General features: G+C 34.1%; 14 protein-coding genes across 20 annotated transcripts; 8 read left to right on the top strand and 6 right to left on the bottom strand.

The window, feature by feature from the left end:
• Nucleotides 1-5,481: 5,481 nt before the first annotated feature.
• On the top strand, nucleotides 5,482-12,243 carry LOC110722602. Its single transcript, XM_021901867.1, has 11 exons — nucleotides 5,482-5,670; nucleotides 5,816-5,900; nucleotides 6,030-6,106; nucleotides 7,480-7,504; nucleotides 7,608-7,698; nucleotides 7,839-7,905; nucleotides 8,121-8,205; nucleotides 10,290-10,465; nucleotides 11,217-11,450; nucleotides 11,525-11,641; nucleotides 11,831-12,243. Exons 1-11 carry the CDS (start codon nucleotides 5,593-5,595, stop codon nucleotides 11,894-11,896), a joined length of 1,101 nt encoding a protein of 366 aa, XP_021757559.1. The 5' UTR covers nucleotides 5,482-5,592; the 3' UTR covers nucleotides 11,897-12,243.
• Nucleotides 12,244-16,141: 3,898 nt separating this feature from the next.
• On the bottom strand, nucleotides 16,142-18,036 carry LOC110722496 (protein FAR1-RELATED SEQUENCE 5-like). Its single transcript, XM_021901764.1, has 2 exons — nucleotides 16,749-18,036; nucleotides 16,142-16,650 (listed from the first exon to the last, which is right to left on the bottom strand). The coding sequence occupies exons 1-2, from the start codon at nucleotides 18,034-18,036 to the stop codon at nucleotides 16,142-16,144; spliced, it is 1,797 nt and encodes a 598-aa protein (XP_021757456.1).
• Nucleotides 18,037-33,825: 15,789 nt separating this feature from the next.
• LOC110722558 (WRKY transcription factor 22-like) lies at nucleotides 33,826-35,626 on the top strand. Its single transcript, XM_021901823.1, has 3 exons — nucleotides 33,826-34,413; nucleotides 34,513-34,632; nucleotides 35,067-35,626. Exons 1-3 carry the CDS (start codon nucleotides 34,046-34,048, stop codon nucleotides 35,467-35,469), a joined length of 891 nt encoding a protein of 296 aa, XP_021757515.1. The 5' UTR covers nucleotides 33,826-34,045; the 3' UTR covers nucleotides 35,470-35,626.
• Nucleotides 35,627-36,213: 587 nt separating this feature from the next.
• On the bottom strand, nucleotides 36,214-39,675 carry LOC110722603 (endoglucanase 20-like). Its single transcript, XM_021901868.1, has 8 exons — nucleotides 39,371-39,675; nucleotides 38,632-38,844; nucleotides 38,217-38,417; nucleotides 38,022-38,099; nucleotides 37,767-37,919; nucleotides 37,348-37,456; nucleotides 37,077-37,243; nucleotides 36,214-36,861 (listed from the first exon to the last, which is right to left on the bottom strand). Exons 1-8 carry the CDS (start codon nucleotides 39,611-39,613, stop codon nucleotides 36,472-36,474), a joined length of 1,554 nt encoding a protein of 517 aa, XP_021757560.1. The 5' UTR covers nucleotides 39,614-39,675; the 3' UTR covers nucleotides 36,214-36,471.
• Nucleotides 39,676-44,397: 4,722 nt separating this feature from the next.
• On the bottom strand, nucleotides 44,398-46,246 carry LOC110722497. The gene is made up of 4 exons (XM_021901765.1): nucleotides 46,119-46,246; nucleotides 45,413-46,040; nucleotides 44,928-45,320; nucleotides 44,398-44,790 (listed from the first exon to the last, which is right to left on the bottom strand). Exons 1-4 carry the CDS (start codon nucleotides 46,244-46,246, stop codon nucleotides 44,398-44,400), a joined length of 1,542 nt encoding a protein of 513 aa, XP_021757457.1.
• A 2,846-nt stretch (nucleotides 46,247-49,092) lies between these two features.
• On the top strand, nucleotides 49,093-52,607 carry LOC110722559 (probable WRKY transcription factor 56). Its single transcript, XM_021901824.1, has 2 exons — nucleotides 49,093-49,939; nucleotides 51,260-52,607. The coding sequence occupies exons 1-2, from the start codon at nucleotides 49,230-49,232 to the stop codon at nucleotides 51,435-51,437; spliced, it is 888 nt and encodes a 295-aa protein (XP_021757516.1). The 5' UTR covers nucleotides 49,093-49,229; the 3' UTR covers nucleotides 51,438-52,607.
• A 3,325-nt stretch (nucleotides 52,608-55,932) lies between these two features.
• LOC110722604 lies at nucleotides 55,933-68,069 on the top strand. 3 transcript variants are annotated; one of them, XM_021901869.1, is made up of 9 exons: nucleotides 55,938-56,594; nucleotides 57,200-59,812; nucleotides 59,896-59,999; nucleotides 61,652-61,721; nucleotides 62,312-63,127; nucleotides 63,916-64,130; nucleotides 66,068-66,188; nucleotides 66,766-66,972; nucleotides 67,587-68,069. In XM_021901869.1, the coding sequence occupies exons 1-9, from the start codon at nucleotides 56,439-56,441 to the stop codon at nucleotides 67,725-67,727; spliced, it is 4,443 nt and encodes a 1,480-aa protein (XP_021757561.1). In that variant the 5' UTR covers nucleotides 55,938-56,438; the 3' UTR covers nucleotides 67,728-68,069. The 3 variants fall into 3 exon arrangements, 2 of the variants coding, with proteins under 2 accessions (XP_021757561.1, XP_021757562.1); XM_021901870.1 differs by having other exon boundaries at nucleotides 55,939-56,594; nucleotides 63,928-64,130; XR_002511617.1 differs by lacking the exons at nucleotides 66,766-66,972; nucleotides 67,587-68,069 and having other exon boundaries at nucleotides 55,933-56,594; nucleotides 63,920-64,130; nucleotides 66,068-66,175.
• An 854-nt stretch (nucleotides 68,070-68,923) lies between these two features.
• Nucleotides 68,924-84,222, bottom strand: LOC110722605 (E4 SUMO-protein ligase PIAL2-like). 2 transcript variants are annotated; one of them, XM_021901871.1, is made up of 18 exons: nucleotides 84,083-84,222; nucleotides 83,721-83,912; nucleotides 83,037-83,114; nucleotides 81,045-81,117; nucleotides 80,861-80,926; nucleotides 79,382-79,447; nucleotides 79,207-79,289; nucleotides 78,259-78,310; nucleotides 78,013-78,084; nucleotides 74,878-74,945; nucleotides 74,746-74,794; nucleotides 74,549-74,633; nucleotides 74,357-74,458; nucleotides 73,172-73,223; nucleotides 71,823-71,874; nucleotides 70,926-71,042; nucleotides 69,915-70,793; nucleotides 68,924-69,810 (listed from the first exon to the last, which is right to left on the bottom strand). In XM_021901871.1, exons 2-18 carry the CDS (start codon nucleotides 83,900-83,902, stop codon nucleotides 69,199-69,201), a joined length of 2,688 nt encoding a protein of 895 aa, XP_021757563.1. In that variant the 5' UTR covers nucleotides 83,903-83,912; nucleotides 84,083-84,222; the 3' UTR covers nucleotides 68,924-69,198. The 2 variants fall into 2 exon arrangements, with proteins under 2 accessions (XP_021757563.1, XP_021757564.1); XM_021901872.1 differs by lacking the exon at nucleotides 83,037-83,114.
• Nucleotides 84,223-85,425: 1,203 nt separating this feature from the next.
• LOC110722498 lies at nucleotides 85,426-85,849 on the top strand. Its single transcript, XM_021901767.1, has 2 exons — nucleotides 85,426-85,576; nucleotides 85,644-85,849. The coding sequence occupies exons 1-2, from the start codon at nucleotides 85,426-85,428 to the stop codon at nucleotides 85,847-85,849; spliced, it is 357 nt and encodes a 118-aa protein (XP_021757459.1).
• Nucleotides 85,850-90,526: 4,677 nt separating this feature from the next.
• Nucleotides 90,527-92,201, top strand: LOC110722499 (lysine--tRNA ligase, cytoplasmic-like). Its single transcript, XM_021901768.1, has 3 exons — nucleotides 90,527-91,542; nucleotides 91,644-92,104; nucleotides 92,152-92,201. Exons 1-3 carry the CDS (start codon nucleotides 90,527-90,529, stop codon nucleotides 92,199-92,201), a joined length of 1,527 nt encoding a protein of 508 aa, XP_021757460.1.
• On the top strand, nucleotides 92,132-93,954 carry LOC110722608. The gene is made up of 4 exons (XM_021901874.1): nucleotides 92,132-92,617; nucleotides 92,772-92,878; nucleotides 93,319-93,390; nucleotides 93,492-93,954. The coding sequence occupies exons 1-4, from the start codon at nucleotides 92,232-92,234 to the stop codon at nucleotides 93,803-93,805; spliced, it is 879 nt and encodes a 292-aa protein (XP_021757566.1). The 5' UTR covers nucleotides 92,132-92,231; the 3' UTR covers nucleotides 93,806-93,954.
• Nucleotides 93,955-94,434: 480 nt separating this feature from the next.
• LOC110722606 (serine/threonine-protein phosphatase PP1) lies at nucleotides 94,435-99,604 on the bottom strand. Its single transcript, XM_021901873.1, has 4 exons — nucleotides 99,174-99,604; nucleotides 96,678-97,237; nucleotides 94,964-95,176; nucleotides 94,435-94,811 (listed from the first exon to the last, which is right to left on the bottom strand). The coding sequence occupies exons 1-4, from the start codon at nucleotides 99,349-99,351 to the stop codon at nucleotides 94,797-94,799; spliced, it is 966 nt and encodes a 321-aa protein (XP_021757565.1). The 5' UTR covers nucleotides 99,352-99,604; the 3' UTR covers nucleotides 94,435-94,796.
• Nucleotides 99,605-103,505: 3,901 nt separating this feature from the next.
• Nucleotides 103,506-111,844, top strand: LOC110722609. 4 transcript variants are annotated; one of them, XM_021901876.1, is made up of 7 exons: nucleotides 103,506-104,086; nucleotides 105,489-105,818; nucleotides 108,692-108,847; nucleotides 109,383-109,720; nucleotides 109,974-110,490; nucleotides 110,590-110,640; nucleotides 110,994-111,844. In XM_021901876.1, exons 1-7 carry the CDS (start codon nucleotides 103,906-103,908, stop codon nucleotides 111,497-111,499), a joined length of 2,079 nt encoding a protein of 692 aa, XP_021757568.1. In that variant the 5' UTR covers nucleotides 103,506-103,905; the 3' UTR covers nucleotides 111,500-111,844. The 4 variants fall into 4 exon arrangements, with proteins under 4 accessions (XP_021757568.1, XP_021757569.1, XP_021757567.1 ...); XM_021901877.1 differs by having other exon boundaries at nucleotides 103,578-104,086; nucleotides 108,689-108,847; nucleotides 110,608-110,640; XM_021901875.1 differs by having other exon boundaries at nucleotides 103,579-104,086; nucleotides 108,689-108,847.
• Nucleotides 111,845-112,548: 704 nt separating this feature from the next.
• On the bottom strand, nucleotides 112,549-114,995 carry LOC110722610 (protein LURP-one-related 17-like). The gene is made up of 2 exons (XM_021901880.1): nucleotides 114,243-114,995; nucleotides 112,549-113,144 (listed from the first exon to the last, which is right to left on the bottom strand). Exons 1-2 carry the CDS (start codon nucleotides 114,552-114,554, stop codon nucleotides 112,758-112,760), a joined length of 699 nt encoding a protein of 232 aa, XP_021757572.1. The 5' UTR covers nucleotides 114,555-114,995; the 3' UTR covers nucleotides 112,549-112,757.
• Nucleotides 114,996-116,862: the final 1,867 nt, after the last annotated feature.

Consider the following 116,862-nt stretch of genomic DNA (forward strand, 5'->3'; position numbering starts at 1 on the left):
TTTTAAGAGGTTTTCCCATTAGCCTAGACTCGTTGAGATTGACGCATGTGGAAAACAAGAAGCTTATTATGTTGTTATTTGGTTAAGTACATGCATTTATGAGTGGTGGTGTACTCTAGGATGCATGGACACTTCATCCAACTACCGTGTTCATGTCGGACACCGTGTCAGACATCGACACCCACGACGACATGTCTTGGACCGTATCGTACTATGATATAGGGTGTTCAACTTTTTTTGATGAGAAATTTTAAGTAGAGGAAGATAAATAAGGTAATTGTTAAATAACATGGGTGCCTTCATATATAGCTCATTGTTAATATGATATTATATGATTTAATGAGAGGACGAAATAACAAATATATGGTCAAATTCTTTTTAAAAAATATATTTTATGAATTTTAACATCCCGTATCCGTATCCCTTGTTGAGATAGACATTTTTCCATATCCGTGTCATTACCCGTTCTTGTGCAACCTAGGGTGTAACTTATCAAGAACAGAAAGATTTGTTCTCTTCAACTTACTTCATATACTTATTCCTTAATAGATCAGAACTTTTGATTATCAATTAGTTATCGTTAATTGTGCATTAAAAAAAGGAAAAAATTTCACTTTTACTACCACTCAAATACCCCTACTTCACTTTTGCTACCCATCTAAAATTTTATTTTGCTACCCCAAAAGGCAAAAAACATATGTTTTGCTACCACTTAACATAAATGGTTACTATTTCCGTTAGTGAGGTCCAACCACCGTCCAGCCACCCTTCCCTCCTTCCAGCCACCCCTGCTCCCTGCTCACACCAACAATCAACCACCAACGACCACCAATCACGCGCACAACACCTCCCTCCACCATCACTTCCATCACCACTGGCAATCAACAAGCGGCAGCGACATCAAGCAACCAATTTCCTTCCCTATCCCCCACCACGCCGCCCTACTCACACACCAATTCACCAACCCAAAGGCAGCCTCCAGCCCGAGTCAATCTTCCTCCTCCCACCACCGCAACAACCCACATACACCATAAACCACCACCGCAACAATCCACATACACCATAAACCACCACCGCAACAATCCACACCACAAACCACCACCACAACAATCCAAACCACAAATTACAGCCCAATCCAACACCGAAACCACCACAATCACCACCTAAGTCAGCGCCCAGCAATCACCGCCCAAATCACAACCTACACTCCGCAAAACACAACAACAATTTACCACGGAAACCCAAGCACGACTACAATCGCAACCAATCGCGGCCAATCGCAACCAATACCACCCTAAACGGGTAGAAACAGAACCCTAAAACCCGTTTAGGGTGGATTTACGGGTGATGTTTAGGTTTAGGGAATCAGGGGTGCCGGTTTTGGGGTGAGAGAAATGGGTCATAGGCGGCGGGGGATAGGTAGCCGGCACGGAGGGGGGAGGGGGAGAGGTGGCTGACGGGGCTTATAATGGCTGGGATTTTTTTTATTTTTTAAAAAGTTATTTTTATATAAATTAAATTATTATTTAATTAGATAATTGGTCCCACTTAACGGAACCCCTAACAGATTTTGTTAAATGGTGCAAAAGCTATATGATGGAACTTTTGGTGGTAGCAAAATAAAATAAAATTTTAGATAGGTAGCAAAAGTGAAGTAGGGGTGTTTGAGTGGTAGCAAAAGTGAAATTTTTCTTAAAAAAAATTAATAAAAATTACATATTTGAAAAGTTCATAATGAGACGAATCTAACAAGATCTTTTGATAATGTTTTTCTTTATAGATTACTATTAAAATGTGGTTAAAGTTTAGTCAAATTGTTAAATCAGATGAGACCAGACCGGATAATAAAATTTCAGATCAGACCTTTAAAAAATCAGATCAAATCTACTTGTTTCAGGTGAAGAGAACAAGTCCTAAGTTGTTACAGAATATTGGGTTAGTACTTGTATTTACGGGTGGTGGACTGACATGTGGTGTAGTTCTACTCGCTCCATCTCAATTTGATGTGATTACTAAATATGGTAATTTAAGGAGACATTTGTCCTAATATTAGCAAACGTAGGTTATTCTATTACAAAGTATATTTTTTAGAATACTATAAATAGGGTCCAATAGGCATTAGTTTTATTTTCATGAGTAACTTTGTACTTATACATACATGCATTATTTTTATTAACCTGATGATATTAAGGCTCTTCCTTAAGCTAAAATGAAATAAAAATTGAATAATAAGCTAAACTTAATAGTACTTTGATGAAATAAATAATAGAATTTAAATAAGTTCAATCAAACAAGACCTAACTACTACAAATTGTTGCGGAATATTCATGATATGACTCCACTTTACATATGCTATAAACTATTATACCATACCAACACTAGTCACCTTCAACCCAACCACAACCCTACATCGATCACCGCCTCTTTCAAATTTATGTGAAATATATATATATATATATATATATATATATATATATATATATATATATATATATATATATATATATATATATATATATATAAGCAACCAACTTCAATTTGTCAAAATTTGATATAAAATTATTGCATAATTTTAGCATTCTGATAACCTTAAAATCATTATCAAAATAAACAATTCACCAATCCCTTGTATACTTATTTTTTGTTTTAAAATTGCAGTAGTATGCAGTATAGTTATAAACTTATAATCCTTTATATCACTTTGCCACTCTAACTCGATAACACTTTTTTACTTAGTTCTATGTTCGACAATTGTGAGCGTGAACGTTAAAAAATATGGTGAAATTATGTCAACATTTGCTAGTTTGGAATGAAAAATAAGGAGTTATAATGTTGATTAGATTACATACAAATAATCAGTGTGTGGATTATATTTGAATCTGAAATGCTAGTAAAATAAGATATTGCAATCAATCACTATTATATCACCAAAGGTGAAGGTTATGCAAAAATAGTTTTTACATACTTGTAATTCATTATAAATATAATTTTTTTTTTCTACAAAACGATGACATATTTATAATTTTTTGGAAATTTTGACTTTTGCTACCTCTAAAACACATCAAATTCATTTTTGCTACTTGAAAAAACTTTTATTTTATTTTACTACCTATCAAATCCTTGAAATTTAAATTTTGCTACTAGATAACGGAATCTGTTAATAATTCCGTTAGTGAGATGGCGCCTCCTTCATTACCACCTTCCGGCCACCACTCCCTCCTCAAATGCCTCCCCGACAGCCACTAAAAAAAACCCTGCCACCAAGCCCAGCCCCCTCCCCTTACCGGTGGCCGGCGCCGACGAACCATGTCCCTGTTCTCGCTGCCCCGACCAGCCACCACAACGAACCCCTTCCCTTTCCCGTTCTCGTTGCCCCGACCCCCACCCCAAACCGAAAACTAACTTTTTTCCCCTCCTTCCACCGGAATCCGCCCCAAACCACGTTTCCCCCACCAAAATCGACCCCCTCCCCTTCCCCTATCGTTTTCGGCCTTCCTTAACCCCAACCACCACCCCAAAACCACCCAAAACGAAACCCTAAATTCGTATTGGGTGGTTTTGGGATGGTGGTTTAGGGTTAAGGAAGGCCGAAAACGATAAGGGAGGGGGAGGGGGGTCGATTTCGGTGGGGGAAACGGGGCTGGGGGCGGATTCCGGTGGAGGGAGGGGGAAAAAGTTGGTTTTCGGTTTGGGGTGGGGGTCGGAGCAGTGAGAACGAGGAAAGGTTTGTTGGCAGCGTAGGGGTGGGGGAAAGAGAGGGGGGTGGGTTCGCGCCGGCGACGGCCGAAATTCTGGGCGCCGGCCGCCGGCAGTGGGAGGGAAGCTGTGGCAGTTGAGGGGAGGGGTGGCTGGGGCGGCTGGGTTTTTTTTTTTTAAAATTTTTAATTTATTATTATTATTTTAAAAAAAATGAACTTTAACGGAATTATTAACAGATTCCGTTAACTGGTAGCAAAAGTTAAAAAAAGGGCTTAGGTAGTAAAATAAAATAAAAGTTTTGATAGGTAGCAAAATTGAAATTGAAGTGTTTGATAGGTAGCAAAAGTAAAAAAATCCTAATTTTTTTTTTTTTATCATTATTCATATACAAGAGCGATTTCCCTTAATATTGTTGGAATAAAAATAAATTCCTATTATGCTTCGTTTTGAAAACAAATTCCCAAACTAATGTCCACGTAGGATTGGTTTTTCGGTTCAGCTTAAAACCGCGAACTACGTTAGCGGTTTTGCAATTTTTAAAAATAAAGTCAAAGAGACTTGTTTTTTATTGAAAGGTGGTCTCTTTGAACTTGTAAGTATTATTACCAGGCTGTCTTTTCTACCTTTAGACTAAAACTTTAAAACTAACCAAGGATGCAAAAAGACCAGTTATTAGTTAGGTGCGGTCTCTTTTCTAGAACCGCTAAGACTTGTGAATTAACAAGGACGCAAAGAAACCTGTTATTAGTTAGGTGAGGTCTCTTTTCTAAACCACTAATGATGATAGCGTTTTAAGCTGAACCAAAAAAAAAAAAAATTAAAGCCCAACACCGATCCTATGTGGACAATATCTAGGGAATTGAGAATTTATTTTTGTTTTAACGGTGGGAAATCGTTTCATACACAAAAACATAACATTTAAATAATTCAACTAAAACAATTTGTATTGGATAATATGTATTGTATTAAATACTGAATATAGAGTAGATATTAATGTGTGACTTTAACATTTTTTTTTATCAATGTTTAATTACATATATAGACAATCATATGACAATATGTGTCAAATTTATCTATGTATTTTTTCTTAAATTGAAGAAAATTATTCTACTTAATAATTTTTTTATATCTTTAATTCACAATTGCAAATGTCGACTTTAATTTATGATGAAATATACTCATAGTGTCCTTTAGGACTTTTTTTTTCTTTTTGGATTTTTCAAAATTATACCTGAGGTTGTTGAGTTTCTAAGGCATGTCCATGTTTTTTCATAGTTACAAGTTGTGTCCTCTAACTTTAGGTGTTTAATCAATTATACCCTCTAACTAACGTGCACTCAATGTTAGTACTTGTAAAAAAAAAATGGGAAGTAATGAGAAATGGTTGAGAAAAAAAAGTACATTGAGAGCTTGACCATTTCAATAGTTGCTTTTAGAAAAGGAAACAAGAAAACATGGAAAAAATGATTAATGTTAATCCCCTTATAAGACTTTAAATCAATTTGGCGGTGAAAGTTTCTCTCCAAACTAGGGTAATCAACAATACTATTAACATTGGGTTAATGTTAGAGGGTATAGTTAAATAAATAATTTAAATTGGAGGACACACCTTGTAATTTTGAAAAAGAATAGGCATACGACATACCTTAAAAAACTCGACAACTATGGAGTTAGGGGGTATATAACTTAGAAAAACCCTTTCTTTTTAAAAATAAGGGCAATTGTGAGCCGTTAGATATTGTACACCAATAAACCCTTACCCAACACCTTCAAACACATTACAATCAACATTCTCCTTCTAAGTAATTACCATTAACCCCGCAAAACCCTTCTCTTTTTCCTCTTTCATTTCTTCTTCCGAGAGCAGCAGCAGCAGCAACCAGCAACCAAGCCATGGCTGCTCCCGAAGCTCCCGTACGCTACGTCGGCATCGACCGCCAATCCGCCGCCTTCCGCCTCATGAAGCAAATGGTTCTTCACTTTCTCTCTCCTCCAATCCCTTTTTTCATCTTCAATTTGTTCCAATTTCCAATAATCTTGGAACTTCGATTTCTAGGGTTTTTCGTTTCATCGGAAGATAATTTCTTGATTGATTTGCTTTACCTTCTCAATTTAGGGTTGGGAAGAAGGCGAAGGTATTGGGAAAGATAAGCAAGGTATCAAAGGTTACATCAGAGTTCAAAACAAACAGGATACTTCTGGTTTGAATTTCTTTCTTTCTCTCTCTTAATTTCTAATTTCCTTTTATTTTTAATAATCTGTGAATCTGTTTTTTTTTTTTTTGTTGAAATTGGTTGTAAAAATGATGAAATTATGTGAAATGTTAATAGGTATTGGAGTTGAGAAGCCTAATCATTGGGCATATGATACCTCACAATTCGATAATATATTGAAAAAATTGAAAGTGGTGAGCTTACATGATCAAATTTTTTTCTTCGTTTGTTTATAATCATACCCATTTAATTAAACATCATTAAATTATGATTTCTCTAGCTCATGTTATTCCATTGATGTATGCTTTTATACGATATTCTACACAATTTATTATAAGAACGTCATGCAGTTATTATAAGAACCATCCATTACTAATGATAAATGTAGCTTGTTATTTTGATTCGTTGATTATTTTAAGTCTTAACATTACTCTCATAGCATTTTTGGGTGTCAATATCTTGGGTTTTCTATGGTGTACCTTTGTGTCTCTTTAAAATCTGTATTGTACTCTAAGAGGGTGTTTGGATTGAAGGAAATGGAGGGAAAAGAAGGGAAGGGAGATGGAGAGAGGGTGTATCTTTCATTTGGATAACAAATTAGGGATGAAGGGAATTGGAGGGGAGGGGGGGGGGTTAAATTTTAAGAAAATGATCTCTCTAACATTACCCAAACGATCCTGATTCCCCGTTACTTTCAAAATTTTATAAGTTTTAATTCTGCTGATGAAACCAAATTAGGTATTTATGTTAGTTAATGATTTGTACCATTTAAAATCAAATTAAGATATTTTAGTCTTTAAAAAAAAATGATAGTTTAGAGAATATCACTGTATAAAAGGCTCAAGATGCACAGTGGCAATAGGGATCCTATTCAGCATTTTTTGTGCTTAAGTGCAAGTGCACCTCATTAAAATGATCTCGCTAGACAAAAATAACACTGGACCCCTATTGCATAGGTGCCTTTTATACATGGGACTGTTGGAAATATTAATATCTTGTTATCAGCATATCACTTAACACAGTATCAACTGACCCAATCCTCCTTGGGAGATATGGTGGCTGAAGAAGAGGAGTGACTAGAGGAGGCTGTAGATGAGGTAGGGAGTAATTAGAGGCTGACAGAGAGGAAAAGCAGGATAATGATCGGTGGTTTGGTTTTGATGTGGTGGAGACTGAAGACTTATGCTTTTGCACCACTTTTGCTAGCCTACAGAAAGATAGATCCCAAAAGATAACGAGTGAGGTACATGCACACCATATAAAAACCCATATCTTTATAGGTATTAGTATCACTGCTGAAATTTGTAGAAGCAGGTGTACAACATAGATTTTCAAAAAATACAGGGATACATGGCTACATGCACACCATTAAAAAAAAACCCATATTTTTTTAGGTATTTGTATTACTGCTCTTTTTTTTTTTTTTTTTTTTTTTTTTTTTGCACGATTTCTTTGTAACATCCCTTGGTGTTGCTCATAGTATTATTGTGTATGCTGTTTTTTAGTTTCAATATCCTGTATTCATAGTTGAATTTTTCACAAGCCTGATTTTTTCTCCATCTTGCAGCAAGCAGCAGAGACAAATGTAGAAGGTATTTGCAACATTAGAATATTACGTGTAAATGAAACATATGTTGTTGTTCATCTGATATAACTGTTGTGGAGTTTAATTCGACCATTTTTTTTTTCATGCAGTTGAAGAAGATAAAGATAAGCAAGTGAGTACTGAAATTTGTGAAACTGTTGTCACAGTGAAATCAGTAAAGGTTACTCGACCTCAAGGACGGTATGTATTTTTGGCTTTTTGGGGTTGTGGTGTTTGTACTTTGTAGTTACTGCATGAATTCAATTAACGTTGTTCCAAGGATACTTTCTACCATGTGTATTTATTTTTTTTAAAATAAATTGTTCTTAATGATTGTTCAGGTATAAGAAGAGGGAAAAAGGAAAGCTAGTTCACAACTATTCTTCTCTGGATCTTGAAGGAATACTTGTAAGTATCTATTGTTAAAAATCTTAATGCTACATGTGTTGCATCTTGAAGTCTTTAGTTTTGTTGTTGGTAACTTAATTTTCTACTTCTCATTAAAATTTAAAATTAAGTTTTAGAAATTGTAAATGCTGATGTCAATACGTTGATGTACTGTGATCTATTTGACCAATATGTTTAATCTCAATTTTCATGCAATTGGAAATTGTGTTCTGTAGGGGAAGAAGTCTGAGGAACCGACAATTCCCACAGAAGATGAATCAGATACAAAAGTTTTTGATGAGCTTCCTTATGATGCTGAAGGTAATGTTTGGATCTATTTAGATCCTATTATATATGCTAACTGTCTACATCTGTTGCTTTAATTTTCCACGAATGTATAACAAAGTAGAGAGAATATTACACTATACAAACGGTGTTATTCCTACCCTAATATTTTTCTTAATATAAAATTTCCATTTCTTTTCTGTATCGGCAAGAGAGGTGTATTGGTTTGATTTGCTAAGCTTGTAGAGTATTGCATTTCAGACCTTCTCAACTCAGTCTACAGATTTCTACAGTTGATTATTTAGAGGCTTTGGTTGGCTTAATCTACTTATCATAGCCTTGGTGTAAAATTTGTGCCATGTTGGATGTAGAAGTTGTGCATTTGATGGAGGTAATTTAAATGAAGAGGAAACATAATTATGTAGGATTGTAGGATGTGCTCAATAATTTTTTCAACCATGCAAGGTGAACCCGCTTATTTAATGAGATTAAGGCACTTTAGTTTGATTGTCATGCAAGGTGAAACAAAAGGTTTAAGAATTCAGTTTGTCTTTGTCTTTCTGGGCTTTCACAATGCAAGATAATTTTAGGTTTTTGGTTCCATTTGTGGAATTATCAAGATTGGATACTGGGAATTTGCTGATGAAGCCTATAGGAATGTAGTGTTTGAGGGTTTTCTGTACTATTAACCTTTTCAGAATTTATTCATTAGTTTTACACTTGTGAGGCGGTGAGGCCTTGGCCTTGAGTTGTAAGGCTTAGGTGCCAAAAGTTCCTTGTTCTTTTACCTGATGTGTTTTTTCCAGCCAAGACTTGGATTTTAAAAAGCACGCCTAATAGTTTAAGGGTGTTCTTTTCTAGTACCTTTCCGGCCTACTCAGGCATGACAGCTGGTGCCTTAGCTATGTTAGGCTCAAAGACCTACATAAGGCGTGCGCTTATGTGCTTTTTTTTCTATGCTGGTTGGGCGTCAAGCCGTCAATAGCTAATGTGTAAGATATTTTTTAATTATATAAAAACGCTATGGGACTTTGTGATGGTCAGGTATACTTTAATCCTGGAGGAGAGAGAAACCCCATATCCCCCGTATCCATTCCCAAACCGCATGACCCTTTCACCTTTTCTCTAAGTTCCTTAATTGACTTATGGAACATTGAAAAAAATTAATAAGTTTATTTTATTTTATTTTATTTTATTTTTTATATATAAATTCAGTGTGCAATGCGCCTAACCTACAAAGACTTTTGCGCCTTGGTGCACTCCTTATGCCCTTTAAACTAATGACTTGAAGTCTTTTGACTTCTGTGCTTCAACCTATGAAGGCCATCTAAAAGTGGTCATCAAGGGAGGACAAACCCCCCCCACCCCCCTCCACCTCCTCTCTTCTCAAACAAAAAAATTCCCCAAATATTGCAACATGGTAGTGGGACACGGATTTTAAGAAGGGAAGAGGGATAGAGGAATAAAGATAGGGATCCATATGATAACGAGAGAGAAGAGAGAAAACATGTGCAAATAAGGAAATTTTGCAATATTTGTAAAACTTCCAAAAATGATAATTGCAATATTTGCAGAACGGAGAAAGTATTAGAGCAAATCTGTCTTACTCGAGGAAAGGGCAAAGAAAGTTATGACTGCAAAACAGCCAAGAGTAGGGTCTTTTGTCATGGCTTGTGAGAAGAAAATATCAAATGATATTTAGGAAAGTATTGTTGCTGGTAGCTAGTAGGATGACATGTATTCCATTATTGGCTACTAAGAATTATCGTCTTGGTACTTGTATCGGCATAACCGATCAATGGCTAACATCATTATGAGATGTAGTGATTTTTTGTTTTAAATTGTCAGAGCTTAATGCATTTTTGGGGTGTTCTGTAGCAAATCTAAATTCTGCTTTAGTGGCTTATCTATGTCAAGTTATTCATTTCTGGTTGTTGGTATGTTTATGCTGATGTTGCAGTCTTAGTGCAACTTGCTGGTCTCTAGTGTCTTTGCACCTCTCTGATATTGAATTACAATGATTGGGGGAGCAATAATAAAGACTTGCCATTTGTGAATTTTTTCTGGTACAAAATGGTTTCTATCTCTGGCTAAAGGTTACATATTATATTTGTTTACAGTAAAGGAGATTGTTGAATACCCACCAGAGTGGTGGGGCTACAAGTATGGTTTTGTTATTGGGGGTTTTCTTGGAGCCAAATCTAAAAAGAGGAAAGCGGCTGATGAGGCTTCTACTGGTAACAAAAAGATCGGTTTTGCTGAAGAAGATCAAGAGAATTTATACAATCTTTGTCAAGTGAGTAATCATCTTCCAATTATTTCGTCTATGATATTCTATACAAGATTAACGCATGGGACAGGTTATTATTATGACTCAAGCCTGGAAACAAAACTTCAAAAAGAGTAAATAATGACCTTTGGTACCTGAATGTTGCATAATTAATTAATTATATCATAGCATTGACTTCGTAATTCATATACTTCAAGTCTTCAATCAATCTTAATTATTTTTATAAGAATTTAAGCATAATATAGTATTTATTTGGTAAAAGTATGCAATAATCTGATGTGTTGCTTTTGTACCTGAAATTTTGTTCAAATGCTCAATTGAATTTCAGTTTTTTCCCCCCCTGTGGTTAAGACTCTTTATTTGTTGGGTTAGGTATGGAATTGGATTTTCTGGTACGTTGCATATGGAAGGCATATACTAGTAAATATTTGCAGACTTTATACAAGGAAGATCCTAAGGTCAAAGGCTTGCCAAGGAGTATTTGATGTGAAAGAGATCCATGTGATTCTTTTTCAGATCTAGCATGTATCTCTAATGAGCATAGCATGCTTGGCCCTTGCTTTGTTTTGTTTTCTACTGTTATTGAGAAGTAGTTCTTGAACTCCCTAGAACCATGCATATTGGCAGGATCAACGATGGCTGTTGTTTTCTTGTTGTTTATGTGTTACAATGGCAATTGAGGGAAACCACCGAGTAAAATTGAAGGAAATGAAAGTTGTGGATTAATTTTTCTAAGTGAGATTTCGTTTATTTTCAGGATAAAAAAACAACTGGGAGACAAGGTCTTGGTATGAAAGACAGGCCTAGAAAAGTTGCTGGTGTTCACTTCGGAGGGAAAAAGACGACCTTTGGTGACAGTAATAGTGATGATGAAGATTCTCAGAGTGCTGGTTCTGTAGAGAGAGAAGAACATGATGAGATGCCTGAAACCGACAGTGGTAGGGAGCCAAAAGTGAAGCTGAAAAATCTGTGCCGCCAGTTGCTTCGCCAGGTTTGTTTTCCTTGTATCAATAAGCCTTAAAGTAAATATGTCAGTTTTGCTGAGAAGCTAGGTGGTTGTTGCAGGTACCTGGAAAAACTTTAAAGCTGAAAGAGCTGAAAGCTATGGTAGATCAGCACTCTGCTACTGTTTTCTCTAGTTTCTCTTCTAAAGCTGACTCTCTTTCTTTTCTAAAACAAAAGGTATATTTTGAAGTTTTGATCTGTTGAATAAGTATTTCTGTTTATTTGTTTCATGCCTATTGAGGGAAGTTTTGATTGTAACACTAATGTTTGCATCTCATCCCCTCCCAAATGAAAAAAAAAACCCTAGAGCCGAGTAGAAAAGAGTTTCATATGAAGATTCTAATTTCATCTTCCTGTTTGCTGTAGCTTGAAGGAAGTTCAAAATTCTGCGTGGAGGGAAAAAGAGTGACCTTATCGTCAAAGAGAAGGTAAAATTTTGCAGATGTGTCATGAATGTAACGATATGTACATTGCAGATCGGATGCAAAGCCTCTACTACAGTCATGCAAATCTCATACTACTGTAAATCTGCAGTGGGCTGGGAGGTTTTAATTATTCTTATTTATACCTACTAGTCGTTATTTCTATAGATGTTAGTGGTAATGTTTTCCACAATGAGAATGTAATTCTTTTCTTTAGAAAGTAACAAGTGAGCATTATATTTATCGGTATCAAGTCATAGCATGCTTTCAATATGAAGGAATTAGGATGATATCATTGTATCACTCACTTTCTACCAGTAGTATCAAATTTTGGCTATTTGATTTGCTCTTTCATTACATGTCAATATTATGCTGTAATTACTATTTTTTTCTTTCTTCACTGTTAATATGACTACTTGATATTTGTGTTCTAAGTAAGCACAACTGCACAATCAGATACCGAGTCATTCTAAATTAAATTATCTAAAATATTATTGATTTATGTCTTATAATTCTGGATTTTAGTGAGAATAATTTCATCGCAAATAGATATAACATTAGATTTTTATTTTATTTTTATTTTTTCTTTCTACTGGAATGAAATTTGTTAAACGTGGTTTAGGTTCACATAGCAACCCTCAAGTGCAAATTAAAATTAAATATATATATATATATAAAAAAAAAAAAACTCAATTTTAGTTTGACAATGACAACTACAATTTTAGAAAGACTTAAAAACAAATTATCAATTGCATGTCTACAACAGTAGTAACTCGGTTTAAAAGCTTGTCATTATAAGTTATAAAACTAACTCAGCAATTATTATATAGATTGCATCGTATAATCATATCATATGTAGACATTTTTTTATGTCAACTAAAAAGAAATGGAGGAAGTAATATACTTGTATTAAGAATAAATAAATACTCTGATAAAATCTTACTAGTATTAAAATATAAACCTACATTGGATAGGATTAACACTAGTTCACATTAAATTAAAATAGAGCAACTTTCCAAGTTGGTCAATTATAACATTATATGATAGGAGACTCAATCCAAGTAACTGGTGTGCGTTTGCCATTGCAATATTTGCGACGAATTGACGAGCCATAGTCTAACTTGTACCACCTCCCATCCGTTAAATTGTAAATACAAGTGTCTGAGCAATAAAATTTACATCCAGACCACTTCTTTGTTACACGATCATCAGTGTTGTATATGCAATTAGGCTTAAACCCAGACACACCAGATACATCCACAGAAAACGAAGAGTTCATACCTACAAAGATTGCTCTGTTCCCCAAACTTTGCACCTTCTTAACTTGACCATCTTTGACATTAAGCTCAAGGACCTCAAATCGCTTGGTCCAACGACGAAGGTTGATCTTATCAATTATCAGAGCCTGACGAACAACCAGTAATTGACCTAAAGATTCAACCAAGTAATGACACCAACTTTCAATGTAAGAGCCTCCTTCATTGTCAAAATTAGTATCCAACTTGGTTACCATTTGATAACGAGGACTACCTTGTGCTGTACCAAATTTCACAATCATTCCACGGAACTCAACTCCATAAAACTCACCTTGATAAAATGTTATATCACGGCAAAAAAATCTAAGAAAACTATTTAGATAAACTAAGGGCCTTCCTCCTACTTGTGTAGAATCCGTCACTGAAGTCCATGTCTTGTCGCGGCTCCTCCAATAAACCAACAATGGTGCACCATTTATACTTTCAGGTGCCACAGAAAGAAAAACAACAAAATCAGAGGTAGTCGACGGATTTGCTGACAAGATGAGTTTGTCAATTGAGTATCCAAGAATAGGGGTTAAAGAGTACGAGTTTTCTTCCCAAGACAACAAGTACCCACCCATGTGAAGATAGCACCATTTTCATGATCTTAAAATTGTCTTTGGAATGAGGGAGATCAATGCAACGGACCTTGCCCCTAGAGAAGCTATATAAATGTCGCCTCTTCGAGTAGTTGTTTCTCTTTGGCGGCAGCATCAGCCATGGAACTCTATGCTCATCACTATTGACACAAGCTCTATGATGAGCCTCCTTGGTGGCTAATCTCCAACTAGAACAAATCCAACGCAAAGTCTCGAAGTCTTCATAGAGTTTTACATGCTCTGCAATCTTAGTCACCAAATCTTTTGACATATTAGCCCAATTTGCCATGTTTGAAATGAATTCTCCAAGCAAAATCTTGTTAAATTTGACGGTATATATTGTAATTTGTTAGAGATATGAAATAAGGTTTATGGTTAGGTTAGTATATCTCTTAAAAATATTGTTTATGAGCATAGGATAATTTTTTGTTAACATTTAAATTGTTTACATTAGTAAAGTAATAGGTAAATTGTGCAAAAAGTCAAACTGCATCAATTATTATAAATCAGTTTTTAAAACAAATGTAACAGCTACCCATAAACGGAAAAGGGTCTTTTGTTAAGTTTGACAGTGGAGTAATATATTAAAATTGTTTGTAAATTACTTTGGCTGGCAGCAATTCTTCTCAATAACTATAAGAACATATCAACATACAATACATGGAAAACACAAATTTTAAATCAAGTTAAGTTGTGAAGCATTGGGGCTTCAATATCCACTATCATGTGATTCATCTCATCGGGTTTAAGGCCTGTTCACATTTATTTAAGTTCAGTTCAGCTCCAATCAATTCAGTTAAGTTCAGCTCCAATCAGTTTAGTTCAGTTAAGTTCAGCTCCAATCAGTTCAGTTCAGCTCATTTCAGGAAGTGACATCCGCCCAGAAATTCCGGAAATTCCAGGCGGATCCTCCATGGAACATCCGGAATTTTTGGGCGGATATTTCAATTTTTTTAAATTTTTTTTTTGCCCGTTAATAAAATTGTTAATTTTTTTTTTCGGATTTTGTTTTTTTTTTGTTATTTTGAAGTGTTATGGTGATTATTGTTATTATTATTGTTGATATTATTATTATTGTTGTTGTTATTATTATGGTTAGTATATTTTGTAATGTAATTATTTTTAAAAATATGATAATTTTTATTATTTTGTTGATATTAGGTTTTTATTATTAATGTTAAGGTTATTGTTGTTGTTGTTGTTAATTTGTTTTTTTTTTTAGATTTTGTTATTTTTGTTGTTATTTTGAAGTGTTATGGTTAGTATTATTATTATTGTTATTATTATTATTATTATTATTATTATTATTGTTATTATTATTACTAAAATCGGATTTTTAATTTTATTTTATGTAGATCGAGGGTTCTGGTGCTCGACATGCAATATCACGACGTCTGAATGCGTCTGTTAGGAGACAGACATCTCGATCTTCACCGCTTCAGCGCGAGCAGCAGCAATACGGGTCTACTAGTGGTTGGTCGAGAGACCAACAATCTAGTAGTAGTCGGCCCTTGTACTCTGCAAGTGGAGCACCCATATCTGACGAGGAAGACGAATGTTCGGCTAGTCATGCTGGTGACCGGGATGAAGAACAGGACCCTCAGGATTTTCATATGTATATAGGGGTCAGTTTGGGAGATTTGTTGGTAGTGGATCGAGTCATCCTACTTCCAGCTCTGCAGAGGCATGGTTAGTGCAGGAACCGATGCCGGGTGGGCCTGAGGATGGGTCAGTTAGTATATCTGGATGCCGGGTGGGCACGTAAGTATTTATGCTTATTATTATATTAACAATGACTTCTATGAATTTTTGTGTTTATAATATGTTATTGTTTGATTTGCAGTGGATGGGTCGGTCCATGGAGATTCACCAAAGAGCACTAGCTGAGTATCTTGAAATGTCGAGTGAGACTCGAACAATGACTGAGCAGCTTGTATTTGATTGGAAGTCAAAAATGGGACTTTAGATTATTTTGATTAGATGTTCTGTTAGTGGTTTTAATTATGTTATGAACTTCTTTTTATTTATTTTTTTAAATGTAATGTATAAACTGGAGACTTATTTTATTTTATATTTGATGTTTTGTTGCATATCATGTTAGATTAAAAGCAAATACATTTAAAATTAATTTCATAATTCTAATTTTCTTACAAATGTTCAAAGTTAGTGAATGTACATTACAAACTACCTAACTAATACATCCCACATGTCCCTTCTCAATTGATATGCTTGATCCCATCCATTGACACTATCCTCGTGGTGTTCCGTCCACCAACCGGCGATCGGCGGGAGTGGTAAATCAAGTACAAGGTCAAGACGGATAAAATGTGATCCACCAACTGTAGCAATCACAAACTCTCAAGTCGGTGACCGAACCCCGTTGCGTGCCCTAAGCGGTAAGACTGTGATGCATGGGTAGTAGCAAGTTGGTACTAGGCCTACTCTGAGACAAATCACCCTTGCGTTGAACCACGTAGCAATAGGAAATAAATCTTGAATTGTAACCATCCAATGCCGCTCCCCGACAGTCCCACCATCCCATCGAATACGCTCCACGTTCATCCAAAATCGCCCAAGCTCGTAAATCCGTTCGTACAAATCAGGATGACCAGTGATCTCGTTCGCTATTGTTTCCCGAGCGTCAAACCACTGTTCATGGACCTGGTAACTCAAATCCCGCATCCTTTTCGTCTCCTTATCCAGAACTTTCAAGCAATGTTGAGACACTTTGCCATTTATACGTGACAGTGGCAACTGTCTGTACATCTGACCAATTTTAGACCTTGATGCCTCCAAGTCATTACGAATTTGTATGATGCGATTACCGATATGACAATGGACTCGGGCCCATACGGTATCCAAAGAACCTGCCAATGATTCTAATTAGTAAATTCAAATACAATTACAATTAATACAATTACAATTACGTAACAACGAGAACAACTAATAAAATAATACAACTAACCTGTGGATGATTCAAACCAAGTTTTCACTGCTGAATGTTGGCTCTCAACTCTGCAGTTGGTGGTGTTACCAAAATGAAGAACCTGGTTCGTCCAAAATTTCACAAATTTCTCCTTATGACAAAGCCATGTTCTCTGAACATACTGAATCACTTCTGGATATTTTCCCCACCTCACTTGCATGGCAGTTAGAGCACGATCATACTCCGCCTGTGTTGTTGCATTCACGATTTTGAACCATCTCCCAGCTCTAAAACTGACACCAACCGTCTTGTTTCCAAACATCTTCGTCACCTTAGCCTCCACATCTCTGTTAATGTGCCATAGACAGAGTAAATGTGACGTCCCTGGAAAGACTTCTCTCAAAGCCGCACATAGCCCAAGATCACAGTCTGAAATAAATACAGATGGCTCTTTATCAAACCCAATCAACTCCCTTAATCTCTGCAACACCCACCGATAGCTAGCCGTGCACTCGTCGCGCATGAAAACATATCCAACTAGAAAATTCTGGTTTTTCGGTGTCACGCCTACTATCTCAAAGAAAGGCATGTTAAATCGATTGTTCTTGTAAGTAGAATCCATACCTATGACATGTGGGTATGTGTGGAGTATGTTGACCATGATCGGGTGCACCATAAATGCATGTTGCAAAACGTTGTGATCATCGTTCGTGACCCAGTCAATGTATTTACTCTCTCTCGCCAGATGAAGAAATTGCTGAACAACTCCTCTTCCTTCGGACATCTCCATCCTGAAGTCATTTCGGAAATTGTAAATGTGTCGGATGTTTGGATGATCATCAGGAAATTGCTCGGCAATAGTGGACATGATGTTACGGGGAGCAACCTTGGACTTTGTCATGTCCCGCACAACCTGTTTTGCACCCGGACTCAATCCGTTCACTTTACGATGACCCTCTGGGTACACAATCATTGGGTGGTTATGTGTCCCGGTGTGATCATTTTTCGCAATGATCTTCCAACTTTCGGTGCTGACATCATAATATATCTTGATGTAGAATGGACAACCATTAGTTTTGGTTTTGGTGTCCTTCCGTATCGCGTTCTCCAAATCTCTCGGCTTGCTCCTTCGTGACCGATCACATCGCAAATACCGATACGGCCGACCATCTGTGGTTTTGTTATAAGACGATTTCACCAATATAAATCCCAATTTTATGGAAACACCATCAGCCCATGTAACTGCATCGTCAAATGTAGGAAAAAACGTATCGGTGACAAAATTCCCACTATAATTCACACCATCACCGCCTTCCTCAGATTCCATATCCTATACAAATTAAACAAAACATGCTTTATGTCAAAATAATAATAATAAAAACAATAATAATAATAATAAAAACAATACTATTAATAATAATAATAATAATAAAAATACTAATAACAATACTAATAATAATAACAACAAATACAAAACAATAACAATATTAATGATAATAAAAAATTATAATAACAACTACAAAACAATTTATAAGACCATAACATTAATTAATTAATAAATAATAATAATAATAATAATAATAATAATAATAATAATAAAAATAATAATAATAATAATAATATTAAAATTATATTTCTACTAATTAATAATAACAATATCAACAACAACAACAATAAAAATAACAGCAACAACAACAATAATAATATCAACTACAACAACAACAACAATAATATCAACAACAACAACTACGATAATAATAATAATAATAATAATAATAATAATAATAATAATAATAATAATAACAACAACAATAATAATAATAATAATAATAATAATAATATTTTCAATAATAATAATAATAATAATATAAATAATAATAATAATAATGAAACAAAAAATAAACATATTACTAATAATCATATTAATACAACAAAATTACATTAATTATCAAATAATAAATCACAACAATAATCACAAGACCACGAAAAAAATACATAAAAAAAAACTTAATAAACATAAAAAAAATTATATAAACGTACTTAACATTTTTTAAAAAAATGAATAGGGACATCCGCCTAAAATTTCCGGATGTCCCTTGGTACATCCGCCTAAAATTTCCGGATGTACCATGGAACATCCGGATTTTTTAGGCGGATCCCATCTTCCGCTTGAAATTTCGGGCGGATGTACCAAGGACATCCGGAAATTTTAGGCGGATGTCCTAATTACCGAAAATAAAAAAAAACTTACAGAATGATCCGACGTATTCTCCAGCGTATGTATGTTCCACTCGCCGTCCATGACTCAAGACCCGTCGGAAAGTTTCACGATTTTTTAAAATAGAAAATTTAGGTGGTCGTGGGGACCGATTTGGTTGCAAGGTCGTGGTGACCGATTTTGGGAGGCTCGGGACAACAATGTCGTGAAGTGAGGGGATTGTTTCATGTATTGTGTCCAAATGGGGAACAAGGTCCTTTTTATAACACAAATTGCATAAAGGGCATAGTGGTCCATTCAAGTCAAAAAGGGAGCGTTACCTGGTAAATTGGGAGCGACATTTAGCAAATAAGTAAAGTTTGAGTTAAGCTAAAATAAGGTGCCTCAACTTTAGTATTAGTAGCATTTTGGTCCCTCGTCTTTCAAACGAAGCAAATTGGTCCCTCAACCACCCATAACTTACTTTTCCGGTGGAAAAAAGATGAGTCACCAAATTTTAAGGACCAAAGTGCCCATGTGGCAATAAAATAAAATAAATATTTTTAAAAAAGTTTAGGGACCTATCCTATTTAGCAAAAGTTTAGGGACCATGATTAATTAATTTTTTATTTTATTTTTTTGTCAGCTTTTTTTTAAAAGGGAATCTTTTAACTGACATTAATTTTTTTTCCATCAACATTAATATTTTGGTTATGATTTGTATTAATAAAACTATAGAATTTCCAAAAAAAAAAAAAGGATTTTCCACCTTTTCTCACCCTGCATCACCAACAACCTGCCACAAACACACAACCCCATTTCCACCAGTCTTCAGCCTTACCACCGTAATTTATCAACCACGCAACCTAAACCTCTGGTTCAGCTGAACTATATTGCCAATGAGCCTGTACAGAATTAATTAAATCAGGAGGCCAAGATTAAATCACAAAATAAAACAAAGGCTGGAATTAAAAGATGGTGATTGCTGATGATCGTTAATGAGGTGCAAAGTAGGGGATTGTTTCCCCCATTAGAGCAGCCAAATCGAAAGAGAAAAAGAGAGGGCTTACCCTGTTTTTTTTTTTTAAAAAATTTCTTTATTTTTTCTTTTCCTATTTCTTTAATTTGAAGTATTTAATTTATTTTTCTGAAAGAAAGTCGAAGTATTTAATTTTTTAAGTCATATTTAATTTTCTTCTTTAATTCTTTAAATCATATATTTTTTTAAAAAGTCATTAATTTTTTTAAAAAGCAAAAATTTTTGGTATGTTTTCTTTCATTTTAATCAAAGTTTGTACATAATAAAAAATAAATATTAATTAGTAGCTGACAAAAAAAAATAATAATAATAATGATTTGTAATCCCTAAACAAACGCTAACTAGGATAAGTCCCTTAACTTTTGCTTAGTTGGCAGTACACAAACTCAAACTTTGCTGAGTCATAAGTTCCTCCACCAAAGATGGTGAGGCAAGGGTGGTAGAGGGACCAATTTGTCTCATTTGAAAGATGAGGGACCAAATATGCAACTAATGCCATATTTCAGGGACTGTAATTTAACTTATCTCCTTAAAGTTTACTACGAAGTATTTTTCAAAAAAGAATATGGACCTTTTTCATACTTATTTTAAAGAAAAAATATATAAAAAAAAAAGTTGTTGAAATGATAAATATTATAAAAATCGGTAAACCGTGCATTGCACGAGACCATGACTCAAGGAACTAGTTTGTACAAAATAAACTTTAAGAAAAGTATATATACATTAATATCGAAAAATAATAGGAAAATTTATCATTAAAATCTTTTAAAAGAACCATTTTGCAAATAATAATTGTTTCGTACAAGCGAGTGTACCATGCGAATTCTACACCATCACCTTATGGATAAAAGAACATTAATTATAAATAAAATAACATTAATAATAAATAAAAGAACATTACATATAAATTAAAAAAAAAACATCATATATAACTAATATATAAAGGAGATTGCGACACTTGGCGTTCCAAATTTTCGCCAAGTTCAAGTGTCGCACCACGTTGGATAGATTTAAATAGAGTTCATAAGATAAAAAAGTTAATTTAGACTTCTATTTGGATAAAATTTTAGGATAAAATTGTTAGTTTAGAGTTTTATTATCGATAAAATACCAATATTTCATATGTACAAATTGAATTATAATTTTATTTAATAAAAATATTGTATTAGATTCTAATTATAAAAAATTATCATATAAATTTAATTATATTTTATATCATAATATTTTTTGGAGCGAAGGAAGTAGTTTAAAGCGTAAAACATCCATTTATAATATATACTAATCGGTTAAAATTATATAATTCATAATCTAATAGAATGAATACATGTCAATTAGGGTTGGGTCATGAGTTATTTCGGATTGAGTCAATTCAGGTTACGAGTTAAGAAATGTTCAACCCTTGCCCAAAGTTTTGTGTTTGGGTCAATCCAACGTGCTTTGAAAATTAATTTTATTTAGTTTATTTTTTGCTAACTTTGTTTTATTTTTTTAATGTATTAATTCGAACATTTTCATCAACATTATTATTATTAGTCATTACATGCATCTTAGATAGCAAATCGTCAAAAAATCACATCAATTCCTAACTAATTTTGTATCAATGATATATTTTAAAAATTGACATATAGATTATAAATTTATCTTAAAATTCAATAAATAACCCGGGCATCGCGTGTGGCACAAAACCAGTTTTTTGCAATATAATTTTATTATGTTGCATATATATATCAATATACTTCACAAAAAATTATATTAATATTATAAAAGGATGTTTTACGTTTTGAACTACTTCCTTTATTAAATGGCACAAAACGTAAAACATCCATTTATAATATTAATATACTTCACAATCTAATATAATTTTTTTGCAATATAGACCTATCAATCAATTAGGGCCAGGTCATGAGTCTTCTCGGATCGAGTCACTTTAGGTTACGGATAAATGTTCAACCCTTACCCAAAGTTTTGGGTTTGGGTCATAAGCAACCCGGGCTCTGCACGGGGCACAAAAATAGTTACTTATATAAAAGAACATTACATATAAATAAAAGAACATTACCTATATAAAAAAAAATCAAAGTTATAATAATTTATTATACATTATAAACGAACATTAATACATCAAAAAGAAGGTTACATATAAAATAAAGAATATTACATATGAATAATGGAAAAATGCTACCACCCAAATCCATGGAAGAAAAACATGAACGACTAACAATGGTAGTGCCAAAAATTCAAACAATCAAGTAATTTCATGATGCTATTAAAAAAAAAAAGTAATTTCATGATAATAAAGCTTCATATGAACAACAAACATTGTCCTTAAACACAAATATAGATAAAAATAGCAAGCAAAGAGAGTTCACCATTGAAGCACAACCTAGGGTTTCATATTCATGAAATATAACAAAGATGAACAACAAAAGAGAAATAATCATACCTCAAATGAGTAAGAAAACTCTTATAAAGTGAATTAATAGTGGAAATCAAGCAAGTAGAACACTCAATTGCAAGTTCTTTCGCCAAAATAAAAAATACCCAAAATTCTCAAATCATGAAAAATCCAAAAATTTGATTGTGAAATTCGGAATTTAGAGTGTAAAATCTAGTAAAATTGTGTTTGTAAGTGATGAATTAAGCACATAAAGGCTATAAAAATCAAGAAATAAAATGAAAAAAGAAGTTAGAGGGAGAGGAGAGAGAGTGTCGAAGATAGAGAAAATAAAAGGGAACCTTGCATATAAAATAAAGAACATTACATATAAATTTCTTCCAAAAAATAAAATTACATATAGATAAAAACATTAAATTTTTGCCATACTTATTATGTGCTTAGGCCATGTACCTATACTTATAATAATGCACTGTATTAATCTTCCTGGTAATTTTTAAAAGGCACTTTCTCTAACCCTTGTCTTCTAATGCTGCAAGTAAAATTAGAGACTCGTTTCATGCCACTCCTCCCCCTAGTGCTTTCTTAATGAATTTTGTATCCTAGTTTAAGTATAACAAACACCTAGAAATCTTTTTCCTTGAGTGGGTTTTCTTTAGCATAATTGTTTTCATTCGCTTGATTATAGTCCCTACTCACGTGTTATATTCAATCAGTTTTAATGGAGTAACCTTCAATGTGGCCAAGAGGTACCTTGAAAATGTCTATTATGCCCCCTTTGTTCCCAACTAATTTACACATTTGCCGTTGTCACTAAGTGATTAACTGAACTCAACTGAACTGAACTGAACTTATTAATTAGTGATTTTTAACTACGGATTAGTGATCTTTGATTATTTATTACTATACATATGTGTATATACAAATGTACATATTATTAATATTATTATTATTATTATTAATTATTATTATTATTATTATTGTTATTATTATTATTATTTATTGATTATTATTATTAGTATTATTATTTCAATTATTATTGTTATTATTATTATTATTATTTATTGATGATTATTATTATTATTTATTACTTATTGATTATTATTATTATTATTATTATTATTATTATTATTATTATTATTATTATTATTATTATTGTTAATATTATTATTATTATTGTTGTTGTTGTTGTTGTTGTCGTCGTTGTTGTCGTTGTAATAAGAGCTTAAAAGAATGAAATTTGGCTTTATATCATTAGCAATATCATTAGACGTAAATTAAGAGCTGAACTGAACTGAGCTGAACTGAACTGAATTGAACTGAACTGAACTTATTAATTAGTGATTTTTAACTACGGATTAGTGATCTTTGATTATTTATTACTATACATATGTGTATATACAAATGTACATATTAATAATAATAATATTATTATTATTATTATTGTTATTATTATTATTATTATTATTATTATTTATTGATTATTATTAGTAGTATTATTATTTCAATTATTATTGTTATTATTATTATTATTATTTATTGATGATTATTATTAATTATTACTTATTGATTATTATTATTATTATTATTATTGTTGTTGTTGTTGTTGTTGTTGTTGTTGTCGTCGTTGTTGTCGTTGTAATAAGAGCTAAAAAGAATGAAATTTGGCTTTATATCATTAGCAATATCATTAGACGTAAATTAAGAGCTGAACTGAACTGAACTGAGCTGAACTGAACTGAATTGAACTGAACTGAACTGAATTTCAACGGAAGAGAACAAACCCTAAGTTGATTTGAGAGAGCCAAGGCTAACTGAAATGAAACTTGAATCTATACATTGTTAGTGACAATGCTTTGTCTATATTCTGTGGAAGATGGATTTTTATAACGTTTTATTGTAATTTACAAATCATTTAGGTGAGCAATTTATTAACTAACATTTTTTTAGAAAGAAAAAACTATTTTATGTGCTTATGGTACCAGAAATAGTTTTATAAGAGTTTTTTTTTTTTTTTCCACATAGTACCTCTCCCGCCGTCCAGCCACCACAACCCCCTTTTGCATCGGAAACCCACAACCCTTCTCCCGCCGTTCAGCCACCGCTACTCATCCCATTGCCCACCAAAACCCCAGTTGTCCTCCCCCCTGAACCACCACCCTCAAATTTCCCCTGCCTCGTCTCCACCGTATTATAACAAAGCAGCAGCCGCACCAACCACCAAAAACCACTGTCGGCTGTTCCTTTCACCTTCAATTATCCATCATCAATTCCCACTCTTCCACCAAACCGCATACATCAGCGTAACCACTCCCGAAAACCCCAAAAACTTCCATCAATAAATTTGTATTACTCCCAACATTTCAGAATTGACATATATAGTTTGACTAGGCAACTAGTATTACTAATTTAACAACAATTCAGATGACAACATTTGAGTTGTTTACCTTAGAGTTAATAGATAAATTTGTGCAGAAAATCAAATTGTGTCAATTATTTTAAAACAGATGCAACCCATAAATTGAAAAGAAACAAAAATCTAACAAGTTCTTTTGTTAAGTTTGACGGTTTATATATTGTACTTGTTTGTCAATTAGCTTGGTTGGCACTTGGAAGCAATCCTTCCGAATAAACTACAAGAACATATTTCAACACATGGAAAAACACCAATTTCAATCAAGTTGTTTGGTTAAGTTGTGAAGCATTGGCTTCAATATCCACTACCATGTCTTCAGATTTAACCACTGGAAAACTTCATTCTTAAGCAAGTTATATTTCATAGTTTGTCCCAATTTGTTAATCAAACATCTTCTCTAAATAGTCAGACATATTCATGTGTTGTCCATTATCAAGCTTCTTAAAATTGAAATCCTACATCAATTAATTAAACCCGTAAATTAGGGGATGCTCCAGTGTCCCATAGCAAGAAACAAATTTGTTTCACATATTGCATTTTTGTAAATAAACCAACAAGTTTATTCAATATTATTCAATTATGGAGCCCTACAAAAATGAAAAAGTTATTGATTTATCCACGAAAATGAAACAAGAAATTTCCGGTAAACTAGACCCTACACACAAGTGCATAATGCGCATATATTGACGATTATAGAATGTGACAGCAACAATGAATTGAAACATGAGTATTTTTCTCCGTCGTTCCATATTTAGGTCTAATTTCATTGTTCAATCCTAACGTTAGAGGGTTACGTTGTGCAATACATTAGCAACCAAATTTAATTCAATTATCAATCAAGCTCAATTAAATTAAACCCTACACTGTGACATTGATATGATGATTACAAAAAAACAACTACTCACCTCAGAAGCTGCTTCAGTGGGGGGATACAGGTATTAGAAGTGCGCTGCAAGGGAGAACTGAGATACAGGTACCGTGCAACCGGTAACAATCTCTCGAGATATAAAATTTGTGATGATCCCAACACAAAATTTTACTCGCTCCGTTTTTAAATACTTGCTCCACTTTTCTTTTTCCGGCCGTTTTTAAATACTTGCTTCATTTTCTGTTTTGGAAAGCTTTTACAATTTTTAATTCATTTCTCATACTTAGCGGACCCAACATAATACTCTCTCTTCTTTTATTCTTCCACTACTTTTGCTTTTTACAATTTTTTATTTTCTCAACTACCCCCCTACCTTCCTATTTTATTACTTTCTCCAATTTCTCTTAAAACTCCGCGCATGGAGAAATGGAGCAAGTATTCAAAAACGGAGGTAGTAACAAGTACTCCATATGTTAGATCCCGTACTATTATAAAATCAATATCAATCAATCAAATCACCATGATTATCCCTAAGGGGAGTACTAAATGTAGGACAATTTTACCTAAATGCAGAATAAGTTATTTTTTTAAAATAAATTATATTCCAATTTTGTCCTTGTTTTAACTTAATCCTGTAAACTTTTTTTAAATAATTAAAATTAAATCTTGTACACTCCTAACTATATAAATATATAATCATCTCAAATGTTTAATTTACAACCATATTCTAACGTATTCAATCTTGTATCCTATTTAATACATAGTATTCAATAAAATAATGAAGTGCACTACGACATTTTTTTGAGGTATGAAAATTATGTGCTGTAATAGATGAACAATCAAACAACATAAAATTTCCATCTTATACGGCTAAGATATTAGGAGTGCGATGCAAGGGAGAACTGATATACAGGTACCGTGCAACCGGTAACAATCTCTCGAGCAATTCAATGGGTTGGAGACTTCAATAGGTTGGAGACTTGGAGCCCGTTTATAATAATATTTGTAATTATCCCTAATACACGTGTCGTGTTCTCATTAAAAAATTTCTCGTCCAAAGTTCGTTTGCTCTAAATATGAAGATTGGATATTGGTTTAAATTGGTATTATCTCTTAAATAATTAATAAAAATAAAACACTTTTGATGATTTAAAAAAAAGGAAATTCTCAACGGTAACCCCCAACTTTTGCTACGAACCAATGGTAACCTTCCCTTTTTTTAATTATACAAAATGACCCCAATTAACAATTTTATCTCACTTATGACATTAATGAGGGTTAATTAATTAAAAAAACTAACTATGGTTAGCTTTGAAAAAAAAAAAACTAAAAAGAAAAACCACCACCTCCACCCTCATCCCCACCAGATCTAGCTAGCACCACCACCTCCACCCTCATCGGATCCACCTCCCACCCAACCCCCTCGTCTGAAACACTAACCTCACACCCAAACCGCCGAACCCCAGGCAACAACTCTCTCGCACAGCAGCCCGCGACCAACCCACCTCCCTGCCTCCACCGTTAGCCGTCGAATTAACCACCAACACCTCCAATTGGACCACAACATCCACCATCGCACTCAGTCCACATCAGAGCCACCACAACACCGTTTAGAGCCGGCGCTAATTCCATAGAAGCGGTCACTCCTAGTTCGATCTACAAAATCCAATTCGTGTTTGGGTTCAGCGGTGTGGGGATGGTCAGGGTTCCGAGATCGGCGCTCTAGTGGGGTGACGATGAGAAGGAGGAGAGGGAAGGAGGGTTGTGGCAGGGGATTTGGGAATCTGGCTTGGCGGTGTTTGAGGTGGAGTTGGCGCACCGGCGGTCGGAGGAGTCTGGGTAGCATCGCCGGCGATCGGAGGAACTTGGTGTGGTGTGCCGGAAGGGAGATGGTGGCTGGGCAGTTTGTGGGTGGTTTTTGGTGTTTAAGGTTAATTTTTTTAATTTTTCTTTTTTTTTTAAATATAAATCTAACTATAGTTAATATTTAATGAAATTAGGTTATGAGTGAGATGAAATTTTTAACTAAGGTCATTTTGTATAATAAAAAAAAAGGGGAGGTTACCATTGGTTCGTAGCAAAAGTTGGGGGTTACCATTGAGAATTTCCCTAAAAAAAAGGTTTGTTTCACACAATCATCATACATCGATCATATAATTAATATATAAGCTAAAATTTTAGCTAGGTCACGAGGCAGTGACATTTTGCGTTCTAACTTTTCGCCAAATGTTGCGCCATGTTGGATAGATTTAAATAGACCTCATAAGATAAAAAAGTTAATTTAGAATTCTATTTGGATATAATTTTAGGATAAAATTAGTTTATTTTCGATAATATACCAATATTTCAAATGTACAAATTCAATTATAATTTTATTAAAAAAATTATTAGATTATAATTTTTAAAAATTGTCAAATAAATTATTTTTTGTATCATAATAACTTTTGGACAAAAGAAGTAGTTCAAAGCGTAAAACATACATTTATAATATATACTAATCGGTAAAAATGATATACTTCACAATCTAGCAAATCATATAAAGATCAAAAATTTATTTTAAAATTCAATAAACAACCCGGACATCGCACGGGGCACAAAACTAGTAAATTATTAAAAGATTATTTTTTTATTTTTTTTTTTACATTTTTTTGTTATGTTTTAAAAAAAAGTTTGTTACAGTATAATTGGGTATTGCTTTAAATTGGTAATTATCTTTTAAATCATGAAGATAATTACCAATTTAAAGCAATACCCAATTAATAAAAATAAAAATAATCATGAAGAAAATAAAACACTTTTGATAATTAATAAAAATAAAAGGTTTGTTACTATGAACTTTTGATAAGTACAAGTGTTTGAATTAACAACAAAAAAAAATTTCTCCAAATTTTTTTTTTTTTCATTTTTTTCCCTCAAAAAATAACATGATGATGAAAAGTTACAATAATTTATATTAAAAAAAGTATATTAAAAAGTGTTTTAAGGTAGACATTAAATGAAATCAAATTATTTTTACAAAAAATATTATATAACTCATTCCATTTAAACTAACTAACTTTAATTTTATGATTTACAAGTCTTATTATTATGTAAACATGCATGGCACAGGAAAACAAACTACGTAGTAATTTGTAATATTCCCAACACAAAATTTGTAACAAGTGCTACCTTCGTTAAATATTATGTGCAACTTTGGAATATTTTATATCTCACAAATGATACCCCAAAGTTGCACATAATATTTAACAAAGGTAGGTTAGATTCCATATTATATATGCACGGAAATATTTAATAATTATATTTCAATAAACACTGTATAAGTAAATTTACATAAATATTATAATGAATTTATTATAAAAGAGCTTATTTGTCAAACATATATTTTAAAGAAAATTTGTTTAACGCATGATATTTTTGTAAATAAACCAACAACTTTATTTAATTGTGGAACCTACAATAATGAAAAAGTTATTGATTTATTCACGTAAATGTCACCATGAGAAACAAATTTCGTTTTACAATTTGAGAAACAGGGAATTTTCTATTTTAAATACGCGATTGACTATGTACAATACTAGTTTTGTTTCCAGGCGATGCCAAGATGGTTGATAAAATTTTAAGATAACATTTTTACTAAATACAATCAAATAATTCACTTTAATAATGTAGGATATTTAGGCATACGGTATCATATGACTTAATTTATACATGAAAGTACTTTTTGTAGTTTTATTTGTAAATAGATATCTATGTTATTATTGACCTTGAAATTATTTTTATTGAACTTTAATTATTTTCACTAAACTGAAAGTATTTTTACCGAACTAAAATTATTTTTACCTATTAATTTTTTTTTTCGATTCTCTAATATTTTTAAAAATAAACTAAATTACAATGCATTTTCTATGCGGCTAGCCACACCATTTCGTTGGACAAAGTAACCCCTTTAAAACTAATTGATTAATCCTTGTAATACAAACTAAGTAATAACCTCTAACGCTTACTAAGTAGCCCCTATTTATAACACTACTTGAGTAATAACCACTATAACACTAACCAAGTAACCCCTCGACCTGTAGCACTAACGAAGTAATTCTTGTAATAGTTAGTGACACAGTTTGGCCAGCTACATATAAAAGTTTGTAATTAAATATATTATAAATAGATCTTATTTTAAAGAAAATTTTGTTTCGGGGTTTTCTATGTCCCTCGGGAGAGTTACGTCACCAAAACTGGATTCCGAGCCTTCTGTACATGCAAAACAACGGAAACTCTGGTTGGACAGAATTTCGCCTCCGACGATCAAGTTAGTCGAGGTTCGGAGTAAAAAGATGCGGAAAAGTAAATATCCTCTCGCATTTCGAGATCAGGTGTCTCTTTGTTTTTGAGAGTAATAAATGATGTAATGATTGAACATTGCCCTAATAATGGGGGAATCCCCCTATTTATAGGATCCTACAAGTTTGTGCCCTTGTCTTAGGGTTTGATGACCTAGGAACATGGGCTGCATTGTTTTGCATGCGGCGGTCTCGGGAATTGGGTCTTGAAGACCGCCAATTCCTGATGGGATATCTTCCTGCCATGTGTCGTACTCTAATTGGTTCATTTAGAGACCTTCTTGGAGTGACACATATCACGCTCTAAGAGGTTCACGTGGTAGGGTAAAAACACCCAAAACACAAATACTCTCACCAAATTATTCTCAATCAATTTGCTACTATACTGAAGATCTATCATTTTCTCATTCCCTTATTTGTTTTAAATCTTTATATCTTTATTTTTTTTTCAATCCTTGAATTGAAATATTTCTCAATGCTTTTGGATTGTTTGGAAAAAGAAAAGTCACCACTCCAATTCACCAAGCAAGCAAACTAATTGTATACAATATTTCTTTCTTTCTGATTTTCTTAAGGTTGAGATCAATGGAAAAATTTAAAGCATTAAATTATTGTTTTTTGGTACTTCATTTGGTAAATATAATAACAATAATTTTAATAGTATTCTCTTAATTTTATTTATTTATTTATTTATTTATTTATTTTTATTAGGGTCCAATTTTTAAGATTAGAACATGGCCTTACCTCAAAAATGTATAAGATGGCCCTGAAAATAAGACACAATAGATTTAGATGTTTACTTTGACATTTTTTTTTAATAATAGTGGAGTAGTGTCGCCTTTACGTCAACCTAAATCCGCTTAAATCTGAATTACATGCTCCTAAAACCGAATACAATATCAAGTATTACACTTCAATCAAGTTATCCAAATCAAATAGCCATTATATTCTTATGATAGGTTATGTGAGATTAAGCTTTTTTTTTTTTTTTTTTTTTTACAAAAGATTAAGCTCACTAATCACTCATCAAGTCATCCCTCAAGTAGGATTCTAGATGCTAGTATATGTTACTATGTTAGTCATATTGGCCGTGACAATGGGGTTTGGTCCTTGATTCTTTTTGACCCTATTTTGTTTGTTTTCTTTTTGTACTATTTGGTATATTGCCTTTTTTTTTTTTTGGTCTATTCTCTTGCAATTATTGGCCAATTTTGGATTGTAAATCAAAAGTTTTCAACACGGTTACCGACTAAGCATGTAGCACTCTACGTGCAAGTTGCACTATAGAGAAGCGCCAACATTGTCTGACCATATTGACTTTACTTCAGGGAGAAACTATGTACAAGTAGTATTGGGGTAACCATTTTTAAATAACTCCAACTTGTTTGACAAGCTAGAATAATTGAGAGAGTTTCTTTTAGAAAAAACTTCTTTTGCTAGTCTACTCTCAAGTAGAATATAATGATAATGAAAGAGCAAAGTATTTGTTTGGAAATAGAGAGATTCCCTTACCTCAGGCAATCAGGCCCTTCTTCTATTCTTAAGTGTTGATTTGTGGAACTAAGCTGGCTTAACGGTGTGGAAGGTGCTGATTTAGTATGATTCTTCATCTCAATTTAAAATAAAAAGATTATCATGAGTAAAATTATGAGGTAATCCGGTATACATATCATACTATGAGATTATGGAGCCAAATTTCATTGTATTTGGTAGCCTGACATGCTAAATGGAATATTCAATGAGATAATGACATTTTAATTGTATTTTAATTGGTAGCCTGACATGCTAAATGGAATATTCAATGAGGTATCTTTAGGGCCTGTTCCGATTTACTGAATTCATTAAGATGTTAGTTATATTGGGCAACATATTGTCTTATGTTCAGGACCTCCAAAAATCGGGAGGGATGCTCTAACCACTTGAGCTATTCCTCACTCTCATATCCACCCTATAATTAAATTGACACCTATACTTTTTAAGTTGAAAATAATATATTATCTTAAATTATAACACCAGTATGTATTAATGAAAGTAATATTATAAAAAAATTATCTAATTATCTTGTTGATCATATATTACTAAGGGCCTGTTTCGCATTAGCTTTTAACGTAGTTGTTAGCTTTTAGACCTAGTTAAAACACTACCTTAAATTAATATTAGTGTTTGGTGAAGTAGTGTTTTAAGTAGCTGTTAGAGGTAGAGGTAGCTTTTAAGTACCTGTTGTTGAAAGTTAGAAAAGATAGCTTTTGAAATTGTAAAGTAGCGTTCAACCTTTTTTTTTTAATGAACTCTTCTTTTTTTTTTTTTTTATGCTTTTATCTTTTTGGCTCAGTCTTATTTGTTTCAGTCAACCATAATATCAAAATTTTCTATTCATATCTTTTTTTCTTTTTTTTTTCCTTTCATTTTTTGAGGAATATTTTTTTTCTATCTTATTTTTTATACTGGTTAGTTATTAGCAATATGTATTATACATGTAATATTTAAAATAATCAAACATTTGATACATAACACGTCATAATAATAATAATAATAATGACTGTATTTTATAGTTTCAATCCCTACTTTTACCGAACACTCATAGTATGAACCGCTACCTTACACAGCTGACCTCTAACAGCTACTACTTGACAGCTCACAGCTACCTCTACAGCTCAAAGCTACTCAAAAACTAATAGCCAACAGCTACAGCTAGTTTTGCCGAACAGAACCTAAAAGTCTAACACTCAATCCCACTTTTAAAGTTATCATAACTTATAAGTAGTGAGAGTTTGAGAGCAATCATTCTCATCAAACTTACAAATTCCTTAACTACCAACTTATAAATAAATTGATTGTTGGCATTTAATTACCCTCTAGTGTCACATTGTCACTTATTCAACAAATCATTACTTGTATTAGTTTATGACAAATTAGGAGGAAATAGAGAATAGAATGGCTTGTATTGCTTATTATTCATCAATATACAAAACCTAAAATCATAAGATTGGAAACAATCTTCCTAAAAGATATCTACCATAACCATATATCCTAAATATTTACTAAATATTATCTTTAATATAAATAATAATACTAATTATATATTATTTTTCTAATCATATCTACGGAAAATATATCACATATATAATTTTCGATATCCTATATCGTAATAATCCTCCCACAATCGTAACGACAGTAACATGAACGTTGCGATTGGAAATTCCTCACTTTGTCGAAGTCGATCGAGATGCAGTACTCTGTTGATTCGCCCTCTTTTTTTTCTTTTTAAATGATGAGAACGTTAGCAAAATTGAGTTCTAATCAAATGTTGATTTTTCAGAGTAAACCACACTCGTTCATTCAAGTAACCTCTATTCTTTTATTTTAAAAAAAAATAAAAGAATAGTTCCACTTATTTAAGAGAGTATCCCCTTTTTCTCATTTAAGTAACCTACATACATTAGGTAACTCCATTTGCTCATCAACGTAACCCCATATTACTTAATTAATTGTCTTATACTCTTATATATGATTATATAAAGTGGTCACACCATGTGGCTAGTTACATATAAGAATATGTGAAGTAGTAGAGTGACTTTAGACCTTAGTAATCAAAATCCAACTAATTTATCAGATGTATATCGAATATTTGACTTGCATGCTCCTCAGATCTCACAAGCGACTAGGGTAATTAAGCTTGAATCAATCTAGTAAATAATTAGCTTGAATTAATCTAGTGAATAATTAGCACAAATTGCGGACTGTACGGTCGCCACATTATGACATAGCCATGGGACGACAAACGACACAAAGCAAACACAAAGTCATACATTCAAATATTACGTTGTTATTATTAAAAAAAACAAACAAAAATCAAACTCTTTGACAATTTTGACAAGTCAACCAATTATTATAATCAATATTCAAATAATTCGGTTATTACTTCCAAATTCCCATTTCTTTAAAAGCCACAATTTATTTCCTCAACTATATTTCTACATAAATAGATAAAAGAAAGTTGGTCCAATCTAATCCAATATTATTTCTCATCACAAAAGTCCAATATTAGATATTAATGAAAAAATTGTTGTAAAAATTTCCAAATATGATGAATGAGTTTAGTTTAGATAAAGCTAATGAATGGAGTTTACAAGCTATTATCAAAGGTGATGGTTCGGTCAGCACTACTAGTAGTAACACCATGAACATGTCACCTTGTTATGATGCTTGGTTTGAATCGTTATTATTAGGCCTCGATGACAATCAAGGTGGTCAAGAGAACACGATGCTCATCTTCAATGAAGAGCTCGAGCCACTTAATCATAGTATTTCATCTAAGTCTCCAAATAACATTGTTGATAGTTCCGTGTTGATGAACTTTGATGTGTACACTAGTAGTCCTACACGCGAGCCAAAGGAGAAGGCAACCGGTGTCTCATATGTTCATGCTCCAGCAACCATATCGAAAAGAAGGTTTGTTAGAGTTTTCATCCATTCAATTGACTTTGAAATAACTATACATGGTTACTCGCTCTTTTAAATTTTTTCTAATGGTTTCTTGTATTTAAATAGGAAAAACAAACATAAAATCATAAAGGTGGTTCAACAAGCAGGAGCTGATCGCGTTGAGTCTGATAAATGGAATTGGAGAAAATATGGAGAAAAAGTCATCAAGGGTTCCCCATATCCAAGGTTTATTACTTATTGCTATCTATCAAACCCTTTCACATACATAATATTCAAATCAAATATGCTAGCTTTTTGTATTAATTAAGATTGAGTTTGTTGTTGGTCAACTTATTATTATTTTTACATGTGATCCAGCCTAAAGAACTTCAATGATGAGTTGATGGACCTTTTCTCTTACAAATTACGCTAATTTCAAATTATTATTAAAAAATAGAACTAAACATTAAATCAAGACTTCTAGGAGTGTCTTAAAATTATCTCATATACTATGTAGTTTGTATGTTGCAACTTTTTGAATAGATTAATCAATTAATTTTTCTGTATTTTTGAATGAATTTGCTAAGCATAGTCTTAATTTAAAAAGGGTAAGTATAAATGTTGGATTTTTAAAACTTCAATTATTAATGCTAAATTGTGTGTTTGCCTTGGAAAAACAGGAGCTACTATAGATGCAGTTATACAGGAGGGTGCTTAGCAAGAAAGCAAGTGGAGCAAAGCATTAGTGATCCAGGATCATTCCTGATAACCTACATGGAAGAACATTCACACCCTTATCCAACTCGTCGCCATTCTCAAGCTGGCCGTTGTGCTCGTAGGTTTATTCGTTCTTCTCCAACCAAAGTTGTCGCGACAAGTGAATCACAACATGCCTTGGTGAGGACTATAACCTTAGAATCATCAACTAAAATTGACCGAGGTTTAGTTGTGCAAGGTAATGAGGATGATGGAAGCATTACAGATTATGTAGGAGAAGGTGTTTGTATGGGAAATAGGGTGCATGAAGATGATTTTTTTGCAGGGTTAGACTATTTGGAAGAATTGAAAAATGGAAGTTTGTGATTAAATCTTTCTTGGATAATCATTCAATTTTGATCTAAGCTAGCTGTGTGTTTATTTCAAAGGTTAAATATAATGCAATGATGTTTTATCTCAAGTCATATATATGCCCTTGGATCATTTGTAAGCATCTATGTATATTGTACTAATTAGATGTAATTATGTGTAACAAGAAATTTTATCTTTAGGGATAAAGTTTATATTATGATCGAGTTTCAAAAATTAGTTTATGTTTTTGGTTGAATTAGTATTCTAATATGGAACGGATCTAGAGCTAGGGTAGTCCTCGGACATTTAGAAATCAAAATCTTATGATAATTTGTTCATCCAGCTAGGCCATAATTACTTTCATCTAGTTAATTAATTTGAATAAGATGAGTAAAATACCTAAATGAAGAGAGGAATCTAAATAATTGAATTCACAAACACTCAATAAAAAAATCATTTATTTGAGGAATAATCTAAATGCATGCTCCCAAATTGAACGTCAAATCATATTAGTTACTCCGTATAGTATATATCAAATACCAAGTATTAGTTACCTGTATATATATATACATTCCCTTATTGAACTAAATAATACAAAGTATATTCTTCTCCTTTGACCTTATTTTTTTTCTAAAAAGAAAGTAAAGCATCTAAATGAGAAGAATATAAGGAATTACGTACTAAGTAATTAACACAAAAGAGAAGCAATTTTGAACAAAACAACTAGAATAATTATTGCAATTATTTAAACATGAATAGCAAACATCATATATATATGTTGTACGTATGTATGTATGGGTACAATGTATACAAGCGAATATATAAATAATAATTTTACAACCATCCATGCCTAATATTGTAAAATTTAACATGTTACATGTATACAATATATGCTAATAGAATAATCTTAGCTTATATCCTTTCATGTTTTTTGCAGTCATCCATGCATGCTATACTAGTTATACATGCTTGATGCCCAATTCAATTATTTTAAAATGATATAGGATTATATGTATATTACATTGTCTCGGCCACATCTGAGGTCTCATTAGTCTTCCTCAAGTTCAAACATTCTGCTGAATGATCACCGGATAGCAAAGGCGCTATTGAACCAATAAAAGCAGCATTTAGGTAAGTAGTGGGCTCTGAATGGGTGTGGTCTGATCTCACATCCTTGAACTGATCGTTTGCATCGGGTCCTCCAACGACGGCTCCAACGTGGACATTAGGGTTCGGTTTGTTACTGTTGTACCAACTCGAGTAGCCCTGGTTGCAACCTACCTTAGCTGGTTGAGCCATAATGGATGGGATTGAGGCACCTCTGTGGTGCACTTGTTGTGGGAACTTGCTTCCAAATCCCACCATGTAGGACATTTTATTAGGGTTATTTCCTAGAATATAATCCACCTACAATAAAAAGATGGCCACGTTACCCTTAATAATTGTTACGGAGTATTTTAAATGTCAAAGCACACATTATTATAAATTCTATATCAACATATACCAAATACCAATATATCATTACTTGTCAGTTTTAAATACCAATGTAATAACTGAACACAGTATCTCCTAAAAAGTTGTGCAAAACCTTTATCGTCACATATAATTAAGAGAAAGCAAACCTGTGATTTTGTGAAGGCTGTAAGTTTCGAAAGAGCTAGATTAGCCGAGCCACATTTGACACCAGAAATATTCGCCTGTTTCAGAGCTTTAGTATAGATTGAGATGATCATTGATGCACTTGTCACGTATTGCAAATTTGCGGCATCCCTAACAAATAGAAGTCCCCCTGATATCCAGAAATCGAAGAAGAAACAAATCAAATCAAACAAACATCTTTGCATATTAATTTGAAGATATAGAAGTTTAAATACAGCTATTATTGGTACATACCAGGCGTTGTTTGAAACTGGGCAGAACCACTTTCAGGCACAATCGAACATACGAATGAGTCTGCTTTACTTTTATAATCACTCAGCATCCTCTTGCCTGCCAAGAATTCCTGAAACAATAATGAGAGCCTTGGTTTATTTTCAATTTGAACTTGTACAAACACACGTACACGTGCCTCGTGCTAGGCCAGCCACCTATCTAAGGTGTCAACATCCTCTGCCTCTAGGGAGGAACGTGATCGAAGTTGTTATCAACTCAACAATCCTAGAATCTCTTATTATTCAATAATATATGATGAGATATACTCAAAAGGCTTAAATTAATGTTTCGTACGAAATAAGCCTTTGATAACATTTAAGGTTAGTATAGGACTGAAAATCTTGTACACAATTTGAATGATAGTTGGTATATATATGTACCTTGGCTAGCAAAATTTGAACCCCGGCATACTTGTTATCCCAACTGAATTCCGAAACTGCCTGACTCCATCCTTTATTGCTCGAAACGTAGTTCAAGTATTTGCTGTTACCACTTGCCTTATAGAGCCATGCTGCAGCCCATAGAAGCTCATCCTACACAAATTAAATTACACAAGCTATTATCAATGTTACGTCGAAATTAGCATGATATATTCGAAGGATCATGTAATAGACATACTTAATGAGTTAAACTACCTGATAACCAGAATAAGAGCAATAAAAAGGGCAAGAAGCAGAATAAGATCCTCTGTACTTGTCTGCAAAGTCAAAGAGCTGCAAAACCAACAAACATACGTACGTGTGTACAACTTAATTACTACGAGTACTTCGAGTTATTAGCAGTATATTTTATAAAATGGATAAGTTTTTGCAATTTGAGCTGTTTCTTACAGATTGTGAATGTTGTAAAAGCTTAGAAGAATAGGTGGAATCAACGGCTTTGAACACAATTGATGCAGCTGCTAAGGCAGCAGAGGCATCTGCGGCGGCTTCTGTTCCGGGGGACGAAGACGTGATCTTGTAGAGTGTTCTTGGTGTGTCCATGTCTTCTGGGCGTTCCCAGCATGCATGATCTGCGTCTCCATCTCCTACCTGCTTAAATTTATCACTTCAAAATTATTACAAAGTGATATAGTATAAAACATATTCTTGGGCTTCAACCATCAGCTTAAGCTTGCAGTATTTAAATTAAAGTTTAAGTAATTTAATTTGGAACTACGCTCACTCCACCATATACCTTCTTTATCCCACGCCAAGTTTCAAAATAATTGCAACACTAAATAATTAATTAAATTAGCAAACATGCCTGTGTGTAGAGGGTGGTAGACGAGGTATGAGATTTTAAGATGAAATCGGAACCCCAACGAATGGCTTGGCGAAGGTAATCAATCTGTTTGGCTGAAGAAATTTCAGAGTTATGCTCAATTGCTGCCCAACTTAATAAGGTTGTTGTAAATGACATTGGCCACCCAAACTTCACATTATCTCCTGCATCATAGTATCCTCCTACCAAGTTCACCTGCCATTTATATTGAAAAAACAAGAATTAGAATGTAGGACGTACGATTTAATTAGTTTCTAGGGTACGATTATAAAGATCTACCAAATATGTTTCTTATGAGCTACATACAATTCAAATACGAGTACATTGAAGTGTAGGACATGGCACTACATGTCATGATATCATGTTGGGGCTAAGGTTTGATTCCTTAACCTCTCATATGTACGGATAATGAGCATAAAAAGTACAAGATTTTTTATTGTGACAACACTACGTATTAATAATATGTATTATAAAATTAAAACTCTAACCATTCACTATGTGGACTATTTTGCAATTTAAATTCAATTATATATATTATGCTTATTTTATTATTTTTATTTTATACTTGCATATAAATAACTCAACGATAACTAATCATTTTTAAAGGTCAATTTTATATACAAATAATAACTAGAATATATCCTACAAATTTAAGCGCAACCTAAACAACAACAAAAATGATGCTGGCAAGTTTGTAAATATATATGTATGTATAACTTACATTATCAGATTTGCCATCATTTAGGGCAGAATCACCTCTCCACTTGACTCTTCGGCTCGCCGGCAACTTACCCGACCGTTGTCCTTCAAAGAATAAGATCGCTTTACCTAAGGCATCTTTGTAGTTAGAATTAGCTTGATTGCACACCTTATCATTTTGCCCCTTAACTAGCTCTACACAACCAAAGAAGGTGCAAAAGAATGTCACAATTATCATTAGCATCATCATCATTAACTTAGCCATGTAACTAACTCTTAAATTTAATGAGTTTATTATATTATTGTACTTGTAAACCCATATTTCGTTAGCATCATGTATTTATAGGACTAGGACCATACCATGCATGATTGTACCACGTACATGTAAGTCTATATTTAATTAATTTGTCTTTAATTTTATTTTTCAAAGGTGTATGTAAGATAGACGTACTTTTTCAGTTTTACCCCAAAGTCGTTAAATAATTATGAAATGATGAAGTCATAAAATATGTGAACGTAACGTATGGATTTGGGAAATGGAAACTATTTAAGTCACACTTAGATTTTTGCTCTCGATCTGTCGCTATATTATATCAAACATGTTATTAATTAGGCTAGTATGGTATGTACCTAACAAAATAGTTGAATAAAAATTAATAAAGCATTGTTAAGTTGAATATTGAGTTAGATTTTTGACCTTTTTGGCTTAAATTAACTGTTTTAATTCCCATGCATGTACCGCGAATAGTGCTCCATGCTTTTTAGTTAATTACCAATGAATTGAGTACGATCATTATCAATGACGCACAATTGTACATTGTAAACATATTTACTACAAATATTGAAATATATTGCGGCATGTTCAACATATAATTTAGAGGTGATCAATAATGATCTGGTATGATGGTCCGATCTGACAAGTCTAAAAAAATAAAGATTTTTATGAATTCCTATAAATACATGTTTTTTTCTTAAGAAGTGTGTTTCGATCGATCACCATCGCCTTTGATTGGTTAAAGATTATTAGGCTTCAATACATTACTAGTAGGCACTCGCATTGTACAATAAAATAATTGCGTGTTCACTCTAGTTTGTAATTATGAACTCATGAGTGCATAGTGCTCTTATAAGTGCATGATAGTCCAGAATTGTTAATTATGAGGGCTATCATTACAATCTAATAAAAGTATTGAGATCTTATACTCTACAAATTTAACCTATCTAACATGTACCGTTCAACTTGAAGATCAATGGGAAAAATGGAAAATGTTATTTTTTACTCCATTATAAATTTAAAGGTTTATCCTATGCTTTTTTTGGAGTGAAGGAAAATAATTCATCAATGAAAGTGGTAAGATTAGATTATAGGTCTTCTAAAAGTAAGATTCTTTTTTAGCAAACAATTTTTTGCTGCTGACGCATTTGCATATAATATTGCCCATACATTATCTTTCCCGGCCTCCCTTGATTAATTACGTACAATGTATGCACAATTTAGTATATCAGTAGAAAAATTCAATAATCATTCCTTCAAATACTTGTATATGAATAGTTGAAGGTAAGGACTAATAGATGTCAGCAATGCATGTGGTTGTATGGAAAACTATCACGTTACATTCTGCTGGTTTCGTGAGGATATGAAAGACTAGGTTTATAGCATAGGATGGTGTAGCGCACATATGTTGATAAAATTAATTAAAGGAGGTATTTTTTGTAAGCATTATATTATCCGCTATATATGAACAAAAGATAGTTAAATTTATACTTAATATTAGAATGAAAAAAAAAATTATCGCCACTTAAGCAAAAGCCACGAATGATCTAAGTAAATAGGTAAAGGGCGTGTTCGACAAAATATAAATATGGAAGTAACTGTTAAATTAGTTGTGGCTAGTAGCGTCTTTCTATAAATATTAAAAAAAAAAAAAAAAAAAAGTTGTGGCTAGTAGTACTTCAGTGTACAAGTAGTTGTTAGTTGTGGACTTGTGTTAAATTAGATGAGTAGTAAGTTATTACTCCCTCTATTTCAATATATGCTACTACCTGACCTATTTGGAATTTTTTGTACTCCCTTCGGCTCAAAATAACCTTACTTATGCAGATAATAAATAACGAATAATGACCAAAATAATCTTTTGTACTCCCTTCGTCTCAACAGATTATTTCAATATATGCTACTATCTATTTGTACCAAAAATAACTGCTTGGGTTATTTTCGAGTCGACTAGGGTCAGTTTTTGAACTCTACTTATTATCAATTAGAATGAAACCCTATCAATCTAATATGTGTGTTAGATCTATCTCTGGCATAGGTTCGTGTTCAACCCAATGAAAGTTTATCCGGAGACGAGAATAAATTAAAGCTAAGTTTTTCAATAAAAAAAATGAATTTAAAAAACTCTAAAAAGTAGCACATCTTAAGAATAACAATTTAAAAATAGTAATTGAAAACAAATTTTGCGTACATATCTAGGTTTAGCACAGAAACATCACGTCACTAAATCATTTACTATAATTAAGAGATTTTTGTATCATAAATGAAGTTGAGAAAATCTACAACAAAATTTAACGAAATAGATACTTGTGATTCAAGTATCATTAAGAGAGCATGATATGCAATAATCATAGTGTCTAACTTGTACACCAATAAAAATCCTTTTCTATTATTTAAAGTTATATATTTCTTAAATAGCCTTGTTTCGATTTCTTGTTTCTATAAACTCCTTACGTACCAATTCTAATTAGCCCATGCTACCATTTTTTCTAAACAACTTGATCCAATTTGATAGGTTTAAATTCACCTAAATCAACAAAACTAGAAAACGTGTTCCTTAATTAACCATTTGATAAGCTTAACTAATTAATTAAACCCCCCTTGGTCGCCAAACTTGTTAAAACATTCTTTTGGGTCAAATTATATGCATTTTTCAGTTTACTTCATCAAGAAGCTCAATTCATATTTGATCAACTAGAGACAAGATAGGCTATCCAATATAGTTTATGTTTACAAGTTATTCTCAAACTAAGATAAGATTTTATTTGATTTTGACATGATAATAAGGTGTTTTTAATATTATGGATATATACCACTTATTTTTGTTGGTTTCTTTTACTATTTTTTTTTATGTATAAATGGATTTACTGATATCTAGTAATTTTACTAATGATGCATATATGATGGTAGTAGGGTACTAATAATGGGAACAAATAAAGGTCATATGAGGATGAAACTTCTATGAAATTTTACACCGGTTTAGTAATTTGACAATAAGTAGATATTAATGAAATTTTTTTAAAAAAAATAAAAAGTTATATAATGAAACTTTATACCAATATGTATCTGATAACATATTTTATGATAAAATATATTGTTGCTACGTTAATAGTACGTTAATAAAAAAAACTATAGTCAAAGCAATTATATGAATAATGAAAAAAGTCCAACATAATTGTTATTCTCGGACAGAGGCTAGGGAGTATTAGGTAAGACAGTAGGTCAACAAGTAAAAGTTTGGGTGCAATGAGACGAGCTTGCCACATTTTTGACGGGTGAAACGCATTCTAAACTTAGACTTCCAAGTCTGAGATCCAGCATCTGAGATTCAATATTGCCCAAACTCTGACTAGCTCATTGCTGCCTAAGATCAAAGACTCATTAACCCAAAATTATTAAGCCAAGATCTTTTCACATAGTCATTGGTAGCTCACCACTTATGGTAAGCCTACTAAAACATCGCAACCAGTGGCGGAATCAGAAGAAAATATATATATATATATATATATATATATATATATATATATATATATATATATATATATATATATATATATATATTAGGATGGCCAAGTTTGATATTAATTTTTTTTTCACTAAGGCCAAATTCTTTTGGATATGAAGGGCCAAGTTTGAAAATATATTTTTAATCTTTTTCTTATTACAAAGCTTAATACTAATAAAAAATGAAAATTCTTTTATAAATCCTAAAGCCCAATAACTATTTCTTATGGTGAATAATTAGTAACAATTTGCAAAATTTGTTTAAAAAGTAAGCTAAGGGGGAGGGTCGGGAGGCCATGCATGGCCTACCCCATCCCCTCCTTGGCTCTGTCGCAACGCTAGCTATAGAAAATAGAAGGAAATTTGGAGAGAGAATCTGTAGGATTATATTTATGTAAAAGAGTAAAATGAAAATGTACCAATAAATGATGTTCTGACAAGCCTATTTATACAATGGTTAGTTATAACCAACTAACTAACTAACTTAATATTAAATATCATCTTTTACTCCCCCTTCAAGCTGGACTTTATTTTGTAGTCCAAGCTTGGAACAAAGAAAGTCATGTCTATTTACAGCAAGAGACTTAGTTAACAAATCTGCTAGCTGATATTCAGTAGAAACATGTTCAGTCTTCAGAAAACCAGCTTCTACCAGATCCCTCACATAATGCATATCCCTTTTAAGATGTTTCGTTTTCTCATGAAACATGGGATTTTGAGCTAAATGTTCTGCTGAAGTATTATCACAGGACAAAGTTACAGGTAACTCAATCTTCACCTGTAAGTCTTCCAGCAAATCATGAAGCCATTCCATTTCACTGTTAGTAACAGACATACTCCTGTATTCAGATTCAGCAGAAGACTTGCTTACACTCCTCTGCTTTTTGGTTTTCCATGAAACCAGACAAGAACCAAGAAACACAGTGTAAGCACTTAAAGATCTGCTGCTAAATTGACATCCACCCCAGTCTGCATCACTATAACCTTTCATCTCCAAGTCTGAATTAGCATAATACCAAAGACCAGAATTCATTGTACCCTTTTAAGGTACCTTAAAACATGCAAAACAGCTCTCAGATGAGGAGTCCTTGGGGCATGCATAAACTGACTGAGATGCTGAAACTAAATAGACAAAAAATCACTAACAACGTTCACCACTTGCATCTTATTATGTAACAAAGATGTCCAAGTCACCCTGCTGTGATCATCTAAAATAGTGAGAAAGTAAGAAGCACCATTCAAGGCCTTAACCCTATAAGGACCCCATAGATCTATATGTAAAGATCAAACACTGCATCAGCTCTACTAGTGCTAACATGAAAAGGAAATTTATGTTGCTTTGCATTGAAACAAACAGCACAATTATATTCCTTTAAACCAGTACAGTCACAAACATGTAATTGTTTCATCTTGGACAAGGATACATGTCCCAATCTAGCATGTAAAACATCCAAGCTAACCTTATTCTCCTTACTAATGTCACCAGTAGCAGTCTTATTTGGCAAAACAGAGATCTGTTTATTACCAACACTATTACAACAAACTGCATTGTTCTCATTAAAAACACTACCTGCAGCTTCAGTCTTCTCTGTCACCTCCTTAGTGAAATAATACAGACCATTCTGTCTTCTACCATGTCCAACCATCTCCTCATTAGAAGGGTCCTGAAAATAACACCCATTTCCAGTAAAGAAAACCTTTACTCCAGGCTGATCAATGAGTCTACCTATTGATGCTTAAATCCATCAACAAGCATAACATCTTTTAATGTCAGATTCCCATTCAAACACACATCACCCACCATTTTAACAAACTTGTATGTTCCATCAGGCAAAACAACTCTAATAGGTTTATCAAGAAACATCTTACACACAAACATTCTTTCATCAAATACCATATGATCAAAAGCACCAGAATCAACAATCCACAAACAATTTTCACCAGTTTTACTAACAGCACAAGTAAGAGAATCATTACCTGCAAAGTTAGCAAAAGTTGATCTAGTTTCACCAACTGACTGCTTCCCTTTCATAGTCTTCATTACTTCTTGACAAATAGCACTCAGCAAATCTGAACTGATCCTAGAATTATCAATGTTACCATCAGAATCAAGAGGAGAATCAGCATCTTGACTAGCATGAACATTTGCAGCAAACCTTTGCCCATTGGACTGTCCTCCAACTCTTTTACTACCCTTTATAGCATTATACCAATCAGGATAACCATGAATTTTGAAACAAGAATCAATAGTATGTCCTGTCTCTTTACAATGATCACATCTCTTACTGAATTTCTCCTTCTTCCAGTCTTAGAATAATTCTGACCAAACTTCTGCACACCATTCCTTATCATTCTCCGTGCAGCCATTGCACTAGACTCAGTAACATGTTCCACAGAACCACTGACTTCCTTTTGTTTCTCAATTTGTTGAGTAATTGAGAAGGCACGATTAATAGTTGGCAAAGGATCCATAGACAGAATATTAGTAATAGTTGAATCAAAACCACTATTAAGTCCAAGTAAAAACTGCATCAAACGATCTTCTCCTTCAAGATCAGCTAATTTCTTCAGAAATTGACAAGTACACCTAGTAAGAGCTCCACAAGTACAGGTAGGAAAAGCTCTCAAACTCTGCAATTCATCCCATAATTTCTTAATCTTGCAATAATAAGCAATAATACTTAGATTTTCTTGTTTCAAAGCATCAATCTCCTTCTTCAATTGATACACCAAAGGACCATTAGACTGACCAAATCTCTCATGCAATTCAGACCACAGTTCAATAGCAGAATCAATATATGCAAAATCATCAGCTAATTCAGCACTCATAGAACTCAAAATCCAACTAACTACCATATAGTCAGCTCTCTTCCATCTATGATAATCACTATGACTAACATCAGGTTCCTTCAAACTTCAAGTAATAAAGCCTTCCTTATTCTTAGCAACTAAAACACGTTTTACACTTCTACTCCATCGAATAAAATTTTGCCCAGAAAATTGAACAGCAACTAAAGAAGAAATCGGATTATCAGACGAAGCAATGAAAAAGGGATCAAGATTACCTCCAGTAGTCTGATTGCCACCATTATTACGAACCTGAGCTTCTTCAGCCGCCATTAAAACAGCTTCAAGTAAAAACTTCAAACAACTTCAAGATCGAAGTACAATCGAAGATGAACCCTAACTTCAAGAAATCCTCAATAAAAAAAATCACCGAGAAATTCAAGATACGCAAGAAGTTTCAATCAAAAAAAAATCGAAGAAACTTCGCAATCGAATTTCAGAAAACCAATTCCAGAAAACAGAGGAATCGATCAATGAAAAAAACGCAAACCCTAATCTCAGCTGAGATTAAAAGCTCCGATACCATATAGAAAATAGAAGGAAATTTGGAGAGAGAATCTGTAGGATTATATTTATGTAAAAGAGTAAAATGAAAATGTACCAATAAATGATGTTCTGACAAGCCTATTTATACAATGGTTAGTTATAACCAACTAACTAACTAACTTAATATTAAATATCATCTTATACTAGCTAATTTATTTGATTAACCATTAAGAAATGCAATTCCATTGCAATACCATACCAATTGATAGATGGATATATATGTAGATGTATCATGTATATATAGTAGTAATTGGTCTCAATATGATTGAGTAAAAACTAGACAATGTTTGCACAATTTTATTTTATTTTTTTTTTTTTAGGATGTAAAGTGAGCTGCAAGGGCAGTGGTGTCAAAGAGATTTGATCTATTTCAAATCTTGTATACCAGAATACCAGATTATCACCCTCAAGACTTAAACAAACTACTACCTCCGTTTCATATTATTTGCAACGATGACATATTAAAGTAGAGATGAAAAATGCCTAATCGCTGCAAAATAATTTGAAACGGAGATAGTATGATTATATCAGTAGATAATGTTAGGTTCAAACTATGAGATAGAATATCTAAAATCTGATTTATTGCTCAAAATGTGATATTTGTCCTGTTATTTTCTTTGTGAGACGTGGTTACTACAATACAGTGGCGGTTCTGGGCCGGAGCAAGGTGGTCGACGGAACAGGGCCCCCAAATTTGGGGGCCCCAAAATTTAGATATATATAATTAAGTTTGGCATAATATCTTAAAATTGTAGTTGGTGTAGTGGTTAGAGCAATTGTCTTGTGTATCCAAGGTCTTGGGTTCAAGACATGCATCAATCAATTTTCTAAATTTTTGGGTAGCTGACAGCTGGCTTGATACATTGAATGTAGACATGTATTCAATAGTCTCAAAAACTCCGCCCAAAAAAATCTGATTTCCTTTTTCGGTTTTTCCCCAAAAAATTTCAATCTATTATTTCAATTCCAAAAAAAACTCTACATCTTCTAAACTTTATATTTTTCATTTACTTTCTTTTTTTATCTTCTTCATTTTCTACAATTATTCAATTAATTTTCAAAATTTTCATCTCCCAAAATTAATTTTCCCAATATTAGTTCATATTTCAACGGTTAAATCTTCAATTTGAAGATGAAATTAATTATTAAACCGTTGTTAATCTCCCAATTTTTCCTATATATAAATTTTATTTACTCTTTCAAATTTAAGGCCCCATTTTAAAAAGTTAAACAGGACCCCATAAATAATTTGCAATTTTAGCCCCGGCACTGCTACAATACACATGGCTAATTATTCCACCATCCAATTCAAATTACTACTCAAAAACAAAATACAATGCATGGTCATGCAATAATACTGGCAAACTAGCTACTCTATCCGATCCTTCTTCAAATTAAAGTATACAAGCTAAGTATATATACAATTCAATATAAAACAAATTAAGTGCTTAAAAGTCATCTTAATTAATGATTAATAAAAATACGTGTCAGTTGATTTAGAGACCATATACTAGTATTATCCATTTAAAAATTAATCTCTAGCATATAATTATAAAAAAATATAAGTATCTTTGGATTTCCTTGTCATCTTATATTATAAATTTAATATCATAAAATACGGCAGCTTGTGTTTTGTTTGGTTGATGACGGCAGATAAATTCTGGGATACGTTTGTGTGTCACACATACAATCCCTCTATACTTTGCTAAGGCAGTTGAACAGAATTAAGTAGTGTATGGTTGGCTCTACTTCTCTTTTTTATTGTATGCTACAAGCTCCCTCTTTTCTCTACCTTTCCCACGTGTTTATGAAACTTTTGAATCTTCATTCCCTTTTTACATGAATTTTTTTGTACATATGTTATTACTCCATTCGTCGAGAGATTAATACTCGGTATCCATATTGAGTTAAGGATGATCAACCGGCCGATATAATTCAATCTTATACATGTTGGTTTTATTAACATTGTGACCTTATTAAGACTAATACTCTGTATTCATATCGAGTTAATGAGGATCAACTAGCCGATATATATAATTCTATCTTGTATACATCGATTTTATCATGTATATAACAATGTGAACTACTTATTAAACTAATAGTCGACTTTTATTCTACACAGTGTAGCATGTTTCTAGACTTCTCTTTCGGTAAAAAAAATGCTAATTAATGTACACAACATAACATCAAATCGATATAATAATTAAGTGATAAAAAATGTATTTTGTCATTCAAACTTACTAGTTAAATTAAGTTATCCAAACCCTAACTTATAATCAATCAGAGTAAAACATAATAATAATTAACATGATAAAAAATGTATTCTGTCATTTTTCATTGATCTATCACCACTACTTCACTCGAGTGTGTGGCATAAGGTATGCTTTGAAATCTCAGCATAATCGATTATTTGCTTTTTCTCTGTATATCCTAAATTAGTATATATGATAATCGATCTAATTGATGGTGTACGTATCTCCCAACACAGTCCTAACAAGTACTATAAGGCCAGGTCAAAACTTTTACATCATGCAAAAATGAGGCTGCGCAGTTACCTACCTTTGTCTACCTTCCTCCCAATACCTTTCAACTACCTTTTCCCCTTGTAAATATAAATACCACCTTCAACAAGCAAAGAAAACATTCCTGTTTTTACCAATCACAACATAATTTATCCAAATCATAAAATTTGTACAACTTCCCTCTTCAAATGGAATCAAGTGGGATAACTTATCTAGTATTACCCCGAGATCTTGTCCAACAACCATCAACCCTAATACCTAATTACAATACTAACAACGATGATGATGATTGTCGTCTGATGCAAATTTTCACTTCTGGTAATGGAGATGATAATCATGAGTTTATCCAAAACCACACATTTTCATCCAACCCTACATCTTCATTTACCAATAATAACATTATTAATGATAATAACAACATTAATAATAATGTTTCTTCTTCCTTAAACAACCTATTATACTCCCCATTAACCCCTAATTGCTCACAATTCCAAACCCCTCAAACTCCTCCTATTTTAGATAACATTGATTGGATTAACCTTTTCTCTTCAGCTTCAAATGATCATCAACAAAAGGGTCTTGAGCCGAGTCCGGTATCAGTAGGATCATCAACCGCATCAGCTCCAGCTAACCACAACCACTGCAACGATAATAGTAATAACGGTCAAACTACAGGAAGAGAAGATAAAGGGAAAACTACCCATTATAATGATTACAATAATAATAGTTCAAGTAGTAAAGTATCAAGATCAATAGCATGTTCTTCTAATTCTATGAAGAAAAAAGTTGTGCCTCCGAGGTTTTGCTTCCATACAAAAAGTACAGAAGATGTTCTTGATGATGGGTATAAATGGAGAAAATATGGACAGAAATCTGTCAAAAATAGCACCCACCCTAGGTTTGTCTTTTTATAAATTCTATATTATTCATCGTATTTTTGCATTTCTTTTATTTATTTATTTTTACGTTCTTGTCTAAACTTAAGTTAAATTTGTTAATACGTCTCTGCTTGATCTTCGTACTTGGAACCGTTCTTAATTTAGAGACAAAAATGTCAAAGTAGGAAGAGCAATATGAGATATTATTAGTGAGTGTAAGTCGCGTGACGTTTTATTATAATATCTAGTGTATTAGTACATGATGAATACTCGCTCTTGTGGCTCTCTAAACACCTAAAAAACATGGTGAATGGTAGGTTTATAAGGTAACTTATTTCTCTAACCTAGATCAGATCATCTGTAAATTGCATGCATGCCTAATTTATTTAAACTCTTTTTTCTTTTTTTTTTTGGTGGAAAAAAATATAAATTTCATAATTTTACAGATAATTGATTGGATAATAGTTGATGGAATATAAATATGGAGTATTAATTACAAAAAACAATGGGAACGTTTCTTCTGCAATATAATATATGTTAACAATAATCTTAATATGTTATGGAGTATATTGATAAAACCTTCTAGCTACATTAATACATTAGCTGTATTCTATTACTTCATATGAATCATGTCCTATCAAAATTCGATCTAATGAATTATAAGCACCAAAAAAAAAGTATATATTTAAAATAAAATTAAAATCAAAACATTATACATGCCTAAATGGAATATATTCATGTCTAATAATGAAGTACATGACAATAAGTATATGTAAATTAAAATTTAAAATTAATATTATAAAAGTATATAATATTTCTTGAGACATAAATATAAAGTATTATTATGAGATGTTAGTGTTTATGGCTATTATTGTCCCAAAGAGTTCTAGCATTTCTTTTGCTGTTACTAATCAACTTACACACACACAAAAAAAAAAGGTTTTGTGGTTGTCTATCTATTAGCTATAAATTCTGACAAGATTAATATTTTTAAACAATTTCTAATTAAATTAAATGTCAAACATTTTAGATGAGTTCGAACATACAATTCAATTTTATACTTCATGTATATAAGTTTAAATAGATAAACTAAATTCCGACAAGCATATCAACAGTCGAAGAGAATATAGTCTAATAAGTTATAATATGAAGCATTATGTTCCGTATATTACTAGGTAAAAAATTTCCATGGATTATTGGGTTGTTGTCTTATATACATTTGTTCGGAAAACAAGAATGATGATCGAATAAATTCATCTAGCCCTAACTTTAATTTTATTTTTAATCTTTAATTAAAGCCCTAACTTTTGTTCTTAATCTTTATGCTTTGCATGGTGAAGGAGCTATTATCGTTGCACATACCATACATGCAACGTAAAGAAACAGATACAACGACATTCAAGGGATAAAAGTATCGTTATTACAACATATGAAGGCATTCATAACCATCCTAGCGAGAAATTGATGGAGACTTTGAGCCCTCTTCTTAAGCAACTCCAATTCCTCTCGAGATTTTAATCTTATTGTAGTTCCATGTAATTATTTAGCTAATTAACACCATTAATTTGGTGCTTGTGCACATTAATTAGTAGTCTCCATTTATCGTTTCTTTTGTTGATAATTTACACAAAGTGCACACAGAAAATGGAAAAGAAAAGCAATGAAAATTATATACTTAATTAGCTTATACACGTACATGTTAAATGCGAATCAATTAAATTCCGTAGCTTTAATTCTTCATATTTTTGGCATAATACGTACAAGCTTTTGACTATCTTGTCGTCCCACCAAATTGGTAAATAATTGCGTCACTTAAGCCCTCAAAACTGTTAATTACAACTAACTAATATATATTACGGAGTTTTATACTTAAAGATTAATTTTTCTACACGGCCGCATGAGATCGAGTATTTAAGTGATACTTGTAAAATACAACTTATCTATGTTAATTGCTCTCCCTATTTTTATTTTATTTTTTTTCTTTTTTTCTTTTTTTCTTTTTTTCTTTTTTTCTTTTTTTCTTTTTTTCTTTTTTTCTTTTTTTCTTTTTTTCTTTTTTTTTAATTTTTTTTCTTTTTTTAATTTATTTTTTCGGGGAAATTGCTCTCCCTATTTAATTCTTTAGCCTAAAGAAACTTCCAGAATGCGCTAGTGCTGAAGAAAGATAGTTTGCTGCTTTCGTCCAAGTAAAAACTAAATCGAACGAAGATAAAACAAAGTCAAAAAAACAGGTCGTTGTAATATCTACGATCTATCCATTTCTATAATTCTAAGGGGTTGTGCACCAAATGTGAGGGTTTGGTGACCAGTAACTTTTTATTCTAAGTTGGTGAAGTTAAAGACTAAAGCCTAGCAAAAGATTAAAGAATATATGTAGACATGTAGTGGCGGTAGAAAACTATGAAAGTTAATGCAAACCTCAATTATATTTTTAAATTTTTAAATTGGAAACATATCGGTTATCGGGCATGGACGATGCCTCTGGTTATTACTTATATATATATATATATACGGGGAGGTTCCGCTAAAAACAGAGCTTATGGTGAAAACTAAAAACAAGCAATCTTAGCCATTCATTACTAGCACAAAAGATCAGACGGTTCTAAAGCCCTAAGATCATTCCAACCTTACATATAATCAATTCAACCGTTTTAAAGGTCTTTTTGTTTTTTTTTTTTTTTTTTTTTTGACAAACACAACGTTTTAAAGGTCACTACATGCTAAAATAAGGTAACTTTATCTAATTGACGATATTTACATAGAGTCACTATATATAAAAATAACATAACTATATACAAAAATAGGGTAGCTATATCAATTTTTACAATATTTACATTAAGGTCACTATATACAAAAATAGGGTAACTATTTCAATTTTGACCATATTTACATAGAGGTCACTATATGCAAAAATAGGGTAACTTTAACAATTTTTACAACATTTACATTAAGGTCACTATATACAAAATTAAAGTAACTATATCGACTGAGTTTTTGACACCATTTACATAAAGGTCACTATATACAAAAATAAAGGTCACTATATATAAAAATAAGGTGACTGAAACAAAATTTACAACATTTCCATAATTCTAAGGTCATTATATTGAAAATAGGTAACTATATATTAACTTCGGGTAATTATATCAATTTGACACCATTTACCCAGAGGTCAATAAATATAAAAATAAGTATTAAAAAAGTCTATGTAGGATTCGAACCTACATCCCGTGATTACACGGTGCTCGACCAATTGAGCTAATAGGCTTTCAACATGCCAAAACAGCCAATAAAAGCATACCAACATCATACAGACTGAAGCAAAACAAGCTTGACAAGATCAACGTTTCAAGAACAGAAGCAGAGGCAAATATAAGCATACCAAGATATCATGATACGAGCAAGCCACCTGTATATGAGGAATCCCAACTAAATGTAGATATTGAACAGGCAGGCACCAAAAATCATACAATCAGAGATAAATCTTCACAAAGGCTGAAGAAGGTTACTACACTAACTCCAGCTGACAAGGTAAGATCAGGCATGATAGAGCTCGCAATAACGCAAACTAGCATACTCGAATTCTAGGAATAAATTTCTAAAGACACGCTTCTACCATTTAACAGATACAAGCCTATGAGGCTATGATTCACAAAACAATACATGTCTAGCTCGATATCAGAGTGCACTTAGATTCTGGTACCATTACCTCAAAAGAAAGTCTATAGTAGGATAACAATACAATTGACCACTTGGTACTAACATTTAACTCTCTGACTCTCTGAGTGGAATAATAACAATAACTCAAATGTCTAGACTGTCATGGATGAACTGCACTACTGTTCGAATAAAATCTTAAATGAAAATGTACAAATCTGCTGCAGAATTAAACAAAATATCGTTCACAATCACAAGCAGAACTTAACCAATCACATTCTTTCTTATACACAACATATAACAACCCATTAATAGGCAAAATCACATATCTAGACATCACAGCACACAGGAGTGAAATCAACACGCTCACAATCACAAGCAGAACTTTCACCCAATCACACACCTATACACAAACGAGCAGCTTACAGTCCATTCACAAAAGAGCAGCTTACTGTCCAATTATAGGTTGTATATATAAACAATTTCTACGGCAATACAAAAGCAAGGAAATCACATTTATGACAATCAGACTAAATACATCAATAAAATGCAGCAACATTAGAAAAATATCATCAAAATAATCAAATAAAACATCAAGTTCAGAAAATTTGATGATGAAATTGAAAATCGAACACAAAGTGATAAACTAAGCCGAAAAAATCGAGTGCCTATGATGAATAAAAACAAAACCAATCAAAGAGTGGGAAAAGACAACAACTTGAAAATTTCTACTAGGTATTTCATCGAACAGGTGGTGTGAACTATCAAAATATTGAATGAGCAGAGCACAAAACCTCCATTGAAACTCAAATATCCAAAAAAAAAATGTGAAAAATAACTCAAATCTATCATCAAACTCAATAAATTTAGGAAGAGGGAACAATTTCGATCAGATTAAAATATTCTGGTCGTCGCATGCACAAATACACATTATTAACACATCGTAAATTGGACAATCAAGTTAAAGAAATAAACAATAATACAGATTAAATATTTCTACTGGGCATTTCGTCGAACAGGTTGTGGACACTATAAAAAATAATGCATGAACACTAAACTTCCATTGAAGCTAAATCTGCAACAAGATAACAACTCAAACCAAAAAATGTGTACAAAATCGATTTCATACCATCATAGTCTTACAGAAAGATAACAACATAACAACAAAGTAAACAATTTGTATGGTTAATCAACAATCATAAGCTTACCACCACTCATTTTCTTCGTTCTTCTCTATCTCTTCCTTTACAATCACATGCATCTACTCTTACATCTTTCGCAACCTATAATATACAAGCACAAAATCAAATCAGCACAAAAAAAAAATCAATTCACACGCTCAAAGTTTTAGAATCGGATGGGAAAAATTGAGATTCTGAGAGAGGTTGAGTAATTACATAAAAGCCTAATCTACTAAAATCAAGAAAAATTACACAAAATGCAGCTCAAAACTACTCCTATGAAGCTAAATTTGAAATCGAAAGTAAAAAAATTGAAATCGTAAAATCAGTTTGATTTTCTGTAGGAAAAGTACAAGACACAAAATTAAACATAAATTAAAAACCTAGAAATAACATCATAGCTCACATAATAGATTGTTAATTGAGAAATTGAACAAAATCGAATAGGAAATCGCAAAATCAAACAAAATCGAACAAAATTTATATTCTATTCAAGAATAGAATTGAAACAGCGAATTTTGATTTTAAAATTGATAGAGTAAGAAGATGAAGATGAAGATGATATCAAACCAGAGGAAGATCGGAGATTTCTGGATTCGGAGAGTTCAAGATCTTCAAGAAATTGGGGGAAAAAATGTCGAGAAATTAGGAGAGAGGAGAGAGAAGGAGGAGAGATAAATCTGACGGCTTATAACGCGAGTTTCATCTAATCCATCCGATACAAATCTGACGGTCATAATCATCCGTTTTCAGTTTTCACACTAAGATTTGTTTTCACATGATCCACACTCTATATATATATATATATATATTATATATATATATATATATATATATATATTATATATATATATATATATATTATATATATATATATATATATATATATATATATATATATATATATATATATATATATATATATATATATATATATATATATATATATATATCATCATTATGAATGATATTACTTTTATTGATTTCTTTTATTTGCATAAAAAGACACAAAACAATGATATATAAGGTTCAACGGTGTACTTAAAAAAAAAAGTTCAACGGTTAAGCTTCTAATGTTAATCCGACCTTGACTACAAGGCTTCAATTCTTATCAAGTTACGTTTCCATTTTTATAATGTGTGATGATATGAAATGATAACCAACAAAGCTGGGAGAGTGTCATGTAACAAGTGGACTTATTTCAAAACACTTTTTAATACAATATATAGATTTCTTTGACCTACATGTTAGTCAACACACAAATTTTTCATTAAAATTATTTAAAAGACGGTTATTCAAAAAAATAAGGATTTTAAAGGTAGTTTCTCATAAAATTTCCCAAAAAAAAAAAATTATATCACATGTGACTCTTTCAAGGTTAAATTTGTACTCAATGATACTCCGACTACTAAAAGACTTATAATCAAAATTAGTACGTAGTGAAAAAACAAGTCGAACATACTTCGTATTAATTTGAGACAGAGAGAGTAAATACTAGTAGATCATTTCTTTTTATATGGAGTCCAAATTTCAGCCAGCCCACCAAAAACAACCTCACTGTCCAGCCCACTAAGTAAGACCCAGTCCACCTCAATGACTACGGACTTGACTTACCTGATCACCGTCGCACACCGGAATTGATGAGAGAGAAACACAAAATCAGTGATCAAGGAAAATAGCGATGACGTGTAGATCGATCGTCGGAATTTGGCCGAAAACTCCGCCGTCTCACCGCATCACCGCCGTCGCTGTTATCGACGAACCGCCGTCTCTTTACACCGGCGCCGCCGATGGCTCCGTCGTATGGTGGCATTTCTCCGACGATACCTCTTCTCCGGTCAGCCCCTCTCTCTCACTCATTTTCATGTCCACGACTGTTTGATGAATTGACCAACTAAATTCAATCAAATTTCTGTTAATTCATACATTTTTTACTTCTTTTTGCATATATTGCAACATTTTATTGAAGTTTCGTAATAATTGCAACATTTTATTGAAGTTTCGTATTAATCGCAATGTTTCTGTATTTGTACATGTTTAACTTAGTAATCAATATCTATACTATTGGCATTTCAAACCAATGCTTGGAATTCATGAAAATAGCACATTTGATTTGTTTTGTTTGAGATTGGTGATTAGTTTTGGTGAATTGTGTTTGGTTGCAGAAGATTAAGCCTGTTGCTATGTTATGTGGTCATGTTGCGCCAATCGCTGATCTTTGCATTGCTTATTCTCTTTTATCGAAGTTTCGTAATAATTGCAACATTTTATTGAAGTTTCGTATTAATTGCAATGCTTCCGTACTTGGACATGCTTAATTTAGTAATCAATATCTATACTATTGGCAATTCAATTCAATGCTTGGAATTCATGAAAATAACACAGTTGATTTGATTTGTTTGAGATTGGTGATTAGTTTTGGTGAATTGTGTTTGGTTGCAGAAGATTAAGCCTGTTGCTATGTTATGTGGTCATGTTGCACCAATCGCTGATCTTTGCATTGCTTATCCTCTTTTACCTTCGTTAGATGAAAAGGTTGATAGTGATGATAGTGGTGTAGGGTTTGACAGTCTGCCTGGTAGCGATCAGGCTGCATTAGTAAGTGTGTGTAGTGATGGTTTATTGTGTGTTTGGAGTCGAGGGAGTGGACATTGTAGGTGCCGAAGGAAGTTGCCTGCTTGGGTTGGTAGTCCATCCATTGTTCAGGTATTACCGACGAATAGGAGATATGTATGTGTGGCTTCGTGTTTTGCTGATAATTCACGTGGTTCGGATGCTGAATATGTGGATACGACTGAAGGGGGTGAGGTTCCTGGGGATGAGGAATCTCTGAGCAGAAAACCACTGAAATGTACTATTATTATTGTTGATACATATTCCCTCAATATTGTGCAAACAGTGTTTAATGGGCAATTGTCGATTGGGCCTCTAAAGTTCATGACCCTAGTTGAGTTTATTGATGACAAACAAAAGCATTCCGCTCTTGTAATTGATTCATTTGGTAAAAGTCAGTATATTTCGTTGGTTAAAGACGAGAATCTGGAGGAGGGTGGGGTGAAGCTGCACCAAAGTTCTTCTCTTGTAAATAACAGGCTTTATGAAGGAGAATTGGTATTATCTGTAGCCACTTGTGGGCAATTGTTAGGATTAGTGTATAAAACCGGCTGCATCTTTTTCTTAGTTTCCAGTGCTATGGTAATTGGAGCCATTTCTTTTGAAGACAACCATTGTGGTGGAGCTGATTTAAGTGTATCACGTGTCACTGGAGGCATATTTTTCACTTCTGACCATACTTGTACTTCTGAGTCCGAAAATGTACACAATGTCGTAGGTTTGAAATTTTCTGTGTGGGATGAAAGAGGATCAGCCATCATATACGAGTTATCTTATTTGGGTGACACTTTCAAGTATGAGGTTGTAAATCAGATACCTGCCACTGCTTGTCCGATGAATGTGAAATTGTCAAGTAAATTTGTTCAATTGCAACAAAACTTTCTTCGAATTGAATCAATTTGCTATCATATTGAGAAGCCTTCCTTGTGGAGACCTCGTGTAACTATATGGTCACTGCATCAGCAGCCTGATGACCGTGAGAGCTTTGGCAAAATCTGTAGGTTACTTGGAGGACGGGACTTCCTTGACGATTGGGCAAATGGATCAAGTTATGTGATAAACTCTGAGGCCTCAAAGCATACTCCTGGAGTGACTCCTTTGACTATAATGGCTAGTACTCTAGACCAGGTAGCTGCAGGCACTTTGCACAAAGATGATCTAGATTGCATGAAAGAAAATATTGTTTCTTCAACAATGGTTGTCTCACTATATGCTCATACCCCTTATGCAGTTGTGTACGGCTATCATAGCGGTCAAATTGAGCTAGTCCAGTTCAACTTCTTGGCACAGGAAATAAACTCTGATGCATCTAAAAAGCAATTCTTGGGACACAAAGGGCCAGTTTTATGTTTGGCTGTGCACCAGATGACATGTGCTTCCACTGATCAGATATGCAGCAATGTTCTATTGTCAGGGAGCATGGATTGCACACTTCGTGTATGGGATCTTGAGACTTGCAATGCAATTATGGTAATGCACCACCATGTGGCCCCTGTTCGTCAAATAATTCTGCCACCATTGCAAAGTTATCATCCATGGAATGAATGTTTTCTCTCTGTTGGTGAGGACTGTTGTGTTGCCCTTGTGTCTCTTGAGACTTTGCGTGTTGAAAGAATGTTTCCAGGACATCCTAGCTACCCTCTGCAAGTGGTATGGGATAGTGTGAGAGGTTATTTGGCTTGCCTTTCTCAGAATCTGTCAGTAGCATCAGGTACAAAGGATGCCTTATACATATGGGATATAAAGGCTGGTTCTAGAGAACGGGTTTTGCGTAGTGCAGCAGCTCACTCAATGTTTAATAACTTTTGCAAAGGTATTAACATATCTGCACATGCATCCAATTATAATATCTCGAGATCCTCATTGATCCCTCCGTGGACAGAACAAGGAAGCTCTTTGCCATCTAATCTAGAAAGTCGTGTGTCTGTTTCATCCAGTGAAATAAATCTGACAGAGCGCAGCTCGTCATCACTCAATAGTAGTAGTGCCAGATCTGTTAAACTATGTACAGGAAACCATGACAAGCTTCCAATTAGATGTTCCCGCCCAATCTCTGGAATTGCAATTCTAAGTTTTGACCTTTCAGCTTTGTTATCTCCTGATGTTTTTGGGGATGATGAAGGAAAAAATTCAGATGCCCCTCTTAATGAATCACATGTATCAAATAATTCCGAGCTGGGGACTATGTCAAATTATTCTTTTGATCAGGGGAATCTTCGAGATATGATGAAGATTAGTCAATCCATTGACACGATTAGATTAAGCTTACTGCAATTCAGCCTATCATTTTTGCATTTATGGGGTGTCGATGTCGAACTTGAGCGCTTACTTATGATGGAAATGAATATTAAAAGATATGAAAATGTTATGTTGGCTCCTGGTTTGGAAGGGGATGGAGGATCTTTTACAATAACATTCCCTTCTTTCAGTTCTGCTCTTCAGGTGATTTGATGCTCCTCTTACGTCATGTCAATTTTTTTCATATGCGTCGCATAGTATCCTAAGCCCCCAAATTAAATTGTCAGCTTTGGAAATCATCATCAGAATTTTGTGCACTGAGGTCATTGACAATGCTGTCCCTTGCCCAGAGCATGGTTAGCTTGTCCCACTCTTGTTCAGGAGCCAGCAGGTATTGCAGTGCCTATTGCAAAATTTCATCATCTTATTGTCCGTAGTCTGCAGGGTTTTATATATATATGTAATTGTGGTAGATGACTAGATGCAACTTGTCTCATAATTGCATTGAGAAACAACTTTTTTTTTCCATCTAGTTGGTGGCTATTGATTCATTGAGCTGGATAAATTACATGCTTAGCAAAAAATTTAAGGTGCATGAGTTTTAGGTGGGAATAATGTTGACTTTTTTTTACATGCTATTTTATCTGGATCTGTATACAGTGTCCAATTCACAATGGAAAAATCTAGGAGTTGAGAACGGTATTTAAAAGTTGGACACAGGAGCTGGGATACAACCTACTAAAAACTTGCAGTATAATATTCTGAATATATTTCATTAAGCTAAATTTTATTTCTGGAATAAAGGTCCAAAGTCCAATAAATAATTTGTTTTCATGTCAAATTATTTACCAAATTTTTTTGATTATACAGATACCTCTCTAACTTGATATTCAGTCACCCTAAATTAAGCTATTGAGAAGTGAGGAGAAGAGAAATATTCCTTCTCTGTGGTTGATGAATAGTAAATTTGCTCTAAACGAGCAGATTGCATGTGTTTTGTAGCAGCATGAAGTGTCTGATACATCTTTGTTGTTTTTGTCTGATACATCTATGTCTGAAATCAATCTGGGGTATGTTAAAGGGACAGAGCGAGGCAGAGAGAAGTACAGATGTTTGAATTTCTATGGATATCAATTATGGTACCTTAAAGTCACCTATTGGCTAGTTGTGAGCTTATAGGAACACGTCAAATTTAAGGTCTGCTGTTTTCCAAATTTTCTACCTCACTCAGCCAATTTTCACTGTGGAAACTCTGGGATACATTTTCTAAAATGGAAATGTTTCTACATATTTTATCTAAAAACTTCGTCTTTACCAATAAATTTGTTCTTTCTGAAAAAATAAAGTTCTTATTATTTTTCATGCAACCACCAATATTTTTTTTTAAAAAAAAAAAAGAATGCATTGGAGTTATCAGGAAAAAAAAAATGGCGGAAATAAGGGATAGAAAGTTTCTTGTTGGATATGTATACAGCATAATATAACGAACCTTTCACTATTTAGCAAGTGATCACAGCCTACTGTTTATTTTTCCATGCTGTTATTTCAAGTGTGTAACTAGGAAAGAAGAAGAAAAGTTGTGAGCAAACAAAGGAAACAATGAAAGATTTACTTAAGCCAGAAACATGACTTGTTGACCAGAATATGATTTCTAAACTACTCTTTCCATTCTACTTTAAATAACGAACCTGTAAGCTTTATGTATGCCTGAAGTATTTCCAATTTCCTGCTCAAATTTTTTAAGCAAATTAATGATTCACCCTGGAACTGTTTAGCTCTAAACAGTTATAACACACTATTACACAAACTTCACATATAGTCCAATGCAATAAAACAAATAGGACATTATCTTCATCACTGCCACATTTCATTGTAAAGGGATTTAGTAATGATGTGGTCACATAGCATATCCATTGGATGTTGGATTTGCATTCTTCGCCATTATTTAGTAGTTACAAAAGGTACTACGATTTTTTTTCTTCTTCTTTCAGCCTTATTATTATCCTGGGATAACCAATCTAATTTTTTGAATCCATGATGCAGTGCTTTATCTGCATTCTATACACGTAACTTCGCTAAGAAAGTTCCTGGTGTAAAGCCTCCATCACTACAGGTTGGCAAGACCTTAATTAGATCTCTGGTTGAATGCATGCATTTACTTTTTATGTTTCTTGATTTTACTGTGTGTGATTTGGATGAGTTTGTATTTTTCTTCTTAACTTGTTCGACAACCTTTCAGTTTCTTAGTATTTGATAGTTGATAGATTGATACTCTTCTTGAATAGAGCCGTATGGCATCTTATTCTCAATATTTTGAAGTGATATTGGCTGTTATTGATGCAGACTTTCTGTTGTACTAACCGAAGCTGGTAGCAGGAAATTTTGTAAGACTATGTAGCATGAACGTTCAAAGTTCTCTATGAATGAACTTGTCTCTGTCGGCTAGGACTAATTAAGAATACAAGCCATTACTGTAAAAAAAAGTGAATAAATAATTAAAATTAAAATACGTAGTAAAAAAAAAAACAAAAACAAAAACAAAAATAAAACAAACAAACACCAAGGTTTTTAAATCACCTTTTGACTGTTACATTCCTCAATCAACATCAATTCTCATTTGAGACCCAAGTAGTACAGCTATATGCATCTTTCTGTTTCAAGCTTATATTGATCCTAAAATATGTGGTTTTCATTCAATTTCAGCTATTGGTCAGCTTCTGGCAAGATGAAGACGAGCATGTTCGTTTGGCTGCCAGATCTTTATTTCACTGTGCTGCTTCAAGGGCTATCCCTCCACCCCTGTGTTTCTTGAGAACAACTGGACAAACAAATACTGTAAACTCTGTAGGTCAAGTGGGAGAAAGCAAATTGTTAAATGACAAAAAGACAGGAACCCAGGCTAGCTGTCAGCATGCTGAAAGGTCTGCAGAAATTCAGGAAGCATCTTTGCAAGTTGAAGAAGTTGAGATGCAGAAATGGCTTGAATCTTATGAACTGCAGGATTGGATTTCTTGTGTTGGTGGAACAAGTCAAGATGCGATGGCGTCTCATATTATTGTTGCAGCAGCTCTAGCTGTTTGGTATCCAAGTCTTATAAAACCCAGCCTTGCCATGTTGGTCGTCCATCCACTAATAAAACTAGTCATGGCTATGAATGAGAAATATAGTTGTACAGCTGCTGAGCTCCTAGCTGAGGGCATGGAGACTACATGGAAAGCATGTATAGGTGCTGAAATTCATAGTTTTATTGGGGACATTTTCTTTCAAATAGAGTTTGTAAGTTGTGCTTCTGCGAATACTTCATCTGTGGCTGCAGCTGTACCTCCTAAACTTCGGGAAACTTTAGTCAACATTCTTCTTCCAAGTTTAGCATTGGCAGATATACCTGGATTTCTGAGTGTAGTCGAAGGCCTTATTTGGTCAACGGCCTCTGATTCACCAGTTCATATAGTATCCCTTATGACTTTCATTAGGCTCATGCGTGGTTCACCCAGAAACTTAGCTCAGTATCTAAATAAGGTCTGCAATTCCATTCTTTTATCTATAAATTTTTTGGATTCAATATTGGAAAACAGTGTTTATGAAATTGTAGGATAGAATACCGGAAAACAATGACAAGTTTACTAGGCATCCTTCTTCTTTGATAGTATATAGTATTTGTTTTATTTGAAGGATATCTGGATGTCTAAACACAATCTGTTAGGAAACTGCAAGTTTCTGGGTGTGTTTGCATCTTATTCAGACAAAGCAGGTTACAAAATAAGCTCAATGAAATGAGATCAAATAAGTTAAAAGTTCAAACATACAAGTCCAAATGATTCAATATATTTTGAAGAGAACACGCCCTGAGTGCTATTATTCAGGCAATCAGGCTACAAGTGTTCATATGCATGGTTTGCGACAAAAGATTATGTTAATCTGTATCATGTTCTAATTGAAAGTGATATTCTTTGGTATCTTTACAAGTGGCTAATGGTATCACAACTTAGAGGTACTTTCTCCGCTTTTTTTTTAGTTGCAACACTTTTTTTTCTACATTCTCCTAGGCAATTTTTGGAGAGGAGAAAGATAAAGAGAATAAAAGTAGGGACCCATGTGGGGTAGGAGAGAGATAGAGAGATAAATGTCAAAATTGGAAAGTGTTGCAACTAATTAACAATTTCTAAAATAGGAAAGTGTTGCAACTAAAAAGAAACAGAGGAAGTAGTAAACTTACTTCTAATGAATTTTGTTTTAGAATTTCATATCTGATAAATAGCTTATGATTTTTCTGCATTGATTGAACAATTAATGGCTCTGACATTCAGACAGATGTGCAGGTGGTCAACTTCATCTTACAAACAATGGATCCTGCCAATACAGTTATGCGCAAGACTTGCCTCCAGAGTTCAATGGCAACTTTGAAAGAGGTTGTACGTGTGTATCCAATGGTTGCTTTGAATGATACCTCTACACGTTTAGCTGTTGGAGATGCTATTGCAGAGGTTAACCATGCAAGTATTCACATTTATGACATGCAAAGGTATGCGAATTTTATCTTAAAATTTTCACTCTTCTACCACTTATCTTAAGATATTGAAATAGATAGCTAAGAGTATAAAATATCCATGAAAGGAGGACCAGAAATCTCTAAAACATTGTGGAATTAATATCATCAGACACTGCAAATCATCCTTAGTATTATCCTTAAGTAAACAAGTTCAAAATCAAAACAATAGGCACTTAAAGAAACAAAGATGTTGGCAGTTTTATGAAGTGTAACATCTACTTTCTGGGTCCACTTCCTCTGTTTGCACTTGTGGCAGGGATGTTATCTAGTAAGACCAATTTATCCTTTTTTAATCCCTCGTGAAGTCAAATTTTGATATTGTGACATGACATATCATTCCTAGAAGTCAATCTTATCAGTATTTTCCCTCTAAGAAAACCAAATGAGTTTCCGGTTTTTCATTCTTCATGCTTTCTTCGGATTTGCAGCATGTGTTGGCAGCTTAGAGAGTAATGTGGTTATCAGTTTGAATATTGTGACACATTTATTTCATGTGAAGCCAATATACACCATCTGTCTGAGATTAATACAGGGTACTGTAGGCCCATAGATGGGTTATTGGTTACTTGAGTCGGTGCCTTAACAATTAAGATGGGTCTGATAGGGTTGTTTTATATAGGACTAATAGGAGCCAGTGCAGTGGTGTAGCCACGTTTTTTTCATTGAGCCTAAGCTTATCCCCATTGTTATTGTTGCTTTGCTGCTCATTATGACATCAATTACCAAATTAAAACAATCTCCACATTTTTCATTGTTTCTTTAATACTTGACCATTTTCTTTTCAGCACCATATTGAGATTTTTCTTTTTTTTTTTTTTTCTTTCTTTTTGGAGGGGGGGAATGTAGAACACCTTTTTGTGCAACAAGTTTAATTTAAGAAACTGCATTTATTTAATTACATGATCATAGGTCCATCGATTTCGTAAATGGCATTGTTGGGTTAAGGTAATGATGAAGTTATGTACACAACTCTTTGCTTGTGATTGCATCAAATTCACCAATCTGATAGGCATAAAAATGCAACTGGACCTTGATAAGCCATAGATAGCTAATAAGACAAAGCTCTAAGATCTCTGTTTTACTTAGTATAGAAGCTTCACTTGGACTGGCTTTCAAGGTGGTTTTATCTAAGCTATATTTGTTAGAATCAATTTTAGAATCTAGTTAAAGCTCCCATTAGGTACTCACTTTATGGCGTGCACTTTCCTGTCATCATTTGGAGTGTATGTAACTACTTTGTCAATGTTACACTGCTAAAGTTAAGCAGGATGTCATCATTTGGTGATTTGTCAACTCTTTGAACTGCATGTTGTGTATAGTATTCTCATATTAGAGTGCTGGCCTGTAGCTACAAATATTTACTAAAATTGGAATAACGAAGAATCCCTTAGCACTGTTCCAGGGAGCAAGGATTTGCTCAAGTGCAACCTTGCTTAGAAACAGTTCCTTCCCAGAATGGATGTTGGAGTAGGAAATTGGAGTTGAGTACTCCTTCCGTCCCATAATATAGTGTCAATGTCCAAAAATTCTCATTAATATATTCCAAAAAAACAGTCATGTGAGCTTTTGTTAGATTCGTCTTGATGCTTGGTTTTATAATATCAACTTTTTATAATTTGTGTTAATATTATTAATGGTCAATGGTTTTTTTTTTTTTTTGGTGAATGGTCAATGGTCAATGTACATCTTAAAGACTGCAATTTGAAATAGACTCTATATTGTGGGACAAAGGGAGTATAATAGATCAAATGGGTTACTTAGTATCTAATGCATTGCTTTCTCTATTCTCCTATGAAAAATAGTGTTAAGTAGTTTCCAAAAGATTGAGAATATGCTGCTTCATCACATCTCTGTTCATGGTGGCTTGTTTCAGATGCTGAACTTGTCCTATTATCTGTGTTTGATTTTAGTGTCACGAAAATCAAGATTCTTGATGCGAGTGGACCCCCCGGACTCCCAACTTTATTTTCTGGAGCTCCTGAAACTGTCATTTCTGCAATATCTGCATTGACCTTTTCAGCAGATGGGGAGGTAATTTTGTCTGCCTTACTACTTCCATAATATAACTTTTCTTCTGTTTTTGTTCTGTATTTTCTTTTTCCTAGTTAAATCCTTTTACTTCTTTGGAGGTTTATTGATTTCTTGATATAGGTTTTCTTAATCACACCTATCAGTTTTGTGTTTTGTTATTTGATCTTTTGTTGGGTTTGTAAGAAGCTAGCCTTGATGACATACTATCCCGTTATCAAAGAGTCTTCTATTGCTTTCATTTGGACTTTTTTTTTGGGGTTTTGTATGTGCGTGGATAAGTGTCTTCCATTTTCTCCATTGCCAAGTACCTTTTTGTTTGCACCACATTAGTATTGTTGTCAACACAATTTCTGTTGAAATGACTTGATAGCTTCGAGTGAATCAGCACAGTGTTTTTCGGCCTAATTATGGGCCTATTCTGCTTTAGTATTCTTGGGTGATATAAACTGTCTTTCTCTTTACCTAGTGCTCCTTTAGATCAATAAATACTCTTTTTTGCCTTGTGGACGTCGCTAACGCATTTTAGTGAACTATGTACAGTCATGCTAACACTTTCGATGCATGTTTTGAATGACAGGGACTGGTTGCTTTCTCTGAGCATGGTTTAATAATAAGATGGTGGTCATTGGGATCTGCATGGTGGGAAAAGCTAAGCCGTAACTTTACTCCCATCCAATGCACTAAACTTATATTTGTTCCGCCATGGGAAGGCTTCTCGCCTAATTCTTCTAGGGCGAGCATAATGGCAAACATTACTGGAAATGGTAGACAGGCAAATTCACAGGTATTCTTTTAATTTGGCAATATCTTCGTATGTACATTAGGTCATTAGTGGCCATTAGTTTGGAGTACATTAGTATTCATCAATTTGGCATCGAGTTTCTATGTTGAACAGAAAATAGGATTTTTTTTTTTTTCCTTTTTTTGTAGCCATAACAAGAAAATATGATTGGTAGTTTGCAACAAAAAAGCTAAATATACTTTTCTGCAGGTCTAGAAGTTTCTTTATACTTTAAGCAATTTACAAGCAATATTTGTCCCTTGATGACTTCTTTCCGTAGTCATATTCATTGTGTAAATGAATTGTTTTGTTCTCCTGTTAATGTGTTTCACCGGTTACACTCTGCTAAGAAAGATAATTGGCTGCTGTATCTGTGCTTCATGGAAGAAATTGGTGTCTTTGATGTCTCCATATTGGCTCTAACTTTCTTACATTCAATTGTAGCTTTCAGAGGTTTAGCACTATGACTTTAGTTGCCTCCTGTTATTGTTTGGAGATGACTGAGCCCGTATAATTGTTTGTCTGGCTTGGAGGGTTTTTCCTATTGTGCTTTGGATGATGATATGATTATCTAGGGGTGCAATCTCAAACATATACCTAATCTGATATCTATTTAGGTACATGCTCGGTCAAGTGATGTGGACAGTTTAAATCTTTTGCTTCACAATCTTGATCTGTCCTACCACTTAGAATGGGTTGGGGATCGCAAGGTCCGCTTAACAAGGCATGGGCAAGAGTTGGGGACCTTTCTTTTGTAGCTTCCACAGAAAGTTATGGGCCATGGCAGGTATGCATCCTTCGACACAGGGTTTGACAAAAGAAATGTAAGAATGGTTACAACTAGCAATTGTTGTGCTGTCTCATGGCTCGACATGAGTGGGAAAGTACTACTTGTTGAAGATACTGCTTAGGTTGATGATATCATGAATAGACTAGAGGCAATACAATTCATTTTTGGTCTGAATATTCGCTAATTCTTCAGCACTATTAGCCCTTCTTTGCTTCTTTATTTTGCTTGCTTCCCCTTTGTTTCTAAATACTTTAGTTTGTTACATTGACTTTTTTGGTCTAAAGATAAATATAGAATTATTATTATTATCTATGAGTTTTCCTTTGTTTTCTAATACATGCAAGTATGCAACATTTAGCTTTATACATTGTTTATATATTGTGACATTTAATATCTTTGATTTGATTATGTATTATAATAACGAGATTTAGGTTTTTACAATGTACTAGTATGGTTTTTCTAATAAAATATTTTTTGCTAATTTCTTGTTAACATGGGATGCTATAATTCTCACTGCAAAAGAATGATTTTGCTGTGTTTGCTTCAACTTTCAAGCCATGAGAGTTGCAGAGATTGAATTGCTTCAATATCTTTATTATCTATTATGGATTCTTGACAACTCTTACTTTCAAAGCTAACCCAAATTTTCATGATAACAAGTAATATGTTTTTGGAATGTTTCAGCAAGTGTTACCTGGTTTGGGAAAATCTCCCCCCCCCCCCCTATCTTTCAATGTATTGAAAATGCTTATTGAGACGAGACGGTTGGGAAAAAAAAAAGTGTTCAAAATCTACTGTGGTGAGCACAAATTGGCAGCCATTTATCTTGCAAACTTTGATTAAAAATTCTATATTTGCAATTAATCTTCTGTGGATATGTATCAGAGTTTCTGAGATCCCACATGAAGTTCTGGTTGAGCTGACCTCACTGGCTTAGATTCCAAGCCAGGCTAGAATAATGCTTTTTCTTTCAGATACCTAACGAGTAACCCTCTAATGGCAGCCTTCCTTTTGCTCTTCGCAATTCGAGGAAACTTGAGTATCTCATTCATAAAGCCTTATTGGACTCAAGTTTCCATCATAGAGCTGTTTTTTTAATTACTGATGTGAAATATTTTTCCATGTACTTAAGGTGGTTTTAACAAGTATTCATATAGAGAACCATAAAAACAAAAACTAATTTGCTTTAATTACTGTACATATAACTAAAATATACATCGCTATAACTTAGGATTCACTAGGACACCGAGTATTCTTAAAGGAAATCTATCTTCTGGATCAGCCTACATTGTCAAGCGTGGTAGCCAGCAAGAAATACACCAAAAACTAAGACATGGCTACATATTTCACCGCCCTCACCAGGGATCAACTAACCATAGAATATAAATTATCTTCATATACAGCCTCCACAAAATGAATACTGCAGACGTTATGTCAGATTAATTGAGCCCTCGAGATGTTTCTGCCTGCGAACCAACAGTTCCAGAGATAGTTGTAGCACTGGTTGCTGATCGATCTTCCAGTTCTGAGGCTATCCTTCTATTGGCCATCTCCATCTGGACTTGGAGGCTAGGTGGCAATGAAGATGCTGCTAACGCAGATGGTCTAGGAATAGGAGTTTGAGCTGGTTGTGTGACCTGAGTCGCTTGACCCATGTATTGGCTCAAAGCATGAGAATAAGCTTCCCCCGTGAGTGCACCTCGCATTCGGCCACTGGGTCTCCAATTTTGCTCTGACTGAAAATCAATCAAGTTTTCAGGCCTAGTGACAGCCTGAGGTGTTACTACCAAATGCTGGGGCAAGGAGGATGGCATCCTGACTGCCTGTGTATGGAGAGGCGTGCTTTGCAGCTGTCTCCCAAGCGAAGCCTGTGGAGGCAGCTGAACACGTTGGAGAGTGCTCGGTGAGTTGGTAAGCCCGGCTCTGGGGGGGCCTCCATGCGGAAGATCATTGCGAGGAAGTGATGTCCGCGCTAGATGAGGTGGCTGGCTCAATGAGTGATGCCTATTATGCATTAGATGTGGTGGCTGGCTCAACATATGATGCATACCCTGTTGAGAAGAATGATGATTAAACGAAGCAAGTTGTGTAACAAACTAGTCCGGAAAGCTTAAATTGACAGAATCAAAGACAAATTAGTACACAGATATCTTACTGAGGAAGCTGAATGGTTTGGTAGTGAACTGTTTGACAGATGAAGAGGCCTGGCATGTGATTGAAGATGATTCCGCTGCCTTTCAACAGTATTACCAAAAGGGCTAGAAGCGTGTGCATTTGACCCAACAGGACCCTGGAAAGGAGCAGAGGAACCGCTTGCCGCAGGGAATCTCACAGTAGGTCTTGCATGGTGCAGTGGATTAAAAGGGATCTGGGGTACTGGAAGAGCTTGGATAGCAGATGGATCCCTTCTAACATTTCTGGGTATTGAAAGAAAATTATTCAGAAGTTCCTGTGAATATACGTCTTGCAACTGCAAATTATTATGCATAGAATTAGCTGGACAATTAGTCCCTTGAAAGTTGTCAGTCTGCCGATTTAGCGCAGGAGTAACAGCATCTGTCAACACAGGAGTCATCCCATAATTACCAGTTGAGGTACCCGAAACGCCACCAAAATGTGCTTGAGGCCTGATGTTAAAACCAATAGAGCTAGAATTTAACCCTGCCCCAAGAGATGGACTATGCATAGCTTGTGCAGAAGAATATTGATTCAATTCTGTGGTACATCTAGATACTGGTGGTAGGGTTATATTTGAAGGAGCACATGGGCCCTGAATATTATGCTGGATTACAGGTTTTACATCTATTGGCTCACATCGATCAGCAATCTCCATATCATCATCTTCACCAGTTAGATCATACATATTGCTACCTTCCAGAATATCAGAAGATGAATCCAGCTCATGCCCCTCCTGCTGGTTAGCTGATGTATTATCGGGTAATACCTCTTTACGTTTATGGTTGGAAACAGCTGTCCATGAGCCATCTATAGATAGAATTACCTCAGAAATATTCTCCCCTACCTCTTGTAGGACCTAAAAAATAATTGAAGCAATAGTGTTAAAGAGTATAACATATGTAACACCAAAAAAACTAAAAAAAATAAAAAGAGTACAACATATGTAACAAATATGTGGCACAAACTTCCATAGGCAGATTCAACTTGCCTTGACCATCTTCTGATCAACACGAAGATCAGTGAAGCACACAGTTTGATTACAGCTTGGACACCGCCAGGATGGTCGTTTTGACATGATCTCGACATAGTTGCTGAAGTCAAAACACTGCATTTTAAAAAAAAAAAAAAAAGATATATATTTATATATTAAAAAAAAAAACACAATTAAAAGAGAATGAGAGAGCAGGTGATATCAAGTAAGAAAACTCATCCTGACCGAAAAACCCAATCTGTAGATAAATGGCACCTCCCCTACCAACATATAATATTTCCAAACCAATAAGCCCTCAACCTTTCTTTTTCTCAGCCAACATACAATCATTTTCTCACCCTTAACAAAACTAGCAATCTTCTACCATAAACAAAACAAACAACAGAACACAAGTTCCAACCACCAACACAAAAAGTGTCACTTTTTCTTCCAAGAAGGATTTGTGAAGCTAATTATCTTTAAGCTATAGAAATTGTGTGAAAACCAGGCCAACAAACACACAATGTATACAAGGGTCTGTACAACACTTTCAGCAGCACCAGATAATCCATAATCTTACAATCTACTTCCTCGTTTCTTTATAGATGCATCACTTTCTAAATAAGGAAGTTTCAATTTAGATGCATCACTTTCCTTTTTGATTATTTAATTCTCTCTATATCTCTCCAATCACATGGGCCCCACTTATTTTTTTTCTCCCTACCTCTCTCTACTCTAAAAATTGCATAGGAATCCGTAAAAACCAAAATGACGCAACTAAAAAAATGGAGGGAGTATTAATGCTCTCACAAAACAGAATCAAATAGAGGTACAAAATGAGCTTTTACAACATCCAATAAAACATATACGGAATGCAGAAGAGCATAGTTGGAACATATCTAAAGGAGCAATTACCTGGTAGTGCTTACAAGAATTTCCTTTCACTGGCATTTTGATGCGTGTTTTACTGCCAACAAATTAAATAAAAAAAAATAAAATTAGATTAGGTGTCCCTTGATTAGTGAGAAAGACAGCAGTGTTAGTAATGTCAAATTTTGTTTCAGGGAGCAATAGCGTCTCAGGGACTGAGCATTCACGATTAACAGCAGTCAGCAGTGACATGGATTATGATGACAGCACAAATAAAAGGCAAAGAGGCAGGAAAAAACCAAAAAAAAAAAAAAAAAAAAAAAAAAAAAAAAAAAAAAAAAAAACTGAGATGGTAGATATACATGACTACAATGTGGAGGGAAGTGCAATTAAGGAATACAACAGAGATAGGAGGCTAGTAGGGGTGTCCATTTGGTTTCGGTTTGGATTTAGGCCAATCCAATCTGAATTTTAATTTGGTTTTCAATGTTTCAATCCGATCCGAATTACTCTCCCATCCAATTCGATTACTTGGATCCGATCCGAAAATATGAATTAAAGTACAATAATTTTTAGCATCTAGCGGTAATAAAAATAAAAATGCAATTAAAAAATAACATTTGTTCAAGCCTTAATATTAATACAAGTCTTGTAAAAAATCATGATTAAATTAAATTGTTCAACATCAAGGCAATATAAATTAATGCTAAGCTAATACAAGTATACAACTACAAGGACCACCATTACACCAACCCATGCACCATATAAAATCAGCAAACTACAAGAACCATGCACCACCATATATCAGCATCCATCAGCAACTTTCAACAGGCAGCAGCTTAATTAAGATAGCAAGGAAGCGTATTCATAAATGTTTAATTTTACAATTCGGTTTTCGGTTAAGTTTGGATCCAATTAGGGTCAAACCAATCCAATCCGAATTTTCATAAAATCTCAATCCGATCCGATTTGAAGTTTGGATCAGATCCAAATTGATAATTCAGTTTGGATTGGCTTGGATTTCAGTTTTAATCCGAATTATGGACACCCCTAGAGGCTAGAGAAGTTGGCTAGCTTTCCGACTTTCAACCTTGAGGCCAGCGGTCAAATCTCACCCATCCCCCCTTAGATGAGCCTTATCCTTATCATTACAAAAACAAAGCAAACAATAATCACGAATACAGCAATACTGTATCAGCATTACTACTAGATAGGCGTTAATTTGCATTAAGCAACCCGATACAGTGCAAGATTTTAGGTACATCACATTTATCTATGTCCATTGCACCTATGAGTGAAAACTCCACAAAATCCACTAGTAAATTCAGGAGTAAAATTGACTAAGAAACAGAGGCACAGAGTGAAAGACACTGTAAACATTAGACAAAACTTACCTTATAGGGCAGTTAAGACTAACTCGGGATGGCCCTTCAATAATCTCAGAATCTGACCATAAATAAAAGAGAGAGCAATCAAAGATCTAGTATGTCATTCTAGTAAAAAATCAATGAAAATGCTCAACCATGATTGAGCAGCTGCACTGGTGAGCAATTACAGACAAAGTAGTATTAATCTGGAATTTTATTCACCAATTATTTACAGTCAATTTATTTTAGATTGGGGAAAAAGTTCAGGGAGTAATCATGCCTTTTACAGTAATTTAGCAAATAGATGATTTTGCCTTTACTTCAAACGTTAATGTCAATGAAGTTGATGAGTTAATGACAGTCAATTGCGATGGTAAGGCAATGATGATGATGAAGACAGTAGAAGACAGAAAATCAGGTGGATGATAAGGTCAGAAGGGTGGAGTGGGAGACAAAGTCAGGGGAGGTAAGAACGAGGCAGGTGGAAGAGCCAGAAAACCACAAGTTGGAGAACGAGAGAAAATTAAAGGAAAGAGGAGACAAATTGTAAAGGCTTATTATAAAGAATAGCATAAAACTAGCCTGATGGTTGTAATAACACTACACTAAGGAAACACTAGCTTCTCCCGCAGACAGCTACCACACACACACACAAAACCAAAAAAAAAAAAAAAAATTGTTATACCTAATACTTCCTATTATATATATATATATATATATATATATATATAAAAAAAAAAAATAAACCATGCAGTTCCAATAAATAATTTAGAAAGTTTAAAAAAGAGCCTATATATGTATGTATATAATTCCTCTGTTCCACAAATATTGCAACAAGGATGAAATTACGCATCCCAAAGCGAATTCTATATGTTCAATATCTATAATTATATAAGAATAAAAACTATAAAAAGTGATATTGTGAAAGTATTTTACGAGACGAATCTAACACGACCCTACATGACTATATTTTAATTCACGTATAAATCATAATATGTGGTCAAACAAGCGTGATGAATAGTGCAAAAGTCTGGTTGTTGCAATATTACTAGAACAAAGGAAGTATAAAAGAAGAAAAATAAAAGAGACTGAAGCAGAAGTTTATATATTTTTTGTTAAAGCAAATTGCTTGCATGCACCAAACCCCAGACAAATCTGAAACTATAAACCCATATACTCTCAATCACTGTCACCAACAATCTCACAGCATACCTGAGCTTAATGCAGCATATGCGGGCTGATCATAATCTGGAGGAACTGGAAGAGCAGAAAATGGTATGACACTCATAAGAGCAATGGAGAGAATGCAATGACCTTCACATCAAGTAGAGGATATCTCATAAGCCACTTTAAAAAAAAATTAAAAAAAATGTAGTTCAGACTCTCATGTCAAATGGAAAATACCATTGAATTGTCCCACCACTTGAAGGAGATTTATTCCATATTTTAAAGAGCTATTGACTATAGTTGGAAGCTGAGGCCCGTGGTCCTGATAAACAAGAACCCACTTTAGAGATGGACAAAGAGAGAAGGGGGGGAAGGGGGGGTGGGGGGACCTGACATCAGCAATGAAATTCTAATACTCGTGATTAATTACAAACCATCGACGAACTGCTTCTATGATCCACAGCATTGCCATTGAGCAAGATACTGCACAAATCCATAAAGAAAAAAGGTAAGCAGGGACAATCTAGAAATTTAAAAGAAGAGGATTAGAGGAGCAGACTACATACTTCACCTGTCGAGGGGTAACAATACAAGATGATGTATCTATGTTGTCTTTCATAGCCACGAACAAATACTGTGATATTAGAAAGCAAAATGATGGATTAAAAATGTTACCTTTAGGATAGGCAGAAACTAAAAAAGCAAGAAAACACTGGGTCAATAATGAAGTGATCAACAAGATACTGAGTCAAACAATGGAACTTAAGTAAAAACAGCCCTTGTCTCTATCAATAAGATTAAGTTATATAAGAATATCGCCAACAAAGTGTCGAGGGTTAATTATTTACACCAACAGCCAGCAAATGAGTGTCTAGTGTCAGCCAACTATATAGCCTATACTCTAATTATGCTCTGCGTGTAAAACACTCCCCAAATCAACAGCATTAAATCAACTATTAAACTCCTTTCTTTAGTCACAAACATTTGCCAATCCAAATCTTGGGGTAACACTTGACATGTTACATCAGACAAAATCAAATGGCTGGTCAGCATTCTGCACTTCATATTCATTCTAAAGTGCCATCTTGTCATTATAATTTCAAACAGAAGTACAAGAGATCAACCTCTGTCCTTGAAAAGGTAAGATTGTTCAAAAATCTAAATACATTCTCCCACAGTCCCATCCACCTCAAGACATGACCTCTAAAGAATCAAAATCTTCATTCTGCCAAAGCAAACAGTACTGTTAAATGTGACTTGTAGGCATGTACAGCATGTGACTTGAATATCATAGGCCATAAATTCCAATTTCCAAATATGCTAAATTTCATGATTCTTTCATTGCCCCATTGGCCATTTGAAAACTCACAACAAATGTGATAGCAATTAAAAATGTCATTCTTTAGAAACAAACAATGATTTGAATATTGAATGAGAAACCTACAGAAACTCAAAGGTACGATATCATAACCACCCTCACCTAAAATATCTTAAACTCGGGATATATTTCATACATGCTTAAGTTTTGTATCTCTATAAAAATGAAAGAATGACGCGAAAGATGTTTCCACTCCAAGTTCACTGGAATATATTCATATTCCACCAAAATTCCAAAACCATCAGTCCACCAATATATTATACAGAAAGGGTAAAAAAACAAAAAACAAAATAAAACATTGGGCAAATCCATTTAAAACTTTGAAGATGTTTGACATTTACAATTTTTTCTATATCTGAAAAACTGCTGCAGTTGAAACAGATGGCAACTCATCTCAGTATCTCAGACCAAGAGTCCCTCTGGATTAATTAGATTACAGTTTAAAGAATAAAACTTTAGGAACTATGTTGCAGGGCTTTGCTACTGAATCAACCTCTCTTTCAACATTTTTCTGTGCATTAAGTGGTCAAATGATAACAAGTGCAGATACAAAGGGAATTGAAGGATATAATCAAACAAAGGAAAATATGGCACCCAGGAGTGATACTGCTTCAAGCTGACTGACAAGGACAAAAGCAGGAGTGCAGGACTCAGGAGCTTATAATCAAATAAAAATATGGTACTCTTAGCTTATAGTGCAAATTGCAAAAGAACTACAATGGCTAAAAAGTGGAACCTGATACAGGCAAATACTTCAACAAGCAACAAACAAAACAATGTTGTAGTTGTAGACCAGATTAAGGTTAAATCTTCATCTTGGACATATTGTTACTGGAAAGACAGAGAGAGCACTATTGACAGAATAAAATTCAGAGGACCAGAAGCAATTCAGTACATTCGCGAAAGGGTTGCAGCCTAAGGGTATTCTACTTAAAAGGAATATTTTAGATAAAAACCTCTGATGTGTGGACCTGTGATTCATCATAATTTCTCCCACAATATTTATCAGCATGACACATTAAGAATAGGCTTGGTTCCACAGCTATTTGGTTCATACTTCCTACCAAGTAAATGTCATGAACTAAAAACTCCTATATTTTTGGTTGGAAGAAATTGATGAGATTGAAAACTAGTGGGACCAAGTGTAATGGTTGAGAGAGTAAAGGTGTGGTCCCCTATAACTAGAAGTAGCATGGGGCAAAAGTAGTCATTTGAAGTGTTTAAAAATAGATGGTTTGTCGGAAAAAAAAAAAGGTCAATAAACGCAAAATGATAAGCTAAAAAGTTGTTGGCTAAGCGAAGCAGCAAAGAAGAATGCAAGGAGTCTTAACCAATGTGCCTAACATGAAAACAATAGTAAATCCCATAATCTCCATCCAATCTCCAACCTGCCATTACAAGCTAATCCACTCCACAATTAGGTTCCAAACTTATTCTTCAAGATCCTCCATATTATTAATTAATTCCAGACACCTAAAACTAACATACTACTCCGTATTTAAACTTCACTTCAGAGTGGCAATCCTCTTCCACTTTTGGGATGTTTCAAACTTGATTGTCCTAACGATTCAATTTCTCTCTCTGCATTTAGTGCAATACTTCATTACTTTTTTTTTTTTTTTTTTTTTTCGCTCTACACTTCTCTTAAAATACAGCAACAACACATAAAAGGCCTAACAGGAAAAATGAAGTATTAAAATTCAATCACGACTATAAACAGTATGCATGTCAGTTAATTGATAAACAAGTGTGAAGATATTATTTCAACCACTTATATCATAATGTTCTTCATCACTACGAAATAAAGATTAAAAACATAACATGATTCCATGATTACCTCATATTGGACAAAAATTTAAGTGTATTATTGGTATAGCAGCCTATCAGCATCAATCCAAGTCTTTAGAGAGTTATACCTCCCCTTAACACCACTAATTCCAGTATCACACACACAATATTACTATATATATTTCACACCAAGCCAAATATAAAAAAAGAAAAAGAAAAAAAAAAAGGATTACTGCACTGATACGGTAGTACGGTACCCTTGCTATTTCTAAATACATGTCGTTTTCAAATAATTATAAAAAATAGTAATAATTATTATTTTAAAGTGAATATTTGACATAATTTCATCAAATATATTTTAAATTTTGTAACAAATATACATATTGACTTCTAGGAGATGTTGATGGTCCCTTAAAAAACGATAACGAGAAGGATTAAGAAACAGAGAGTTAACAAGATAAGTTTCTTCCATCCAAAAGAAAACTACTTCAGTTGAAGCTAAAAAAAATAAAAAAAATAAAAATAAATAACTTACTATTTTCTCTTCTTTAGCTATTTTTATGTCCTTGGAGATGTGAAAATCAACCAAGTGAGTCCCATATCCTGGCTGCACCAAATGCCAGAAACAGTAAATGTGCAGATTTCAAAATGTAGCCAAAAATAGATTCAAGCTATCCCACTCAATAAAGGTATGGCTAAAAAAACTTGACTCAATTGGATACTAGTATGCTTTTAACCAAAACAAAGGAGATAATACATTACATAGGGATTAGAAGTATACCTCAACTTCAAGAGACGCAATAACATGGCCTAATTTAAATCGTGGATAATACCTATAAATGTAGGGGGAAATAAGTTACTTAAACAAGAAAGGACAAAATTTTGACTAAATACAAAATACTTCCCTTTCTAAGAATAATAGATGAACAAGTAATCAATATTTCACATTCAAAATCTACAGTTTTGGTTAGAACTTTTCCATTGTCATAATAGTAGTGGAAACCATAAGCCTCTCAAGTCGTCACCAATCTGCAGTCTTTTGACTAGCAAGGAGATTGTTTAAAAAAAAATTAAGCCATGGGATTGCCCAATACATTAGTATTTACTATATTCTGAGGTTCCCAATGGAGGACACAAAATGCCAAAAAAAAATCATAATCAAGTTGGGATGCATTCTTGCAACCTCTGCCTCCTTATGGCCTCACACCATAATACCATATAACATATAGGGTTGACTAATAGACAGTTAACATGAATCTGGAACCTCTAACAATTCTAGCACAGTTATATGTTACAGTTTCTATTTTCTGGAGAGCATCTTATTGCAATCTCTTACTTCCTTTCATTAGCCTGTTAACCATTATTCACACGTGTAAGTACTAAGCAACAAGGTAAGGAGCTTCATGATCATGATTAAAGAAAAAATAATTTAGTATTGATATTAATCTCTTCATCTACACAATCTTCTTGTATTACATTTTTTAATATCTGCAAAAATCTTCTTCATACTTTAAATGGAAACCTCACCCATCCAAGCCAAGTGTATAAATTGGAAATTCACATGACACCTCTCACTCACTAAATCTCCTTTAATCTGTTTTGTTTTATTTATTCCCTTACTATCGACCAAAATATCTGCGATACTACTAAACCCCTAGACGAATGCCCATACCTAACAGAAATATTTGAAAGGAAGGAGTATATGACAAACAAGACATGAGGTTAGTACCTGGCCATTATGGTAGAAACAGTTGGCAGAAAATTACACACTTCAGTGTTACCGTCTTTTTTTGTCACGAAGAAGCATGAAACCTACAAGGGAAATATCAAAAGATAAGCTTCAACAAAAAGATCAAATTGAACAGGAAAACAAGAAAGTTCAAAACTAAGCAATGAGATACCACCTCATCTGCAAGATTCAGAAGTTCTTTCGTATCCTGGGCACTGAACCATCCGAGTTTGCAAGCATTCTGTGCATATTCAAAAAATGCTTAGCACAAACATGCACATGTATTTAAGCTCAAAAGCTGCAAGAACCACATGGGTACATGTAACACTCACTAAGCATTCAAAATAGGGTAAAATTCAATGAAGAGATGAGCAATCATTAGCTTAATAAGGAACTTAAATTTTGCAGATAATTTGAGGGAGTCATTTTCCGTAGAACCCAAGTCCTCTAATCAAAATTACAAGAGTTTATTCATATTTACTATCCCATGAAAAGCAGAAAAATAAGTACAATAATACAATACTCCCTCCGTCCCTAAATTACATTCCTGGTTTCTATTTGGGTATTCCAAAATTACATTCCTCCTTTCCATTTTTAGTAAGTTTTTTTTTCCCAACTATCTCAAATCAACCCTCTTTTTCTGTTATATATTTAATGCTTTCTCACTCTTACTATCCTAATCTCACTCTTATTTTCTCTCTCCATCGTTTTTCTCAAGTTTGTACTTCCCATAACTAACCTAATGAATATGATTGGTTCTTAATTTTCAATTAGAAGCATGTTATTGGTCCTTTTTTTTTTGCAAAGGATTGATGACACAACATCATTATTAATCATTAATCTATCTTTATTTTACTCAAAGACATCATTTAATGTTTTGTATTTCCCATTGAAATATTTCATTATTGTTATTTGTCTTATTCTTTCCTCCTTAATTCCCGGGTAATTTTACAAACAAGAATGTAATTTAGGGAAAGACGGAGTAAATAAATAAATGGAAAGGGAGAAAAGGAAAGAGAATCTTAGAAACACAACAAATCTAACATAAGGGTGCTTTAACATCTTCATTACTTATCAAAAAAGGGTGCTCAATCAATTCTTAGGACTTGTTCTGGTGTTTCTGGTGTTGTCTATTGTGTTAAAACAAAAGGTTTGGTTTGGTCTTTCTGGTGTGGTCTAATGTGTTAATTCAACTAAACTTTCACTACATATTTACACTAACCTATAAGAAAAAACATTATCAACTTGGATCTTGTTAGATTTCTTTCACCACAAACTTTTCCAATATGTAATTTCATTGGGTTAAGCAATCAGTGAACAAGAATCAAAAGTTCAGGTGTAGTGTGATTTGAATATTTATGGTCTAATCTAGTCTGATTTTGACAAGAACAAATAACAATTATCTGAAAAAAGTTAAGACTGTTGGAGAAAACAGGTCCTTGGGAGAGTGTTAAATGCCACCATTCCCCACCTCTAATTCTACATACATAATAAAAACTTGAAAAATAAGAATCAAAATATCCCATAGAAATGGAATTGAATTAATTAAATGAAGAAATGCACCCACTAGGCCACTACAAAGATCGTAATAAAAATGATTGCTTTCTCACCAAGCAAATGCCAACACTAAGCAAAACTATAATAAGTGACATACCTTAACAGAGATCATAAGCACCATGATAGATGCTTGCAGAAAGATTTCATCTTTTCGGCTACACACCTATGAGAAAATGATATAAAGCTCAGAATGCTGTTGAAGTATGAAAGCAAAGCTCAAGACAGTGAGCTCAAAGCCAATGTTTCAGGAGAAAGACAGAATTATTAATTGATGGGAACACCTTTTTCAAAACTGGAGGCAACTTTGAAGCATGGGCTGGCACCTCGTTGTTTGCAAGCCCATAGTCTATTCCCCTGCATTTCATTTTAAGCAAAGCATATAAATCAAATGATGCTGTGAAACAATAAAATTAATCTAAATGATGATCCAGGTCAAAAAGAAAATAAGAAAATAAGAGATGTGGTTTATAATTTATCAATATATCAGTCCTACTATATTCATGTACTGGCAATGTCTGCTAATAAAAGGGTAAAATCAACTCCATGAGTTTAAAAACATCAATGTATCAGCAAATACCAGAGGATATGATTCAAAAATGTCCAATGGCATACAATAGATCCCCACATCTACTGAATTCTTATATATTTTTATTTGGTAAGAGATTATATTGCTTGAGATATCAACCTAGGACACTTTATTCCCCATAACACCTTTAATTCTATTCGTCACCGAACTTGTACATCTTGCCATCCTACATAACCGAAGAAATGGTAAGCAATTTTATGTTATAGATAGCTACATCTCTCACACGCCAAATCTTAAATACTACAGCTGCCACTGCTGCTATCTCAAGCCTCTTCCTAAAGTTTTACTTATTTGTTCTTCTGTCAATCCATCTTAGAAATTAAAAAATGCCCAAATCAGTAGTTTTGGCACCTCTCAATCCAGTTTTTGATGCTCTGCATGCACTTTACTGAGCTCACAGTCAAAAAAAATAAGTGTTTTAGGATTCATAAATCACATCTCTTATCACAGCTAGCGCAATTTTCTGTTCTACATATTTTCAAGTTGAATAACTTGTGCCTTAATTGCAATCTACCAATCAATGCAAAACCATGAACCTGTTCCATACTCCCTCCTTTTTAGTGACACACTTTCCAAAATTGGCCTATTTTTTAGACACACTTCCCCATTTGGAAACATTCTAATATACTTTATCATATCTCTCTCCTTTGGCCCCTACTACTACATTGCAAACTATTTTTCTCTCTTCAATTCTCATAGTCCCCACTCTTACATTTCAAATTATTTCTCTCCACTCGAATCCTACATTTATGAATAAACTATTAAAACTATCACTTTCTCAGTTCTCATAATACTAATTCTCCAACAAATCTCACTACCGTAATGCGACTACTTTAAACACCCTATGATTCTCTTAAACTTCAAGCAAAAGCCAGTCACTTAAATATAAAAAGGGAGCACATTGTTACTCCACAGTTGAATCTGCTTAAGCCTAATGAGCCTTGCATAGGTCTTAGACTCTTAGCTATACTATATGATGGAGTGGTCATCCATATGTCATTCAGCATAGCAAAATTTAAGACTGGATATTTGGATTTCACATTACATATACATTTCCAAGCCCAACTAGCACTACTCGTAGCTTCGTTAGTATTCCTTCTCATCATTGCCTTAATGTAAAGTCATAGACAGTGTGCACCCATCAATGCTTAACTTCAAATGTATTACCACAAAAAATCCAACCCATGTACGAACATAAATCATACTACACAATTATTTTGAATTCACTAATTAAGTTCTCAGTAGGCCACTACCTACCTCTTCCAAGTCCTTAGCACCTAAGTGACCTAAGACAGACTAACTCTGCATGTACATAATTCAGACAACTATGCTCTATGACTATAAAGTTAAAATTCCAAAGTAGCTACCAACATTTGCAACTCATAAAATTGTAATGCGGAAATGAATAAACAACCGACGACATATAATCAACAGAGATATGATGTAGTGCATGATTAATTCACGCACATCAGTCCAATAGCTGTAACTTAAAGCCAGAAAGTTCAATTTAAAATTAAAAGCCCTTGTAAGGGAAAAAGGGCATCACAAGCGCTATCTCAGATTCTTACAATACCATCAGTTCCCTTCTCTGATTGTCTTACAATTTCCAGAGTAAGTCAAAAAGTAGTAATTATAGAGGGATAAAAATAAGAAAGTGTTTAAATCATGAGCAACCAAGTTTGCTTGCCTTAAAGCATGCGGGCTATTGCCTCCTTGAAAATCCTGGTTATGTCGAAGAGCTTCATCGACCAAATTGTCCAGCCTTCTAAATAATTGAACATCAAGCACATAACAAACATGGTTACTTACGCCTTTAGCCCCCGCCATTCACCTTAAAAACCATACAAACAACATGATCTCTCTTCTTCCGTGCTACTACACGCCTACACACCCAACCAATTTAACCTAAATCACCAAAACTCCCAAAAAAAAAATCACAATCAAGCAACAACTCTGCAAGCTTCAGAAATCAACACTAATTACTAAGGGCTTGTTTGGCATCATTTTTTGTTTTGAGTTTTCTGTTTTTTTTAAAACTAAAAAACAAAAGCAGGAAACAAGAAAAAAGTGTTTCCACTTTTCTGTTGTCAGTTTTTAAAATTAACATGATTTTAAATAAGTCTAAATAACTTTTTATTCATTATGTGACGTATATAATATACTTTCAAAAAACAAAAAAAACAAAAAACCAAAAAACAGAAAACTACGGCGATACCAAACAAACCCTAAGTTACCAACACCATCAACCTAACCTAATTTAGCATCAAAATCAAATCTTCTTCGCCACTTCAAAAATGACAACAATTAGTAATATCAACAACAACAACAAAAAAATGTGAAACTTTTAGGGTTACAAAGAGAGAAAAAAAACCTGGAAAGAGCAAGACAAAGATGATGAAATTTTTCAGGGTGTTCGGAAGTTTGTGCGCACATGTTAAGCTGCTCCGCAACAGCAATCACACGGCACGCATTCACCTCCAGCGCTAATTGCAACGGAGTCTTCCCCGAACCGCCGTCGTTTACCGGTGCCGGCACTTGATAAACCACGCTCATTCCACCCACACTACACCAAAAATTCAGCAAATTAAGTCAAATTCCAACATTAATCAAACAACAAAATTGCAAAATTAGGTCAGATTTCTACATTAATCAAACCAAATTAACCGAATCGTAGCAAAATTAGGGCAGATTTCACAAAAATATCAACAAATTGAACCATAATGTGATACTCACCGGGAGTTTCAAACCTTCGCCGGAAATCGTTTGCCGGAAATTGTTCGCCGGAGTGTTGTTCTATTTATCGATCTCACTATTTGTTTTCAGAGAGTTTGGGAGTGAAGAAGTTCGAGAAAGTGGAGGAGAAGTTGAGTAAGAGATTTTATATACCACGTACAAAGGTTGTTATTGTCTGTGGTCGCGTGCACCGTAGAGATAAATTGTGGACCGTATATTTCTACTTGTGATTGAGTGATCTACGGTTAGAATTGTACTCAAGGAAAAGTAGGTGTTTTATTCGCTCCCTTTTTTTTGGCAAAATTTTGAATGTTTACTGTTGCTCGCGCCGAACGATTTGCACATCCAAATCCAAACATCTAGTGTGCATTCTGACTTTAAGCGATGAGTCTATAACGCTAGTGAGATATGAATTGGATACGAAAAAATTAAGTTAGCCTAAGAAATTTTTAAAATACTGTATTTGATTAATACGTTCAACATGATATGGCATATTTATTTAAAGGCAAAAGCTAAGAGCATCTCCAATGGTTAGTTTTAGGGTCTTGCTTGCAATATTTAAAAATATTAAAACTGTAGTTTGACCATTGGAACAAAATTGACATACCTGCTTGGAAGAGCAGCACTGCTCACTTGAGCAACACTGCTTGGAAATTTTCAAGATTTATATATTATTTTAAAAAATTGGAGAGTGGTATGCACGGCTAATGGAAATGCTCTACGTGATCTACAATTGCTCAAAAGATAATGCAACAACTTTCTTTTTTTTTATCTTTTTCTAAAAAAAAAACATTTTAAAATCAGTTTTCATCTTTATCAGAAGGTGTAACTGACATGCTCTAGCTAATGTTGACTAATGTGCTTCCTAGCTTATAGGTTATAGGTATACTTTGTTTTATTCTTTTTGTTAAAAAAATTAGTAACATTCATTATATTCGTAAGATCACTTGTACAAGATTATAAGTATTTTAAGATTTAAAATTTTTTATTACGTTATATATGATAACAAATTAGACTTTGTCAATAAAAGATTTTGCCAAAATTTTAGCCAATGTACAATATTTGGTAACCATATTTAACTTTGAATTATTAGCTAATGCATCTATAAATAAGTTTTTTAACCTTAAGAATACAACCAGTATATTGTTTCAAAAAAAACATAATCTACAAATACTTTCATATCTACAATTAATTCCTCGTAAAAAATTTGGATGGATGATACGGATAATCCATTTAGTAAACATTTTGGTTTGGGAAATTCATCAAATAGTGGAAATTTCACCTCCGAAAATTCCTACCCTCAAACACACTACCACCCTGGCTACTATTATCCCAATACTACAATGCCTAATTTGCAAGACAACATGTCAAGCTACCATCCTCGGGACCCGAAGAGGCTTTTGTTTAAGGAAAAGCAAGAGAGTGCAAGGAAAGATGTTGAGAGGGCATTTGGGGTACTCCAATCTCGTTTTGCTATAGTTCGTGGGCCTGCACGTTGTTGGCATAAACGCAATATCCACGATATTATGGATGCGTGTATTATATTACATGATTGTTGAAGACGAGCGTCACACTTATAACAAAAACTTTCCTAACGATGAATTTTCACCAAGTGTTGTTGATGATGTGCATCAAGGACATGAAGAGAATTTTGAGTCATATCTTGAAAGAGATGCAACAATCCGAGATAGACAAATGCATCACCAGCTAAAGGCTGATTTAGTTGAGCATATTTGGTCACGTTTTGGTAGCTATAACTTGAATTGATTTTAAGTTGCTAAGTTGTTTTTTTGTTTTGTTTTTTTTTTTGTTTTTTTTTTTGTTTAAGGAATGTTGGTTTGTTAATTAGTTTTATTTAGTTGTATTGTCAAATGTTGATAATAAAATATGCAAATAAATTTAGGGAGAAAAGTTATCAATATTTTTTTTTTTAAAAATGGAAAAGGTTATCAATTCTCTTGATGAAAATATTAAATACTTCGTACAAGCTCAAATAATTAAATCGCAAGCAAGTCGTCTTATAATACGAGTACAAAACAACTTATATGAAATTATATAAATTATTGCATATAAATTTTAATATTGATAGCAGGCACAACTTATAAAATTATATTATAAATTAGAATTTTTTTGGTAAAAGTAAGTAAAATAGCAATGAAATTTTCAGCTCATATAGTGTAGTAAATAAAGTATTACATGCAAGCTAAAAAATTATATAGCCAACCATTAGAGTACTTTGTAGCTTGAAATAATGATGTGGCAAATCAAGCAACAACTTCTTATAGCTTGCCATTGGAGTACTTTGTAGCTTAAATAGGTTGTAGCCTTAAAAATGAATGAACATGACAAAGCAAGCTACAAGCCTTTGTAGCTTACCATTGGAGATGCTCTAATAAGGGCCCCCGGGGCGTTGGATAAGATAATTAAAATGCAAATATTAGAGTAAAATTAACATTAATTACACCGAACGATGCGTGATTTTGTCATGAATTCCTAACTTAATACCATTTTAACCAATATAATTTATCCTTATCTAACGCCCCGGGGCGCTCGTTAGCAAGATCGTTATTTAAATAGGTTAGGTTAGTGTTGTGATTTTTAAGACGAAATTAATGCGACTACAAAAATTGATAATTTATGAGCTAATATGTTTTCATATAACAGGATTACATTATACGAACTAGACACGGGAAAATTGGGTTAGTATTAAGGGTTTTCGACACATATAATTAAACGAGTCAATACGACACAACACGTTTACTAAATGAGTCAACCTTGTGTTGAGGTTGCCCAACGCATTTAATTTCAAACATGAACACCATTGCACGACACGACACGGTTGCTAGCTCTAATGGAATTTAGTACTATGATAATAGTTGATGAGGCTCAAACTTGTGAATTCTATGTCACATAATGAGTTAATGTATCAATTTGTGTGCAACTAGTTTTTGTCGTGAAATCGAGGCACTTACGTTATTTTTTTGCCAATTTCGAGCCAGTGTTCAAGTTTTAATACACAAAAAAGGCATTTACGTTTTTTTTTTTTTTTTTTGAAATATGAGTTCAATTTGGATCTGTAAGGTTAACATAACCCCCAAAGCCTTTAACGAAATATTTTCCAACGCGTAAATCGGCAAAAAAAAAATTAAAAAAAAGGAAAGTGGGCCCCACTAACGGAATTTTTAACGGTAGGATTTTACAACAAGGTTACCATATGGAAACAAAATTTACATTAGTAGTATGGAAAGTGATACTCCGTATATGTTGGAACACGAGGTATAAAAGTGTTTTTTTTTTTGAAGCCAAATGAGAATTAGTACTCCCTCCGTTTCATAATGTTAGTCTCATATACTATCTTGGGCGTTTCAAAAAGATCTACCCATATTGAATATATTTCATTTATAACTTGATTTTTTTGGAATCAATTGGTTGTTGATTGATGACATGACTCCAAGCAAGGAAATTTTTACCTTAAATTATGCAATTATGACTTGTGCTTTCTTAATAAAAAAATCAAAAAAGTTAAATAAGGTAAATTTATTATGAATTATGTTGTATTTTAAAGTTAGATTCCAAATATATTTCTTTTCTTATTTTATATGATTGATTCCATATGGGACTAACATAATGAAATGAAGAAAGTATTAACTTAAATCAAGCAACAAAACCCCCTCTGCATCCCTTATAACCACCCCTACACCTACCCCCAAACTCACCCCTACACCAACTCATTATATGAGCATCAACATTCACTTTTACAACATTACTCGACGGAGGAACCCAACTAGTAGCTGACCGAACATCAGGCTACTTGTTACGTAGTTACTTTTTTTTTTTAAGGAAAATTAACATAATTACCATGTAGAAAAGAAAACCCTAATTTTTTTTGACAAATTATAAATTCAAGTCAATTTTTTTTTATTACGTAGTAGTATTATTTTTCTAAAAAAAAATCATACGGAGTATTAGTATGAAAAACCACTACCACGCTGTGACGCACGCTTCTTCACCACTCGTCCTCCAAAACCGGCGTCCAACCCATCGGCCGACCGCCGGCGCCGAAACCCCACTGCCACCGCTCACTATGCCTCCTTCTTCCTCACATTCTCCCCTAACTTCAAAGGTATTTTGCCCTTTTCTTCTCTATTTCCTATTTTATGTTTTTTCAAATTAATTAACTTGTGGCATAATTTTGTCAAAATTCGCATAAAAAACTGAATGCCAAGATCAATTTTACATTAATTAGCATGATAAATTGAATGAGAAGATCAAATTTACTATGGATATCATTGCTATTATGTTTTATCATTGAAAATTAATTATTTTTGGAATAAAGTTAACATTTTTTTTAGGCATAATTGTTTGATAATATTTGATTAATTGAACTTGCAAATAATTGTTTTTCGGACTTTGTTTAATCACTTTATGTAATTGTCATTATTATTATTATTATTATTATTATTATTATAAAATAACAAAAACCTACCAAGTCAAAAGATTTACAAGAAATTAGTGGGGAGCCGAGATACAATCTGGCCCCCACCCCTCTAGTTATAGCGAACCCAATCCTGTTAAAGATGTGAGCAGCTGCACGAGCTCCAATATCCTGAGTCCTAGCGAACGCCTGAACCCGCTTCAGCAACGCAACGACATCCTTCTCTAATTCCCCCAATGAAGAAAAGGAGAAAGGAAGAAAACCATAGCCAATAGCCCTGCAACGCGCCCCATTGTCTCGCTTCCGCTGAGCCGCAGCCGACATAACACGACCAGGAACGAAGTCAGACAACCCAGATTGAGTCAATGGAGAAGACCCCGTCAAGTCAACACATACATCTAGGCCTCTATCCCAGGAATAAAGCAACACATCTGCTGGCCGAAGAGCCCCGTCGTTCCCTCCCGTTAACCCAACGTTGACCTCCTTCCTTGCAGAAATCCCAGAGCGGAAACAAATATCAACAAGGGTATCACGAACAACGTTATGCCGATGTTTAATACCCACCATCCCAGCACAAGACACTGCATGATCCCCATAAATATCCCCATCAAAAACTCTTGAGCAAGCAGAACAAAGTGCCGATACGGAGAACAAGGGAACACCCAACCGGTAGCAAAGAACACAACGGTAAGTCTTACCATTCATAGTCTGACCCAGACCTGATATCGGGATCGCTCGCAACCAGGCAGAAGAGTAATCCCCCTGCTCGGACTTCCATAAGGCAACCTGACGCGGAGACAAGGAGAAAGTGGATTCTGCAGATGCAGTGACCTTCGTGAAATATATATCTGCCAATTTCTTCATGAGTTTGGGGGCAGCGATCTCACCAGGGTAACACAAAAGGTCAGTCTCCACAGTCCTATTAAAAAGACTAAGAGCGTCGTCGAAGGCCGGACCTGGACCAACAATACCAGAATTGCGAAGAAGCGAAGCCTGTAGACCAGAAGACTGCAAACGCGACGCAAGGAAAGCATAGTGTCGAACATCACCCGCTGAATAGACACCCAGTCCTCCATAAGAAAAAGGTAAGGTGGCAAGTCGCCATTGCCAATCACCAAAACCTGGCCCCGAAGTAGTTACAATGCGCTCCACAGAACCTCGAAGGGCCACATCAAAAGAAATTTAGGCCGCTTAAAAAAGACGAGGAGGACAAGTGCGCATAGAAAAGTAGAGTTTTGAAACTCCAGTACACGCACGAAGAAGTAATAACTCACATTGGGGATCCTCAAGCTTAGCAACAGCATCCATGAGCACAATGGTCTTCGACACCCTCTGCGAAACAAACTCACCACAGAAAGAGGCATCCGCACTGACAGGACCCCCAAGCAACTTAACACCATGAGCAGGACGAGAATATCTGGAGGAAAGACACCGGCCATACGGCTACGAGGGTCCTACGTGGGCCAGAAAACTTCCGTTTTCTCAACGTTAACATGGAGACCGAGACGAGGTCCCTCCACCAAAATCAACTCCATAACCTTCCCTACCACCAAGGTGTCACCAATAATAGTGCCATCATCCAAATACCAAGCCTGCAAACATAAGTCAAAAGAATCCCTAATTTGACAAACCAACGGATGGAGCACCAAAGCAAAAAGCAAAGGGCCAAGTGGATCACCGTGCTGCACTATTATTATTATTATTATTATTATTTTTATTTTATTTTTTTTTTTTTTTTTTTTTTTTTTTTGTCTAGAATTAATTCATATGACAACGCTTTAATCATGAGACGAGAAAAGTAGCAACAAATTCTTGAAAGTGGGAATTGAATGTGTGATATTTTCTTGTTTATAAGTAAGATTTTGGTTCATATATATAAATAGTAGAAATAAAATTTTATGGTTAGTTAATATTAGATGACATGGTGCTGTATTTCGCTATTGTTGATTTAGTGAAGTTGCATTTGTTTTCTTTCCCAATTGATTGTGCTGCAGCAATACTACGAGAGCATGGTGAAATTCCTGGATGCACAGAAAGCTGCTGGAATCAATCCGTACCCTCATAAGTTCAATGTAACGATGACTATATCCGAGTTTATAGGGACATATGGTGGGTTGGACAATGGGGAATGTCTTGAGGATGTGTTGGTTTCTTTGGCGGGAAGGATCATGAGCAAGCGCCCATCTTCATCAAAGCTTCTCTTCTACGATTTGTATGGTGGTGGTGTCAAAGTCCAGGTTGTCGCTGATACTAGGAGTTCTGAGTTGGAAGCAGCTGAATTTTCCACACTCCATTCTTCTGTGAAATGTTTTGATATTGTTGGTGTAATTGGATTCCCTGGGAAAACCAAGAGAGGGATGCTAAGTATTTTTCCAAAGTCTTTTGTTGTTTTATCACATTGCCTCCGTGTAATGCCTACACGAGACCAACCTTCAGAGAATGTTAATTTGAACAAGAGTCAAGTTTGGGTCCCGGGAAATACAAGGAATCCTGACTTGTACCTCCTGAATGATGAAGAAACTCGATATAGCATGCGGTTCTTGGACTTAATGTGGAATGATGAAGCAAGAGAAGTATTTAAGACCCGTTCAAAGGTTATCACATATATGAGGAAGTTTCTTGACAATCTAAATTTTTTAGAGGTTGAAACACCCATAATGAATATGAGTCGTGGGGGTGAAGCTTCTGCAAGATCATTTGTGACCCATCATAATGAGCTGAATATGAAGCTATGCATGCGTACTGCGCCTGACCTTTATTTAAAGCAGCTAGTCGTTGGTGGACTAGACCGTGTCTATGAAATTGGAAAGCAATTTAGCAACAAGGCTATTGACCAGAGACATAACCCTGAGTTCACCACTTGCAAGTTCTATATGGCATATTCAGATTACAATGATCTGATGTGTCTGACTGAAAAGATGTTGAGTGAGATGGTGAAGGTATTAACTGGCAGTTTCATTATCAAATGTCATTCAAATGACCCAGATCAGGAGTTCATTGAGATTGATTTTACCCCTCCATTCAGGTTTGTTACATTGTGTCCGTTTATTTTTGTGCTGGCTGCATCACTTTATTCATATTCTTGGATACTGAACACTATGACAACCTTTGCTTGTTGAATTTCAGGAGGATTAATGTGATAGATGAATTAGAGAAATTTACTCAACTATCCATACCACAAGATTTAGCTAGTGAAGAAGCTAACAAATTTTTGATGGATGTATGCTCGAAATATGATGTGAAATGTCAGCCTCCACTAACATCAGCTCGCTTGCTAGATAAACTGGTTGTACATTTTTTGGAGGAAACTTGTTTAAATCCAACCTTCATTATGGATTATCCAGAAATGATTCATCCTTTGGCCAAGTGCCACAGATCAAAGTCTGGCTTGACCGAGTATTTCAAGTTGTTTGTGAACAAAAATGTGCTTTGCAATGGTTGCACTGAAGCAAATGATCCAATGGTACAGCACCGACGATTTACTGATCAACTGAAGGATCCACAATCAGATGGTGGAGTAGCAGTTTTGGATGAGACTTGTACAGCGCTTGAGTTTGGGCTGCCTCCTTCTGCTAGTTGGGAATTGGGTATTGATTATCTAGCAATGTTGGTGACTGATTCCCGAAGCATTCAGGAAGTTGTGCTCTTTCCTGCCATGAAGCCTCTGTTCGAGCCATCTACTGATGAAAGTCATTGTTCATCATCATCACATCCATGTCTTCCTCTTTCCGTATCGTTGTCATCGGAGACATCCATGAAGAATGGACACTAGAACATGACTCCAAAGCGCTCCAATTTTTACAGCCTGATCTGGTGCTGTTCACAGGTGACTTCGGCAATGAGAATGTTGAGCTTGTAAAGAGTATTGCAAAGCTTAATATCCCTAAAGGAGCAATACTTGGAAATCATGATTCCTGGTCTACTAGTAAGTTCTCCAAGAAGGAGAAAGATGGAGTTCAACTTCAACTGGAATACCTTGGTGAAGCACATGTTGGATATGACTGCTTTGACTTTCCTCCGTTAAAGCTTAGTGTTGTAGGTGGGAGACCATTTTCTTGTGGAGGCGATCAGTTATTCCGGAAGAAGCTTATAACGGCCAGGTACAAAAGTATAATGGCAGGCTTTAGTTGTATCATAAGTTATTGTTGCATAATCTGTGTGAATTGGAATGTTAATGAGTTACATTTTTCTTTGCTAGTTTTGTCTTTGCATGATAGCTATTGTAGTAGTGATTGATGGTATATGTACTTTCAGATATAGAGTACATAACATGGAAGAAAGTGCTGAACAAATTTACAAGGCTGCGTTACAGACTCCAAAGGAAAATTCCATTATACTTCTCTCGCATAATGGACCAAGAGGTAAGGAGCTTAAAAACTTGGCCATGAATATTTAGCTACTCTTTTTGTCATAAAATAATAACTCTCTTTAAGTTTATAACCAAATTAGTCATTTGATAATATCTGTAAATTTGCATATGCTCATCACTGATAACACTCATTTGTATACTGTGTTGAAATTTGAGTTTCAAAATCGAGTAAATTTTATTCAAAATCAGAATTTTCATTTAAACAAATTGCTATGGTATATACCATTGGAACTTTATATCAAATTAACTTTACATAGCATGAAATCACCCAAAATATGTATTGCATTGAGCAAGTATGGTACATTGTGGATTTACAAATTTCTTTGACCCAATTTTGATGATACAAAAGTAACTACTTAGTACAATGTGTTATTTTGAGATACAAAAAAGTAGGGAGTGCTTTGTTAAAACTTGCATTTTTGTTTGATGCAGGTCTTGGTTCTGGCAAAGATGACATGTGTGGCATTGACTGGATGCCTGAAGCTGGAGATCATGGGGATCCAGGTAATATGCGTTTTTACCTATTACTGCCTTTATATCCGTGTCTAGATTAATCTATATTTATGTTAAGTTATTGAGTTTAAATTACCTCTGCTATAACACAGATCTAGCACAAGCAATTTTGCAATTGAAAGAGACCACCAGCTATAACATTCCTTTGGTAGTGTTTGGGCACATGCATAAAGAATTATCTTGCGGAGGTTCTCGAAAGATGATAGCAATGGATGGGGAAACCATGTACCTGAATGCTGCTATTGTTCCTAGAGTGAAGTATCCAAGCTCTGGAGGTTCAATTCGAGCATTTACAGTGGTAGAATTTTCAGGTGGCAAAGTAGTTAGGGTAGCAGAAACTTGGGTGTCAATCTTGGATGATGAATCCTCACTTGAAGAGGAGCACCTGCTATTTGGTAGTAGCTAGTTTTTGATTTGTGAAATGTATAGGAACATTGTTATAAGTGGAATATGGAAAATGCAAGTATTTAGCTATATCAATTGTGCATAAAGCTTACATCAAACTACGATACTATGATTCTGGATGGCACTATGGCCGTGTATTATCAGCTCTAATCCGTGGTGTGACCAAGTGGTTACTTGATTTTAATCGCTTGACATTTACTTAAAGGAAGGGAAATAAAGGTTGCCCTTATTGTTCATTGCTTAAGCAATGGTTTTTGTTTGTTATTTTTACAAGATGGAAGTAATAGCTACATCCAATTCAACTAGACAAGGGAATTTCAAGCATAGAAATTTGCTTATTTTGTTTGGTTAACAAGACTAGAGAAGGCAATAACACTGTTGTAATAAAACAAGATGAGACTTGTGTAAGACTGAAACTGATTTCCCATAGATCCCTCACAGCTCTGTCGCGAATTAACTGCATTATATCCACAACTCCATCATAGTTATGGCTTGATATGCATCTCAAGCAAACTTTCATACCCTGCCGCTTTATGGGTATGCACACACATTCTATTTGCCAACATCCTGTCCAAGTCTCAATAAACCTTAGCATTAACGATCTCTGTTCCTACTCATCCAAAGACCACGTGAAAGGAAATTCAAATTCAGGTTAATCACTGTTTTCAAAAATAAAATATGGAGTACTAAATTTGCAGCAAGTGAAATCACCACTGGTGTCAACTGTCAAGTATCTGAACATCAATTTTGGCTTGCCCATTTCTGCTATCTTCCAGAATTAAAACTCCTGAGCCATAAGGGGAGATTAAATAGGGGGAGGGGGGATCTAACATTAGTTACTAGCTATTACAACAAAATATGGTCAAATATTGCTCGACTAAACACATGATCCTGAAAAAGTCGCCTCTCTTACAGTTGACAATTGCATCGCTTGTGTAATTTGGCAGATTTTGAGTTGACAGGGACGCTTCTAGCAGAATATAATGAACCTGTTAACCTTTCCCTCCCTGCAGCCAGGAGACTTGTATTAGTAAAGTTCACTCACCAATCTGGTGACAATCCAATGATATTGACCAAACATGTTACAGCTGATCAATAGTAGAGTTCACTGATAAGAATTGACAAGTACAACATAATCTGCTATTGAAGCATGTTTTACCTTTCGCGGTGGAGTCCCAGGTCTCAACATATGGTTATTAAAGTCCATTTTTCCTTTCTTTTCACAAGCTTTGAGGATCTGAAACGAACAAGTCAGGGAATCATCCACACTCATCATGGCTCCCGCATTATCAAACTCCCCACAGTAATTTGGTGCGGAGAATATGGTCACAAGCTGGCGATTGGCGAAAAATTCATAACCATCTTCCACAACCTGATATTTGTGAACCAGCAAGGAGAGAGAGGTGGCATTAGTATCCTACTTCAATTTGGATGCTTTGCATGGAAATTTACTAAACAAGTGATAGCTTGAACCCTCACCCCCTCCCACACCTTAAATTCAATAGCCTAGTAAGAGACCCACATTTTCTCATACTACAAGGGACGAATCAAATTTGTTCATATACGAGAAGAGAGCTCCTCAAGAAGGCGATAAAGAGACAAACCAAAACAAGGAAATTTTGATAAACTGAAAAATCCAAGCCAGGATAATTGATTACACTTTAAAATAGTGGAGCCTGAGGACACATTTTGTCACAAATAACACAATTACACAAGAAAGTAGAACAATTAGCTAAAATGTTCTGGAAGCAGACGAGAAAAGACCTAAAAAAGCCTTGGTAAAAACATATGTCAGGGACAACACAAGGGAAAAAGGTCAGAAAGCCAAAAATAGCACGTTTTCTCCTAATATAATGCCTATATTCCTTTTTAGGTGTCCCAAAATGATGTTCCTGTTTTTCATATTTCCATTTTTACCTTTCCCATATAAAGTACTCTACATTTTCCCAATTTTTCGTTCCATTAATTAATTTACTTTTTACCTTTCCCATATAAAATATCCATACATTTAAGAACATTACACACTCCCTCTACTATCTTATCTTTAATTCCTATGAAAATTGAGAAACGGGCATCATATTATGAAGGAGTAGTATATGTTACCATGAAGCAAACTCTCCAAAGAAGTTGTCTGAGAACTCCCCAAGGATAAGTTAATATCACATATAATAAGGTGATCATTAACAAGTCCAAATATAATCAAAACACAATATAACTACATAAGTGCTTACAAGTGCTATGTAGTATTGTAGTGTACTTGTATATAGTAAAGCAGCCATCTAAATAAAACGGAATGATAATTACAGTTCTCCTCAATGGCCCAACCCTTACAACGCGTATTTGGTTTAGTTCAGTACCGAACTTTATATAAAGGCCCCACATATAGGCTTATCTCAGGATTACATCCATATTAGATGGAACAGCAGAATTGCTAAAATTAAGTCTAAAGCCATATTGCCCATATTATAACATCATGCCTTTAAGTTCAGGTGATCCACCGATATAAGAAAAAGAAATTGCTACTACTTAATCATTAAATCTTATAAAATCCCTAAGGTTTCTATCTTCTTCTCCTAAACGCTAGACAAAGGCAAACCGCTACAGAGACCCCTTTAACTGCAAGAAGAAAAGAGGATGAAACAATGCACTCACACAGACACAATGCATACACCATTTCATTGAAGGTGAAATATGTAAACAATCAGTAAGCTTCCTCTTATACTCCTTATTTATACGTAAACAGCCAAGTAAAAACATGAAAAGCAATATCGAGGATGCAACTATTACAATAATTACAGAATAACTCAATATTACATCCCACTTCTACAGGCAATTTATAAATCAAGCAATAGATCATAATGCCGAGCAATTACCTGATGTGCTCTGCATACTAGATCGATGTCATGCTTCTGAAGAAATTCTGAGACTGTGTCCGCTCCAAAAGTGTATGAGACACCCCTATCATTCTCTCCCCAGCCATCAAGTTCTTTCTCAGGGTCAGCCCACAACAAATCACAAAGAAGGCCCTGATCTGGGACATCTGCAGGCCGAGCTAAATTTCTGATCTGATCTAGATTTTTTAAATCAGGTGATAATCCTCCATGCATGCAAAGGATTTTTTCATCCACAAGTGCAGCAACAGGCAGACAATTAAAACAGTCTGTGAACGCTTTCCAAAGGCGAACATTATACCTTCTCTTGCACTCATCATAAAACCCATATATGCGATTTATTGAAGCACATTCGTGATTTCCCCTAAGAAGAAAGAAGTTCTCTTTATATTTTATTTTGTATGCGAGAAGAAGGCAAATGGTCTCTATGCTCTGCTTACCACGGTCTACATAATCTCCCAAAAATAAATAATTTGCCTCAGGTGGTAAGCCCCCGTATTCAAACAAACGAAGCAGATCAGAAAACTGACCATGAATATCTCCTGAGACAGCAAGTAGTCTTGTTAGCATTTCCATACAACCAAGATTTGCAGCAGTTAAGTAGTCTGGTTATAATAGCACAGATATTCCACCTATATTTGTGGGCATATACACGGTAATAAAACATGCAGCATAAAAAGCTCAAATTACACAGTGCCAAAACCAGCAAAATAAGCATGCTCATATTATAAATGCACAATAAAGATAATCTTATACATTTGTTCAATAATGTGCATAGCATTCCAGCCCACATCATGAGAAGTCTAACTTTTGCACTCAAGTGTAAATACCATATTGCATATATACAAAATGATGAACTAACTACATGCTTCCCAGTCTCCCACTACATGATGATCTATGTGTTACGCACCTACGCTGATAGCTACTGACTGTAACATATTACGCCAAACCGAATTATCAACCTTGTAACTTAAAGGTAATATACATTTCAAGAAAGGGAAAAATAGAAAACAAAGACCTTGAACAATTATGAAATTGGGAGCATCTGCAAAATGAGGTCTAACATTTCCCACATATTGAATCCCCCACTTAAGCATACAGGTGTGATAGCAAGTCATTTTCCAAAGTGAATCATGTAGTGATGTACCAATACACTCAATATCCACATATTTGACGCAAACAATGTAAGCATGACTGCTATCTTTACAGCTTTACTCTAAAACTTCCCATCATAGAGATTGGTTTCAGCCACCATATCACCACATGACACTGAACCCCATAGTTGCATAACAAATACTTGTTTCAGTTCCTAGTTCCTACCCACATACGCCCATAACCTTCCTAACTATGTACCTTACAGTCATGTTTTTAATAAGTGGTAGGCAGTGATTGATGGTAGTAACAAAAATAATTTAATAGGTACTTTTGTAAGAAATAAATCTACAAAACTACATATAAACTCATTAGCCTTACGGTCTTTATTATAACTAACCAAATAAGCCAAATAGGCAATATACTATCCTGAAAAGGGGATCATTGAATTCCAATAAAAAATGAAATTGGTGGAATAAAGAGCGTAAACATCAAACTCAAGTAAGCACCATTTCTCACCCAACAACCAATAAACATGCTCCATGTATAGCATACATGACAACTTGGCAAGAAATCAATTCATTTCTTCAGTGTGAACCATGCAACTTAAAGCCCACTAACTATGCAAAGGGAAAATTCCACACAAAGAAACATAAATTGCTATTTAATGTGTTCAATCCAATTAAGAAGTCGCCGCTATATTCCATAACATCCATCATCTCAATTTTAGATATTGATCAGTATATCACCAATAAAACGAAAATCAAACAAGCGGGACATGCCTATACTGGCTACCATGCGCCATGGTTTGGTGGGCAATCACTGAAAAGTCAATTGTACAGCAACACACAACCTAACCCCCTATTGTAGCACAAAAAATTGTTCCTCAGCATAAGAGACATATAAAACCGAACTTCTACCAAATTGGTAGCTCAAAAACAATCAATTAAATTCATCATACTCATAATCTGACAAACAATCCATCACTCACCAATAATAGAACAACCCATATCAAAATCAGAAAAGCCCATATCAAAATCAAATTGAATAATTAAATAAATAAATTAAAAAAAAAAAAGGTTCAGTAAAAAAGGGTTTCTTTATAAGTATAATTACGAAAAAATAATTTATCGATCAAGTATTACAGAAAAAGAAAATCCCAATTTATATAATCATGTTTCATATGAATTAAAATCCCAAAACTCAAACTAGTTCAAAGATATCCAATTTACACCCAAAATAAATTCAAATTCCAATTAACAATTTGAAAGATAATAATAATAATAATAATAATAATAATAATAATAATAATAATAATAATAATAATAATAATAATAATAATAATAATAATAATAATGAATTATTTCTCCTAGTTAGAAAGTATACCGCAAATCTTGATTGGAGCTTCAAGTTCAAGAAGATTAGGTTGACTAAGAAAAATCTCTTTAGAAGCAACACAAAGCTGTCGAATCTCAGACTCAGGAAGATGAACCTGTTTCACAGTTCTTCCATTCTTAGCATCAAGTAACCGCCGTATGATTTCATCAAGTACCCCAACATCCATTTTCAACCGTCAAAGTTTCAATCTTTAAGATCAAGAAATCAACCCTTACAGTAAACCCACGTAGCAGAGGATTCTGGGTGTTAGCTCTTACAAAAACGGGGTCGTTTTAATGGTGAGAAGCCGCCATTAACAACCCAGAAGTACCTTTGCTTTGTTTCTATGTGACCGTTGATGGGGTTTTGGAGGTGAGAAGAAGAATGAAGAAAACCCAACATATGTGATGACCTAAATTAGGTTTTTATTGAAAACCCTATCGGTTAAATAATGTTTTTGTTATTTATATCAAGTCAAACCTTTGTCATGTGGCCGTATAAGAGAAATGTAGTACGAAGTATTAAAATTAAAATATCATATGCATTATGCAAGATATTTTTGTTGCCTTATGGATTGATTATGAAATTTTTTTACCCTTTAACTAAGAAAAAACGATTATTGGTTTTAAAAAAAATATTGAGGGTCTGTTCATATTTACTTAATTTTAGTTATGTTCAGTTTAGTTCAGTTCAGCTCCAATCAGTTCAGTTCAGCTTCAATCAGTTCAGTTCAGTTCAGTTCAGCTCCTAATTTCCCTCTCTCATAAAATATTCATTTCAGCTCAATTCAGTTCAGTTCAGCTACAATCAGTTCAGTTCAGCTCCAATCAGTTCAGTTCAGCTCAGGTCAGTAAATGTGAACAGGCCCTGAGTAAAATTAAAAAAAAAAAAAACAATGATGATTACATTAATATTAAGGGCCTGTTCATATTTACTTATTTTCAGTTCAGTTCAGCTCCAATCAGTTCAGTTCAGCTCTAATCAGTTCAATTCAGTTTTATGCATTTTAATTTTTCAGTTCAGTTCAATTCAGTTCAGCTCCAATCAGTTCAATTCATTTCAGTTCAGTTCAATTCGGCTCATTTCAGTAAATATGAACAGGTCCTAAGACATCTTCCCGTAAAAAATAAATAAAAATAAAGGTGTTCTTTTGTCAAACTATAATAGAATAATTAGAAGAGTTGACATAAGACACAATATGTGTTGCTTCATTAGTTTTATTTTCAAAAAACAAGATGAAAAGAAGCAACATCAAACAATGTCGCACTTCTTTTCTTTTAAGTTTTTCATTACTTGCAAATAATCATCGTGGATAATGAATTTCCTCCATCCTCCCAGTGTAAAGAAGCACAATTTGTAGCCTGTGGACAATTGCTTTTACCCTCAATGATGCATATCACATCTAATCAATCTGTTGTCATGACGTTATTATAATATGACCTTTAGAACTAAGTACAATATTCTTACCAAGTCAATCTAACCAAACGTTGAAAAGTTTAACATAGTTTAGTAGGAATCGATGCACATGGTGAGTTTAGAGATTGGCTTACCAAATAATAAGTAGACAAGCGAGGGAATAAGAGGTTCATGGAGAAAGGTGTGTCTTGTTCTACTTCCACAATATAAGATGCGGGTTCTTGTTCTTATTGTTGCACAACTTCTTTAATTTGTTTGAGTTAAGACTCTATGTAAAACTTAATGTTAATTACAGGTCTGGCACTCCGTCCCCTTAGCCTTATAAAGTAATTAACCTCTCCTCTTCAATCAATATGGGATACTTACATGTGGTGATACTTAGGAGGTCTATTATTCAATACTTCCCCTTACATGTAAGATCCCTTTTTTTAACTTTGTCTCATTCGATTTTTCGGGCTACAGTGCTTCTTCACTCCCCCTAGCATAAACCAAGTAAGAATTTAATTATAATAAAAATTAATATGCATATGTTGCCTTTGAAATTTTTTGTACATGTTAAACAACTCTCAAATTAATGAATTAATTATATTTTTCAAAAATATTAAGACTTTTCTTGTTGTCTTTTATTGACAGTGGTGGTTGTGTAGGAGGTGGCTGGCTGAAAAGGGGTAATTGAGGAATATTATGATGATTGGGCCACTAATGATATTGTCATAGTTGGGTCGGGGTTAGCTTTGGGAGCAACTGAGGTTGCACTCTATGGTTGGGAGTTGAGAATATGGCTGAAAATGATGGTGATATATTAACTTGAAAAAGACTAGAGTTGGAGAGGTGTGTTGGTAGTTGAAGTATTTATTTAGAAATAGGTGAAACTTTCTCCCTCAATTTTTCTTCGGAAAATCCAAGTTTATATCTGTGCTAAACATTGTGCTAAACTTGAAATGTTTAGCACATGGCAATTTCAGAATAAAATTGCTTTGGAGTCCATGCACATACAATAACACAATTAGTTTCCATCCAAAACTTTTGACATTTGCCAACTCGTAATGGCAAAAAAACTCACGTTTATGTTTGATCCGTTACTACCAACCACAGTAAATCTCAATGCCAACCACGGTAACTCACTGTAGTTAAGCTTTAAGAAAATGAAGATCTGTAGAAGAAGGCTAGAGCTTTACATCGACTTTAATGGAGGATCAACGGCTTCAATGGAGTACTAAAAGCTCGCGAATTTCATCACCGAAGGAGGATGAAACCCCTTCCTTTTGGGGTTAACCACACCCTTATTTCTCTATATTTTTTCTTAGGGTTTTCATTTAGTTTGGCGGCAAATAAAGCCGCCGGAAATATGGTGGTGAATAGATGGTTCACGATCTACTTCAGTGGAAGATGGAAGTAATGAGCAAGTGGTGGTGGGAAGATTGAAGTATGAGCATATGGTGGTGGGAACCACCTTCAATGGTGTGATTCGCAGCAAAGATGGAGGGGAAGACAACAACTAACCATGGTTAAGCATTACAACTTCACGGCAGCAAAACAACAGTTATCCCTCAATTTTGCCTTGGACATTTTCACCCTTACTTTTTAAGACAAAATGACGAACATGCTCTGTTTATAAACAGGTCATGTTTAGCACGGATATTATCCCGGACTGACTCATTTTTCTTAATTATCATACTAATCATGATTCATTTTCTATATACTAATCACGTACGTAGACCCTTTTAATTACGTTATGTCACATATTCAACCTCTCATTGCGCCACATCATCCAACATGATCTTTAATTATGCCTCATTACTTATCCAACCTCTTTATAAGAAGGATGATTGTTTAATCATCTAAGCTATTTTTCAACAATGTAATTAACATGAAAATGAATTTCATATATAATTACAAATCACAAGATCTAATCAAAATAAAAAGTAAAGAAAAAACACCACAATGCAAATATTCAAACATGCAACTTTTAATTCCAAAACTAAGTGCCTTTCCACCAAGCTATATCATAATCTTGTAATATTTTTAGATATGTAATGAATGACTATGTGAATATTGAATTAAATTATATATAAAAATGTATTCTAATAATCAATCACAAGTAATGACTTGGGTATTGCCTCAGCCAAACATTAGTGATACATTAAAAGAACATCATAAGAAACGAATTACTCTCTAGAAAAAAAAATGAAAATTGAATATGGCTTTTCATTAAGTAATGTGAAATGCTTAAGAGTAGTTAGCTAATTTATTTATTCGATTATTATTACAATCTATCTCACAACTACCAAAACTTTAATCAATTGGCCTACTTATAATTAACAAAATTATTAATTATGTACTCACTTTTTTTTGACACAATGTACTCACTTAAAACTTCAATGATACTATCAAAATAAAAAAAAAAAAAAAAGTAGTAGACTTATGTATTATCACACTTGCAAGTTACAATCCACATCTTCATCACCCTAGTAAATTTCTAAAGTATGAGAGTCTATTCTCTTCAGCTTAATTTTGGTTTAGTTTCTAATTTCCTTCTTTCATAAATAATTCATTTCAGCTATATCCATTTCAATTTCAATCAATTTAGCTCAGCTCAATTTAATAAATTAGAACACGCCATGAGTAATCACTTTTTTTTTTTGAAATAATACGAGACTTACAAGTAATCACATACGGAGACACGGAGTAACAACTAGCCAATAAACAACACTTAAATAACCCTACCAAAAAGCCTAAAATACACTCTCTCTTTCACAAGGGCATTTAAGTAATTCCACACTCCAATCTATCCATTCAATTGACTAGCTCAGCCAAACACGAGTCTCAACCCAATTGGCCAATCCACAAACCCTACTAATCAACTTTAATGCCAACAAAATCCCCAAAAAACCCCTACACACTGAATTAAATCCCCGTCATATCCCCAACAACCTGCCACGTAATCAAGGGTAAAATCGTCATTTCCCTCTAAACCTCACCGGAAAATTCCCCTCCGATAATCCAAAGTCACCCTCATTTCTCCCTTTTCCCGAAAACTATAAATACTTATCTTTCTACCCCCCTCCTTTTCTTGCCCTAGACGCCTCCATTTTCGCCTCTCCTCCGCCGCAACCCCTTTCTCTCTCCTCCGATTTCTCTCTCTAAATCGTTCTCCGACCTTCCATTTTCTCTCTCCTAGGGTTTTTGTTCTTCGTCGATTCCTCGATTTCGCCGATCCGAGGTGTTTCAGCTTTGTAATTAGGGTTTTTTTTTAGTTTAGAATTGATTTTATTGGTGGTGGTTTGGTTTGAGTGGAAGAGTGAGTGATGATGACGTGGCGGTGATGGAAGCTGTTGAACTGGCGATTCCGGTGGATGTTTCGAAGCCGAAATTGATGGGTTCAGACGTTTTTGTTGGAGCTAGGGTTTGTTCTACTGATGGAGAAGCTCGTGAATCCGACACCGTTTCGCCTTTTCGTGGTCCGAAAATTGATGAATGCAGTACCTCTTTACATAATCATAGAGGTGAATTTTTTGATTTTGATGTTGTTTTTTAATTTGTGTTTTGATTGATTTGTTGCGTGTTTCAGCTAAATATTGATTGATTGTATATTGGCTTGATTGGAGATTTTTAATTAGAGGCTACTTTACTAATTTGGTACTTTTTTTTGGATTGAAAATAATTATCTTATCTTGTTTCGTCGTTGTTCTGAATCAAAAATATAGAAATTGCCCAGTAGTTATTATTGACTTGAGGTATCTCACCTGGTAATCTAGAGCCTATTTTAAGCTCGGATTAATCCGGATTTGAGCCGGGTCAGCCTCGAGAGCTAACCTTAACAATGTCTGCTTCATTATATTCTCCTAAAAGACTATTGGCAACCAGAGATGAAAATTCTGTTGTTAATATTTATAAATTTCAGTATGGTCGAAATCGCTTGATATTGTCTGAGTATTTGATTACTTTTGGATTGGTATATCGGTTGTGATTGTGTGCTAAGATGCTTTTCTGTCTTAATATGAGTATTTGACTATGTTTCATATCCACTGAACATGTATTATTGTGAGCGGTGTTGCTTTTTTGTCTTCTTATGGTTTGATTGTCACAATTGTAGAATCATATCGAGCAATAGGCGTTGTTTGTCAGTTAAAGTGTCTGATCTTCTTCTATATCGCTTGCTGTGTTGCAACTCTATGTAGCTCTTGAAAGTGTTAATGGCTAGTAAATGATGTCATGCTCAAACTGTTGTATATGAAGCTGTCTTATTGGAGGATATGGATCAGATTTTGGATACTAGAGAAATCATATCTGTAGCTATCGTGTAAAATTCTACGTGCCTGATGTTGACCATGCAGTATATGCTGTTAGTTCCTTTTCATTTTCTTTGCGCCCCTCTCCTATTGTTCTGACTTCCTGAAATAAAAAGTCACATTTGTGTTAAAGCTTTTGGACTCTATGCCATGAGTTACTTCTATCTGCTATGATTTCAAGTGCCCTTTGTTTGTTAATGGATTTGTTCTGTGTTTATGCAATTAAGTTCTCAATTATTTGTCCTTATGCAACTTATAATGTAACTTAATATAAAGATTTTGGTCATGTGTAAGCTTTTTACTGGTTTAGGTTTGTAGTAAGGCCTCATGGTAACACTCCTTAAGGACAATGGTGCTTTCTGAAATCATACTACGTATAACTCTTGCTAAATTCTGGTTTGTGATAAGTTAAAAAAATATATGCAATAAATGTAACCAACTTGTTTTGGTGTTAATGTCGTACAGTATCAAGATAAATTGCTTCTGTCTTTAAGTTGAATATGGAATATTGTTATTACATATAGAGTAGTAAATATCTGTAGAATATTGATAATAATGATAGTTTTAATTTTCTGCTTATGCTTCAGATCCTCTAATGCTTTCCAAAATTGACCAGGTACTTCCACTGCTTCTGGGCCACCTCCCTGGTTGAAGAAATCAGATGCGGCATCATGCAGGAACAATTTTCTTCCATCTAGATCAACAACAGAAGATGTATCCTTGGGGTTGGTTGACGGGATTTCAAGTGGTTCTACCATATTGATGTCAGAATATGAAGGAAAACAGATTCAACGGAAGGTGGGAAAGGTTCCAAGAAACGGAAGTGGCTTGTTTAAGAAGCCCCGAATGTTGCAATCAGACAGTTATTTGTCTCATGCTGAGGCCGACGAAGTGAAGACAGAGTCAGATAAGCTTGGCTCGCACCTAGTGAAATGCTCCAATGCAGGTAATGTGCTGGGTGTGAACAACCATATTGTTCCTGGCATTGCTATCTGACAAGGAAGCTAATATTTGTCTTCTGATAGCATCTATATCTTTATGATAGAAGGACTTTTTTATATATGCTTGTTTAGTGTTATTAATTTTATTTATTATTTTGTTTTATTTATGTGACTTTCTTTCTTTTCATTTTCGACCCTTCTACGTTTGCAAGTAATCCACAATGGAAGGCATACTGTTGTGCAGAACTGCAGATTAATGACTTGCATTGTGCATATGTGCTTAATCCATTGGTTTTAAAACAACTGTCTAAGGCCTGTGTACATAACAGAAGGAAGCACTAAAGTTGAAATGGGTGATCTTTTATAGGTAGTTTAAGGGGTCCCCCTCCCCTCCTTCTTCCCTACCCCAAACAATACTAAGAAATGTTTGATGTTCATGCCTTTTAATTTCAGTGGTAACTTTTGTGAAAAAATGGCTGTTAATGTTATTAGTGAACTCTTGTGGAGTTAATTTTATGTAATGCCTTGAATTTCTAACCGCATAAATGAGTTAAACATGATATGGATGCTCGGAGCATGATGTTGATTGAGAGTGCAACAGTGCATCCACTTTTCAGTGAACACGACTAAAATATTTTTGTCACTTTAGGAACTTCTGGAATCAATTTTCTTTTATGAATTATCTTCACTTAATTATTTGTCCATTCCAAATTTATTCTGATGACGCATGGTCTTTCATCTCCCAGTCTTCTACAGTGAAAAATTGGAAGACTTTCCCCCATCAATTCCATTACTAGTTTTATTATATACCTGTTGCTGAGGGTTGATGATTATTTGTCAATCCTGAGTAAATACTTGTATGCGCTGCCTCAAGCCTGTCTTGGGTCTTTTCTTTCTTAAGGTTTTCTGTAGTATTGAGATTTTCTTTTTTTAATCATTATTCTTCTTTCCAGTCCTGAACTTCGATTGGCTTCTGATAATATAGTTTACTGGTTTTGCAAGAAATTGTCTATGTATAGCTCGTTTAATCTATTTGATTCTCATTTGGTATGTCTTAGTCATGAAACCATGTATGTCACATCCTAATTGCTTCCTAATCAAGCTTAGTGATCTTTGGTGCTTTTGAGAGACTATTTAATACTTGAAATTTAGATTTAAATTATGTTTGGATAGAAAGATTTGTTGGTGGGGAAGGGAACGGATACATTTGCTATTATTTAGATAAGACTCGGGAGAAGGGAAGGGAAGAGAAGGGAAGGGAAAGGAATTAGAGGATCCGTATTTCATCCCCCTTTAATAAATCAAATACTCCTATTGTTGAAAAAATTGGAATGAAAATACTCACTCTTTCCATCTCCTCATATCCCTTTCTCTTACCTCCTTTTTCCTCTTCTTCCTTTCCCTCACAACTGCTAATCAAATACTTGGATATTGAGCTGTTCAGCTGTTAGATTTCTAGAGCATTATTTTGACAATTTCAGTCCAGCTTTATATTAACTTTTTCATGATTGTGTAGCCTTTTTGCTTCGACATATCTCATATAACAATCCTTGTCTCTAAGCAAATGTATATGAATATTGAGCTTGAATTTCATTTGAGGTTGCTCAGCCTTTAGCGGGTTTCATGTTCTTTGACAATTTGTATAGATAACGAAATAGGAGGGAAAGGAAAGGAAGGAAGAAGAGGAGAGAGGGGGGGGGGGGAGTAAAAGAGGGAAAAGGTGGAGCTCCATTTTTCCACCAGATTTCTTCAAATTGGATGTTTGTTTAAGAAGGAAAGGTGGATCTCTCCCTCCCTTTCCTTCCCTAACCTTCTATCCAAATGAGGGAAGTTGTTCCCTTCCCTCTGTTTCTCTCCATTTCCAAAATTTAAACAAAGTTACATTTCATTTTGGCCATTTTGTTGATATAATTTTATAACATAATCTCTTTATATATGATTTGTATGATTTCTTGTCAAACATTTGTAGTGTGACATAGTTACTCAACATCTCTATTGGTACGTAATCCGATTGGGTTTTTATTTTGAATCAGTTGGTTTCAAGATTAAGATAAATTTTTCAAAGAGCATGTGCCCTTCTTAGCAGCAAACTAAGAATATCGAGCTACAAAGAATATCGATCTTTGACTTGGTTATTTTTTTGAGATTGACGGATTGGGGCGAAAATATTAGTAACTGTTTTCTGCTATATTTGATGATCCTGCATTGCTTCTTCATCCATTGCTCAAACTCCATCAATAGTCTCATTTATTCTTGTCAAGTGAGTGTGCCTTATTCTGGCTGTATTATATAGGATCTCAAAAAAAGACTTGTTTTTGTTCAAGTCAAGCTTAGTGTTTGTGTTAGATGAGGCTTCAATATACTCTCTATTTAGTTTCTCTTTGAGCTGGTTCCAGCTTTTTCTTGATGTTTAGATATGTTGTACCATCATTGATCTAGTTGATTAAATTATTAGTGAGTAAAATATAGATGATTCGTATGCAGCTAGGTTGGAGATTAGACTATTGCAAGCAATAGAAAAGATGTGCCCATAATGTCTTTAAAAGGTTCTTGAGGGGATGTAGGTTAAGGCAAGTCATCTGTGTTGTATTCCTTTTTTTTTTCTTCTTTTTTTTCTAGAGCTTGGTGTGTTGTGCAGCAAGATAGCAATTATCAATTATCATTGCTGTGAAGTCAACTGATAAACAGTCAACGGCCGGTTGTTCTTTCCTTGACTATGTTTGGTGTGGAAAATAGTTAGCATGAATCTGATGTCTACTGTTTTAATTTATTTATGGCATATGAAGATTGAGATTCAAGTTTTTTTGTAAGCTTATTCCTTGTCTCAATGATGTTCTTGTAGTTTGACTGATATCGGTTCATATTTATTTTACAGTAGACAAATCTCAGACAGTTAAACAAAAGAACAATATAAATGGCAGAAGGGGTGATAGAAGAAGTTCTAAAGTTCCACTGAAGGCAAAATTTGATCCATTTTCGCTGAAAGTTGGCTTGACAAACTTCAGTCCCACAAGTGGAGGAAGCAATGTTTTTGGTATGAAACTGGTATCTCTATTGTGAGATTGCTAAAAAATTTCTGAGGTTTGGATCTTCCATCACCTCCAGCTAAAAAGATTTTTCTGAGGGTGGCATGTATTTGTGTGCTTTCTTAATACTTCGTAATTCTCTTCTATAACCCTCTAAAGCCTTGTCTTAGCATGACATTTCCTAACTTGAAGAAAATCTATTTATATATGACTTGTTTGTAGTGTATTGTTTCTTAGCCTTGATTGTATCCTGTTTGAACGAATTACCCTGGAATAAGTAAAACTTTGTGTGGCACCTTTTTTTTTTTTTTTTTTTTTTTACCAAACGAGTCATTATTATTAGTAGGACATTCTAGTTGATGGTTGTTCAAAATGGATGACATCAATCTGGAAATGCTCTCAGTTATTACGGTTAATTTTTTGGTCAAGTTCTGGCTGTCTTTAAAGTAAAGCTTTTATACTTGCAGAGCCTTTTTGTTTGTTGCTTGCTATGTATGTGTATTAGCATATTTACTTGGATGCTCCTTTGACATTTGTTTGCAGGAATTTATGGTCTCAAGCCAGATGTACATGATGTCTCAAAACTTTTGGATGACATTTCTTTGGATAAACTCCTTGATGGAACCTATAAATGTCCTAATCTTGGCAAAGATAAAGGGAAGAAAGTAGCTAATCTGGCAGAGAATATACTGGATTCTGTTAAAAAGGCTTGTTCTGTCATTCGGCTTCCAGGGGTGCAACAAGCCAAACAAGCAGAAGAGATGGATATCGAGACCAACAAGAAAATCCCTTTGTCATCGTCTCCTTCTAACACAAGTTCGTTAAATGGTTCAGATGGTGATGAGTGTAGTCTTACTGCAGGTTTACCCAAGTGTGAAAAGGTACGTAGCTACTGAAAGCTTTTATTTTAGTTTTCTTAATAAATATGTCTAAACATGATTTTTACAACTATATTTTAAGGTTAAAAGAGCAATTAGTTATCCATGGGGGAGAATATCATTTTTTTCTTAGTCCTTAATCCCCAGCTGAAATAGATGATGCGCAAACATCATGGTAACAATATGGCTTATTTGTACTTGGCAGTGGTCACCCTTTTCATCCTTATGCATTAATTACCATGCTCTTTTTCTTCAGGATCTGGAATCGTCTATAAAGGCTGAATCTCCTGCTGACAAAAAGGATTCTCCATCGTATCAACCTAGAGATATTTTGGAAAGGTTGGCACTTCCTCCACCAAAGGATTTGGACTCTTTGTTGCAAGATGCAGTGAAGCCAGTGGTATCCTCAAAGCTTAATGATTCACGTAATGGCAAGACATTATCTCATCGAGTTAGCTTGCCGCCTTTCCCCTGGTCCCATAATTTTAACGGGCACCATAAATCTAATAATGATGCTGTAAGATTATCGAATAAAAGCTCATGCCAAGGTAGATGGGTAAGGATAAGGAGCACTGCCAGTTTTATTGGAGGGGGCAATGAAGCTTTTGTGGACTTGGACTCGCTCACTTATGATAGTAGTCTTGTTCCAGCAGGACAATTAATGTACAAACTTCCCGAAATCGAAAGAAGTTCATCCGCACCTGTCAATCAACTGTGCTGTCAGCAGAATTCTTCATCGGCTGCATGTCCAACAGCATGTCTGCCACCCTCTGGTAAGAATCTAGCTCTCGTAATGTTTTTTGGAAGTGGAATTGCCCTTTTGGATTCATCGCTTCTTTTCTCTTTTTTAATTAAATTTACACTGTGTTTAGTGTTTGGGGTTGATGTAGAATCTGGAAGCAATGTGCACTCCAAGATTAGTGGTATGTGGCTATTGATTAAAAAGCATGATTATTTTCATCACTCTTAAGATATATGCTTCAACTCTTCACCTGTATAAATCCTTGTCAGGCCTACAGCATATAGGCTTGTGGTGTGAGCCATGTGCCATGCTTCAAATATTCAGACCCTTTTCAAATTTGATATCAATTTTACAAGTTCTTAGTTATGAGCAAGTATTGTGCTGCCTGTTCAATACCTTTTTTTTTAGTGGAAACCTGCTCAATACCTTCAAAAAATGTAGATGATTGGTTACCCAACTTTGGTTTTCCATCAGTAAAATTACTCCGTTGTGCAGTTGCTTCTCTTCTCATCATTGTTTGGTTCTTGTTGGCAGCACTGCATTCTCCCAGAGTATTGGCTGCTGCTCGGACGCTTTGTGACATTGCAAGTGATAGCTCAAATAGGATTTCTAACGGAATGTTGAAATGGCCAAAACAACCATCCCAAAAATCCATGAAAGCTCGCAAGTCAAGATCGAGTGAAAAACCCGAGGAGTTTATGACACCCAAGTTAGAGACATTAGTCAGTCATGTAGTCAAGAGCATAGAGTATGGATCTTCTTCAAAAAAGCCGAAAATCTCTGTGGTTGAACGGCGAGAAGAATTTAGTCACATTCATGCAGTTATAGGACTGAGTTCTGTTTCTGCTCCAAGATCAAACAGAACATCCCCAAGCAGATTGTCTAGGGATTCTGTTACAGAAGCTAGAAACAACTTTGTGAAACCACAATTTATGGCTCCCCCTCCTCCTCCTCCTCCAAGGGTTTTGGATAGGAGTAATCACAACCCACAGAAGTTGAGAAAAGTTTCGCCAATGGATTGGAACAGGACAAGAAGCTAGCTTGACTGAACCTAGCAGCTTCCATCGGGAAGTTGTGCGCTGTAATACCAAGATCTGTTGTGAAGTTATGACTGCATATGAAATTTAGCTGAACATGTTAGTTTGTATATATTGTTGTTTATGTGTAGCTCAGGATTTTGATGGTGGGAGTCCTCCTTGAAGTGAGGCCCAAAATTCCAGTGTTGTAACATTATAAGCTGTTGATTTTAGAGGTTCCATTTTCTGGGGGTATTCTTTGCCTTGTACAGAGCCATTCCATGAGGCAATTGTAATTTCAGTTCCCTCTTTCCTGTCTGTTGCCATTTTTAATCTATCATTAGTTACCTATGTGCAGAATTGCAAGCATTATAACTGATCAGGTGCTATATTGAATAACTAAATTGTTGATGTCTGATCTTTCTGTAAATAGGCTTTTTCAGCCACACTGGATAATTTTTGAAATTTCCAACCCGTCTACTCCACTAAATGGATAAGTCTTGTATGAGACGGTCTCATTGTGATACAAAATGGATGTATAAGCTCAAAGTGTTACTGTAAGCAAAAAAAATCTGTCATTTTAAGGAAGCAGGAAACAATGCATTTGCCTCTCAAAATGTCTTGCTTTCAGCAAACTGACTTGAGTGTGGTTATTTACTTGTATATAAATTGATGCACACGTTTTTTTATTTAATTTTCATGTTTACAAGGTAACCTGGTAAACTGATCACATTGAACCAGATCCGTCATAAATTTACTAGCCCGACACACATTGAAACTTGCCTGCAAGAGTTGGTAGTAAAAAATCGGGAGATCCTTTTGCAATCAACATGTTTTGAGGATGGCCAGGTTTCGGGGAAGGGCTGAAGGGGAGCTCCATACAGACTAGAGAGGCACTAGGAGTCTAGTCTAAATCTTTGAGATCAATCGATAAACCGGCTTCTAGTAGTCATTTGTGACTTGTTGAGTTAAACTAGCTCATATGCACTCTTAATACTTGACTAGTAGTATTAAAGATGCCAGAGTCTAACAATTAGCATCCCAAAACACGTACAGAAATCATAAATTTCATATGCAAGTAAAAAGCATTTTCCATATATTTATACTTAGCTGAAGAAGCTTCAGCTATCGCGGTCAGTTAACAGGTTAGCGACTGATTACATCGATTAGTTTTACAATCCCACTTTGTTAAGACAACAGGGGAATCAGCCCTCGTCTTGGCAGGAAAAACCAGAGGGGCATTCAAGAACAACAATTAAAAGAGAGACATTTGGTGTTTTTCTTAACTAAACATCTGATCCAGCAACAACACCAAGGTCATCGCAAACCCAGAATTGAATCCTGGATATACAACCAAGTGAAAAACCTCGAGACCAAAGGAAGCACGCCCATTAGCGGCCTCCTTCCTCTTGATCTCCGCCACAACTTTTTTCGAGGATTTGTCGATGATCTTACACGACCTTTGCGCGTAAGAGCCTTCAATGACATATATAGGATTTTTAGTTGTTGCCCCTAGGAAAACATGTGCAAGTACATTGGAATTTGCAAGTAGTAAGCTAACATTCTTCCTCACGTAACAAATAGGCTGCTTTTTTTGGAATGTTTTGGAATTGTGATGATCACTAGCATCACCCTTGTATACTAGCCAATCGTCCACTAGTCGTATCGTCTGTTCATCAAAGAATAATTTTGATTAGAATGCGTATTAGTATAAATTATGCAAATAATAAAAAATCTAAGAGTTCATCAAAACAATTTAAAACTTGTTCTCTTAGATACGTAGAATATGTTCTTTCTTATCCATTTCTAGAGAGCCAACTATAGACGAGTATGCATCCTGTGGACCGAAACTAATTACTCAAAGGTCTTATTCTTTCCACCTATCTCAAATGCGTTACGTAGTACAATAAACGAATAATTAAGATAAAACTATATTTACTTTGTAATTCTTGTAATGGAACGAATAGCTGTAAAAAAATGGTAAATAATATAGACAAGATTTGATTTCAGATCTTCATTTACATCGAAATAAATTTAAACAGTTAACATTTTGTAATAGACGAGATTTGATTTCAGGTAAGGTACGCGAGATAAGGACTAACGTTACCATGTAAAATTCAACCGCCACATACTCAAAATCTAACATGTGCTCCGTGGAACAAGTTTGCTTGAGTTGCTTCTTTGGAATGATTATGTTACAAAGTCGGCAACAAAGTCATAATAGCCATTTAGAAGTACTAACTTGTAAGCATGAGGTTGAACAGTGATAAATGCATAATTGCATAGTGGCCCCTCAAAATAATGCTTATTTTGGTGTTTGGCTTGGTTGTAGGCTTTAATAAGGGTAAATCAAAATTAGTTTTCGACCAAACACCATTTTTTTTACCCGTTTTGCCACATTTTCATATTCGACGCATTTACTAATACAAAAATTTAATTGTAAATATATTAAATATCTCGAAACAATTAGGTTAATTAAAGAATAAATCCTATAGAATATCTAGGTTACATACAATAATGCAAACTATACATGAGTAGGAAAGATGGTAATGTAAATCCATAAAACTCTTTCAAAGTCCAAATATAGCCTACCCTAGAACCACTATAAGAATTCGTGTTTTTATCGACAGTTAACAACCTCACCACTATATTCATTCTCTTTCATACACTACATCCACAACCTTATTATAATAATAATAGGAGTAATAATTTAAACACTAATTACAGATTATTTTGAAACGGAGGAAGTATAATAATAAAAAAATACCTTATGACGACGCGTAGTGAAAATAGATGTTCCAGAAGCATCCATAAGAACAATTTCACCAGGTCTCCCACGGTAATTATCAACACGGTAAATTAAATTACCAGTAGAATCAATCACAGTAAAACCACTACAACTCATCAAAAGTGACTTCCTCCAAACAGTTAAAAACGTACATGTAGTTGATGATGCTCCACCATCCTTATCCTTATCGTTACCGTTATCGGCCTTGTAAATGTATTCCTTGCAATCTTCTAAACACCGTTTTTCATCGGTAACTCTGGTACAAGATTTAGCCTTGAGAAATAGAACCATGATATTTAGTTTTTAATTGTTTTTTTCTTTTTTTTGGGGTTTTGAAAATGATTAAATTGTATGTAGTTGGATTATTGGTGAAGTTTGAAATGGGAAGAAGGAACGAGAAAAGAGATATTTATAGAAGAAGAGAAGGAGTGAGTGAGAAATGAAGCGCAGAGCTAGTTGTAAATAGTTGGGTGGGTGCCGACCATTCAAACTAGCTTCATGCCACGTGTTTACAGATGGATATTTAATAGGCGCGTTGGTACTTGTTATGACTTTTTCTTTTTTCTTTTTTTTTTTTTTCTCTTTTTTAATAATGACTGATTTTAATGTAACAGTTTCGAGATATATACACTTCAAGTTTTTTTTTTTTTTTTTTTAAGTATTAACTCCGTTAATAGTTATCTGCAATTTTGGCTCTGTTCTTATTGATTAAACTGAGCTGAACTGAACTTATTAGAGCTAAACTGAATTGAACTTATTAGAATTGAACTGAACTGCAATGAATATTTTATAAGAGAAAAAAATTATGAGTTGAACTAAACCGAACTTATTATAACTAAATTGAACTGAACTGAAAATAATCATATGAGAACAGACTCAAAAAATTTTATGCGGCTGACTATACGGTATGGTCATCTCCATCATAAAGTGTTATAGGGGTTACTCGTTCAGTTTGACAGGGGTTAGTTCGGAGTTACTTGATCATTATTATAGGGGTTACCAAATCAGTGTTATAAAGGTTACTTTGTTATTTTACAAGTGGCCGCACACAAATACACACTTTTTTTTCGGTTTCTTCAACACTCTTGATTACTTCATATATTTATTAGGATATGTTCTCTTCAACTAAATTTCAGTTCAGTTCGGTACAGTTTAGTTCAGTTCCAATTAGTTCAGTTCCTAATTTCCTTCTCTTTAAAAAATATTCATTTCAGCTCTATTCAGGTCAGTTCAGTTCAATTCAGTTTAGCTCCAATCAGTTCGGTTCAGTTTAGTAAATCAGAGCTCTTAATTATGATTTTTTTTTTTTTAACAAGCAAGTTATGAATGTTTTAATATAAAGTAAGCAATTACGATATTAACGTATTTTTTTAAAGGTGTTTTTATTTGATATGCTTAATTTACGAAGTATTTTATTTACAAGTATTTTTACAAACATTATTGAAATCTAGTGTAGCTCAGTTGTGAGTGTTCCATATTTAAGAAAGAGAGGAGATGATTCCACATTATAAGATATAGAAATTACTCTTATTATTTCCAATTACTCTTATAAGAATTTTATATGGATTACAATACAAGTGTGATTTGATTTTTTTTGGATTGGTAACATTCTTGTTGTTAATGCATTTCAAGTAATTAAGATCGAATTTTTTTCAACTTGAAACCATATCTAAAACTTTCATGCATGCTTATTCAATTCAAAATTTCAATTATTGAGTTCGATCAGTCCCATCTTTGCTTAAACACGGTACTTACAAAATACACAATTTACATATGTTAATTTGATTAGGGTATCCCTTACAACTTGCATATGATGACATGCATGAAAAGGGCCTATAATAATAATAATAATAATAATAATAATAATAATAATAATAATTTTGTTCTCCAATAAAAAGATACAGTTGTATTTACAATTGCATGTCTGTGATTTCGACCAACTATATAAACCTGTAGTTCAGGTCAATTATATGCACTTTCTACAAACGTAATTTAATGATTCCATTTGGTTACTCACATTATTATTATTATTATTATTATTATTATTATTATTATTATTCGAATTTTCCGGTTCAAGTTTAATTTTCTGGTTTTTTTACATGTCACTATTTATTGCTATAAATAGAGAATACTTTTTTTTCAATGAAAAAAAATATCCACTTGATTAATCCTTTTTTGAGCGGATGAAAATGTAGCGCGTATGTCATTTATTGTTGGATTAGCTGTTGTAAATGTACTTTGTACTTCAGAGTCAAGTGCAATTGTGCAAGTGGTGCAACTATGCCAAAAAAAAAAAAGTTTAAAATAAGGGTAATGCTATACGTAGCCCTTATAAGCATTGAATTTACTCTTGGAAAATGTATAAAGTTAGAAATTCATGACAAAAACACGTGTAAATCGGTGTAATTAGTGTGTTTTTGTCATGATTTTCTAATTTAAACAATTTTCAAGAGTAAATTAAATGCTTATATGTAGCCCTTAGGGCTATGTATAGCATTTTCCTTAAAATAATTACCAAAAATAATATATAAATAAATAAAAAGATGTGCAATTAAGCTAACTTAGGAAGACAAGTTTGGGACTGCGTACGTACCTTCAG

Source organism: Chenopodium quinoa, unplaced genomic scaffold (genome assembly GCF_001683475.1).
Source record: "Chenopodium quinoa cultivar QQ74 unplaced genomic scaffold, ASM168347v1, whole genome shotgun sequence".
Classification (NCBI taxonomy): Eukaryota; Viridiplantae; Streptophyta; class Magnoliopsida; order Caryophyllales; family Amaranthaceae; genus Chenopodium; species Chenopodium quinoa.

Coding starts and splice junctions, on each gene's coding strand:
- LOC110722602 (XM_021901867.1), top strand. CDS start 5,593: ATGGCTGCTCCCGAAGCTCCCGTACGCTACGTCGGCATCGACCGCCAA. Junction 8,206..10,289: donor GCTTCCTTATGATGCTGAAG/GTAATGTTTGGA, acceptor ATTTGTTTACAG/TAAAGGAGATTGTTGAATAC. Junction 10,466..11,216: donor ATTTATACAATCTTTGTCAA/GTGAGTAATCAT, acceptor GTTTATTTTCAG/GATAAAAAAACAACTGGGAG.
- LOC110722496 (XM_021901764.1), bottom strand. CDS start 18,036: ATGGAATCTGAGGAAGGCGGTGATGGTGTGAATTATAGTGGGAATTTT. Junction 16,651..16,748: donor TTGGTTTGAATCATCCACAG/GTTAGTTGTATT, acceptor AATCATTGGCAG/GTTCTTTGGATACCGTATGG.
- LOC110722558 (XM_021901823.1), top strand. CDS start 34,046: ATGATGAATGAGTTTAGTTTAGATAAAGCTAATGAATGGAGTTTACAA. Junction 34,414..34,512: donor GCAACCATATCGAAAAGAAG/GTTTGTTAGAGT, acceptor GTATTTAAATAG/GAAAAACAAACATAAAATCA. Junction 34,633..35,066: donor AAGGGTTCCCCATATCCAAG/GTTTATTACTTA, acceptor TTGGAAAAACAG/GAGCTACTATAGATGCAGTT.
- LOC110722603 (XM_021901868.1), bottom strand. CDS start 39,613: ATGGCTAAGTTAATGATGATGATGCTAATGATAATTGTGACATTCTTT. Junction 38,418..38,631: donor CTACCACCCTCTACACACAG/GCATGTTTGCTA, acceptor AAATTTAAGCAG/GTAGGAGATGGAGACGCAGA. Junction 37,920..38,021: donor GCTCTTATTCTGGTTATCAG/GTAGTTTAACTC, acceptor TAATTTGTGTAG/GATGAGCTTCTATGGGCTGC.
- LOC110722497 (XM_021901765.1), bottom strand. CDS start 46,246: ATGGCGGCTGAAGAAGCTCAGGTTCGTAATAATGGTGGCAATCAGACT. Junction 45,321..45,412: donor CTGGAAGAAGGAGAAATTCA/GTAAGAGATGTG, acceptor AATGCTATAAAG/GGTAGTAAAAGAGTTGGAGG. Junction 44,791..44,927: donor CATACAAGTTTGTTAAAATG/GTGGGTGATGTG, acceptor TGTTATTTTCAG/GACCCTTCTAATGAGGAGAT.
- LOC110722559 (XM_021901824.1), top strand. CDS start 49,230: ATGGAATCAAGTGGGATAACTTATCTAGTATTACCCCGAGATCTTGTC. Junction 49,940..51,259: donor AAAAATAGCACCCACCCTAG/GTTTGTCTTTTT, acceptor TGCATGGTGAAG/GAGCTATTATCGTTGCACAT.
- LOC110722604 (XM_021901869.1), top strand. CDS start 56,439: ATGACGTGTAGATCGATCGTCGGAATTTGGCCGAAAACTCCGCCGTCT. Junction 60,000..61,651: donor TCTTGTTCAGGAGCCAGCAG/GTATTGCAGTGC, acceptor TCCATGATGCAG/TGCTTTATCTGCATTCTATA. Junction 63,128..63,915: donor TAGCTCAGTATCTAAATAAG/GTCTGCAATTCC, acceptor TCTGACATTCAG/ACAGATGTGCAGGTGGTCAA.
- LOC110722605 (XM_021901871.1), bottom strand. CDS start 83,902: ATGAGCGTGGTTTATCAAGTGCCGGCACCGGTAAACGACGGCGGTTCG. Junction 83,115..83,720: donor CTTTGTCTTGCTCTTTCCAG/GTTTTTTTTCTC, acceptor TCAATTATTTAG/AAGGCTGGACAATTTGGTCG. Junction 79,290..79,381: donor TTCTGAATCTTGCAGATGAG/GTGGTATCTCAT, acceptor TTTCCCTTGTAG/GTTTCATGCTTCTTCGTGAC.
- LOC110722498 (XM_021901767.1), top strand. CDS start 85,426: ATGCCTAATTTGCAAGACAACATGTCAAGCTACCATCCTCGGGACCCG. Junction 85,577..85,643: donor TATAGTTCGTGGGCCTGCAC/GTTGTTGGCATA, acceptor TGATTGTTGAAG/ACGAGCGTCACACTTATAAC.
- LOC110722499 (XM_021901768.1), top strand. CDS start 90,527: ATGGTGAAATTCCTGGATGCACAGAAAGCTGCTGGAATCAATCCGTAC. Junction 91,543..91,643: donor GATTTTACCCCTCCATTCAG/GTTTGTTACATT, acceptor GTTGAATTTCAG/GAGGATTAATGTGATAGATG. Junction 92,105..92,151: donor TTCTGCTAGTTGGGAATTGG/GTATTGATTATC, acceptor CGAAGCATTCAG/GAAGTTGTGCTCTTTCCTGC.
- LOC110722608 (XM_021901874.1), top strand. CDS start 92,232: ATGTCTTCCTCTTTCCGTATCGTTGTCATCGGAGACATCCATGAAGAA. Junction 92,879..93,318: donor CTCGCATAATGGACCAAGAG/GTAAGGAGCTTA, acceptor TGTTTGATGCAG/GTCTTGGTTCTGGCAAAGAT. Junction 93,391..93,491: donor TGGAGATCATGGGGATCCAG/GTAATATGCGTT, acceptor GCTATAACACAG/ATCTAGCACAAGCAATTTTG.
- LOC110722606 (XM_021901873.1), bottom strand. CDS start 99,351: ATGGATGTTGGGGTACTTGATGAAATCATACGGCGGTTACTTGATGCT. Junction 97,238..99,173: donor AGCTCCAATCAAGATTTGCG/GTATACTTTCTA, acceptor TTGCTGTCTCAG/GAGATATTCATGGTCAGTTT. Junction 95,177..96,677: donor TAGTATGCAGAGCACATCAG/GTAATTGCTCGG, acceptor CACAAATATCAG/GTTGTGGAAGATGGTTATGA.
- LOC110722609 (XM_021901875.1), top strand. CDS start 103,906: ATGGAAGCTGTTGAACTGGCGATTCCGGTGGATGTTTCGAAGCCGAAA. Junction 104,087..105,488: donor CTCTTTACATAATCATAGAG/GTGAATTTTTTG, acceptor AAAATTGACCAG/GTACTTCCACTGCTTCTGGG. Junction 108,848..109,382: donor TGGAGGAAGCAATGTTTTTG/GTATGAAACTGG, acceptor ATTTGTTTGCAG/GAATTTATGGTCTCAAGCCA.
- LOC110722610 (XM_021901880.1), bottom strand. CDS start 114,554: ATGGTTCTATTTCTCAAGGCTAAATCTTGTACCAGAGTTACCGATGAA. Junction 113,145..114,242: donor TCACTACGCGTCGTCATAAG/GTATTTTTTTAT, acceptor TTTGATGAACAG/ACGATACGACTAGTGGACGA.